This window comes from Sminthopsis crassicaudata, chromosome 3 (genome assembly GCF_048593235.1).
Source record: "Sminthopsis crassicaudata isolate SCR6 chromosome 3, ASM4859323v1, whole genome shotgun sequence".
NCBI classification, from domain to species: domain Eukaryota; kingdom Metazoa; phylum Chordata; class Mammalia; order Dasyuromorphia; family Dasyuridae; genus Sminthopsis; species Sminthopsis crassicaudata.
Genome location: NC_133619.1, coordinates 459221311 through 459365489, shown reverse-complemented (window position 1 = coordinate 459365489; position 144179 = coordinate 459221311). Strand labels below are relative to the sequence as shown.

Here is a 144179-nt window from a genome sequence, read left to right as displayed (position 1 = left end):
CTGTACAAACAATACTAATGCAAATAAGATTAGAAGGGAAGTAACAAATTGGGAAAATATTTTTACAGTTAAAGGTTATGATAAAGGTCTCATTTCCAAAATATATAGAGAACTGACCCTAATTTATAAGAAATCAAACCATTCTTCAATTGATAAATTGTCAAAGGATATGAACAGACAATTTTCAGATGATGAAATTGAAATTATATCCACCCATATGAAAGTGTTCCAAATCACTACTGATCAGAGAAATGTAAATTAACACAACTCTGAGATACCATTACACACCTGTCAGATTGGCTAAGATGACAGGAACAAATAATGATGAATGTTGGAGGGGATGTGGGAAAACTGGGACACTGATGCATTGTTGGTGGAGTTGTGAAAGAATCCAGTCATTCTGGAGAGCAATTTGGAACTATGCCCAAAAAGTTATCAAACTGTGCATACCCTTTGACCCAGCAGTTCTGCTATTGGGCTTATATCCCAAAGAAATACTGAGGAGAGGAAAGGGACCTGTATGTGCCAAAATGTTTGTGGCAGCTCTTTTCTTAGTGGCCAGAAACTGGAAGATGAATGGATATCCATCAATTGGAGAATGGTTGGGTAAATTATGGTATATGAAGGTTATGGAATATTATTTCTCTGTAAGAAATGACCAGCAGGAGGAATACAGAGAGGCTTGGAGAGATTTACATCAACTGATGCTGTGTGAAATGAATAGAACAAGAAGATCGCTGTACACTTCAATGCTGTATGAAGATGTATTCTGATGGAAATGGATATCTTCAACATAAAGAAGATCCAACTCACTTCCAGTTGAACAATGATGGACAGAGACAACTACACCCAGAGAAGGAACACTGGGAAGTGAATGTAAACTGTCAGAACTACTGTCTATCTACCCAGGTTACTTATACCTTTGGAATCTAATACTTAATGTGCAACAAGAAAATGGTATTTACACATATGTATTGTATCTAGGTTATATTGTAACACATGTAAAATTTATGGGATTGCCTGTCATCAGGGGGAGGGAGTGGAGGGAAGGAGGGGATAATTTGGAAAAATGGACACAAGTGATAATGTTATAAAAAAATTACTCAGGCATATGTAATGTCAAAAAATTTATAAATAAATAAAATTTAAACAAACAAACAAACAAAAACTTATCAATGAGACTGCTGTAGGACTTCAAAACCTGATTGAATCATTGGATTCCCTGACACATGATGTAATGGACAATAGTTTGGTTTGGGACTATCTCTTGGCTGCTGAAGGAGGTGCATGTATGATTGTTATTTATATACCCTCCTTCTAGGATTTATGGACATGTATAATTCCTCATGTTGATTCATATTGTTTGTTACATCACTACTTGCCTGTATTATATTATTATGTGCTTGTGTAATATCTCCCAAGCTGATGGATTTATGTATACCTGTTTTAAGTAAAACAAGAAAGTGGGAGATGCAGAAGGCTGCAGATAATGAGGGAACTCTGAGTGAAATATAAGACCTTTCAACCCAGAGGAAACCTGCTAAAAATATCTGGCTTGGCTCCCCATTTTCCCTTTGGAATTTTTACCTCCCCATCCCTGACAAATCAGGAAGAGTGTGACCCCTATGTTCTACTTGAAGCAAGGATACTTACTTGGTGAGATAACAGTTCTCTAGTTCACATATACTTAGTGTGACATAATGAAGTAACCACTCTAGTTGGCATATACTTAGTGTGATGTAATGATGTATTCATATTGAGGTATTTAAGGGCTGAAAGGACTAGAGATAGGAACTCAAGACACAGACACAGAGTAGACACAGAAGACAGAGATATTCCTGGTGGCTCTCTTACCTTCATCAGTCCTGCACCTAAGACCAAGGCCCATCCAGAGATTCTCCAGAGAGCTACTCCAGACATTACAAGTAATCAAAACCATTTGATACTGGCTAAGAAATAATGTGGTGGATCAGTGGAATAGATTCGATACACACAACATGATATTTAAGACTTAGCAAACTAGTATTTGATAATCCCCAAAGTTTAGCTTCTTGAATAAGAACTTATTATTTGACAAAAATTGCTGGTAAAACTGGAAAATAATGGCAGAAAATCATCACAGACTGGCATCTCACAACCCATACCAAATAAGGTCAAAATGGACACATGACTTAGACATTAAAAAAAAAGATACCATAAGTAAATTAGGACAGGAAGGTATAATTTTCCTATTATAAATTTTCCTATCTCTTTGGAGATAAAAGGAATTTATTACCAAAGAAGAACTAGAGAACATTATGAAAAGCAAAATGAATACTTTTGAATACATTAAATTTAAAAGTTTCTGCACAAATAAAATCAACAGAAACAAGATTAAAAGGGAAGTACAATGCTGGGAAAAATCTTTACAGACAGTATTTCTGATAAAAGTCTTATTTTTAAAATAAATGAAGAACTGTGTCAAATTTATAAGAATACAAGTTATCCCCCAATTGATAAACTGTCAAAGGACATGATCCATAATTTTCAGATGATGAAATTAAAGCCATTTATAGTTATATGAACAAATGCTTTAAATCACTATTGATTAGAAAAATATAAATTAAAACAACTCTGAGGTGCCACATCACACCTCTCAAATTGGCTAAGATAACAGGAAAAGATAATGATAAAGGTTGGAGAGCAAATGGGAAAACTGGGACACTAAGGTATTATTTGTGGAGTTATGAAACTATTTAATCATTCTGAAGAGCAATCTGCAAATATGTCCAAAAAACTATAAAACTGTGCATAATATTTTACCCAGCAGTACCAATACTGGATCTGTATTCCAAGGAAATCATGAAGATGGGGAAAGGACCCATATGTGCAAACATGTTTATAGCAGATCTTTTTGTTTTAGCAAAGAATTGGAAAAGGAATGGATGCTCATCAATTGAGAAATGGCTGAACAAGCTGTGGTACATGAAGGTAATGGAATATTATTGTTCTATGAAAATGATAAACAAGCTGATTTTAAAAAGGCCTGTAAAGATTTACATGAACTGATGCTGAGTAAAAGAAACAGAACCAGGAATACATTGTACAAAATAACAGCAAGAATTTGCAGTAATCAACTATGAAAATCTTGGTTCTTCTCAGTAGTTCAGTGATCTTAAGTGATCCCAATAGATTTTTTTTTTAATAGAAAATGCCATTGACAGCCTGAAAAAAGATCTAAGGAAACTGAATGTAAATCCACACATGCTACATATATTTTTTTCTGTTTGTTTTGTCTCGTATGGTTTTTCCATTTTCTTTTGATTTTTCTCTCTTAATATGATTAATAAATCAATATGTATTAAAAATTAAAAATAATAAATTAATACAATAAAAAAGAAAGAAAAAATATTTAAAAATAAGTACCTGGAGACTATAAAGCAGTCACTGCCATTCCCATTTTCCTATACTCAAAAAATTTTTATTGAATGAACAATGTTCTGAAGTCTGTGATAAGATAAAATGAATACAAATTGTCCCTGTATTCAGGTAGATGATAATCTAAATGGAGGACAAGAGATAGATAGATGATAGATAGATAGATAGATAGACAGACAGATAGATAGATAGATAGATAGATAGATAGATAGATAGAAAGAAAAAATAGTTTTAGTTAGACAGAAACATGTATACTTATATACATATATATGTATATTTATATACATATATAAATACACAAATAGAAGACAGAAACAAGTAGGTATTATAGTTAGTCAACAGCTAGAAAATAAAGAATTTCCAGGATATACTGAACTGAATACAACCTGTTTAACTTTGACTCAGAAGACTGGGAACAAACAAATTCAACTCAGCTTGGCTGAACCATTGCTGTGTTGAGAATATTCTCCTGGGATCTGGAAAAAAGCATATTTAATTATATCATGCCCTCCTGGAACTCAAAGTCTCATAGGTGTATTTTAAAAAATTAAAATATAGGGGCAGCTAGGTGGCACAGTAGATAGAGCACCACCCCTGAACTCAGGAGGACCTGAGTTCAAATCTGGTCTCAGGCACTTCGCACTTCCTAGCTGTGTGATCCTGGGCAAGTCACTTAACCCCAGCCTCAGGGGAAAAAAAAAAGAAAAAAAGAAAAATTAAAATACAAATAATCTTCCCAAGTAACTATAAGGCACAATCTTACATGAAGAATGCATTAGAAAGTGGAGGATGACTTATGATAAAGAAATGTTAATATTCCTTGCTCTAGATAAGTACTTACTGAGCACTTAGCATAAGTAAAAGAAAAAACAAAATACAATTATAAGGCATGCTCTCTGCCCTCAAGGAGTTTTGTTCTATCTATTGAGGGAAATGAAACATATATGCATGGAAACTTAACATAAATTCAGACAAGGGATGCCAGGAATTCCATGGATAATCCTAAGCATGGCTTTAAAGCAAAGGTATAATTTAGAAGGGCAAAGATGGAAAGAAAGCTGAACAACAGGCCTTCTATTTGTGGAAATGGCTTGAGTCCCTCTTTATACTGACCTTCCACATTAGAATTTAAACTCTTTGAGGGCAAGAACTGTTTTTAAAATCCCCACTAATATTTATTAAATGAATGAATGAGTGGCTGAAAATGGAAGAATGCCAAAAATCTTTTTTTTCAGAGAAATATTGGGATATAATTGCTTATTCATTGAAGTCATACTATAAAACATATTATATAGTCTTTGACTAGGCATATATTACATAAGTATGAAGTTTAATAAGTTCATGTGACCCAGTGTTAGTTGCACCATCTTATATTCTAGAAGGAAAGTCAAAACAGGAAAAACTGTCTAGTGTTGCTAGTCAAAAATAATCAGGGCATTTTCCTTAATATCATCCAAAAGAAGATATTAAAGGCTGATTTTTACAGAATGCTGCTTTGATTTGCCAGCAGATTTTGAGCAGAATAAAAACAAAATGCATGTGTCACCTGGACAAAGGAGAAAGGGAGATCATATGGTGCATTCTACTGGCAGTGACATATTTTGGTGGATTGAATCATGACCACGACTTGTAACATTTGGGTTCACCACAGGGAACATTTGGTGAGGGAAGATGCTCATGTAGAGATATTGGCCCTAGGAAAGCAAAGAGAAACAGTAGGAGAAACAACATTCTCATTTAGGAAATGATGATGCTTCCACTAGCTGGAGGCCTTTACATCAGTGGTAACTGTTTTTGTTTTGGAAAAAAAGGAAAGGGGAAATGAAAGGCATAGGAAAGGGCAAAGGAAATAGTATGTTAGTAGAATATAAAGTTCATTTTCTTCATGACATTTTTGTCTTTGTTGCTGGATTCTTTTGCTAAGCTGCTATTAAAATACATGTTATAGTCCATTACTTACAAATGACATTTAGGCATTATAGGAAACTTATTAGACAGAGTTCTATCTCAGATCCAGTTAGATTGGAATTTGTTTTATTATAGAGGTTCAATAAAGAAACAGGACAGACTGAATTTTGAGGAATGAGCCAAGTTCTAATACTTGAACTTACCTCTGAATCCTGAGAATGTGTAGAAGAAAAAGAAAATTTTCAAACAACAAAGACTAGGCCATAGTGAAGGCACCATATGGGGCTTGGATGATTCCAGGTCTTCCAATGAGATAAGTAGAATGTGCCAACAGTTATATCATCACTAGAAAATCCATCCAAAGATAGAATAGAATAGAAAGTATTGGTTGCTGATGACAAAAAAAAAAAAAAAAAAAAAAAAAAAAAAACAGAAAATGAGATTAGTAACTGGAGCAAAAATTTCGAGACATAGAAGGTGGGAATCAGGAAATGAGTTCTAACAAAATTGATGGATAGATTGGCAAGTCTAGGACTCTGTGCACTGTCATCATGGTTTTGTACAAGCACTGCATGCCCAGCTAGAAAAATGCTACTTCTGCCCTTCCATATATCTCTTGTTCTTGAGCACTAAACATAGTTCTACCAAACACATAACCTCGCTAACATTTATTCCTCTCCTTTCTACTGAACAACCAGTACAAAAAAAAAATCAGGTTGCAAAATGTTGTTGGATATTAACCAATTTGCAAAACTTAAGTTATATTACATTAGTTAAAGGAAAGCAAAAATTACTAAACTTAGATATGAATTAAACAGATCTCCTAGAAACTTTTAATTTGGATTTTGATGCCCTTTCCCATTGTGTATACCCATGTTTTGAAGGAATATTTAAGCTTTTGGTCTCTTCCTACCCTACTATTAAAGCCTTTTAGCTAGCAATCTGGTTAAAAAGGACCTAAGAAATAGGTTCACATGAATACAGGTATACCCCTAAAGTTCAGAATAAAAGTACATTAAACTCAATAGAAAAAATAGAAAGAAAGCAATGTAAAGGAAAAATAGAAAGAAATCAATGTAAAAAGGAGGATAATAAATTGAAAGAAATAACCAAAAACAAAACTAATTTTCTAATTCCAAAAAAAAAGAGAAGAGAAGAGAAAAGGAAAATAGAGAAAGATAGGGCAGAGGAGGAAGTAATCAGAGAGGTAAGGAGAAAGGAAAAGAGAAAGACAAGAGGAGAGGAAAAGAGATGAGAGAATTAGAAACCAGTTGAGAATAGCTGAAGAAACTGGGATATCTAAATATTGTACCATTTGAAATTATGGGAGTATTTTAAAGAATAATAACAAGTATTAACTGATGCAGACTTAAAGTATGAATAAAGACAGATATCATTGAAAGACCCAAGAACTCTCATCAAAACCTGATGAGCCATATTATCCCCCTCCCAAAAGTCAGGTGATGGACTGAAGGGGCAGGAGGAGACATACTTTTCTAGGTAAGTTCATAATATGGAATTTGCTTTGCTTCATGATGTTTATTTGTTACAAGGGTTTTTTTTTTTATTTGCTGTTATGTTTTTAGTTGGGGGAGGTGCTGGAGATATTGAAAATAATGCAAAAATAAGAAGAAAATAACAGTCTGTTCCACTAATTTTTTTAAATGCACAGAAGGATATAAAGGAAGTAGGGAGCACATTCAAGCAAGTTTTGGATGAACTTTATACATTAAAAAAAGCAAGTGCTATCAAATGGAGAGTTATACTTCATGTGTAGCCCTTTTTTGACTTCTTTGTATATGGAAATAATTTTCATGTGTTTATTAAGTTCAGATTTTTTTTAAATTAAGGAAAATAATTTATTAAGCATCCACTTTCTAGCTTTAGCATGTGATGATTCTGAATTAAAACATAATTATATTGATTACATTTTACACATCAAAAGTCAAGTGGCTACTTTGATCTAGTGTTCATGGTGAGCATACTAGTAAAGCAAGAACAATTGGAAAATAAAGATCAAACTAAAATTGATCAGAAAATTGAAGAATCAGGATGGATGTCAATGCTAATGGTAAAAGAGTTAAATGATAAGCTCAAACTATTAGGAACAAAGGAGTATGCGATAGTTAAACAGGAAAAAATAAAACAGAAAATCAAAGTTGAGCTGTCAGGAAACCAGAAACAGATACCATATTTGGCCTATATAGAAAAACCATTCCCTGTCCTCACCCTGTTCTTTGTATTGTCTGAATTTGAATTTGTTTCACCTAGATAGGACCTTCTTAGGGAGGACCATTTCATATCAGAACAAACAAGCTTCATAAAGGTAGTATGTTAAACTGGAAAGCATATTGTATCTATAACCATAAGATCCAGATTCAAAACCTATTTTTAATATTTCTAGCTGTGTGAGCATTCCAAATGGCCAAATTAACTTCTGTAAGCCTCAGTTTCTACTTCTAAAAATGAGGATAATACTATCTGTATTATATTTGTTATAAGTAATCATCTATCAATAAACAGACAATAAATAAAATTGTTGGTATTTCCAGAGAATCCTTTTTCATCACATGTAGCAATGGAATAATTCAGTTTGAACATCTTCATAACTAGTGTGTTATAATGAGGAAAAGGAGGTGGTACTTAAAAAATAAGATCTATAAGAGAAGCTAAATTGGACCAAATATACACAGAAAATATCCATGCTGAAGGTGTAAAATGTAATTTTGAAAGCACTAATGGATGGGTTTTCAAGATATTTAAAAACAAAAAATATCTGCACAATGTAACATTAAATAAGTGTTCACTGTTGTTGAATGTCAGAGTTGCTAAGTGGCATAGTGGATAGAGTAGCAGGAATTCTCAGGAATACTCATCTTCCTGCTATCAAATAAAGCCTCAGACACTTATTACCTATATTATCCCAGACAAGTTACTTAATACTATTTGCTTACTTTCCTTATCTATAAAATGGTAAATCACTCTCTAGTGTCTTTGCCAAAACAAACAAACAAACAAATAAATAAATCCAAAAGGAGTCACAAAGAATTGGACATGAACAAAACAACTGAATCACAGCAAATTGTTGAATGGTAAAATAAGTAGGGTAAGATAACTAACGATTTAAAAATATCATGGACACAGTGAATTTGTAGGACATATTTTATTAACAATCCACATGACTATTTTCTTATTTATGTCATCTTTATGAGAAAGCTCTATCAATTTAATGAAGATATTCTTGATGAAGAACCAGAAGGGAAAATGCAGTCTTTCTTTCATTGATTATTTTCTACAGAATATGTCATACAAGATCCTTACAAGTCATATAAGATCCTATGATGTCTATTAATTATAAAATTATGTAGACTTGAATAAATAAGAGAGTAGACTGAATTGAAAACAAGGAATTCATCCCAAACTGATTTCTGACATGAAATCTTTCTAATAATTCCAATATCATTTTTCTTCAGATGATGTTATATGGTAATAAAATAGGGAACACCATAATTCTGAAACTTAAAATTGCTCATAATGAGTACAAGTAGGGTCCAACATGTTGCCAACAATGATTTGTGCTTCTGGCAGGGATGGGGAAGAAATAAAGTAAGAAAGATGGGATAGATAATAAAAATCACATGGTTTTAGACTATAAGTAGTGATTTCACTGCTAGGACTCTGAATGTGTAATTCTGTATAATCATCAAATATCAAAATACTACTGAAGAAACCAAATTATATAAATATCGACCTAAAAGAAATTCAGAAAACAAAAGGAAATTATAGCTAAATGGAAGGATAAATCATAAAGGATATGGGATAATATCTTTATTATATAGTCAAAGGCAATAGGAAATATTGCATGAGGTTCATAGTCATATTATCTTGCAGTACTCATGGTAAAACCTTTGGCCAAAAATTATCCTGGTGATAACTGTAACTCAAGAAGGTAGACAAACTGTATTGGGAATTCAATAAAACCCACCAAGTTCAATCCACATATACTTGTTAAAAATTGTAATGGTATTTTATGTTTCCAATTACATTTTTCATGTTTTCAACATTCATGTTTCCTTTTAAAATTTTTAATTTAATGACTTTGTTTCACTATCATATTACTTTTATTGTCAAATGAGGCATAAAACACAAAGAAATATACTTACCAGAAATGTATGCCAACGTAATGGAGGATATTCAGAATAGAGTCCAAAGAGAAAAGGATTTAGATAGATAGATAGATAGATAGTTAGATAGATAGATAGATAGATGGATAGATAGATAGATAGATTGATTGATTGATTGATTGAAAAGTCACCTTGATGGCTTCTGTAAGTATTACTTAGATTGCTTTAGTAATACATTGTTTAATCTCATAAATAAGATTCATAATCACCCCTCCAAATATAACTATCAACCAAGAGAAAGAAAATCTCATTAAAAGATACTTATTGTCCAAACTGGGACATTCATTTCTTATGCAAGTCATAGAGCTGATCTATCATCACATCTATCTTGGATAAACACCAAAAAATGAACAGCAAACTAGGTCATATTTTAATGACCTCTAGAACTTCATTGAAACAAAGACCCACTTTTTAAACATCAGTATTCTTCTTGAACTATTATTCTAAGGATAGTAAAGAGATACATAGTAAGTACGAGTAAACTGTATTATAATAGCAATAAAATTATGTAGATTAATCTGCCAAAAGCATGTGAGCAAGGAGATTTATAAAAGCCAACTGGCTGGTCAGGAAGACCTAAATTCAAATCATGTCTTAGATTCTATCTAGCTATATGACCTTGGGCAATGACTTAATCTCTATGTCTTCCCTTCCCTCTGTAAAAATTATATATATATATATATATATATATATATATATATACCTCAAAAGAATGTTGTGAGAATCAAATGATTTAACATAACAGAGTGCTTTGTAAACTTTAAATCACTATATTGCTAACTTTTATTATAATTGCATGTTTCACTAGTAACCAACAATACTAAAAAATCTGAGAACAGTACCTAATGTGTTAGAAAGAACCCAAGAAAGAATGTATGAGAGAACAGTAGCAAAAATCACATGAGATGGAAAAAGAGGAGTTAATTCTACACTGTTAAAAAATTCACCAAAATATGATTTAATACTTGCATGTAAAATGTGATATAGAGATCTGTAGGGAAAACAAGGTATGGAAATCCATTCATAGCAACTCAATTCTTTAAGGGTGGGTCAGGCAAGTATCATTTAGCTGAAATAGCCTGGTAGGGTAGGGCTATCTGTAGCAGCAGCCCTACTACATTAGAGAAAGATACCAAGATATAGGTTAACCATATCTCCTAGATGATCAAACTTGGTCTTGGGATTAATGAAGATGATTCAAGTACTGAAGAAACCAATACTATCTCTTAAAATTAATGTCTATTTATTGATTTTTGGTTTTAACACATTATATTTCCTGCTTTATTCCTCCCTCTGCCTTACAAAGAATTTTTAAAGGGGAAAAGTTTCAGCAAAATTAATTAAAACTTTTAAAAACCTGACATTATATACAATATTCCACATCCTTGAACTCACTTTTGCTTCATCTTGTATCTATTTTTTAAGGACTAAGCTTGGTGTTTAGAATTTCACAACATATAATTTTGATTATTTTGTGGTTATTTCTTTTTCAATTTACATTGTTGTAGTCATATATTGTTTTCTTGTCTCCACTTACTTCATTTTGCATCAGTTCATATAAATCTTTCAAAGTATATCTCCATTCATTATTTTAAAAATTTCTTAAAGCATATATTTCATTTCATTTATATCTCAAAATTTGTTTAAACAGTATAAAAACCATAATAGACTAAAACATTTTAATATATAGGTAGAACATATTCATCAGGCTATTTTAAGTAAGTTATTTTTATAAGGTATTCAGAAAATCCTTATTTTTTATTTCCTTAATATGCAATTTCAAAATAAAAACTTATATCTGCTAAATCACTAATAAACACAATGATATCTGTACAGCATGAACATACTATTTATGTTTCCTTTACTTACTACAATCATCATATGGATATTTTAACCATTCAATCAACAACTAGTAATTATTATAGTTATTTTGGTGTTTAGAGAAGAATAATAGCCTTTTATATATCTAAACATTATAACATGAATGTTACCTTAATAATACTCTATGTTGTGATGAGGATGAACTTATCAAAAGTTGAATAAAGGCACATCAGATTGAGCACCAGTCCTGAAGTCAGCAAGACCGATTTCTAGTCCAGCTTCAGACATTTGACTATGTGACCCTGAACTTAACTCCAATTGCCTTAAGGGAAAAGTCAAATAATGGAACAAGTTTCTACTTAATCTCTATAATACATTGTTTAGGCAATTCTTAAATTGTTTATTAACCTGTCTAAACCTGTTATTTTTTATACTCAAAAGAATTGAGTGGTATGTTACTCCACCAGTTTTTGCATGGATGAATCCTAGAAATCTAAGAGGAAAATTTTAACTTCAATAAAGAAAAAAAAAAGATGAAGCAAATGCCCTCATACTCTTTTAATGAGTCATTCCATAAATATTTGTAAAGCACTGACAATGAGCCAAGCATTGTGCTAAACTCTAGGGATAAAAGAAAAGAAAAGAAAAGAAAAGAAAAGAAAAGAAAAGAAAAGAAAAGAAAAGAAAAGAAAAGAAAAGAAAAGAAAAGAAAAGAAAAGAAAAGAAAAGAAAAGAAAAGAAAAGAAGAGAAGAGAAGAGAAGAGAAGAGAAGAGAAGAGAACAGAAAAGAAAAGAAAAGAGAAGAGAAAAGAACAGAAAAGAGAAAAGAAAAGAACAAAAAAGAACAGAAAAGAAAAGAAAAGAAAAGAGAAAAGAAAAGAAAAGAGAAAAGAAAAGAACAGAAAAGAACAGAAAAGAAAAGAAAAGAAAAGAAAAGAAAAGAAAAGAAAAGAAAAGAAAAGAAAAGAAAAGAAAAAGGATAAAATACTGGTTGCTTTCAATGATCTTACAGACCAATGGGGTCTTCATACTCGAAGAAGGCTATGACATTGGGGAGGTGATGCTATAATGTGCAAGATAATTAATTACAGATAAGTTGTTTATAGGATAAAATGGAGGAATTCAACAGAGAGAAGACAATAGAATTAAGGAAAACTGGGAAAGATTTCCTAAAGAAGATAGGAGTTTAGCTAGGACTTGAAGGAAATCTATTTTAGCAAAAAACAGAGTGACTTCTCAGAAGATGGCAAAATTGGGACCTAGAAGTTCAAAGGTTGTTGAAGTATAACTCCTACTACACCTAGAAGATAATGAGAACAAATAGAGTTCTTTCTGCACAAAAGGGTTATTGATTAAATAATACATTACTAAGCACTCAGTAATGGGCAAATTCTAATCCCTTTTTTCTTGATGACAATAAAAAAACAATTTTTGAAGGGACAATAAATTGGTTGAAAGTTTTACTTTAACATCAGAAAAAAAGTACTATTATCAAAAAATATATCTGAGAGAAGCAGTGCCTAATCCTTTGAAAATGAGGAAACAAATCATTTGGCACATTTTAATGTGATGCCTTATCATCCACAGCTGTTTTCAGGAAGTTGCCACTAAACCTTTATGCCTTTAAACTTTGTCCTCCAAGTTTGAACCATAAAAATTACCTTCATTGGCCTGACCAAACATCCCCTGTACAAGTTCTATATACTAGGTTTCTGCCTCAGCAAATATACGTGGCTATTTGAACAGCATTTCTTGACTTGAAGAGACAGCTGCCTTTGTATGGACAGATTGATTAATTAAATCTATATCACTCTGACATTAAAATAACATGAAGGGTCACATTTTCAGCTCACAAAGGATTTAGGGTGAGAGGAATACTCTAACAGAGCAACAAGAGGAGCATGGTACATTTTATTCCAGAGTATTATAATTCCTACTATATTTAGATAGAGCATATAAATCAACACTCAGAGAAAAGCAAAATAGAGAAGTGTCTTTATATAATATTAAAAAAAATGGGAGAGAGAGGGACTAGAGGAACTTAATGGGATCTCTGGCTTATAGAAGTAAATTACTTAGAGTGACAATTAATAATGCTGGATTTGAACTCAGTTCTGCCTGATTCTAGGCTCAATTCTGTGCCATCTTCCTGTCTAACTGAAAAACAAAACATGTATATTTATATGTGCATGTGTGTGTAAATATATATATATGCATATATATATATATAATTTTGCCGATAATTACACATTATATATGTGTGTGTGTGTGTATGTAATTATCAGCAAAAGAATATACAAAAAAGATACAGTGTAGAGAATTCAGGGGCTGGTTGGGAAAAATCTCAGGTGGAAAATCTTAATTAAGTTCTGCAGAAATTTAGAAATTCTTAGAGGTAAATATGAGGAAGAAGTGCCTTCCAGACAACGAGAAGAGTCTAGGCAAATGTAGATGGAGTGTTTTGTGTGATGAATATCAAGAAAGTCAATATGACTGGGCCCATGCACACATAAAGGAGAACAAAGGTAAAAATAAGCCTGGAGAAATAGACTGTAGCCTAGTAGTACAGTGTTTGAAATTCCAGAAAAAGGAGTTTTTATTTGCTTCTAGAAGAAACAATGGGACCAGTGAAGTTACAGAGCAGAGAAATAAAATGAGGGAGATATAGTAGGTTATCTCAAAGATTCCTCTTATCCCTGATATTATTTGATTTAAGATAATTACTGGAATGTAATATAAGGAACATGGGAATGCTATACTATTCAAAAATATCAGGCCCAGTATCTTGCTATGGTGTCTGAAGTTTCCACAGCAAAACTATTCCTTTAAGTTAAGACATTGAAGATCTCTTGAAATTTAAAAAAAAAAAATTAAAAATGAAGATTTTAGCACCCATGGTAACCTTTGCATTAATTCTTTTAGACCATAGTTATTGCAATGGTCCCTAAGGTCTTAAAGAACTGGGGCATGAGAGTTCAATTTAGAATAAATTGTAGCAGTGGCAGAAAGAGAGAAAAAGAGAAAAGTTTAAGGACACAGGAAGAACAACTCCCCAGTGAATCCTCAGCAGAGGAATCTGGCAGAGTAGCATAAAAGCAGTAGATTATAAGAGATAGCTGGAAAGTTGTTGAAAATAAACATGGTTTATATAGAATTTTTGAAGGGCCATCTATCTTCTAGAGAAAGTGAACTGGAACTTCTGTATCTATTTGTGTTGGTGATAGCACTGCTTCAAGTGCACTGGGAGGCGGGATGACCCGTCTCCAGGCAGACTTGTTCTTACAGGGATTAGGAAAGAAAATTCAAGAAGGGGGTCACTATAGTGAAGTGCTTAGAAAAGGAACACTATTACAAAGCTGCTCTGGGGCTAAGATCATTGAAGGAAGATGTAAAGGCCAGAAGAAGAATCTGAAGCACAAGGAAAACATCCCTCTCCCCAACCCCATGTCAACATCCTGGGACAAAATCCCAATCAACTGCCCTAGTTTCAGCTCTAGATTTGGTTACCTTCAAACATTATAATTTGTTTCCTACACAGAACACACTTTTCTTAGTATCATGGTGCTTGGGAATCCTAAGCAGTAGTCAAGAAATTAGTTTTTTAACACATAATATTCACCAGGAGTTAAACATATTTAAAAGAAATTTAAAGTTTCTGGATCCAACAGAAAGGCATACCTCCTTAAAATCTTGGTCATCTTCTGTGTTCTTTAACGTTCCTGTCTCATGTATAGTACTGAATAAACACTACTAAGTTTTATTCTTCCAAACTCATTTTTATTTATGCCATATTAATTTTGTTTCTTTGCTTTGCTTGTCACATCTTTAAATCTCAACAGACTTGCATAACCATTTATAATTCCCAATGATTCTTCAGTTTATTGATTTTGTTGTTGTTTAATCATTTTTGATCATGTCTGACTTTTCTGACCCCATTTGGTGTTTTCTCTTGGCAAAGATATTGAAATGGTTTGTCATTTCCATCTCCAATTCATTTTAAAGATTAGGCAATTAAGGCAAAGAAAATTAAATGATGTGCAGAATCACACAGCTAATAAGTGAAAATGGATTTGAACTCACAAAGATGAGTCTATCTGACTCTATCTAATATAATACCTCACTGCCCCTACTTTATTGATTATTTTCCTCTTAATTCATTATAGGTTTGGTGTTTCCTGATGGCCTATAAGAAAGCTCATTAACATCAGCAGTAAACTGTCTAAATCATGATAATGAGGCACATTACTTCTAGGATGGTGGCTGTTTAGATTACTAATCCCAGATATTTTTATAGTAGTTCTTATTAGCATGAATTTTACAGTATATCTTTTACCCACTGTCATCTTAATATCCTTGTATTTTGATCTTGAAGACTGTGACTACCTCATAGGCTAGTTTGTTACAGCATCAATCTTTTCATCATAACTACAGTGAGCTTGAGCTCTAGCCTCCAGTCCTCTGTCTTCTCTGAATCTGTCTCCCAGCCTTCTTTAGGTCTGACTCTGACCTCTTAAATACTCTATTATGATTACATCATCCAAGTGTGAATCTTGTAGAATAGGTGTCAATCTTGTAGAACTATATTAAGTACTGAACTAAAGTACATTAATCACCATGCTAAACTAGATAACCATTGTATTATCAATTCCACTGAGTTAACACCTTTCTCCAGAGTTCTGGCTCATTACAATTTTCAGGCAGTTTTCAGAATGAAAAATCAAATCTGTCAAGAATCACATAAAATAAATGCTCTAAACCTGATCTGAGAACTACAGATTAAAACAACTCTGAGACACCACCTCAAATTTATCAGATTGACCAATATGACAGAAAAGGAAAATGACAAAAGCTAGAGGGGTTGTAGGAAAAAATGGAACATTAATACACTGTTGATGGAATTGTAACCTTGTCCAACTATTGTAGAGAACAATTTGGAACCTCACTCAATGGGCTATAAAATTGCACATACTCTTTGAGACAGAAATATTACTACCAGGTCTGTAGCCAAAAAATATTTAAGTAAAGGGAAAAGGAACTATCTCTACATAAATATTTATATCAGCTCATTTTGTGGTAGCAAAGAATTGGAAATTGAAGGGATGTTCATCAATTGAGGAGTAACTGAACAAGTTATGATATATGATTGCAATAAAATACTCTTGTGCTGTATAACAAATGTCAAGGAGGATGGTCTTAGAAAAACTTGGGAAGACTTATTTGAGTTGAGGCAAAGTAAAATGAGGAGAACCAGGAAAACATTATACACAGTAACAGAAACATTGTAAGCATGATTGGCTGTGAAAGACTTGGCAACTCTGATCAAACCAACAATCCAGGATAATTGTGAAGGAACTGTGATGAAAAATGTTATCTAGCTCCAAAGGGAGAATTGATAAAGTTTGTATAAATGTATATTGAAGCAAACTTCTTTATACTTTATTTTTCTTGGTGTTTTTGGCCATATTTTCTTTTACAACATAGCTAATATAGAAGTATAGTTTGCATATCCTCACATGTATAATCAATGTAAAATTGCTTGCTTTCTCCAGAAGATGGAGGCAAAGAAGGAGGGAGGAAATTTGGAACTCAATATTTTAAAAAATGAATGTTAAAAATGTACATGTAACTAGGAAATATTTTATGAAATAAAAATATATTGAACAAAAATGTATCTGGGTTTTAGTTTTCTGATATGTAAAATGATGTTGTTAGTACCTACCTCACAAAGCTGTTGTTAAGGATCACATGAGATAATGTACATATTACTTTGTAAATTTTAGAACATAATATATGCCTTAGTTATTAAAATACAAATCCAATCTAGTATAAATGAATAATATTTACTTCATGATAAACAAAATGATAAATGCTAGGGTCACAAATATAAAAGCAAGATAGTCCCTGCTCTCATGGAGCTTAATGTAATGCTGAAAAAAAAAAAAAAAAAAATATATATATATATATATATATATATATATATATATATATATATATATAAAGGCATAGTGGTTAGGCAGGGAGTTATAATCTGAGAAGTCACAAAGATGAAGATGAAACAATTCAATAATCCATCAACATATTTCCCCCAAAAGCCTCAGTAATAATACAGGTCTCAGAAAAAGTTGGAAATGGGAGATAAATTGCATATAAAAGGCCGGAAAAAAAGATGAGGACACATTGTCCCAGGAATTTTAGAGCCAAATGGCCTAGTTTCTCTAGCCTCTTGACCTCAGCTGTTGGTAAAAACCACTCAAAAACCTTGACATTGCTATTACCTGTGAAAAGAAGAAGATAAAGAACCATCTCCCAGATCCTCAGGACTTGATGAAGGCTAAGATATAAATATTGGTGGTTCCTATACCTTCCAAGTCAGGTTGTGGCCAAATTTGAGACTTTGTAATTTGTCAATGGCTCAGGAAAAACCCTACTTTACTTTTTCTACCTTTAATACAACTATATCACAAGAAATCTAATTTAAACATTTGCAGAATAACATTTTTTCAATCTTGAAGGGACCCACCAAGATGACCTCATTTGACAAGGGAAAAAAATGAAGTACAGAGAATTTAAACAATTTAATTTTTACCTTTGTTTTTCTAGTGCCTTACAAATAACAGGTACTTAAGAAACATATTTAATTGAATTGAATTCCCACATTTTGCTGCTTCTGCCTTTAGAATTTCCTCCTTAAGAGTTTTCCATTACTCTTGTTTCTACTTTCACTGTCCAGGAAACTGAAAAACCTACTTATTCTTTCTTTAAACCTTTTAAACTTTTCTCCATAGAGCAATATGGAATTATGCCTAAAGGGATATCAAACTGTGCATACCCTTTGAACCAGCAGTGTCTCTATTGGGTCTGTATCCCAAAGAGATCATAAAGAAGGGAAAAGGACCTACATGTGCAAGAATATTTGTTGCAACCCTTTTTGTAATGGCAAGGAATTGGAAACTGAGTGGATGCCCATCAGTTAGATAATGGCTGAATAAGTTATGGTATGTGAATGTTATGGAATATTATTGTTCTATAAGAAATAATTAGCTGGATGATTTCAGAAAGGCCTGGAGAGATTTACATGAACTGATGCTAACTGAAGTGAGTAGAACCAAGGGAACATTGTAGCAATAACAAAACTATGTGATCAACTGTGATGGAAGTGGTTCTTTTCAACAATGAGGTAATTCAGGCCAATTCCAATGTGATAAAGAGAGCCATCTGCATACAGAAAGAGGACCATGGAGACTGAATATGGATCACAGCATAATATTTTCACATTTTTTGTTATTGTTTGCTTGCTTTTTTTCCCTTTTTGATATGATTTTTCTTGTGCAGCTTGATAAATGTGGAAATATGTGTAAAGAAATTGCACATGTTCAACATATACTGATTGCTTGCTATCTAGGGAAACAGAGTCAGGGGGAGGGAGAAGAGGGAGGAAATTCTTTGTTATTCCCTCCACCTTTTGAAAGATTAGATGATTCTTAAGATAAAGGACAGATTTCTCAGCTACTCTGCTTTTAATAGAGAGGTTTAGCAGGAATCTGGATAATTGAAGTTCTCCATCATTATAAAAATCAAGTCTTTGAAACAAATTCATGACCCAGTTACTAAAGGCCTCACCTAATTCTTTCTTCTGAGTATTTAATTAGATATACTCTTGTTCTTTTTTGCCACAGATCTCCAGTTATCTTCCTGTATTCACCAGATCTCTGGATGTTGGGTTACTCATCAGGAACTTACTGTTACTGTCTGACGGGCCTTTTGCTTTTTTAGTGTGCCTCTGTACCATTTTACTGACAGGTATATCTATATCCTAATCCTTCTCTGATACACTAAAGAAGTTATTTTCAACCCCTTTGTTTAAATATATATAGAGATAAAGAGCTCATTATTTTTTCAAGGTAGACAACTGCTACACAGCTTAAATTATCAGCAAAGCATTACATTGAATTGAAATCACCCCTTGGTTCTACTTCTACTCAATGAAACCTGCAGAACAAGTAAAGAAGCTTATAATATAAAATTATATAAAATATAGACATTTTATAATCAAGGAGAAAGAGCGAGAGAAAGAAAATATAGCCTATCTCCTACATGACAATATTTCAGATTTTCAAAAACAAACTAAGGGTTCTGCAGTTTAAAAAAAGTCAACATAAACATTTATGCCCATTCATATATAAAATATATACAGCTGTGCGAATGGATACTTTTCCAATGTGTTTAATTTTTCCTTTTCCTATCAAAGATTTTTTTCTTTGCATAGTTCTAATCCAATATATGAACATATCTATGTCTACTATATACAGGTAATTACATAAACATCAGGAAAATATTCTATTTAGTGAAGGACTCACCACTTATAAAAGGCCTTATTTTGCCTTGTCTTTCCACACCAGTTTAAGAATTAGATACTAACAAAGTTCCCTGAGCTTGGAACTTGCTCTTTCTCATCAGAATTAATCTGAGTGTTGTAGGGATAGGATTTATGTTCTTTGGCATAGCTAAAGGTGGGCAGCTTGAATCACTCCTACTGTCTGTGTAGTTGGCCCAATGCACTTCTCATAACACCACTCAGTTTCCAAGAAGAATAAATATATTCAGCCATTCTATATCTGAGAAACTGAAAAATTCTGCAAATATGTGACAATTTAAGCAGAATCTATATTCCATATCAAGTGCAAATCAGTTAGATTAATCTGAGCCTTCTTTTTCTTTCTTTCTTTTTTTTTTTTTTTTTTTTCCTTTTAGTTTCATTTCAAATTTGCCCAAATTTTTACTGCCTTTTCTCTGGTAGTTTGTCACTTCTCTTTTTTCCTTTCCATTTTAAGAGGTTAAAAAAAGGCTACATTTTACATCAAGGAAAATGTCCAAACTGTTGAGTTAAAAATACCTTTCTCTTCATTCAGTAATTTCTAGAAGGCTTTGTTCAATACATTTGAGAATCATAAATAGAAAAGCCACTTCTAGGACATGAAGAGTAACATGTTTTATCAGGGTCCCCCACATCATTTCAGCTCATAGAAGTATCTTTTAATTCTTCTGCTTGAGGCAGGAACTGGACTTATTATTATGGCTAATGAGTGATAAACCAACAGTTCATTTTTTTTTTCTAGAAAGTTTTGATTTCTTGCTACTTCAAAAGTGGTTTAGAAGGTTCCAAAAATGCTCCTCACAATCCTTTGTTTTTTTTTTTTCCCACCTTACTTTTACCTTCTTCTTTTATTTGTATTTCTTTTCCTCTCTGCCCAGGTTAGGGGTAGGAGTATGGAGATCCAAACAGCAGAGAATATATGTGATCAGTATTAATCTCAGATCTGGTCAGAGGAGGAAGGAAATAAGGACTATTCTAAAGAACAATTTCATAGGTATTGAAAGGCCTAACCACAAATATTTCTCCTTTCAATATCAGACTTTGAGAGTCTCAGAAGTAATGTTCACTTCTTTTTTTGTAATGTCTAAGCTAGCTCTCTGGAGGGCCTCAGGATCAACCCAACTCCTTAGTCTTTAGGTAGAGAAGTGAAGGAAGCAAGAAAGTCGCCATGCAGTTGGTCCAAGAAAGAGCAAGTTCCAAGCTCAGGGAACTTTGTTAGTCTGGAGTCTGGAGTCTGGAGTCTGCAGTTTAGAGTCTGAAGCCTGAAGTCTTCTGTGGCTGAGAGCTGCTGTTAAGAGCTGCTGCTGAGAGAGAGAGAGAGAGTCCTCTGTGTCTGTGCTCTTTTAAATACTCCAGTACGATCATGTCACTACCTCACACAGAGTATGCCCAACCATACTTGAGCATGCCCCAACTCATCAGGAGAGCCATCACATCACTATATTACCTTAAATATATGTATTTGACTAGAGTAAATACATCAATAGCTAGAGAATTATCTCATTAACTATACTGTCTTAAGTACCAACCTCTACATCTCCCACTTTCTTTTGTTTTAGAACACAGGTGGTCATGCCCTCCCTGACTTCTCAGGAAGGGAGGTGAAAACACCAAAAGGGAAATGGGGAGTCAAACTAGATATTGTTAGTGGGTTTCTTCTGGGCTGAAAGGTCTTATACTTTACCCAGAGATTCCCTACTGTCTGCACCCCTCTATATCTCCCACTTTCTTTTGTTTTACTTGAAATAGGAATACATAAATCCATCAGTATGGGAAGTATTACACAAGCACATAGCAATAAAGCACAGGCTAGTAGTGATGGCTCTCCCCACAGCTGGCAAAGGCTCAGTGTGATGTAACAAACATGAGTTATACATGCAAGTAGTGATAACAAACAATATGAATCAGCATGATATTGTAAAACATTTCCAGAAGTCCTAGCAAGAGGGTATATAAATTAGCTATCACACATACACTTCCTTCAGCAGCCAAGAGATCGTCCAAAACCAATCTACTGTGCATTACTTCATGTGTCAGGGAATCTAATGATTCCTAAGGGTTTTGAAGTCCTGCATCAGTCTCATTAAGTTTTTTATGTTCATGAGTCACTTGCCATAATTGCCATGCTCCTTCAGTGGTGGGCACAATCAGTGATGGAACTGCTCGATGTTTCTTAGGTCTTCTCCTTTGTTTCAAGGGTCTGCTCCATCTCTCTCACGGACAAGGCAAATATGGCTTGTTGGCACCCATCTGATTCCTTCTCCATTTTTAGAGATACAAACAAACCCTATCTCCCAACAGTTAACCTATTTGGTCCTTTCCATTCACCACTTTCTGGATCTCTCCACATCACCTGGCAATTACCTAAAGATAGCAGAGCTGCTCTCACTGGATATTGCCTTTCTGGTGGGTTATAAAACCTCTCTGCTGGACCATTGCATCTTTATCAAAAATCAAAAAAATGAATAGTATAAAGAGCTAAATTTAAAAGTTCTCTAGGGTTACCCGTGGCTCCCCCTTTCTTTTGTTTTTGGAGGAGTCTCTGTTTCTCCTCACTACTATTGCCTGTCCTTGAAGATTAAAGGATATGCCAGTAGTATGTAAAATCTAATATTGTGCAAAAAAGTATGCAAAATGTTTAGAAACATATGCAGGTCCATTATCTGTTTTTATTGCTTGTGGCACACCCATAATTGCCAAAGCTTGTATAAGAAATTCAGTAACCACTTGAGCTACCTCTTTGCTGCTGGAATTGCAGAAGTGAATCCTGAAAAGGTGTCTACCCAACATGGATAAAAGACAGATGACCAAAAAATTTATAATGGGTCACGTCCATTCACCAAATTTCACTGGGTCTCAAATAATGCGGGTTCTTCCCTGGAGGGAGTGTAGGAGTGTGGAAAGAAAGGCAAGCTGTACAGGCTTTTAGTATGCTCCTAGTTTCCTCTTTTGTTATCCCAAATTGCAAACATGAAGCTCAAGCAGTCTAATGATATTTAGAATGAGATTCTTGGGCTGCCTGAAAATAAAGGAGTATTGGCTAACATGGTTAGAAGGCTATCTGCCTTTGAATTACCATCAAAAATAGGACCTGGAAATCCACTATGAGGGTGGACATGCAAGATATAAATCTTACCTGGATGCTTTTTCACTTGCTCTTGAAGTTCCTTAAAGAGCTGATATAAATTAGAAACTACAAATTTTATTTGGGCTGTGGCAATTCTTTGTACCACACCTACTGAATAGGCTGAATCATATATTATATTTATATTTCCTGGGTAATAATTAAGAGCTGGCATGATTGCATACAATTCATTCTGCTGAGTGGCCTGAAAAGGAGTTTTGAGTGCTCTCTTTATAGTTAAGTCACGAGAGTATACAGCAAAATGTTATGTTTGCATGCATCTAAAGATGGTGCTTTAAGAGGAACCTTACAAACCTTTTCTTCAAGAATCCATTGCCAATTATGTAATAGCTGTGTTAGGTTTAATGGAGACCCATGTATAAAATTTGGAGTTGTGGCAAATAAAATTTGCCACTCTGGGATAATTTCACAGCATATATTAATTTGTGCATTGATATAAAGGTGTGTATCTTGTCAGGTCTTATCCCAGATAATTGTACTGCTTGCTTAATAAAAGTCTAGCCAAAAGCACTGGACAAGGAGTAAAGGTTTGTTCTGATTGTGCTGGGAGGTTCACCCACTCTATCACACTGTCTCCTTGATGAAGGACTGCTATGGGTGCCTTTTTTCAGCAAAAGCTGATATTTCCAAAAGTTTCTGAGTGACTCAGCCATATTGGAGAAAGACAGTTCAACTTCTTTTAAAGCTTCTTGAGCTTCTTTTGTAAGCTGGCATGGTGAGTTTAAAGCAGTATCTCTCCTTAAAATGTCATATAACGGTTGTAATTGGCAAGTAGTTAAGCCTAACACTGGGTGGATCCATTGAATATCTCCTATCAATTTCTAAAAGTCATTTAAGATGTTTAACTTCTCTGTTCTTAAAGAAAGTTTTTGTACTGTAAGCACCTTAGGATATACTTCATATCCTAAATATTGAAAAGGAGCATGCCTTTGAATTTTTTCTGGAGCTATATGCAATTTGTAGTTCCTTAGTGTTGCTATGGTCTTTTGTAGACATGCTTCTAACATTTGCTCCTCAGTTCCATATCCCAAGATATTCATGTAATGTAACAACATAACTTTTCTTACTAGAGTAAGAGTAACAGCAACATACATTTGACACATAGTGGTCTATTTTCCATTCTATGTAGCAAAACCCTCCATTCGTATCTTTTATAAGGCTCAGCTAAATTAACCCTAAGCACTGAAAAGGCAAATCTTTTCATATCCTCCTTATTTTAGAGGGATAGAATAAAAATGATCCTTAATGTCTATAACCCAAAGAGGCCATTCTCTAGGCAATTGATTAGAAGATGGAAGTCCAAGCTGAAGAGTTCCCATAGTTTCCATCTGTTCATTTATTTTTCTTAAATAAGTAAATATCCTCCATTTTCCAGATTTTTTTTTACAGTAAATACAGGGGAATTCCAAGAACTTAGAGAAGATTGTAAGAGCCCTTGGTCAAGTTGCTCCGGTACTATATCTAATAAGGCCTGAATTTTTTCACTTTACAAGGTCTGCTATTCTATCCACACTGGTGTATCAGTTTTCCATTGAATAGGAACAGATCAGAGTATTGGGAGGCCTTCAATGGCCGGCTACCCTGCCTAAAAAGCTGAAGTTATAGGGTTATAAAACCTATAAGTACTCATTTATAATCCTGACTTGTAAAATGTCTCTTCCCCACAGATTGATAGGGATTTTTTCAACTACAAAACGAATAAAAATTCCTGTTTTGCCTTCAAATGTCCATCTCAAAGAGGTAGCACTAACTTCAGTTACTATTGATCCTCCTATGCCAGACATATAGGTGTCTGCCTCAATCTTTGGCCAGTGACTCAGCCAGCACCTCTAATGACTGTACAATCTGTACTTGTGTCTATCAATCCTTCTAATGGTATACCATTTACATAGATAGTGAGCATAGGATGGTCAGCTGTAACAGCTTCAGCCCAGAATATTCCTGGATTCTGCTGTTGGGAGTTAGAATCTGGGCAACTATCACCAGATTGCCTATTAGGAGTCTATATCAGTAAACCTGATGCTACTACTTCTCCTGGGTGACAAGTCACATGTTGTTCACCTGTATTAGTGACTGGGATATTATCTACACATCCCCAGTGTCCCATATCAGTGTATGAATGAACACTTTTGTATGAATGAACAATTAGGAGGTGAAATAGTCATGCCTACTATGCCTGAAGGCAAAGGATCTAAAGGCTAGACAGGGACAGATTTCACCTCTTCAGGGAATACCTCAGTAGTCCCAGATGCATACACCTCTATTCTCCCTAATTATAATCTCTGTCTCCCATCAGGTTGCTTCTCAGCAGATTGATCTTGTTGGAATACTGAACTTCTAAAGACTCTCTAGGTATAACATTGGCTGCCATCCTGCCCCAAGTGTTTTTTGCCTGGGACCCTGGAGCCGAGCCCCGTTTCTTGTTTCCCTGAGTCAATCTACATTCTGATGCCCAATGGAAGCCTTCGTTGCATTTTGGACATCAAGTTTCGGGTCTTGTTCTCCCACCCTGTTTTCTCTATCTTTATGCCAACATTGAGTTTCTTGAGAAGTCTACATCATAGCCTGGCTATAAAAGGTATTTGTGCCCACTAGCACAGCATGTTATGATCTCCTCTAAAGGAGTATCCTTGTGTAATCCTAGTATAATTATTCTATACACCTCATTAGCATTTTCCTTAGCAAGTTGTCTTAGCATAATTTCTGTTGCTACATTTTCACCAATAGTTTGTATGACAGCTGTATGCAGACATCCCACAAAATCAGCAGAGTTCATTGGGACCTTGTGCTATTTTCCTGAAGGTTTCCCCTCTATCTTGTCTTCCTGGGAGGGTACCCCATACTTTGATAGCAGCAGCAGCAGCAATTTGTTCATATGCTGCTAGAGGGTAATTAATCTAAGCTAAAGTGTCTGCATAATGACCTACATCTCTGTTAGTTTGTTGGAGGTGACTGGTATATTAACTCCAGGTTGCCTATTTCATTGAACTTGTGTTCTACAGAGTTCACTATACTCTGAAAGCCACAACAAGTTTTGCCCAGGTTCTAAATGTGTCTTTGCTATAGATTTCCAATCATTAGGGGTTAAAATTTCAAAAGCCACAGTCTCTAATAACATCTTAACATAAGACAATGTAGACCCATAAAAAGTGCAAGCCTTTTTCAGAACTAGATTAAAAGGAGTGTATCTTCTTTTTTCTTGACCTGAAGAGTTAAACTCTTCAATCACAGGATATGTTTGTATTCTCAAATCAAATGTATCCTGCCTTTCCTCTTGAGCTTTAAGGAGTACCTTTTGTACTGTGAACAAGATTGCTGTGGGATCAGTGCTGGTGGTGTCACTGCCCTTCCCACTCCCCCTCCTCCCTCCACCTATGAAGGGGAAATTGAGGGGAGAGGATCATGAGATGAAGCATGCCCTAAGAGCACCTGCTGGGGTGTAACTGAGCTGTGAGGATCTCCACAGTCTTTAAACCTGTCAGCTTGGTACTTAAGATCTAATTCTCCAAGCCTTTCAGCTGCTTTATTAATACCATCCCACTCCTCTTCTTTCTCCTTACACTTCATTATCTAGCAATTCTTCTTAAAACTTTTTTTTCTTTTTTTAGAATTTGTGGGCTCCTTTAACGTCAATTGTATTATGTTGTATATATAGAATGTTTCCTTAGAAATTGAATCAAAGCCATTATCATTGCAATGTTCAATTAGTTGTTCTCCTACTAGTTTCCATTTATCTGGCTCTAATTCTTCTTCCTTAAGGAGCCAAGGGGACATGTATTCTAATATTTCTAAGAATCCACCAATCTGCTTCCAAGTTACAAGCAAACATTGCCTCTTTATTAACCTAACTATGCTTTCTACATACCTCCCTTGGGGTGGGAGTGATGGAGACTCTTTTCTTAGTATTTGCCCTATTTCAGCTAAAAAACGAAAGGTGACTAGTTTAGCCCTTAACAAAGTTTCATGCTTGTCTATTTTTATGCTCACCCTATTTCTGGGTCACAGGGATTTCTTTACTGAACTTATCAAATCAGTTAAGCATGCTGAGTGCAGGTCCTTAGTCCACATTGGGTGCCAAAATGTAATGTCTGACTAGCTCTCTGGAGGGTCTCAGGACCAGCCCAAGTCCTTGGTCTTTAGGTGGAGAAGTGAAGGAGGCAGAAGAGTCATCACATGGCTGGTACAAGATGGAGTCTGGAATCTGGAACCTGAAGACTTCTGTGGCTGAGAGCTGTTGTCAAGAGCTGTGACTGAGAGCGTGTGGCTGAGAAAGAGAAAGTTCTCTGTGTCTGTGACTCCTTTAAATACTCCAGTATGATCATATCACTACCTCACACAGAGCATGTCCAACCACACTTGTGTGAGCGCCAACTTGTCAGGAGAGTCATCATATCACTGTATTACCTTAAGTATATGTACTTGAGTAGAAGGAATACTTTAATAGCTAGAGAATTATTATCTCATCAACTATACTGCCTTAAGTACACCTTTTCAAAGTTCCAGCCCTCAACACTTTATATATTTAAATATCTCCCATGGTTTTTCCTTTTTGCTTTGATTTTTCTCTCCCAACATGATTTATAAATCAATATGAGTTAAAAATAAGTAAATAAATGAAAAGAAAGTCTATGCAGTAGAGTCATTCTTTCGTATTAAAGTAATGCTGCTCTGAGAAACAACTGATTTGTTGTTTGTTTGTGTGGAGTTATCTCCCCTACACTATAAAATTATATAGAGATAATCTAATGAAAATTTTGTGGTTATAAATATATGTTCTGGAATAATTTTTGAAACTACTTTCTACTATAAACTAAGAGTTGGGAAACAAATCAGGGAAAAAAAGAATTAGAAATATGTTTTTTTTTGTTTTTGTTTTTTATTAATTTTTATAATTATAACATTTTCTTTGACAGTATATATGCATAGGTAATTTTTTTTTTACAACATTATCCCTTGTACTCCCTTCTGTTCCGAGTTTTTCCCCTCCTTCCCTCCACCCTCTCCCCTAGATGGCAGGCATTCCCATACATATTAAATATCTTATAGTATATCCTAGTATATATGTGCAGAACCGAATTTTGTTGTTGTTGTTGTTGTTGCAAAGGAAGGATTGTATTCGCAAGGTAAAAATAATCTGGGAAGAGAAACAAAACAAAACAAAACAAAACAAAACAAAACAAAAAAAAAAAACAATGTTCACAGTTTACACTCATTTCCCAGTGTTCCTTTTCTGGATGTAGCTGATTCTGTCCATCATTGATCAATTGGAATTGGATTAGCTCTTTTCTATGTTGAAGATATCCACTTCCATCAGAATACACCCTCATACAGTATCATTGTTGAAGTGTAATGATCCCCTAGTTCTGCTCGTTTCACTCAGCATCAGTTGATGTAAGTCTCTCCAAGCCTCTCTGTATTCCTCCTGTTGGTCATTTCTTATAGAACAATGATATTCCATAACATTCATATACCATAATTTACCCAACCATTCTCCAATTGATGGACATCCATTCATTTTCCAGTTTCTAGCCACTATGAAAAGGGCTGCCACAAACATTTTGGCACATACAGGTCCCTTTCCCTTCTTTAATATTTCCTTGGGATATAAGCCCAGTAATAGCATTGCTGGGTCAAAGGGTATGCACATTTTGATAACTTTTGGGGCATAATTCCAGATTGCTCTCCAGAATGGTTGGATTCTTTCACAACTCAATGCATCAGTGTCCCAGTTAGAAATAGGTTTTTTAGAGTGGGAAAACATAATAGAATTATGTTATCCTATTTTTCACTTTATAGATGAATAAACTGAGGCATAAGGAGGTCAAATGACTTCTCTGTGAAAACAAAAATGGAAGCTGTAACAGGCATGATTGATGAAAAAAAGCTGCAATTCATAGTATGGCCTGAGAAAACACAAGTGTTAGATATAAGAGTCATAACTGATTTGGAAAAAAGACTTCATTTCTTAGCATGCCTATAGCATAGGATGATTGTGTGATGAGAACAGTACTACTGCCACCAGCACCACTAGCATCACCATCACCACCACCACCACCACTACCACTATCACTAGTACTAGTACTAGTATTACTACTGCTACTATTACTACTACTACTACTACTACTACTACTACCCCCACCACTACTACTACTACTACATTACCACCACCACTACTACTACTACTACCACTACCATTACAATTACTAATACCACTACCACTACAACTACTAGTACTGTTGATAATAATAATAATGATAATAAAATAGCTAAAGAATACAATATTCTCAATTCCTTGAACCATTAAGGAGATAATATTTTAGTCAGAATTCAGATAAAAGAAAGATTATTACTTCTCAAAAGGCAACCAAAAATGCATTCATCCATTTTCATCGGAGCAACACTTTTTATTTGAGGAATTTGTCATAATAGGAGAGATCTGTAGCATACCATCTGTGTTTTAGTACTATCCATTGGTTTGATGTAAGCATAATAATTATGTTTTCCAACCTCCTCCCCATTTTTGTTAATTTTATTTGTAAAGGCAGATTATACTACTCATAGTCAGGTTTTGTTGTAATTAGAAGATATTTGAACCCTTGGAATTAATATGCCATAATTTTGACATTTTCCATGTCACTAGCTGTGTGACATTAGCTTCTCAACATTTATAATAAGTGGGGATTGTATTCTTTATTGTTCCATTCAGATCTAAGATTTTATAATTCTAACTAGGTCAAAGGAAACTGAACAAGCTTCTCTGGTTGGTTTGTATTGGCTTTTTTGCTTTGAAATAAAAAATTTCCCTTGTAAGATGGGCACATTAGAATGAGTAAGAAGAGCTTTTATAGAGATACAACAAAATAGATCTGCATTCTTGAGCAGTATTTTTGCATATACATCTCTTGAATCTTCCCTTCCATGTTGGTTGGACCTAAATTACAAAATCTAATTCTGATTTTAGAAAAAAAAGTGATTCATCATTATTATTCTCTGAAAAAGAGATTTTTTTAAACTTATTCTTTTCTTCCTCTTTTATTATAATGATCTAGGTAAAAATTGAGCAAATATAATAAAAGCAAACAGAGTAGGCACTGAGTACACAAAATATGCTCAAACATATATACACCCTCAAGAGTCATTTAAACATACCCTCAGAAGAGAAGCTTCTCACTTCTGAAGAGCAGATCCAGGGAGTTTAAATGAATATCTATGTGGTTTTAAAAGTGCCAGTAGCCTTCAAAGCACCTATCTGGATGTGATTAGTATACAGAGGAGTTTATATATAAAATTTCCAAAGTATTTCATAATAATGACATAGTTTATTGTCGAAGTCTTATTCTCACTCAACCAAGGACTGAGCTTTTATAAACATTTGAAGAGTAATTACCAGCCATGGTACATAGGCATTCACAGACTTGGAAAGAAACCTCAGAGTGACTGATTTTGAAGCTAACAGTTCTTAATCAGTTCAGTATATAGTTAGTTCAATAATCAGATCATTATAATCATCAATGTGGTAAATATAGTATCACATTCATATATCTAAAATTATAAGTGGCACTGGAATCTAGAAATTACTGAATGAATTTTTTATTCATCACAATAATAAATACACAAGGACTCATACATTACTTTGGCCATTCACAATAGCAATTATGGAAACACAAAACCCAATAGGAAAAGTCCTCTCAAACATTTGAGTCTAACCTATACTTGAATAAGAATTTTATTTAAAAACTTTACATGACAAATGGTCATTTAGTATTTTCTTGAAACTTGCTAAGGAATCTCTATTCTAGCAAAAACAGTCCATTGCAGTTTTAGGTAGCTCTAATTACCAGTAGTTTTTCCTCACTTGAAACCTCAATCTTACTCTGCAACTTCTAATCATTTTTCTTTATTCTACCCTACCATCCAGATATCCGTTTAAATACTTGAAGATGGTTATTATCTCTTGGCTATCACTACTTCCTTTGATAAAATATCACATTCCTCTTCACTAGCATGATTACCCTCTTGGAGCAATTTATCACGCCCTTTCCTCAATCATGATGATCATAACTGAACACAATAGATATTTTAGGTATTGTCCTTCCAAAATACATTGTTGATTCATATTGACCAACCACTATTTTCCAGATGTCTAACCACAGTTCCTCTATCTTTTGTACTTCAAAACTAACACAAAAATAAGTTACATTGGTACCTTTTAAATTCCATGCTATGAGATTTAATTCATATACTTTAATGCAATATACTAGTCAACCATTCTAGTTCTGTCTTTCACAAAAGCAATGTGTATATTATTCATGTGCCCTCATCTAAATCATGGATAAAAACATTAAAAAGCAGAGTCAGGATACAGACAAGATGGCAGAGCAGAGGAAATGTTATATTGAAGCTCTCCCAAAATTCCTCTCCAAAGGTATTTAAAATAAACTCTCAAACTGAATTATGGAGAGGCAGAGCTAATAATACATAAGACTACAACTTTTTTCCAAACAAGAGAATTAAGAAAGAAAAGTCTGTAACATTAGAGTAGGAGTGATACTCTTATGATATGGGCTTTGGAGATGGCAGCAACAGCAGCAACAGTAGCTCAATGAGAGACAATAAAAAGATTGGATACTTAAGTAGGAAGAGTTTAAAGGGGACCCCTCTGTTTACACTGGGTGTAGGACTCCATGCTGCTGGACAATTCTATTGCCGATACCTACTTATGATTCTAGTTCCAGCATGGAAAAGAGGTCACAAAGGAGGAGGGGCCCTAAGGAGAAATAATACCTGTGGCGTTAAGGCATCAGGAACTCTTCCTGGGTAAGGACCAGAGCACAGATCAAGAGAGCAGCAAAAATATCTCTCCCTGGCTCGCTTTAGAAGCACTAAAGAGAGAAGTATGCATGAAAGAGTCAATTTTAACAAAGTTCAAAGGCAAAAAATAGGCTGGAGAAAATGAGCAAAGAGCAAGAAAAAAGAGCAAAAAAAAAAAATCTATTATGATGAGAGGAGGATCAGGAGAGGAAGAAGAGGGAAATGATATCAAAACAGCTACAAACAAAGCCTCAGAGGGAAAAAAAAGTACAAATTGAACAAAAGCCCAACAAAAACTCCTATAAGAGCTAAAATTTATTTTTAGTTTTAAATACAAATGATAGAGGAAAATTGGGGAAAAAATGAGAGTGATGCAAAAAAAAAGTATAAAAGACTAATAATGGGACAGCTAAATAATAAATACACTGGTTAAAGTAATTATTCTGGAGTCAGGAGTACCTGAGTTCAAATCTAGCCTCAGACATTTACTAACTGTGTAACTCTGACCAAGTAACTTAACCTCAATTGCCTTCCCCAACAAGACAATTACCAAGTTGGTAAAAGATGTACAAAAAAAGTAAAGAAAATAACTTCTTAAAAAGTAAAATTGTGCAGATGGTAAAAGAAGTATAAAAGCTCACTAAAAAAATCTCCTTAAAAATAGAATTGAGAATTGGAAGTTAATGAGTCCATAAAACATCAAGAAATAATAGAACAGAGAAGAAGAAAGGAAAGTAAAGGAAGAGGACCTCACCTGAGTGGAGTTCTGAGGATGAAGCCAAAATAACTGAGTAAAGTCAGGAAGTGCTCAAGCTTTCCCAGTTTCCCTAGAAAACTGCATGAAACCAAGCCTCTGACAAGTCTGATGAAATGAAACCCCTCTCGGATTCAAGATAGACTGAAAAAACTTCAAGAAAGGTCTATCTCGCTGGCATGAAAAGGGTGTTTAGCCTAGGTCAAGTAGACTCTGGAAAAGCTAGTGAGAGGGGCTTAATCACAACAAATCAGCAACTAAGACCATCAGTCCTGGCTCAGTAGAGGAACAAATCAGTGGGACAGCATCCAGTCTTAGCTCAGAAGGCAAACTCTGGAAAATCAGGCTATTTCCTGAATGGAGAATGCAAAGCTAATCCCTACAAACACAAGGATCAGAGATTCACAGAAAGCTTGGGACAGTACCATCTTTACCCCAGGAGCAGAGGTCCATCTTAAAAGTAAAAAAAAATAAATAAATAAAAATAAAAAAGGAAATACCAAAAGAAAATGAAATGAGCAAGAATCAGATAAGAACTTTGAGGATAGAATGCTACTTTGCTGACAGGGCACACCAAAACACAAACTCAGATGAGGATAGAATGTCCACAAAAGAAATCTCAAAGAGTGATATAAATTGCTCTCAAGCCCAAAGAGACTTTTTGGAAATGTTCATAAAAAACTTCAAAAGGCAAATAAGAGTGGTGGTAGAAAAAAAATGAGAAAAGAAATGAGAAGTATGCATGAGAAAGTCAACAATTTGGAACAGGAAGGGAAAAAATTGTCTAAAGAAAACAATTACTTAAACAGTAGAATAAATCAAAAGGAAAAAGAAATACAAAAAATAACTGAAGAAAATCACATTGAAAACTAGAACAGGGCAAATGGAAGCTAATGATTTTGTGAGACAGCAAGAATCAGTCAAACTAAAAAAGAATGAAAAAAGTGGAAGAAAATGTGAAATACTTCATTAACAAAACAGGCAACTTGGAAAATTGATCCAAAAGAGACAACTTTAAATTGGATGGCCTACTTGAAAGCCAAAAAAAAAAAAAAAGCCTTTGTTGCATTCTATAAGAGGTCATTAAGAAAAAGTGTCCCAATATTCTAGAAACAGAGGAGGAAATACTCATTGAAAGAATTCCTCAATAACCTCTGGAAAGAGATCCCCCAAGAAAAACCCCAAGAAACATTGTTGCAAAACTCCAGAACTATAATCTCAAGGAAAAAATACTGTAGGCTGCCAGACAAAAACAATTCAAATAAATATCAAGAAGCAACCATCAGGCTTACCCAGGGTCTGGCAGCTTCTACAATAATGGATCAAAGGGCCTGATTTACCATATTCCAGAAAGCAAAGGACCTGGGATTACAACCAATAATTTACTATCCAGTGAGATTCAGCATCTTCTTTTCGGGAAGGAAAGGGAGTTACAATAAAGTAAGAAACTTTCAATTATTTCCAATGAAAAAGCCAGAACTAAACAGAAAATTTCATCTACAAACATAGGACTTAAGAGAACCATGAAAAGATAAACAGGAGAATTTATATAGATATGTTAAATTGTTTACATCACTATATGGGAAAACAATATCTGTAACTCTTGAGAATTGTGTCTGACACAAGAACAGACAAAGGAAGAGGGGCAATTCATGGACTGAGGGTGTAGTTGTGAAGAGACTCTGATGTGATGACATAAAAAAAGACATTAAAGGGTTGAAAAAGACCTGTGTTGAAAAAAAAGAGGAAAAGGAAGGTATAATGGAACAATTAATTCACACCAAGAGGCTCAAAAGACATATTACAATCCAGGGGGCAAAGGGATGGAGGTGAACATTGTCTGAAACTTGATTTCATCAGTTTTGGCTCTAAGAGGAAATAATTTAATCATTCATTTAGATATGGAAATTTATTTAATGCTATAAAGAAGTAGGAAGAAAAAGAGGAAAAGAAAAGGGAGGGACAGGATAAAAAGGAGGGTAGAAACACTAGAGAAAAAGGTAAGAGAATTGGGGAAGAACTGATAGAAGATAAGGTAATAGGTGGGGTGGGAAAAATACTATTAAGAGAAGGAGAAGAGGTAATAGGAAATAAGAGTGGGGTGGATAAAAATAAATATACAACTGAGAACAAAATGGAAAGAGAGAACAAAAGTATATGCAGTGGAGAAAATAGAATGGAGGGAAATACAGAGCTGGTAATCATGATAACATGAATGGGTTCAACTCTCCCATAAAATGGAAGCAAATAGCAGAGTAGACAGAAAAAAACAACATGTTCCAATATGCTGTTTACAAGAAACATATCCAACATATAGAGACACATAGAGAGTATAGGTAAAAGACTAAGACAGAATTTATTATACTTCAGTTGAAGTATTAAAAAAAAAAAAGCAAGAGTAGCAATTCTGATCATAGATAAAGCAAAAGTTAAAATAAATCTTATTAAGAGAGATAAGGAGGAAAAGTACTTCTTGATAAAAGATACTGTAAATAATGAATAATAGCAACACTAAATGTGTAGTCACAAAGTGGTAGAGCAAGTAAATTCCTAAAGAAGATTTTAACCGAGTTACAGGAAGAAATAGCAAAACTATTCTAGTGAGGGCCCTCAATCTTCACCATTCAAAATCAAATAAATCTAACCACAAATTAAACAAGAAAGAAACTAGGCAGGTTAATAGGATCCTAGAAAATTTAGATATGTTAGATCTCTGGAGAAAACTGAACAGGGACAGAAAGAAATACACTTTTTTTTCTTGGCAACACAGGGCACCTGCACAAAAATTGATCATATATTAGGGCATAACAACCTTACAGTCAAATGCAAAAAGACAGAAATAGTACCAAATTTAAAAATTTGAAACTCAAAGGAGAAATTAATAAAAGAGACAAAGAAAATTATTGAAATAATGAACAAAACTAATAAAATAGATAAAGCTTTGGTTAATTTGATCTGAAAAAGGAAAGAAAAAAACCAAATCATTAGCATCAAAAATTAAATGAGTGAAGTCATCACCCATGAGAAAAAACCCCCACTAATAATCAGGAGTTATTTTCCCCAAATATATGTCAGCAAAACTGACAATCTAACTGAAATGGATGAATATTTACAAAAATATAAATTTCCCAGGTTAACAGAAGAGGAAATAAAATACTTAAATATTTTCATCTTAGGAAAAGAAATTGAACAAGCCATTAATGAACTCCCTAAGAAAAAAATCTCCAGGGCCAGATGGATTCACAAATGATTTCTACTAAATGTTTAAAGAATAATTAATTTCGAGATTGTGTAAACTATTTGCAAAAATAGGTAAAGAAGGAGTACTGCCAAATTCCTTCTATGATGCAAATATGGCACTGATACCTAAATCAGGAAGGGCCAAAGCAGAGAAAGAAAATTATAGACCAATCTCCCTAATGAATATTGATGAAACTATTTAAAAATATATTAGCAAAGAGATTAGAGCAATATATCAGCAGGATAATACAGTATCACCAAGTAGGATTTATACCAGGAATGCAGGGCTGGTTTAATACCAGGAAAACTATTACTATAATGGACCATATCAATAACAAAACCAACAGAAATAATATGATAATCTCAATAGATGTAGAAAAAGCTTTTGACAAAATACAGTAGCCATTCTTATTAAAAACACTAGAAAGCATAGGGATAAGGGGTGCTTTCCTTAAAATAATTAGCAGTATCTATCTAAAACATACAGCGAACATTTTTTTATTATAGTTTTTATTTACAAGTTATATGCATAGATAATTTTTTAGCATTGACAATTGCAAAACTTTTTGTTCCAACTTTTCCCTTTCTTCCCTCCACCCCTTCCCCCAAATGGAAGATTGACCAATACATGTTAAATATGTTAAAAGTATAAGTTAAATACAATATATGTATACACAGCAAACATTATTTGTAATGGAGACAAGTTAGATGTATTCCCAGTAAGATTGGGGAGAAACAAGGATGCCCATTATCACCACTATTACTTAACACTGTATTAGAAATGTTGGCTTTAGTAATAAGAAAAGAAAAGGAAATTAAAGAAATTAAAATAGGCAATGAGCAAATAAAACTATCACTCTCTGCAGATGATATCATGATATATTTAGAGAATCCTAGAAAATCATCCAAAAATCTATTGGAAACAATGTGCACCTTTAGCAAAGTTGCAGGATATAAAATAAACTCACACAAATTATCAGCATTTCTATATATTACTGACAAAGAGATAGAAAGGGAAATTCCATTTAAAATTACTGTAGACAAAATAAAATACTTGGTGATCTATCTGCCAAGCCATACCCAAGAACTATGTAAACACAATTACAAAACACTTCTCATACAAATAAACTCATATCTAAACGATTGGGAAAATATAAATTGATTATGACTAGGCTGATCTAATCTAATAAAAATGAAAATTCTGCTTAAATTAGTATATTAATTTCAGTGCCATACCAATTAAACTGCCAAAATATTACTTTATAGAAGTATAAAAGATAATAACAAAATTCATCTGGAAGAACAAATAGTCAAAAATATCAAGGGAATCAATGAAAAAAAAAATACAAAGGAGGGATGACATAACAGCACCAATTAAACCTAAAACTATATTTTAAAGCAGCAGTAATCAAAATCATTTGATACTGGGTAAGAAATAGAGAGGATCAGTAGAATGGACTAGATATACACTATACATTAATCAAGGCTTATAGCAATCTAGTATTTAATAAATCTCCAAACTCTAGTTTCTGGAATAAGAACTTACTATTTGACTAAAATTGCTAAGGAAACTGGAAAATAATATGTCAGAAAATCAGCATAGACCTATAGCTCATACCCAATATCAAAATAAAGTCAAAATGAATATATGCTTTGAGCATAAAGGATGAGACTATAAACTAATTAGGGATAATTTACCTATCAGATCTTTGAAGAAGGGAAGAATTTATGACTAAAAAAGAACTTTGATTACATTAAATTAAAAAGATTTTGCACAAACAAAATCAACAGAAACAAGATTAAAAGGGAAGTACAATGCTGGGAAAAATCTATACAGATAGTATTTCTGATAACAGTCTCATTTCTAAAATATATAAAAAACTGTGTCAAATTTATAAGAATACAAGTCATTCCCCAAGTAATAAATGGTCAAAGGATGAGTCATACTTTTTAGATGACGAAATTAAAGCAACTTATAATTACATGAAAAAAATTCTCTAAATCACTATTTATTGGAGAAATGCAAATTAAAATAATTCTATAAAAATGATGAACAAGATGATAATCGAAAGGCCTGGAAAGATTTACATGAACTGATGCTAAGCAAAATAAGCAAAACCAGGAATACATTGTACACAATAACAGCAAGAATGTGTGATGATCATCTTTTAAAGGCTTGGTTCTTTTCAGTGGTTCAGTGATCCAAAGCAATCCCAGAAGACTTTTTACAGAAAATGTCATTTGCATCCAGAAAAAGATCTAAGGAGACTGAATGTAAATCAACACATACTATGTTCACTTCTTTTTTCTGTTTTTTTTTTTAATCTCTCCCATTGCTTTTCCCTTTTGCTCTGATTTTTCTCTGCCAATATATTTATAAAGCAATCTGAATTGAAAATAATAACCTTACTACAATTTAAAAATAGAAATAATAAAACAAGTCAAAAGAATGAAAAAATATAGGAGAAAATGTGAAATAATTTATCAAACAATTTACCTGGAAAGCAAATCAATGAAAGGTTATTTATTATTGGACTATCTAAAAACTATGATCAGAAAGAAAACTAAATATCACATTTTAAGAAAGATAAAAAGAAAAATGCTTTCAATATCTTAGAAACAAAAGGGAAGATAGAAATTGAAAGAATCCACTAATCACTTCCAAAAGAGACCCCAAAACAACAACTTTTAAGTCTATAATAGTCAAATTCCACAGCTTCCCAATCATGGAGAGAATCATGGAGAAAGCAGCCAAAATATTTTTAAAAATAATATTCGAATATGATATCATAATCAGGATCACACAAGATTTATCAGCCACCACATAAAAGGAGCAAGATGCTTGGAAAATATTTGAGAAGGCAAAGGAATTAGAATTACAACCAAAAATAATTTACCCAAAACTGAGCATAGTCCTGTAATGGGAAAATTATATAGCTAATGAAATAGAGAATTACCAATCATTTCTGATGAAAAGACTACGAGAGTTAAATAGATAATCTGATTCAAATGTAAGATAGAAAAGAAGCATAAAAAGTAAATGGGAGAAATCCAAAAGGCCTTAATAAGTTTAAATAGTTTATATATCCCTAGATAGTAAGATGATACCTGTAACTATTGAGAAACCTTATCATTATTAGAGCAGTCTTCATGGACAGAAGATGTTAGTCTGAGTGGATCATGTGGGGATGATATGGAGGAAAAAAGGGATGGATAAGAAAATGGGATGCACTGGGAGGAAGGAAAAAGAAGAAAGGGGGAATATCTCATATTAAAGAGACATATAAAGAACAGGATTTATGAAGGAAGGAGGAACTGGAATGGGCAATGTTTGAACCCCACTCTCATTTGAATAATTAAAGATGGAAAAATATATGTATACATACATACATATATGTGTATGTATACACACACATACATACACATACACAGTCTAAATTAGGTGTTTACAAATCTATCTTTCCCAACAGGGAAATAAAAGAGGAACGGAACAAGAGAAATGAGGAGATATCTGATAAGAGGAAAGGTAGATTAAGGGATACAGTAATCAGAAACAAAACAAATTTTTGAGTAGAGACAAGACTGAAAGAGAGAGAGAAGAAACAGAAAAAAATAGAAATGGGAGAAATATGTAGTAATCATAGTTATGAGTGTTAATGGAACATACCCATAAAATGGAAATGGAAATTAACCATAAATTAAATAAGAAATAAATTTTCAAAAAATTAGATATAAGGAGAAAATTGAATAAGAATAGAAAAGAACATAACTTCTTTGTCGGCTGTACATGGCACCTTCACAAAAATTGACCATATATTAAGCAAAAAAAATTATCAAATGCAAAAAAATAGAAATAGCAAATGCAACCAAAAGCAATAAAATTTCATTCATTGAAGAGTCTTGGAGAATAGATTTAAAATTAATTATAACTGAATAAACTAATCCTAATGAATATGTGGGTCAAAGAACAATTATAGAAACAACAAGTAATTTCATTAAATATAATGACAATGAGACAATACCTCAAAACTCGTGGGATGTACCCAAAGCAGTACTGAAGGAAAATTTAGATTACTATATGAATATATCAATAAAAAAGAGAAAGAGCAAATTACTGATTTGGACATGTAATTAAGAAAAACTAGAAAAAGAACAAATTTAAAATTTCCAAAAAAGCAACAAAAATCAAAGAAAAATTAATAAAATTTTTTAAATTAAAAAATGAACTAATAAAACCAGAACCTAGTTTTTATTTTTGTTTTGTTTTGTTTTGTTTGGTGGGGTACAATAAAATAAATTAAAACACTGGATAATTTTATTTAAAAAAAAAGAAAACCAAATTATCAGTATCAAAAATGAAAATAATGGTTGCACCATTTTTGAAATTCAAATTAAAGCAATTTTAGGATCCATTTGTCAAATTATATGTCAATAAAATTTACAATCTAAATGAAATAGATAAATGTTTACCAAAAACCCTAAAAATTTCTTAACAGAAGAAATAGAATATTTAAATAACCCTGTCTTAGGAAAAGAATTTGAGTGAGTCATAAATGAGCTCCCTAAGAAAAAAAATCCCAATACCAGATGGATTTACAAGTAAATTTTATCAAACATTTAAAGAATAATTCATTCCAATATTATACAAACTATTTGAAAAACATAAGTAAAGAAGGAGTCCTATTAAATTCCTTATATGAGATAAATATGGTTTTGATAACTAAACCAGACAATGCAAAATTTGAGAAAAAATATAGGTCATTTTATTAATATTGAGGTAAAAAATTAAACATTTTTAGCTAGCAAAGAGAGTCAATAACGTATCACAAAAATCATACACTATGACCAGGTGGGATTTATATGAGAAATGCAGTACTATTTGAAAATTAGGAAATAAGTATTAGATAAATCACAAAACAACAAAAATCACATGATTATATCAATATATGTGAGGAAAGCTTTTTTTTTTTTTTTAATATGATATCCATTCCTATTTTTAAAAAAACACCCTAAAAACCATAGGAGTTCATGGAGCTCTTTTTTTCAAAAGATAAATAGTGTCTATCTAAAATCAAGAGCAAACATTAGCTAAAATGAAGATTAGCTAGAAGCCTTCCAAATGAGATCAGGGATGAAGCAAAATTATTCATAATCACTTCTATTAATCAATATTGTATTAGAAATGCTAGCTATAGTGATAAGACCAGAAAAAGAAGTTGAAGGAATAAGAATCAATGACAGAAAAATAAAAATCATTCTTTGCAGATGATATTATGGTATACTTAAATAACCCTAGATAATAAACAAAATAAAACTCATCAAAACCGCTAACAACTTTATTAGCGTTGCAGAGTATAAAGCTCACAGAAGTCATCAACAATTTCATATATATATATATATATATATATATATATATATATATATATATATTATACATATGCAAATAAATTGAAAGTAGCAATATAAATTCATAATAAAAAATCTTAATCTTAAAACAAAGATAAGAAAGCATCCCACAAATAGGATACAATCATATTATACTTTATCATATAACTTTAGATTTATCTAAGAAAGTGTGATTTATTGAAAAAACTAGGTTTGGGGTAGGTTCAAATCCTAGTTCTGGAACTTACTAACAAGACACTTAACCTCTGAATTTCAGCTTTTTCATTAAGCAAGAAAGGGTAATACCTGCATAATAGACTTGTTAATATAAAAAAAAAGCCTTTAAAAATGTAAAGTTCCACATAAATCTCAGCTATTATTATTATTATAAGGCTATGAAGTCTTCCCAGTTATAGATCATGAAGATAGAGAATAAAGGAGAAGAGATAAAAGGGAAAGGTGAGGGAGAGGGAGAGATGGAGAAAGAAGGGAGGAGGAGAAGAAAAGATATTGAAAGATACTCAAAAAGAATGAGAGGGGGAAGAGAGAAACAGAAACAGAGACAAAGAAAGAAGAAAGAAGCAAAAGAGAAAGAATGAAAAACAGAGAGATAGAGAAAGGGAAACTGTGCTATCTGAATTTCCTTTTATTCCCTAGAACACTGACAAGATAATGCTCTATTCTAGAGGAAATAAATGATGGTGGAAGAGAAAGCTATAAGTGAAGAGACAAAGATCATTCAGGTTCTTAAGACTTTTCTCATTATTTTCAGTCAAGGCAGATTTCCCTTTAAATACGTCCATTTCTATATAGTCTTTATACCTTGGAAGCAGTATATCTTAAAATGAACAACTCCAAGTTTTGTTCAAGTAAGTCCAAATCTGTGAACATCAGAAAGTCTCAAAATGTCATGATTCTTTTCTGATACCTATTGTTCTAGCAATAGCCAAGTGAATAGCGTACATGTGATATATAGACACTCTCAAGGTCTCTTTAAAGAACTTTGATATCCATTGTGAGATATGGGACACAATGGCTTAGGATCATCCAGCATGGCATGCTCACATCAAAGTGCTTCCCCTCACAAGCAAAGCAGAATTGCAGAAGCTTAAAAGATAATATTGTGAATGAACAAATGTAAAGACATCTCCTTCCCAAATGGTCATATGGAATATTTGAGCCCAATTTGTGAAAGAGCCTTGGAGTTCAAATTGATGTGATCAGCCACAGCTGGACTGATATTATGATATCATTTTGACCCTCTTCAAGCATGAAGGACAAACTACAGCCAAGTGGAAGAGGAATTGTTTATGGTTTATCTCTCCCTTCCTCTTCCCATAATTTCAAATAGCTATAAAGAGATGGAAATGGAGGTGGAACCAAGATGGTGGAGTAAAGGCAGTAATTTGCCCGAGCTCTCCCCTAAAACCACTCCAAATTCCTTTAAATAATGACTTTAAACACATTTTAGAGCAAGAGATTACCAAAAATGGTAGAGTAGAACAGTTTCCAGCCAAAGGCAACTTAGAAAAAAATCTGTGGGAGTCCAACATGTAGTTCTGGTACAAGGCCCACTGGTGCAATTCCAGCCCCAGTCCCAACCTGATCTCTGAATCAGCACCTTTACTTCTGGCTTCCAAACTTTTCAGCCTAGAGGCACCAAAGAGAACTTGGAAGGTCAGCAGAAAAAGTCTGTGGAAGCCCAATGTACAATCTCAGCACAACCCATGCCAGCAGGCAGAACCTCTGAATCAGCAGTAGTGCTAGAAGCTTCTGGACCTCTCTGTGGAAGGTCAATGGAGAGGGTCTATGGCAATAGGGTAGAAGTCCTATGTATAGTCCCATGCAGACCACACCAGTGCAACCCCTGGCCCAAGCATCAGCAAAGCAGAGCTCTGCTGATTTAGCACACTAAATCTTACAGCTACAATGGGGCAGGGACATACCTAACAGCTCCAGGGCAGAAAAGAATATTTATGGTCAGGTTCCTAGAAGGATCTCTGAAAATAGCTGCACAAAATTTCTGAAGTTTGGGAAAGTGCACTCTCAACCCTGGAAACAGCCCTGCTTTAAGAAAGAGTTAACAGCTGAGTAATATGCTAGGAAAATGAGCAAATCCAAAAAAAGTTTTTGACCATAGAAAGTTATTATGGTGAAAAGGAAGATCAATATAGAAGACAAAGATAACAAAGAAGATAACAAAGCCAAAGCTCCTACATCCAAAGCTCCCAAGAAAAATAAGAATTGGGCACAGACCATGGAAGCACTCAAAAGGGATTTTGAAAATAAGTAAAAGAGATAGAGGAAAAATTGGTAAAAGAATTGAGAGACTTGCAAAAGGAAATACAAAAAGCTAATGAGGAAAAGAATGTCTTTTTAAAAAATGGCCAATTGGGAAAGGAGGTACAAAAGCTCACTGAGGAAAATAATTCATTATAAAGTAGAACTGAGAATTTATGGTATATGAATTTTATGGACTATTATTGTTCTATAAGAAATAATCAGTGTGATAATTTCAGAAAGGCCTGGAAAAATTTATATGAATTGATGCTAAGTGAAATGACTACAACCAAGAGAACATTACACACAGCAACAAGAAAGAAGATTATATTATGTGATAATCAACTCTGATGGACATGACTTTTTTCAATAATGAGATAATTCAAGCCAATTCCAATGGACTTATGATGGAGAGAGCCATCTGCATCCAGAAAGAGGACTATGGGGATTGAATATGTTTCTATATAATTCTCAACATAATACTTTCATCATTTTTGTTCTTTTCTTGCTTTTTTTTTCCTTTCTCATATTTTTCCTTTTTGATCTTTTTCTTGTGTGGCATTATAAATGTAGAAATAAGTATAGAATAATTGCACATATTTAACATATATTGGATTACTTGCTGTCTATGGGAGAGGGTAGAGGGAAAGAGGGAGAAAATTTGGAACACAATGTTTTGCAAGGAAGAATGTTGAAAATTATCTCACATGTATTTTGAAAGTAAAAAGCTATTGTTAAAAAAAACTATCATAAAATGTCTTTCTGAAAGCTTTAAATCTTGAAGGTAATCAAATAAATAATATGAGAAATAAAAAATAGAATTGAGCAAGTGGAAGCTAATGATTTTGTGAGAAATCAAGATACAATAAAGCAAAATGAAAAAAAAATTAGGAAAAATGTGAAATATCTTATTGAAAAAACAACTGACAGGGAAAATAGATCCAGGACAAATAATTTTAAAAGTATTGATCTACCTGAAAGTCATGATCAAAAAAGAGTTTGGACATCATCTTTCAAGAAATTATGAAGGAAAACTGCCCTGATATTTTAGAACCAGAGAGTAAAATCAAAATTGAAAGATTCCACTAGTAATCTCCTGGAAGAGATCTCCAAATGAAAACTCTCAAAAATATTATAGTCAAATCTTGAGATTTCCAGGCCAAGGAGAAAATATTGCAAGCATCCAGAAACAATTCAAGTATAATGGAGCCACAGTCAGGTTAACACAAGATTACACCCAAAATCACATACCAAGAAAAACTTAATGCAATCCTTCAAAGGTAAAGTTGATCATTCAATGAAATAGAGGATTTTCATACATTTGTGATGAAAAGAAAAGAGCTGAATGGAAAATTTGATTTGCAAATATAGGACTCTGGAGAAGCATAAGAAAGTAATCAGGAAGGTGATATCATAAGGGACTTAAAAGGTTTCTCTGTTTGCATTCCTATATAGTAGAATAATACTTGTAACTCATTAAAACCTTCTCATTATGGAATTCTCTCTCACCTCATTAAAAGGGGGGAGAGGAAAAGGGAAAAGAAAAAGGAGAGTAAGGGAAGGGACTTGGAGGGAGGGGGAGGGATACTAAAAAAAGGGAGGGCTGCGCATCACGAGTGGGGTCTATAAATTAAATATCGAGGAAGGGGTTCGGGGGGGGGTCAAGGGAAAAAGCATAATCTGGGGATAATATGATGGCAAGAAATAAAGAATTAGTAATTTTAACCGTAAATGTGAATGGGATGAATGCTCCCATCAAACGGAGACGGATAGCAGACTGGATCAAAACTCAGAAACCTACAATATGTTGTTTACAGGAAACACACTTAAAGCAGGAAGATACATACAGAGTAAAGGTTAAAGGTTGGAGCAGAATCTATTATGCTTCAGGTAAAGCCAAAAAAGCAGAGGTAGCTATCCTTATCTCAGATCAAGCAAAAGCAGAAATTGATCTAGTTAAAAGAGATAAGGAAGGAAACTATATCCTGCTGAAAAGTAGCATAAATAATGAAGCCATATCAATACTAAACATATATGCACCAAGTGGTATAGCATCTAACTTTCTAAAAGAAAAGTTAAGAGAATTGCAAGAAGAAATAGACAGTAAAACTATAATAGTGGGAGATCTCAACCTTGCACTCTCAGATTTAGACAAATCAAACCACAAAACAAATAAGAAAGAAATTAAAAAAGTAAATAGAACATTAGAAAAACTAGGTATGATAGACCTTTGGAGAAAACTGAATGGCAATAGAAAGGAATATATTTTCTTCTCAGCAGTTCATGGATCCTATACAAAAATTGACCATATATTAGGACATAAAGATCTCAAAATTAAATATAGAAAGGTAGAAATAATAAATGCCTTCTTCTCAGATCACAATGCAATAAAAGCTACATTCAGTAAGAAGTTAGGGATAAATAGACCAAAAAGTAATTGGAAACTGAATAATCTCATCTTAAAGAATGACTGGGTGAAACAGCAAATTATAGAAACAATTAATAATTTCACCCAAGATAATGACAATGATGAGACATCATACCAAAATCTGTGGGATGCAGCTAAAGTGATAATAAGGGCAAATTTTATATCTTTAGAGGCTTATTTGAAGGAAATAGAGAAAGAGAAGATTAAAGAATTGGGCCTGCAACTTAAAAAGCTAGAAAAAGACCAAATTAAACCCCCCCCAACCAAAAATTAAACTTAAAATACAAAAATTAAAAGGAGAAATCAATAATATTGAAAATAAAAAAACTATTGAATTAATAAATAAAACCAAGAGTTGGTTTTATGAAAAAGCCAATAAAATAGATAAACCTTTGGTAAATCTGATCAGAAAAAAGAAAGAGGAAAATCAAATTGTTAGTCTTACAAATGAAAAGGGGGATCTTTCCACCAATGAAGAGGAAATTAGAGAAATAATAAGGAGTTACTTTGCCCAACTTTATGCCAATAAATTTGATAACTTAAGTGAAATGGATCACTACCTCCAAAAATATAGGCTTCCTAGATGAACAGAGGAGGAGATAAATTGCTTAAATAGTCCCATTTCAGAAAAAAGAAATAGAACAAGCTATTAATCAACTCCCCAGGAAAAAATCCCCAGGATCAGATGGATTTACAGGTGAATTCTACCAAACTACCAAACATTTAAAGAACAATTAGCCCCAATACTATATAAACTATTTGAAAAAATAGGGGATCAAGGAGTCCTACCAAACTCCTTTTATGACACAGACATGGTACTGATACCTAAACCAGGTAGATCGAAAACTGAGAAAGAAAATTATAGACCCATTTCCTTAATGAATATTAATGCTAAAATCTTAAATAAGATATCAGCAAAAAGACTTCAGAAAATCATCCCCAGGATAATACACTATGGCAAAGTAGGATTTATACCAGGAATGCAGGGCTGGTTTAATATTAGGAAAAACTATTAGTATAATTGACCCTATTAATAATCAAATTAAAAAAAACCATATGATCATCTCAATCGATGCAGAAAAAGCATTTGACAAAATCCAACATCCATTCCTACTAAAAACTCTTGAGAGTATAGGAATAAATGGACTATTCTTTAGAATAATCAGGAGCATATATTTACAACCGTCAGTAAGCATAATATGTAATGGAGATAAACTGGAACCTTTCCCAGTAAGATCAGGAGTGAAACAAGGTTGCCCACTATCACCAATACTATTCAATATAGTACTAGAAACGTTAGCCTCGGCAATAAGAGCCGAGAAAGAGATTCAAGGAATTAAAGTAGGAAATGAGGAAATCAAACTATCACTCTTTGCAGGTGACATGATGGTATACTTAGAGAACCCCAAATACTCTGCTAAAAAGCTATCAGAAATAATTCAGAATTTTAGCAAAGTGGCAGGATACAAAATAAATCCACATAAATCCTCAGCATTTTTATATATCACCAACAAAATGCAACAGCAAGAGATACAAAGAGAAATTCCATTCCAAACAAATGTTGAGAACATAAAGTATTTGGGAATCCATCTACCAAAGAATAGTCAGGAATTATATGAAAAAAATTACAAAACACTTGCCACAAAAATAAAGTCAGATTTAAATAATTGGAAAGACATTCAGTGCTCTTGGATAGGCCGAGCGAATATAATAAAGATGACAATATTCCCCAAACTAATCTATTTATTTAGTGCTATACCAGTTAGATTCCCACGAAACTATTTTAATGACCTAGAAAAAATAACAACAAAATTCATATGGAAGAATAAAAGGTCAAGAATTGCAAGGAATCTAATGAAAAAAAAAGTCAGAGGAAGGTGGTCTAAGTGTACCTGATCTAAAGCTATATTATATAGCAGCAGTCACCAAAACCATTTGGTATTGGCTAAGAAATAGACCAGTTCATCAGTGGAACAGATTAGATACAAAGGACAAAAAAGGGTACATCTATAGCAATCTAGTCTTTGACAATACCAAAGATACCAACATTAGGGATAAAAATTCATTATTTGAAAAAAACTGTTGGGAAAACTGGAAATTAGTATGGCAGAAATTAGATATGGATCCATACTTAACACCATATACCAAGATAAGATCAAAATGGGTCCATGATTTAGGCATAAAGAATGAGATCATAAATAGATTAGAGAAACAGAAAATAGTCTACCTCTCAGACTTGTGGAGGAGGAAGGAATTTATGACCAAAGGAGAACTAGAGATCATTATTGATCACAAAATAGAACATTTTGATTACATAAAATTAAAAAGTTTCTGTACAAACAATACTAATGCAAACAAGATTAGAAGGGAAGTAACAAATTGGGAAAATATTTTTAAAGTTAAAGGTTCTGACAAAGGTCTCATTTCCAAAATATATAGAGAACTGACCCTAATTTATAAGAAATCAAACCATTCTCCAATTGATAAATGGTCAAAGGATATGAATAGACAATTCTCAAATGATGAAATTGAAACTATATCCACTCATATGAAAGAGTGTTCCAAATCACTACTGATCAGAGAAATGCAAATTAACACAACTCTGAGATACCACTGCACACCTGTGAGATTGGCTAAGATGACAGGAACAAATAATGATGAATGTTGGAGGGGATGTGGGAAAACTGGGACACTGATGCATTGTTGGTGGAGTTGTGAAAGAATCCAGTCATTCTGGAGAGCAATTTGGAACTATGCCCAAAAAGTTATCAAACTGTGCATACCCTTTGACCCAGCATTGCTGCTATTGGGCTTATATCCCAAAGAAATACTAAAGAGTGGAAAGGGACCTGTATGTGCCAAAATGTTTGTGGCAGCTCTTTTTGTTGTAGCTAGAAACTGGAAGATGAATGGATGTCCATCAATTGGAGAATGGTTGGGTAAATTATGGTATATGAAGGTTATGGAATATTATTGCTCCATAAGAAATGACCAGCAGGAGGAATACAGAGAGGCTTGGAGAGACTTACATCAACTGATGCTGAGTGAAATGAATAGAACAAGAAGATCGCTGTACACTTCAATGCTGTATGAAGATGTATTCTGATGGAAGTGGATATCTTCAACATAAAGAAGATCCAACTCACTTCCAGTTGAACAATGATGGACAGAAATAACTACACCCAGAGAAGGAACACTGGGAAGTGAATGTAAATTGTTAGCACTACTGTCTATCTACCCAGGTTACTTATACCTTTGGAATCTAATACTTAATGTGCAACAAGAAAATGGTATTTACACACATGTATTGTATCTAGGTTATATTGTAACACATGTAAAATATATGGGATTGCCTGTCATCGGGGGGAGGGAGTGGAGGGAGGAGGGGGATAATTTGGAAAAATGAATACAAGGGACAATATTATTTTTAAAATTACTCATGCATATATACTGTGAAAAAAAATTCTAAATAAAAAAAAACCTCATTATGACAGAAGAAACACACACATATAGGGAGAGGAGAATAGATATGAGTTGAATAAAAGATCAAATTAAGGTATGAGAGAAATGTAATGGGAAAAAGGAAAAGGGAGAAGTGGAATAGCACAAATTATCTGCCATAAAAAAGAAGCAAGAAAAAGCTTTTGCAGTGGAAACGAAGAGGGGATGAGAAGGTCAGAAAGTGAACCTTACTCTCCTCAGAATTGGCTTAAAGAAGAAATAACATAGATATTCAATAAGGGTATAGAAATTTATCTTGTCCTACAGGAAAATAGGAGAGGAATGGGATATGGAAAGGGAGGCAAGGTGATAAAAGAAAGGGCATATTGGGGTAGAGAGTGATCTGTACCAAGACACTTTTGAGGAGGGGAAGAGTGAAAGGAGAGAGAAAATAAATAGGGGAGTTAGCAGTTAGCAATATTAATTGTTAAAAGAATTTCAAGGCAAGTTTCTCTGGCAACTTTCTCAAACATAGAAGGAACTGTCAAATTTATATATATAAAAAAAGAGCCTTGCCCAGTTGATAAATGATCAAAAGATATGATCTGTGGCCAAAGGGCTATAATTTCATGCATATCATTTAACCTAATAACACCACTGCTTGGCATGAATGTTGAGTGATTTTTTAAAAGGGAAAATAATCTACATGTACAAAAATATTCATAGCAGCTCTTTTCTCAGGGCAAAAAATACAATTTGAAGGAATATCCATTAATTGGGGAATGGCTCAATAAACTATGATGTATGTTTATATTGGAATATTATTGTTCCATGGGAAATAATGAGCAAGATGCTCTGAGGGGAAAAGCAACCTGGAAAGTCCTCTATGAACTCAAGCAAAGAGAAATGTACTGTATTCAAAGTGAAAGCAATGTTCTAGAATGATCAGCTGTAAATGACTTTATTATTCTCAATAATACAATCATCCATGATTACTCTGAAGGCTTATGCAGAAAAATTCTATCCATACATAGAGAAAGAATTATTTGTATCTGAATACAGATTGAAGCATCCTCTTTTTTCTCTATTTCACTCCATTTTTTAAACTCAATTTTTCTTAAGGGTTTTCATTTTCATTATGGTAGGAGATCTATGTTTTTGTTTTACAATTTGACTTTTATGGAAAAGTTTTTCATAACTTCACAAATGATTTCTAAATTGTGGGTGAGGATAAGGGAGAGAACAGAACTCAACATTTTTAAAAATGTAAAAAAAGATTGTTTTGAATATTACTGGGGAAAATATTAAAGTGAAAAATAAATAAAAGCTTTTACAAGAGAGAGATGGAAATAGAAAATTATATCACTAACAAGAGATAGAGAGGAAAATTCCTTAGAACAATTTACAAGTTGTTCTCCATCACCAAGGCTGTGATGATTGATTTCACTATCAAAACTAAATTACTCTAACCTTTTCATCTGGAGCCACTTAATGACAACCTGCAGCAGATTCAGTTCTACCATTGTCTCAGGGAGAAATTCTATCTCTAACCAGGGAGAATTCTTTGGATCTTATCAGTCTTTGCTTCTATATACTAGATAAAATAATGGGCTTCCCTTCTGACTACATTTGTGTCTCTTTCTCACTTCATGCAATAGTTTTTCAAAGAATGAGATTCTGCATTTTTCTTCTCCCCTTAACCTTCCAGAAATTGGAGCCCTGCTTCTGCATTCATTTTCCTATGGTTTAATTTCTTCTACTTGTTTATAGGATTGCTTTGATGTTAATCATTGTATGTGTTGTAAGATAAAAGACCCTAATAAATTCAGCAGTTGGTCATTAAGAATATGTGGTTAGTTATAATTAAGGGCAAAATGCTATTATCATCCCAGTTTCATAGCTGAGAAAACTGAGTCTGAGAGTGGTTTATCTCAGGAACATATAGCTAGTAAGCACCTGAGGCAGAATTCAAAATCAGATTTCTGATTCCAGGTGCAACACTCTATCCACAATATTGGAGGTCCTTACCCTCTTTTATGACATGGACCAATCTGTAAAAAACTGATGAAGCCTATAAACTCTTCAGAATAATATTTGTAAATGAATGAAATCAAATGTGGAGGATTACAAGGGAAACCAACTATATTGAACTATTATATTAAACATACTAGGTTAAGAACTCCCACATTCAATTAGTGGGAGGTTAAGTTAAGAGTGAGAGGTTAAGTTAAGAGCTCCCACCCCTAAATAGACAGGACTGGTACTTATATTATTATTCCCATTTTCCAAGTCTCCTTGGAAAAAAGGCAGAGGAAGATTAAATCGTTTTCTTAGGGTTAGAAATTAGCTATGAATGGCAGAGATGGGATGGAAATCAGAGTTTGACCAACTCTCTGTTTTGTTTTGTTTTCATTTTTTCTATTATAACAAATTATATTTTTAATATATATATTTAATATATATTAATATATATATATATATTTATATATATTATAATTTAAATTGATTTTAGCCAGTTTTTGCAGATACTCAAGCAATTTTACCTCTAGAACTAAGTAGATCTCAAACTTTTTGATCTTAGAACCTATTTATATCTTGAAAAATTATTGAGAACTCTTCCACAAAGTAGCTGTTTATGTGAGTTATATCTAATGATACTTATTGTATTAGAAATTAAAATATCTTAATGTTACTATGAAAACAGTTCTGATCCCTCAAACTCCTTGAAAGTGTTTCATAGATCTCAGGAATACTTGGACCACATTTGGAAAATTACTTAAGTAAAACCATACTTAAAATGAAAGACATTTTCTTTCACTTTCACATCTTTTGTGAAATGAAAGGCTAGTAACAGTTGGTTGTAGATAAATTATAACTAATTAACTTTACCAACATATATAGTAATCCTATCAGCTCTTGCAGTCCTCTAGCATCTCCAACGATAAGGTCAGAAAAATCATTCTTGGGAAAAATTATCAAGTTAAGTTTCACCAAGTCTAGTGGAGTTTTTTTAATTGTTGTTTTTCACTTTTAATTTCTTCTTACTCATTAACTTTATGTCCAGATGTGTATAACAAATGTTATATGCATAGCAAAAAAGAAATAGATAAACAGTTAGGATCATAATAAAGGGAATCCTAAAGAGAATGAGGCATTATAAGTTTTCTGATAACCCATGGACCAGTATTTGGTGAACTTATTTGGTGAAGAGTAACTTTCCTCATAAAGAGACTAAGAATGCTTTCTGAATTATCACAGAAATTATTTTTCTCCCATATTTCTGTGTTCCATTGTGTCTCATTCCCACCTTTTAGTCTAAAAGGTACTAAAAGTATTACAAAGTACTAAAAAAAAAAGTACTAAAAGTACTAAAAGATGTATATCTGCAGTGCAAGTCTGAAGAACAGTATCATTTTCTTAGTTCAAATAATGTTAGTGATGGTGCTGTGTCAGATCCAGAACTTCTGACTTTTTCTTTCTATTGAACTATATAACATTCTCATTTAAATTACCCATAAATGATGTTGTGTTTTCAGGAGTATAGGAAAACCAAGGAGAGGTGAAGAAAACATTGTTTGAAGATCATTTGAACACCAAATAATGAGGTACTTTCAATCTTTATAACTGTCAGATGCATTAAAGATTCTAACTGGCTTGTCTAACATGAGTTTGGAGGATTTCAAATAACACGTCTTGATTTAAGGGAGGAATGCCATTTGTCTGGCAATGTTTTGCAAACAGCTGATTAGGGTATATACTTTCTTATTTTTTTTCAAGGAAAACGATTAATTTTTTTCAAAAGATTTTTAACCGGCATTTACTATGAAATTGTTTGTGGCACAAGTGTCAGAGAGTTCAAAGAAGACCTTCCACTTTTTGTTGGGTAATAGAGGAGAAGTTACTTGGTGTAATACAGAATGTGGAAAAATTAAGTTCTAGCTTAGACATTCTTCTAAATGAATGAAATAAAATGTGGAGGATTATAAGGGAAACCAGTTGATCTCAGAAAAGTCACTTCATCATGGGTTCTTCATATATAAATTAGAGCTAAAAGTTCATTTAATAACTACTTCACTGAAATACTCTAAGAAAAGCAAAGGGCTTCAAAATTTGGGCTATTTACTTGTTTCATGTGGATCATAATTGAATAGCTAATGGGCACAAAAGACAGAGCACTATATCTATAGTCAGGAAGAGTAGAGTTCAAATCTGGCTTCCCATACATGAATCTATGAAGACATTAAACCTCTGTCTACTTCAGTTTTCTTATATGCAAAATGCAAATAATAAAAATATTTACCTTCCTGCACCTTGAAATTTTTAACACACTGTACAAATGCTAGCTATTGTTTTCTCTCTCCAAATAACTTGTAAAGCTTTCTGAGGGCATAAATCCTGCCTCTCTTTTCCAGGGACACAGGATGCTCCCTAAATATTTGCTCCTTGACTATTGATCTACTGAAGTATGAAAAACCAACTCTCCATTATCTAGAGTAACTGGTAGTTCACATTATAAAGTTCTTTACAATTTTTCCTTCCATTTTACAGGTGAAGAACCTGATACTCAGAAAGACTAAATTGACTAATCCACTGTCAAACAGCCAGTAAGAAGCAGGGTTGACACTTATAGGACTCATGAGTATAGGACTTATGACAATAAAAGCTTGTGAACACCGGATCTATATGACCTTCAGTAAGTCACATCACCAGATTTCAGTTTCAGCATTTTAAAAATGAAGAGATTGGATGAAATGATATCTAAGTTCCTTCCAGCTTCAAATTTCTAATCCTATGGTTTCTCAGGGGCTTGGTTTTCTCTCATGTAAAAAATGAGATCATTCCTAACATTCCTTTTAGCTCTGACTGTGTGATGCAGAAGTTTAACATTTTAGCAAATTTTCCCACTACACTATAGCATCTTTCAATAGAAGACAGAAATGGCAAGAATTGATTTAATCTATAAATATGGCTTCATCCTCATCCCTGCATCATTTTAGTCCTCCTCAATTGTAAAGAAAACAGACTTCTTTCATGAATTCTCTCTCTCGTTTTCTGTTTCTCAGTATATCTATTGTCTAGATATATTCTGGAGAACCATTCAGCTTTTACAGAAGCTGTATTACCATTGTACAGTAGAGAATTGTACATTGTAAAGTAGTAAATCAGATCTGAGTGTCTGGGGCAAATTATGTATTGGGATAGTAATTTAAGGAATATTTTTATCTGATATGCCATAGGCTGGATTTTTCATTTCTCAGAGATAAGTCTAATGACTGAAGTAACATTTGTTGTTCAAATGCACTATGTAAAAAGGCTAAAATTTCTTTCCAATCACCTTTCTATAGGCACCTTGAGATACAATGTCCCATTAACAATACCAGGAGTAAGGAGAAGGTTCAGTAGTTACAGCATATGATGTTTTGCCTCATTTGGAGAAAAAATATCCTGTAATCCACAGTTTGTCCCATTTTTTGTTCTTTCACAAAGAGCAGCTCTATGAATGTTTGCTAAAACAAAAACAAACAAAAACTGCATATTAAAAATAGCCTTCTGCCCTCTGCAGAAGTTCTTCAGAAGAATGATCAATTAGTTATTCTTTACAAAAGAAGTTCAATGTATTCCCCTTTCATGATTTTATTTCAGAAATCATAACATTACAGACAGTAATTGACTTCTAAATTTCATCAATTTTCATACCCAAAGAAAAGAAGGGTAAGAAATAGAATAGAGCTAAGGAGGTTAAGAACCATTTGAACACAGGTCATACTCTTTTTACTTGAGATAGGAAGAGGAAGGAAGGAAGGAAGGAAGGAAGGAAGGAAGGAAGGAAGGAAGGAAGGAAGGAAGGAAGGAAGGAAGGAAGGAAGGAAGGAAGGAAGGAAGAAAGGAAGGAAGGAAAAGGGAAAAAGGGAAGCAAGGAGGAAAGGGAGGGAGGGAGGAAAGAGAAAGGAAAGAAGAAAGAAGGAAAGACAAGGAAGAAAAAAATAATGAAGGAAAGACAAGGAAGAAAGGAAAGAAAAAGGAAGGAAAGAAGGAAAGAAATAACAAAGGAAAGACAAAAAAGAAAGGAAAGAAAAAGGAAGGAAGGAAAGAAATAACAAAGGAAAGACAAAAAAGAAAGGAAAGAAAAAGGAAGGAAGGAAGGAAGGAAGAAATGAAGGAAAAGGTAAAAAGGGAAGCAGGGAGGAAAGGGAGGGAGGGAGGAAAGAGAAAGGAAAGAAGAAAGAAGGAAAGACAAGGAAGGAAAGAAATAATGAAGAAAAGACAAGGAAGAAAAGAAAGAAAAAGGAAGGAAAGAAGGAAGGAAGGAAAGAAATAATGAAGGAAAGACAAGAAAGAAAGAAAGAAGAGAAAGAAAAGAAAGAAAGAAAGAAAGAAAGAAAGAAAGAAAGAAAGAAAGAAAGAAAGAAAGAAAGAAAGAAAGAAAGAAAGAAAGAAAGAAAGAAAGAAAGAAAGAAAGAAAGAAAGAAAGAAAGAAAGAAAGAAAGAAAGAAAGAAAGAAAGAAAGAAAGAGAAAGAGAGAGAGGGAGAGAGGAGAGGAGAGAAGGAGAGAGAGAGAGACAGAGAGAGAGAGAGAGAGAGAGAGAGAGAGAGAGAGAGAAGAGAGAGAGAGAGAGAGAGAGAGAGAGAGAGAGAGAGAGAGAGAGAGAGAGAGAGAGAGAGAGAGAGAGAGAGAGAGAGAGGAGGGAGGAAAGAAAGAGAGAAAAGAAAAGAAAGACAAGGAGGGAGGAAAGGAGGGAAGAAGAAAGAAAGAACGAAATTACTCATTTTGGAAGGTGAGAGTGGCATAAAGTTTTCTGCGTAATGGATTGAAATGGTTTCCTTATGTTAAGTGGTGTTGAGTTACAATTTGAAGAATGAGAACTGGGAGGGAAGAAGAAACAGCTGAGCCCCAATCTTCCCCTGGGCTTGTCAGAACGTGGACACCATTTCAACCAGACAAGCGATACCGGAAGCTACCGTGGGGCTGGAATTTACTGCTCTGCTGATGTCTAATGCCAATGTTTACCAGGGGTTTAACCAGGGCAGGCTGAGGACGCATAGATGGTCTGCTGTGAAATGCCACGCAGGCAGAGACTGACAAGCAGCAGCAGGAGCTGAGCTTCCCCCCCCCCACCACCACCACCCGGGACTGCTGTTCCTGCTGAGTTTTCTGGGAGAGCGGGGTGGGGGGTGGGGGCTGGTTTTTTTTTTTTTTTTTCTTTTTTTTTTTTTTTTCTTTTTTGCTGCCGCGGCTACTGCCGCCTCCGCTGCTGCTACTCCGCTCCAGGTAAGCAGCTCAGACCCGGAGCGACAGCCTCAGGACAAACCCTGGGACGATGAACAAAATCTGGAAGTTTTTCCGAGGAAGCAGGAGAGCTCTGTTTTTTATATTCGTCGCTTCTGTCATTTGGCTACTGTTTGACATGGCAGCTCTCCGCCTCTCATTCAGTGAGATTAACACGAGGGTGCTCAAGGAAGATCTCATTCGGAGAGGACGAGAACAATTCAAAGTTTTGCGGGATCCAGAGAAGATGCCCCCCAGCAACAGAAGGGAAACCAAACGTCCCGCGAAAGGGTCCGAAAGGGGTATATGGGGCAAAGAAAACTTTAGGAAGGCAGAGAACACGCTGTTGAAGGCGGAGGACCATGCAAAAAAACTGCCCCAGGAATGGACCGCGCAGCAGATCCCTGAAAAGGGAAACCCAGTCCCTTTGTGGGGACCAATATCTCTGAAGAGCTTCCCACCACCTTCTCTTCCCCCGCCCAAGAGCGGCAGGGAGGACACTGCCAAAGTTAGTAACTTATCGGTCCTGATGGAAAGAAAAGAAAAGATTTCCAGCAGGTCCCAGGAAACTCCACTCGTAGGAACAAAAGAAAATTCCTTTGTGAAATTACCACATGGAGTACTTTCTCCTGTCAAGCAGGAGGTGCCACAGAAGAAGAAAATAATCATGTCAGCATCTGATGGGGTGAATAAATTGCGCTTCAAAAGTTCTTCTGCCCCTAAACCAGATGATTCCAAACCAGAAGCGCCTAGAGGACAAACAGGTAGGAAATTCCACTCTCACTTAATAGTGCCAAAATCTGGGGATAGCATAGCATTAAACAAAAGTGAGACTGGGGCCAAAGAAATAAATGAGAATGAGGATCAATTAGACAGGAATCTCTCCCTGCCCAAGTTCACTGCCTACAGAGATCACTTAAAGACCCAATCTGTAAATGAAACAAGAGTAAAAGGCCTGCCAAGGAATGATAGAGCTAAAGTGGATCTTGGGAAGAAATTCAATTTCTCTGAAAGCCAAATTGTGATTATATCCAAAGAGGAGGAAACAAAATTGCAACCTAAAGAAGTCCCCAATTTCAAAGACAACTCACTAGTTGCTTCTAAAACACTGGATGAAAGTCAAGGAAGTCACATTCTAACGAATAGAAGTGAGACATCTTTCCATTTATTTATTTCAAAAAAAGTAGGTGTGTCACCAATCACCCAAACCAACCAAACTCTTACTGGAGGTTCAGAGTTAACAAGAGTCAATATAGCTACTGAGAATCAATCCAGGACACTGAATCAAATTGGGGAGGAAATACACTTACCTGAAGACCTTGGAATGCATCCAGTATTGAATCTTGATGTGACACTTTCTCCAAGGAATCCCAAAGCACCAGGCCAATTTGGAAATCCTGTAGTAGTTCCCTTTGGAAAGGAGAAAGAGGTAAAAAGAAGATGGAAAGAAGGAAACTTCAATGTCTACCTTAGTGATTTGATTCCATTAGACAGAGCCATTGATGACACAAGGCCTTCTGGGTAAGATCTGTTTCCTTTCTTTTCATCCTAGTTTGTGGGATCTTATGCAAAACAGATTTCCTCTGGGTAAGACGACATCACTGTGGTAAGCTCAGAGAACTAAATGACTTTTTTTTTTAATGCTACATAGACTGTCAGAGCTTGCCATCTTCTACACAGGTAGGGATGACTCCAGGCAAAAGTATGAAGCAGACACACCTAATCTTTTCTTTCTGCACCAATTACTTAACCTCTCTATACTTCAGGACAAATAAACTTATGCTCTATATCCTTTAGCTCCTAGGGGAGAGAGAGAGAGAGAGAGAGAGAGAGAGAGAGAGAGAGAGAGAGAGAGAGAGAGAGAGAGAGAGAGAGATCTGATAAAAATCATTTCACACTAAAGTATAAGAAAATAAAAAGGTTTTAAAATTATTTTTTGTAAATTACCATTTCCAAGATATATGTGGGGAAAAAAGAATGAGTCTAATTCTGGAATTTCAGGCATTGATAGGACTAGTAAAAGGATTTGGAAGAATAGAATGGAAGTAGAGGGTTATGGAAAGAATTTTGTAATGAGTAAAAAAAGAGACTTGTGTTCAAATTCTGAGTGAACAGCTTTGTAAATCCTCAGGCATTATATAAATTCACTTTTCAGTAATTATTGTATAAATTGTATATTTTATGTTGTATTTTGTATAAATAGTAATTTAGTAATTATCTAGGGTATAGGATACCTATACTCTAGAAATCAAATCCTATTAGAAGGCTACTTCTAAATCAGATTTGTATAAAAATAAAGCATAAAATTGATTAATAATGTTTGTAACATAACTTTTTTCCCCTAAAAGCTTATTTTTTCTATGTCATCCTTTTTCTGAAATGGGTTTATGGAAGAGAAAATTTCAATATCATGTTTACACAGAATAAACGGTATTCTGAAATGTCTTGGTCTGAAAATATGTAGTAAATATCTTTAGAATGAATGATAGTATGGGAGATACTATAAATACATGTGAAATAAATAGCTCAGTGTATGTAGACAACTAAATTGAGAAGCAGTCAATACATTATAAAACATAATAAAACCTGTTCCGGTCTCTTCTTGATATAGATAAGTGGCCCATCATCTAGACTTTAGATAATATTGTCAAATGGGCTTCATGTTTCTTGTAACTCTCCCAAGCATAGCCTGAGCCAGATTAAAATGTAATTGTGAAATATTAAAAAATAAAATACAATAAAATATAGATAAAATTACATTTTAAAACTTTATATGTATCACCTGAGAATATACAGATTAATGACTTCTATTTCTATTTGAGTTTGAAATCACCAATCTAGACAATAAATCATCTTGAGATTCATTAATCAAATCATTATTCAATGATTGACTTTTGAGAGAATTCAAAGACAAGCTGAATAACCTAGACAGTAGACATGATCTTCAAGTAGTTTCAGATGAAAGACATTTTAATCTAACAAAATAGTCAAGGTTCTTCCTTATTTCAACACTTCATGAATTATCAATGTATCAAATCCATCCAAAAGCAAATGGAGTCCTTCTATACCTCCCCTTCTGTACCTTTTTGATTTGCTTTTAAATTCTCCATAGGGAATCCTTTTGTAGGAATCTCTCTTTAAGTCTCTTGCCATTGAAAAGCTACTAGTAGAACAAGCAGACTTTCTACATGCTCTTGCTATTTAGTCCAACTTCTTTTCTGGTCATATATTCCTTCTGTGACATCCCTTATTCTGGTACATGTATACAATTCTGTTAATATGCTATAGTTTTCCCTTGGTAATTTCTTGAAAGACACTGTCCAGGATCTCCCTTTGATTATGTCTTTCAGATAATCCAATGATTCTGACCTTGTCTCTTCTGACTCTATTTTCCAGGTTAGTTGTTTTTCCCATGAGGTATTTTACATTTTCTTCCATTACTTCATTCTTTTGAATTTATTTGATTTGTTCTTGATATTTCATAGTCATTGATTTCCACTTATCACATTGTGACTCAGAATCTACCCTTGGTTTGCAGAAGTAGAACTTGTTGGCTTGTTGGGATACTTTCTATCCTGGACTGCACTCCCCTTTTGCATGACTGAGGCAGCCCTTTCCTGCTGATCTTCCAAGTTTCTGGGGCCCAAATATTGTTTCACACCATCTTTTGCTGGTTCTGCTATTCCAGAATTTGTGTTGGATGTCTATTTCATAATTGTTTAGAATTGAATATGGGAGACTTATGGTGATATGATGTACTACTTATTCTGCCACCTTTCTTTGAGTCAAGAACTTGTTTTCTTAATAGGAATCTTCACAGAAATTACATTTGTGTCTATATGATGTTCATCTACTTTCATCATTTAATACTCTTAGGATAGTGTCATACCAAACTTTCTGTAAACCTATTTTTCCTCTATTATGTATTGTTTTATTAGATGATGGCAATAATTAATTTCCATAGTCTTGTTCCATAAGATTTTGTAATTAACTTGTATTCTACATTAGCACTTTTATTCCCATCTATACGCCCAATGCAAGGAGATCAAATGGTGTCATTTCTTACTTATACTGTTTCTAAGCTCATTTAGTTTGTCATTGTGGTATTTGGTTTCTATCAGTTAAAGTGTTTTGAAAAATTGTGCTAATCTATGTCAGTGTTTATCATTTTATCTATTGACCATTTTTTTCAGAATGTTAAAAGGAATTATTTCAATTAGAGTTATTTTAACCTTACACTATAGCTTATTTTTCTCTAGTAATTTAATGTAAATTTATCCTATAACTAATTAATGATCTGAATGTTATACAATGATAGCTATTCTGAAAGTTATTTCCTATCTTTTGAAATATAGTCACTTTGCTATTTTTCAGTGGGTTTTTATTTGGTTTTGGTTATATTCCTCATCTTCAATATCTTACCGGTTCTCTTATAGCACTTACATAGTATTTTAAGGCTTGCAAAGCTCTTTACAAATATTATCTCATTTTCATTCTAACAATGATTCAATTTTACTCAAGAATTAGATATTCCTTTCAAGCCATAACCTATTCTTTTTGGGGGAGGAGGGCCTTGAAATCACAGGGCATATTGAGCCATTTAATATATAACATCCCCTTTTCTAACTCCTAAACATTTAATTCAGCATTAAGGCAAGGTAAATGAATACTTTTTAAAGTTTCATTTATTATAGATTACAGATTACCAAACAGATGTTTGCATGGAATAAGAAAAATAATTCTGTGAAAACAGATAGTACCTCACTTAGAGATAGGTTGGAAATTACCTTTACAAGTAGTTTCTGAGAAACACAGAACATATTTTCTCATAAAAATAATTTAATGGATGGTTATTTTATTCTCAGATTACCTCATAAAAACCTCCTTAATCCATAATGTACCTTGAGTAATAGTAATAGTATCAAACATCTAACCATCTTCTATGACATTGTGTCTGTGGGGAAATAAACTCTGAGTAGGAAAACTGCTCCCCATCCAAGTGATGGCAACAATTTTTTTGGGGGGAAGACAGAGGTTTTAGACTGGTCATAAGGATGGGGAGCAGAATATACAGCTAGGGTCCAGTAATACTTTTAAGCCTATGGATATGTAGCTCTAGATTTTAGAGCTCCATATATGATTCCCAAATCAGAATTGGTAGGAGAAACAACATCTGAGAATTTATCTATTGATATGTATGGGTCATTTATAAGTTGTGTCACAAGGCAGTGATGGCCTGTATTTATCTAGGTCTGAACTTAATGGTCATAGGTATAAGATATCATAGAGTTTAGGACAGGAATGGAAGCATAAACATTCCCCTGAGTTATCTCTTACTCCCAAAACATGGCCAGTCCACCTCCTTTGTCTGTGATACTTAGCTTGATGATTCCTTGATAATGTTTTATATATACAAGTCATTGCTGACATGCTAGTTTATGGATGCCTGCAACATACTTTTCCACTGGTCTTTGCAGGGCCACCTGCAGTTTTTACTCTTTTGAGATCAGTGTATTTGATAATTTGCAACCTTAGTGAATCATCTTTAAAAATCATTTTTTGTGATAGCAATAATGTAGGAGTCTTTGAATATGCTAAATATTTCTCAAATACAATTCTACCTTATGTCTTCCTATAGAATTACAGTGGGTTTTTTCAGGGGATGGTTCCCTTTTTTCCCTCTAGATTCCAACACAAAGCACTTTCAAGTTTCATTGTGTCCAATCCAAAAAAAAAAACACCCATGAAGCATCTCCAAACTGAAATACTATTAGATACCTTCTGATTTATGTGGCACAAGGGAAAGAGCAATGTCTCTGCCCTGAAAGAACTTAAGTTCAAATCTTGTATCTGATACTAACTACTTTTGGGAAATTACTTAATCCTAGTTTTTCTACTTCTTGTATGATTATAGAAAGACTGTTTCATTTCAGTTACCTCAACTGAAATGAAAGGTTTACTTTAAATATTAAATAACTTCTGAGGTCCCTTTTAGATCTAGATCAGTGGTCCTTTGATCAGGTTTTAGCAAATCAAAATCTGTATTTTAGCTAAACTTGCTGGTAAGTTTAAGACTACTCACTGTGAGTAAAATAGCAGAAAAAAGCTTAATTTAGGAATAAATGTAACTGTTGCTTGGAGACACTGACTTTCAAATCAGGGAAAGGCACAAAAGCCTTTAGATCATATCCTCATAGTGTTGCTCAAATGTTCTCTGGTTTCAGAAACCTGTGCTAGATGTGAAAAATAGTCCAGATAAGGTAAAAATTACTACTCTATAAACTTACAGTCAATATTTATTCCATCCAGTGGATGATGCCTCCAAATTTAAGAGGAAATAGAGATGATTGTTTAAGACCATGAGTCAGAATGTGTGGCGAAGCACTCTCCTTCACATAAGAGGTTTTGGTTAAATATAAGCCCACTGTTAGGCTAGACAGCTCTCTGGCAGCCTGCCCATATGATCTGCCATTCCTCTTAAAGGAAGGAGACGAGTTTTCAAGGGTGAAAGAAAAGAAGAAACATTCTATAGTGCCAAGATGTGCCAAGATCACTGAAGCATTGAGATCTCTACATAAGGAAGGGGCAAATCATTCTTTTAATTAGCTTGATAAATCAAGAACCAGCATGGCAGAATAGATGGAGAGATAGTCTTGAAGTCTAAGTCTCTATAATGAATAAATTAATGTCAGCCTCTGAATAATAAATAATAAGGCAAAGGTTGTGTGATCTTGGCAAAAATCACTTCACCTCTAGGTTGCCTAGTGCTATAGGCAACTCCCTAAGAATGTAAGTTGTAGAGAAGATGCAAGCCTTTGTTATCAGAAAGAGTCTCTTCACCTGAAAGCTTCCTATACAAATGAAATCACAAGTCTAATTTCGATTTCTAATTCAAGATCATATGTACTATTTCCTTAACCAACTTGTCAAGACAGATTAGTAATCATTTCATTGGGTCTATAAGACTTTGGTCTCTACTACTGCTTCATCAAAATAAATTTACCATTGGGAATTCAAATCAATAATTTGTCAGCAACTAACCCCAGGAATAGTAGACCTCAGGAATAAGTGAAGGATAGGTATGGACATCCACAAAGAAAATATATCTGGCAAAAGAGTAAAAGGGACAACTTCGCCTACTGCATAATTAGCAAAAATGTGGGTACACCTATTATATGAAGGAAATTCCAAAATATTTAGGAAAAAGACTTACTTAGATAAAACAATTAGAGAAAGACACAAAGTACTATGTTTTCTGATGCTTGAATAGTTCATTGAGGAGGAAGGCAGAAGTTGAAGAGTTCTGCTGGCAAAGCCCTTTTCTTCCACATGAACATGCGTGATATAGGTAGCAAGTGCTAGGACTGGTTTGAAAACGATAATAATCAGGAAAGGTTTATAGGCTTGTTGGAAGACATGAGACCTAATATGGACTTTATAGGATTGTTTGGATTTAGGGAGATAGTGGAGTAAGAAAGGCATTTCAAGTGGAGGTAAATAGAATGAACAGAAAAGTGAGTGATCATAGGATGTATCAGAAAGTCAGGAGGTAGTTTAAACCTTTGATTTTATAAATGAGGAAATTGAGAACTAAAGTAGTTGCATACTTCTGTGTGACTAATTCTTAAATCTGGGTTATCCTTAACTCTCTATAATCGTTGTGTGTAATATTAATAATAGATAACCCTTATAGAGGGACAGCTAAATGTAGCATGAATAGAGCATTGAGCTGAAGCCAAGAAGATTTGAGTTCAAATGTGACTTTAGACACTTACTAGCTGTGTAATCTCAGTTTGCCTTAATCCACTAGAGAAGGAAATGACAAACCATGTCAGTATTCTTGCCAAGACAAATCCCGTGGATAATAGGGTCTATAGAGTCATGAAGAGTCACAGGTGATTAAATGACTGAATAACAACAAGAACAAAAACAACAGTTTTATGGGTATTTACTATGTTCCAGTATTGTGCACTTTGCAATTGTGTGTGTGTGTGTGTGTGTGTGTGTGTGTGTGTGTTTGTGCATGTGTGTGCTTTACCATACTTCAAGGGATCTATTTCTATAGGTCAGTCTTATGAGCTGGTCCCTTTACTGGTAATAGGTTTTCTTTGCGATATGTGTGAGATTAATCTTACAATCAATATTTGAAGTGCTAGGATGATGGGATCATGGGATTTAAAGAAAGAAGGATATTAGAGATCATCTTCTAATCCAGCTCCTTCATTGACAGATAAGAAAACAAGCCCTGGACCTCCACTGCCACCAGCAACCCTAAAGGAAATGCTTTTATAGAGCCAAACAGAAATAGCACAACTGGAATGTGTGTAGTTTCTCTGATTCTCAATTTATTGCTTTTTCTATTAGGCAACATCCCCCCAGGAATCATTTAATTTAGGATGAAAACATTGACGATGAATAAACAAAACACATCATAGGATAACACAAAAATGTGAAGTAGTACTACTTCAGGTTGCTGCAGTTGCAGATCATCTCATCTGGAAATGGAAAGCAAAGGATAAATGTGAGAAAAAAACTACAATTTTGTGGGGGTTAGGCTAAATGATCTTTGAGGCTGACCCTTTCTGATTTTCTAATTACATAACCCATTAAATATATATCCAGGATTACTGTGAGATAAATTGGGTAGTATATGTTAAAACTATGGAGGTATTTTAAATCTCAGATGGAGAGTTAAAATAATTCATATCAATCAACAAATCAGGCACCTTTACTGTGTAGAATACAGTACAGTTTGATAAAAGACAAACTGCAGTCAACTAGGGCACAAGATATGTACAAACAGCCATAATAGAACATAATAATGCATTATGCATACATAGAATATGTACAAACAATATACTTTATGAAGTCCATGGAGGAAAGGTGATTACAGATTGAAAGGATCAGAGATAGTTTCAGGAAATTGGGCTATGAATTTGAGGGGAGGATAGAAATAAGAAGTTGGACTCCAGGCACAAGAAAAAGGTGAACAAAATTACAGCATACAGAAAGTGCAAATTCTGTATGAAGAACACCAAGTAATGCAATTTGATTGAAGTGTAAAGAAACATGAAAGAAGAATTGTGAGATAATCCTGAAAAGATTTAATCTTATAATAAAAACTGATCATACATTGTTACCCATATAATTGGCACTGTGGAAGTCAGTCAATTAACAAACATTTCTTAAATACCTCTTACTTTCCAAATATAGTGCAAAGTGATGAGTGCTAGGAATATATATTCTAAGGAGGGAAACAACTTCTTCCCTTAGACCTGAAGAACATTGTTTCTTTCTCGAGGAATTTGCTAAAGGTTTCAAAAATAGTTCTTTCCTTTGGAAGCTGAGTATAGTTTTTTGCTCTTCATTGCTGGAATTCATTGCACTCAGCACTAAAGGAAAAAAGCAGTTCTGCTGAAGTAAAACACAGGCAGTTTTGTCCACTAAACAGGGCAAATTTGCTTGGAAATGCCATCTTTCGGAGAAGTAAATCATTTTTTTGGCCAACAGCTGGAGTCAAGATGTCATTCTAAAAAGGACCCTATTTTAAGAGTGTGTTTTCTTAAGTCTGCATTTAGTGGAAGTAGGTTTAAATAGATGTTAGTTGCCAGAGTTTAGGTTTTAAAATTACACTTAAAAAATAAACTGTGGTACTATGCCTTTCCTACCACTTCCATGTGCCATCACAAAACTGAATTACTTAATTGGATGCTCTGCAAGTTTAAGAACTCTGGCAAGCCACTCAGTGAAGCAATTAAGCTCATCCTCAGGACTTTTTCTGCCCAGAACTTCAATTATAGGCCAGAGAGGACTCTACAACTGTACATCAATAATTGGCTTCTTCCTTATGCAGCCAAAGTGAGGTTTTCATTAGCAACTTTGAAAAATGTCCAAATGATATTACTCTCTGGTGAGAAACCAATTCAAATTGTTTCAGAAAAACCTTTCAATTGCAGAGCATTTTTTACAAGTCCCAGAAGGTCATATTACTGTGGTGAAAGAACAGAATCCAACTTCAAGGTTAACCCTAGTGTTCCAGATGCTTCTGGTTTCAAGAAGTTGACTTATTTCCCTCCTCTTACACTGCCACCACCCTGGTATAAGAACTTATCATTTCATGTCTAAACTATATAGTCTGCTAGTGGGTCTGCCAGCCTTGAGTCCCCCCTCTCTTCCACCCACCAATTATCTATCAAAGTAATCAACCTAAAGAGCAGGTCTGACCATGTGATCCCCTCATCTAATAAACTCCAGTAGATTCCTATTACCTCCAGGATAAAATCTAAAACCCTCTGGTTTTTCAGGCCCTTTATAACTTGACTCTCCTATCTCTTCAAACATTGTATTTTACTCTCTTCTGCATGCTCATCTGTCTAGTGATATTGGCCTCCTTGATGTTCCTCCTACATGATACTCTCATCTTCCAACTCACAGCATTTTCACTGGCTGTTCCTCATTCCTAGAAATCTATTTCTCATTCCTAGAAACTGGTTGCTACTTATCTGTATCTCAAGTTTCCTTGGCTTCCTTTCAAGTAAAATCTCAGCTAAATCCCATCTTCTACAAGAAGTCTTTCTCCGTTTTCTTAATCTTAGTGCCTTCCCTCTAAAATTATCTCTCATTTTTCCTATATCTGTCTTTTTGTACAGAATTGTTTGCCTATTGTCTCCCCCAGTAGACTGTAGAGCCACCACAATGAAGGCTCTTTCTTTTGCCTTCCTTTGTATCTCCAGCACTTGCATGTGATAGATATTTAATAAAAGCTTGCTGATTCCTGATTAACTGAGTTTATGGGAATATCTTACTTATCTTGTTTTGAGCTCCCATTCAGAAGCCTACTAGAGAATCTTTCCAGACTGGACAGGCAAGGAGATTGGCACTAACTCCCACTTCTAAGAGGACTGCCCATAATGTTAAAAAGAGAGAAAATACCACAAATATCAGTCTTCAACACATAATAACCAATGGTATCATAGATTTAGACTGGAAAGAACCTTTAGAAGTCATTTGGGCCAAACCCCTCATCTTACAGATAGGAAACTGATATCCAAAGCGGTTGTGGCTTCCCCAAATTACACAATAGTAAATAGCATAGTTGGAAGTAGAAAGAAAACCCAGAGTCTTTGAACCCCAGAATTAAAAATCTTTCCTTTGGATCATAGATTTAGGACTCAGAGGTTCCTTAGCATTCATTAAGTTCTATATTTTCCTTTTATCCAGGATGAAAGTGAGGTCTAAGAATAGAGGAATAATGTGGCCAATACTCCAAATGGAAGAAACAACAGACTTTTGAACTCAGGTCTTCTGATCCAAAAGTCAATACTCTTTCTGCTAATTCAGGCTGTATTATAGTAAATATTTCCCAATGTCTCTTATAGATTTAACTTTACAGAACGTCTCATGCTATAATCCTCAGTCATGGATAATCCACTATGCTGTTACTCCAAGGGTTACAGGTAGTAAAAAAGTCTGCTTGCTTGTCAACAATGATCTTGTGGGAGGCAGGTATTCTCCACTATTATCTATTGACATCCATTAACCACCATCTCCTTCTTTCCTGCTTTTCAAGTGACTCTTCTTCCACCATCCTCTCTTGATATTACAGGATTCACTATTTGCTCTGTTGATCTTAGTGCTAATAAAGGTAGTTGAAGGTTTCCTCTCTGTGTCTATCACAATTCTCTTCTGAAGAATCCAGCCAGGGATTTTCCCTAATAAAGGTTTGTCATATGCAGAATCTCACATTTTCCTCTGCCTCTACCTTTAACTATAAGAAAGTCCTAAAGACTGAGACCCTATCTATATCAAGTAACCAAACAGCCCAAGCCTGGCATACTGCTCTTTGATAGAGTTGCATGTCTCTCTCCTAAGAGATTACAAAAGGATTTCTGTTTTACAAAAGGTCTAGGAGAAACTATAGTTATTACCTGTTTAACTTCACATAGTTGATGCATAATACATATTTACTCAAGTTATTATTGAAATTCAGTAGAATTTTTTCTAATTATTATTATTATTATTATTATTTATGAATTAATCAGTGTTCAATGACCTGTTCAGAGTCATGCAGCTAGTAAGTTTCAAGTATAGGGGGCTGAATTTGAACTCGGGTCTTTCTGACTTCAGGGCTAGTACTCTATCTGCTCTGCCACCTAGTTGTCCCTTCAGTGGGATATTTAATATCCCTTTAGTTGAGGCTGAATTTCTCCATAGGCCCAATTCATTCTCTCTTTTCTCCCTTTTCCCCTCCCTCCTTCCCTCCTCCTACTCCTGCTCTTGTTCCTCATCCTCTTCCTCCTCCTCTTCCTCTGCTCCTTCTCTTCCTCCTCTCTTCTTCCTCCTCCTCCTCTTTCTTCTCTTTCTTTTTCTCCTTCTTTCCCTTATCCTCTTTCTCTCCCTCTTTCCCTCACTCCCTCTCTTCCTCCCTCCCTCCCCCTCCCCCCTCTCTTTCTGTCCCTTCCTTTCTCCTTCTGGATGGAGATCCATAATGAAGAAGAAAGACAAGAGATCAGAATCTCTCCAACTGGGTTCCATTATGTTATCAAAGACTAGCAAATGAATGAATGAAAAATAAGTCCAGTGCACAATGTGCTAAATCTACATAATGCTGTTCAGATTCTTATGCAGTCCACCACCATCATAGAACTAGGGATCAGGGAGATCATAAGGAAGAAGTGAAACATCATAATAGGAAAATAAATTTAGAATTGGAAAGAATCTTAGAGATCACCTTAATTCTCATTTTCTAGAGGCAGCTAGCTGCCTTAATCCTAGTGGAATCAAAAAGAGCTAAGTTCAAATTCTTTCCCACATTCTTGCTACCTGTGTGACATTCATACCCAGTTTCTTCTTCTGTAAAATGAAGATAACACTTGGTTATTGTCTGTTATTCTTGAAGAGGACCAAAATGACATCACTATGTTAGAGTCAAGTTAGATCTGTGGTTGATCAGATCAATACAAGCTTAGAATGTTCTGCTACAGGTCATACACAAATAGTCCATACGAACATTTGGGGTGGATCTCTATCTTTGGGCATCTTGAGTTTCTTCTGAGCTACTTGACTTCTATTTTGCTTCTAGAAAACAGCACCTTCTCTGATGAGGGCACATCGTGTTGGGCAGATCTATGACAGTATCTCCTATGTCATATAATAAATTTTAAAATCCTTAAGAAATAATAATGGTACTTGCCTCTTAGGGTTGCTATGAGGATTAAGAGATAATATATGTTAACTACTAGCTATAACTTTATTTTATCTTATTTTTTGCTTTCTATTTTTTTATAATAATAATTTTTCAATTTTTCAAAGTACATGCAAAGATAGTTTTTAGCATCTACTCTTGCAAAACCTTCTGTTCCAAACTTTTCTCCTTCCTCCCACTCTTCCCTCTCCCTTAGACAGCAAGTAATCCAATAATCCAAAATAGGTTAATTAAATGAATCCAATTCTTTTAAAGCTAGCTATTATTTTATTTTAAAATTTGTTTATTAAACATATGTATGCATAATTTTTCAACACTGATTCTTACATAACCTTGTGTTCCAAATTTTTCCTCCCTCCTCCTCAACTCCTCCCCTAAATGGCAAGTAATCCAATATATGTTAAACATATTAAAATGTATGTTAAATCTAATATATGTATACATATTTATACAATTATCTTGCTACACAAGAAAAATCAGATCAAAATAGCTATTATTTTAGATGAAGAAACTGAGGGTTCCCCCCATAACTACTTCTGCTTTCCTATGAGGAAACTTTCATTTACACTAAATATATATATATATATATATATATATATATATATATATATATATATATATATATATATATATATCTTGTATGGATCTAGTCATTTTCATGTCTTCTTCCTCATTAGAATGTGAGCTCCCTGTGAATAAGGACTGTGATTTTGGATTTTCTTTTTATCACCAGCACTTATCACAGTGCCTAGCATGTTGTAATAGCTTCATAAATGCTTATTGACTAACTTATAAAAAGCTTACCTTAAAACCAAGAGGACTGGAATTGAAGCCCTGCCTCTGCCAGACCTACTGGGTATGTGACAGCACAGTCTCTAAAGTTCCTGGTCTAGTTTATAAAACTACAGGATTTGAGAAGTAAGGGAGGTGTCCTCACCAGGAGTTTGCTTAACCAATGGCATTACAAGTACAGTAAAATATGCATACACATGTATAAATAATGTAAAGGAAAATTGAATGGAAGATCAGAAAATTATGTAGAGAAATGAATCAAGAATCAGATGAAAGATAGTGTGGAGGCAGAGAAATTAAGTAGGACGATTTGTGGCAGTCCAGGAAAACTTTGTTGAGGACTTAGAGATATGGCTGTTAGTCTATGGTATAGTATGTCTAGGATCTGGCATCCTGGTATAAATTGCTAAAACAAGAAATTCAAGCACAATTACAAAATGCACATACAGTTTCATTTGCTAAAGCACAAAATCCAGACAAAATTCCATTAGTACAATGTACACTATGTGTAGCCTGAAATTCTACCTTTTCTTGTCTTTACTAACAAATAAAATCTTTCAAAAATTATTCCCTCTGTGACACTGTATTAGTATTAATATCTTAAAATAAGAAATAATTGTACAGTCTTTATTTTTAAAGGCAATAAACTTTAAAAGTCTGATTCTAGACCCTTCTTATTCCTTCCTTGCCTACTCTTCTTCTCAACTCTTTCTGACATTACTGAGCTATGAAGAACTATTTGGAGGTAGACAAAGGATATAGCTGTGTAGAGTCTAGGGTAGGAAACACTACTCCCAAGCCCCCACACAGCAGAGTTTACATTAGTCTCTGCCTAGGGCTACCTTAAAAGATGTTGCTTCTCCCTCCCTGACCTTTTTCTACTTTACACACTCTTTCCTTTTACTTAGTTTTAGCTCTAACTTCTTTGAAATGCTTTGCTTATTGTGTTTTCCTGCCATAGGGATTGTCACAGCATATCCAATGTTCCCAACATGTCCAAGAAAATGAGTAGACATTTAAAATTACATATTTTAACTCCCATTGACAAGTATAGACAAGCACTTCAAAGAAAAAAAATTAAATTATGCAGATTGATACAAAAATGAAATAATAGATTATAAATTATTTTACATTACTTAACTTTACATGTTCTACATTCAAGTCAAACTGTCTAAATTGCTATAATAGAAATTGAACATTTCATCTCTAGCTTTCATGCTGTCCGAAGCAATTGCACTGACATTTCCACAACTAGAATGCCTTCCCTCCTCATCTTTTAGAATCCCATAGTTTTCTTCAAAATTTAACTTGTGTATCAACTTTTCCTTTTTTTGTGTGTTTCATGGACCTCTTTTTGGCATTTGGTGAAGTTTATGGACTCCTCTGAATAATATTTTTAAAGATATTTAATAAAATATATAGAATTACTAAGGAAATAATTATATTGGAAATATGAATATCAAAGTACATAAAAAGTTCACACACATATCCCATTTTAAGAATCTCTGTCACTTAGTCTTTTCTGACTTCCTTAGTTGTTCATTTCTCTCCTCACTCAAATGATCACGTACATATTCTTTTATTTATATGTTTTGTCTCCACTCTATTTCTTTGCATATAGAAACTATGTCTCTTTCCATCATGTTTGTCTATTTAGCTATCTATACACACACACACACACACACACACACACACACATACACGTCTCATGGGTAGTTTAAATGATTGAGAGATACATCAAACAATTGCTATAGCCCACTCTTTTTGGGTCTCCAAGATTCCAAGTACAGAGGGAAATAGCTTGAAGGAAAATAAAGGTAGTTCTTTCTTATGGAAAGGTCAGAAACATATATGATATATAAATATAAATATTAAGTAGGATAATTTCAAGGAAATATTTCTACATATGGGCTCCATCTTACAGAGGTGGGCATTAGAATGAGTTAGAAGGAACAAGGATAATTTAGTCCCACTCCACTTACAGATGAGGAAACTGAGGATCAGCGAGGCTAAATAACTTAGCCAAAATCACACAAATAGTAAGCACCAGAACATGAATTTTAACCCAGATAGTCTGATTTCATATTTTTTGCATTAAATTGTCTCCCTCCTCCCCCCCAAAAAAACCCCATATAATTATGAGTAAAGGGCAAAGATCAGCAAAAGTAAATATGTTCAGTACAAAATATGCTTTGGATGCTGTTACAGAAAAAAGTATTGTACTAGTAGGCAAGGGATTGGGAGTTTTAGTCCAGTCTCTGCCAATTATTAGCTACATGACTTTGAGCAATTCAATTAATCACAATAATTCACAATTACTTAACACTAAGTCAGTCAGTATGTACTTTCTCTATAACTTTGTGAGATAAATGATTTGTGTCATCCCAGATAATAGTGACTTCAGAAGCCAGGATTAGAACCTCTTCAGTTCAATAGTATATGTATAATATATAGCCAGAGTTTCTTCATTTACTTGATAGGATTGTTTTGTCTCATGAAGTTATTATAGAGATCAAACGAGAATAAGGGTAGAGATCTACAAAACAGAAGCTACTTTAGTAATGTAAAGTGGTATTATGACATCTTGTTCCCCAATTTTAATCTGTTGCCAGGTAATCAGTAGACCATTACTGAGATGCTGTAAATTGATGCAGGTGGCTCATGTTTCTAAAACCTGATAGTACTGATTGATTTTTAACGAGTTATTTTCTACAAAAGATAGATCAGTGAATTGGGGAGTTCAGTTGTGGCTGAACTTTTCTAAATTAGTAGTTGTATGATTCAGACAAATGATGTGAAAGAGAATAAAAATTCTTTTATTGAGCTATGCCTTCTTCTTATCAATAGCAGGGGTAGAAAATCCCAATAATTCTAAGGTCTTGGAGAAAATAATTTAATTCTGGATAGAGTTCTTCCATAAAACATTCTTTTCTCCTTAAGATCCACTTGAAGATACTGGAGCTTTGGGAGTGAAGGTCCCCTTAGGGCCCCACATCAAGGCTGTAGTTGAATTGCAAATACAAGTTGAGAAAATCTTCCCATCGACCTTTTGTTCAAGCATGTGAAGACAGAGACCTGACCTAAACATCACATTTTGACTGTTATGGAATAAAATGAAAAATTCATAGAATAGATAGAAAATGTTATCATTCCCTCAAATCTACTGATTTTTAAGCCATTTTTATTTGATAGGCGACATTCAAATGCTATTACTTGCCTAGCATTCAGCATAGGCAAGCCAGGGGGCTGGAAGTGTCATTTTCAAAGAAGTCTCTTGATAAATGATGAGAATTTGATCATTTTACATTCAGGAACTACTTTTGAGAAGGTTATCTCATTCAATTGTAGTATGTTTATTAAGAAGACATATTTCTATTAAGAAGAAGTTTGTCTATTAAGAAGACAGTATGAATCATGTTACTTTGGACAGCAAATATCTTATCCCATTTCCACACAAAAATGCAATTGATTTCATCTTTAGACTTAGCAAAGTGCTTTATCCATTCAAACATTACATAAATATCCATTCAAAAATTGCATAAACGTTGCATCACACATAAAATTCAAACAATATATGAATAGTTCTGAGTTAAACTATGAATGAATATATTCCATTAGTTCATAAAACACAGTTGTCTGGACAGGAGAATAAAGTGTAGTTATCTACATGCATTTTTAATATGACTTTGCCACAATATTATATGCTATAAGTTTACATCAACTGCTCTTGACTTGGGATACAAAAAAATTTTTTTTTTAAATTTACAGTTACATTTTAATGTAAATGATTTTCTTTGTAATCCTGGATATATATATATATATATATATATATATGTATATATATATATATATGTATATATATATATATATATATATATATATACATATATATATCCAATCAAACACTTATTAAACCACATTATTTAAGCCTTCTTTCACATATATGATTGAACAAGAAAGTGAATTAATTATGTAACAGGACTTATGGATAGCAGAGAAAGAATAACAGAATGGTAAAAGACATCCACATTTCCTTGATGATGTGACTAGAATGTGCTGCAGCCCACTTACAACCAGCATGCTGTTCTCTGTTGCCTGTTAAGATCCTTGAAAAAATTAGTATATTTTAAAATATTCTATAAAAGATGAAAAAATTTTGCTATTCAGTCTCTCTTCAGTTGTGTCTAATCTTTTGTCACCTTATTTGGGGTTTTCTTGGCAAAGATACTAGAGTGGTTTGCCATTGCCCTCTCCAGCTCATTTTATAGATGAGGAAACTCAGGGAGACAAGGTTAAGTGATTTGGCCAGTGTCAGTCACACAGCTAAAAAGTATTCAAGGCTATATTTGAATTCAGGTCTTCCTGTCTTCAGATCCATCATTCTATCCACCAGCTGCCTCCCAAGATTAAAATGAAAGATTGTAAAATGGTGAACTGTCTAAAGGAGAGATATAAGCCAGATCATAGTTCAATTAGTTAGAGTCAAAATTTGTTGAGTGAACAGACTATGAAACGTGACTGATGGAGTAATGGCACCTTGAAGGGAGGTCTTCAGTAGAATACCTGGTGACAGATCAAGAGAAGCTAGAATCCTGGGCCAAATCAAATAAGATAAATGTGAAGTCCTATACTTTACAAATTAAGATTGGAAATTTACTAGACAAGCATTTTTAAGGGCTTTCATAGAGGAGATGGATTAAATTAGCTTTGCTTGGCCCCAGATAGCAGAAAAAGGATTAATTAATGCAAAAGGAACAGAGGCAGATTTAGATTTGAGACAAGCAAACATTTCTTAACAATTAGACTGATCCAAAAACGCAGCAGGGGCAGCTAGATGGCACAGTGGATAGAGTACCAGCCTGAAGTCAGGAATTTTCATCTTCCTGAATTCAAATGTGACCTCAGATAGTTCCAAGTTGTATGATCCTGAGCAAAGCATTTAATCCTTTTTGCTATAAAATGAGCTGGAGAAAGAAATGGCCAACCCATTTGCCAAGAAACTTCCAATTGGAGTCATAAAGGGTCAGAGATGACCAAAAAAATGAATGAATTACAACAAAAATGGAATGTATTATACTGAGAGAGAGTGGACATTCCATCACCAGATGGCTTCTGGAATCTCTTTCAATTCTAATATTCTTTGTGAACATCTGATTGTCCCACTGAGAGGAGGGGAACAAAGAAATAAATTTTAATTGATCATCAGGAGCTTCACCAAAGTCCTTCAAATCCCATCACATAGGCAGCTCCTCCTAAAGTCATAATTGTTTGGATCCATGGAAATTTCTGTTTTATAGAATCAATCCCAATATTACTTTAAAAATAATTTGAGATCATAAAAATCAAGGAATTAAAGTAACTGAAAAATCATCTAAGTCAATCTTCTCATTTTTCAAGTTGAGAGAACTTGGAATAAATAGGAAAGTGAAGTGATCTATCCAGTCACATAGCAAAATCATGGCAAACCTGAAATTAGTATTAATATCTCTTTTAAGTATCAACATCCTAAAACAGTTTCATTTAGTTTCCCTTGTGGTATTGCCTATGTCATTCTATATTTTCTAAAAAATTAAAAAGAGATTACTAAACTTTTCACTGTGTGTTATTTTTTCATCTTGAAAATACTGAACTGTCACAAGTATTCTTTATTCTATGTGTAAATCTGTTCTAACAAGTATGACTTAAATTCCCATATTTATTTTTTTTATAATTGACTTAAAAATGCAAGTTAGAGATTTTCATCCACAGGAAGGGAAAATAGGATTACTCAATAGAAAAAGCAGAATATTTTCTAGTGAAGAAAATGATAAGATTATGATAAATCTTATGGCATGCTCAGCATTGTTCTTCCCACTGAAAGAACTTTACTTTTGCAATGTTTCTGTTAAAATATAAGCTCCTGGAGGGAAAGAAAAGTTTTATTGTTTTTCTATCCTCAGTGTATTAACACAGTTCCTGAACCATAGTAGGAGCCTAATAAATGTTAATTGAAGATTTCATAACATTTCCCCAACTTGAGAATATTATTTTTATAATTGACTATTGTGCCACAGCTACTCATAAAAACTTCTGACTTCACAAAAATCAGGTTGTTTTTTTCCCCCCTTGGATTTGAATCCTGACTCTGTTGCTTATTGACCTGTGCTTACTACTTTAGATAATTTGCATCTCTTCTCTATTCCTCAGTTTCTTCATCTATAAAATGTAGGAATTAGACTAGTTAGTTTCTCAAATTATTTATATTTCTTAATTTTATGAGATGATTGGACTCCAGTCTGAAAATTCAGTAAATTCAAATTTTTGAAATCTGTAAAATCATTTAGCTATATTCTACTTCTACAAACTTAAAATTGCATGTACTTTACTATGAATTTGGAATATCTACATTTTGGAGACAATAACATTGTCAATAAATTAATCTTCACACATGCATTTTCCTTGTTTTGACTGATTAATACACAGCCTTATTAAGTAGGCTCAGAGCTAGTGCTTATATGTCTTTCTGGACTAATTCTCTTCCAGACATAGAAGCTATTTAGGGCTTATTATTTAAGGTTAATCATAGGATTTACACATAGTAAGTTTCTGATACATTACCTTGGATGTGGTCTTATGGAAAAAGTACTGAATTAGAAGGTGTGGGTTTGAATTTTTCCTCAACTGTTACTGATCTTGGGCTTCAATTTTTTCCTCCTAATTATAGAGATGATTAAGGAGGGAGTTTACATGATGCCCATGGAGTTACTTCTAACTCCGAATTTTATAATTTGAAGTTTCAAGTAGTTTTATTTGTATTTGTATTTGCTAATCCATAAGGGGATTTTAAAAACAAAACAAAACATATATATTAGAATATGGCTCAAAAATAATCATGGCTTACATTTACAAAAAGTTTTAAGGCTCTCTTTATGATTAACAAAGTGTCATACATCTTTTCTTATTTTGGTTTTTATAATAAAATTATGATGTAGGCAGAGTCAGGAGGCAACTCTGGATTTGCCCCAGTGCAGTGAAATGTAGTGGGTGCTGACAACACTCTTTAGCAGGGAGAAACTACATAGCTTAGCAGCTAATTAGTGAGACTAATTAGTTAGCATCAGAAACTATCAGATGGTTAGTTTCTTTTCCTCAATTCTGCCTTCTTTTCCAACACTGAGTGAACTTTATTCTAGTCCAGCCAAACCTTATTCCCAAATCTGATGGAATGGGTCTCCCCTGCAGAGGCCTTGAAATATCTTAAGGTTTTCGGTCCTCTCTAAACTTGAAGAATCCTAAAGTCACCAAAAAGTCTTAAATTCCACCTTCAAACATGCATAAGTCTTCCCAACCTCAAAAAATCTTTAACTCTCTCTTCAAACTTTCTTCTTCTCTCTTCCCTTTCTCATCCAAACTCCTAAAAAATAGCTCTCCACATTCCAAACCATTACTTCTTCTACTTTCCCTCATTCCTCAACCTTTTGGAATCTTGCCATCAACCTCAGACTGTCTTCTGCAAAACTAGAGTTCTTAATTGCCTTAAAGCTTATGGTCTTTGCTCTCCTCTAATTCCTCTTAACCTTAATCCTGACTGTGCATAAAAGATAAAGATGTGTGCTTGGGGTGTGTGTGTGTGTGTGTGTGTGTGTGTGTGTGTGTGTGTGTGTGTACTGGAATGTACTCACACCAGCTAGGAAGTTGGAAATAGCTGAGAGAACTGGAGGGAGGGACAGGAGAGCCTGGTGAAGAAGAAAAGTTTGGGAGGAATGAGTCAGAGGGAGAAATGACCTCCACACACATCTCCTTTCTGTCAGTGACCACCCCAACTCTCACAGTTAGAATTGTCATCTTTTTGTAGTTACTACCAGACCTATGTTTCCCCCAATCCCCCTGACTTTTAATTCTGCATCACCAATTGGCCTATTGGACATTTCAGCTGGATTCCCTGAATCTCTGAAGACCTCTCAAGCTCAACTTGACTAAAACAGAACTCATTATCTTTATCCTTAAACCTACTCTTCTTCCTTCCTTAGTTCTATTAACAGCACCACATGATTCAAGTCTCTTAGATTCCTCATGTGAGCATTATCCTCAGTTCCACTCTACCTCATCCCACACAGCCAAATGCTGATGTTTCACAGTTCCTTACTTTATCCCTTCTTACACACATCTACCAAAGAAATTTTACTCAGCTATGGACATAGATGACCATGTCACTCTCCTACTCAATCAATTCCAGTGGCCTCTAGAACAAATGAAAGGTCCTTGTCTTTTAAAGATGTTCATAACTTTGCCCCAAAGTATCGTTCCAGCCTCATTGTATATTATTCCCTCCTTTATGGTCCAGCCAAACTAACCTTTTCTCCCTTCCTCACATTCCCTCAAGTTCCCATCTCTATATCTTTGCCCAGATTTGTAATACATACTTCCCTTATCTCCTTTGCTTTACAAACTCCCTATCTTTCTTCAAGATACAGGTTCTACAGATTTTGGCACTGTTAAGCCTGTTATCAATACATATATATATTTTTTTAGGCCTGTTATCAATACATATCTTTTCTTGATCCCACCACCAGCTAGTGCCCAAATTTGTATTTAATTATTTTATATGTATTCATTTTTTTTCCTGCATCGACTTATACATGTACTTGTCTCTCCCATTTGAAAAGTAAACTAGAACAGATTTTCCATTCCCTGTATTTCTATCCCCAACAAAGCACAATACTTGTAATGTAATGAGTGCTTAAAATTCCTTTATATGAGGTTATGTTTCATGTGTGCCGAGGGCATTCTTTGTCTTGCTTTTCCTAGGAAGAAGTGTAAGGGAAAGAAAACATTTATTAAACACCTGCGGTGTGCCAGGCACTTTACAAAGTGCCAAACACTTTACAAATATTATCTAATTTAATCCTCATAACAACCCTGAGAGATAAGTGCTATTATAGCATCATTTTACTATTGATAAATCTGAGGTAAACCACCAGGATCACATAGCTAAGAAGTATCTGAATACATGGCACTGTCTTTCCTGACATCATAAAAGCATTTTTCTAAATATGGGTGATTGTTTTTTCTGGTGGATTGAACAATGTTTCCTAAATGGATAAATTGGGAAGAACCATGTTGGCAGATTGGAGAAGGCACCCTGGGAGAAATGACAAGGGCCTGTCTGATAGAGCATGGCATAGGCAGGGAGATGGCCTTGTGCCAGCAAAAAGACATAAACCACATGACATGGAAAACCCTCAAAACCAGCAGCATCAGAGCAAACACTAACACCATGCTCTGTGTTCTGTTGCTCTCACTTGGGAGCTACCGATCAAGATGATTTCAAGGTGGCTAACGTGAAGCAGATGTAGTCTCTGTGAGATGGCCCTGCAAAGGAGACATCAGCTTAATTACTTGGTAATTATGGATACTGCTATACACATATGCTTGCTTGAATGCAAAGAAAGGGAAAGAAAATACCCTTGGGAATACACACCGTTGAAACTGCCAATGAGAGTACCAATTAAAACCCATTCAACAGCAAGGACTGGTTTTAATATTTTATATTTAAAATAAGTCATAATGCCATCCTGTGGCTCACAACCTACTTACAGAAAGAATTCGCTGCTTGTAGTCATAGTAAAATAAGTCGTATATTAATAATATACTATTAGATGTAACAGTATATAATAACATAGTATTATACATAGTATATTCATAATAATGATAATCATATTATAGTTCAGATTTACCATCTTTTGACTTTTATTACAATTTGAGAACTATTTGTAGTATTTTAAACTTTGCAAGTTTATTTCTCATTTGAGCCTTAATATTATGAGACAGATACTACAGGTATTATTATAAGAAGATTGTGGTCCAAAGAAATGAATGGAAATGACCTGTCCATGACCATACAACTAGGAAGTATCAAAGATGAGATTTTTTTACATGGGAATTCTTGACTCTAAACCCACCATCTGATAGTTCATTGTCTTGAATGAGTTTTCCAGGGTCATAGAAATAAATAGGTAGCCTAGTGGGGTTAGGGAACCAGTTTCTCTGAATAATCCGTAGTATTTGTTCTGCTGCACCCCATTGTTCCCCAATAACAAGAGGTAAATAACACAGCTAGAACTAGGATCAAAAGATTTTATTATATAAAAGAACAGATAATGACCCATGAGTCTGAGGTGTGGGATTCAGGCCTTTGCTTTGATTTCTGTGTAACCTCGGAAAAGTCATTTAAGGCAATAAACATTTATTAAGCATCTATTCTCTGTTAAATGAAGCCTTTGTGTTAAATCATTTTGATGCCTTATCTAGTTCTAAATTCTGTTTTTTTTATTTTCAATGTGAATATAAGATACAGAAAAAGTAAATAACTCATTCCTAATCCCACCATAACTGAACACTGACAGAATTCAGTCTTATATTCAGAATTGTTTGACTCCAACCTCAAAACTATTTCCATTATGCCATGTGGCCTGTTGTTCTAGTCTTTTTAAAAATAGTATTATAATTTTACCACCTTCAGTTTCTGACAAACTTTTACATGGAAGTGGCAGTACATGGCTATAGTGGGAAGATTGACACTGATGGATCCCTTGAGTTCAGGAGCTCTGAGCTGCAAGAGGGCTGAAGCCTTCAGTGTCTGCACTATCTAATATCAATATGGTGAGCTCTTAGAACTAAAGGAGGGGGAAATCAAGCTAATTAGGAGGAGGAGGAGGAAGAGGAGGAGGAGGGAAATGCAGGGGGGAGGGCAGGGAGAAAGAGAGATGAATGGATAAGTAAATAAATGAACGAATGAATAGATAGATGAATGAATAAATAATGAAATATATAGAATATATATTTAATAATAAATAATGAAATATATAGAAATAATATATATATAAATAAATAATAATATATAGAAATATATATATATAGAAATATAGAAATAATAAATAAATATAGAAATAATAAATAAATATAGAATATATAGAAATAATAATAAATAATGAAATATATAGAAAGATGATAGGGACAAAGAAAAATAACCTACAATCATCTAGCACTTATTTTGTCTCTAATGGCTTGGCTTGTATATAACAAAAGTAGGTGGCCTAATCTTCAACAAAGTTTACAGTATCCTAATCTGATTCCTTTTAAAATTTTCTGTGTAAATGTCAACATCGTACCTCATCTATACTCTTCTTGTATTGTTGATCATCTATCCAGGTGTGCAGATCAGCTGGTTCATAACAATCTTCCCACCACCTCTGTCATCATGTGCTTTGTGGATGAGGTGTGGTCCACTCTTCTTCGATCTGTTCACAGTGTCCTTAATCGCTCACCTCCACACCTCATTAAAGAGATTCTGCTAGTGGATGACTTCAGCACCAAAGGTAATTAAAAAAAAAACAAGAACAACATAGCCTGCATTTTTACAAATTCATGTGTCATTGGGGTGGGGGAGGGAGGGAGCCTAAATAAGTTTTTAATCAAGCCAAAAAACTGGAACATCCAAAGCTATACTTCACTTGGTATCTTATGAGAGTATGGTCTATGACCTTCAGAAGATCAGCTAAAAATCAGTACCCCTGGATTGAGCATGTCTCTGCTGAAAACTTTTCATTCAACCGAGTCCCTTTTGCCACATTGGCCTATTGATATCATGGTAAAGTGGAAAAAGTATTGGATTTAGAGTTGGAAGACATGTATACCATATACACTGTGTGTGATCTTAAGCTAGTCACCTAATTTCCCTGAGGTTCCTCATTTGTAAAATTAGGTGTTTGGTCTAGATATTTCCCAATGTCTCTTCCAACTCTAAATTTATGGTTTTAGGATCCTTTGATTATATTGGCACATGAGCCCATTTGCAGTCAGTCATTTGGGAAAATTCCGAGAAAATGAAATGTTCTACACAATTGCAGCAACAAATCCCTGTGTATAAGCATCTGTGCTGATGTAAAACAACCAAGAAAGGAACATTCTGATCATAATTGGCAGGACAGTGCCTTTCCTGCTAATGACAACTAAAGGAAGAGTTCAGATCTCAGGCTTAAGAGACAAGCTTCCTCCTGTGCCTTCTATGATTCCAGTACACACTGTTCTCCTGAAGTGACCAAACCTATTTCCAATGGGCCAAGAACCTAAAATCTCACTAATTTGTCTATTTCCTTCCTTTTTTGTACCTGGAATAATAACAAGTGATTTAATATACATTTCAAAAATGCCATAACTATTTAAAATTACTTACTGTAGATAAGTAGCTAGAAGGTCTGCTTTGGAGTCAGAAAGACACATCCCAATTCTATGACCATGGACAAACTATTTAGGTTCACAGTGCCTTGAGCAATTCTAAAACTATAAAATATGATGAGAGTTACTGATAAAGGGAGTCCTTAATAGGGATAAAATCGTAGATATCTCCTCCCCTTGGGGAAATAAAAAGTGAAAACTAGGGAAATACATTCATTCCAAACCCTTGATTTTAAAATATCCCATGGCGTATATTCATATATGTCTCTTGAGTTTGGGTTTTCCCAATGAATCTTTGTGTCATCTAGTTGATAAATATAATGCGCTATCCTTACTTGGGCTGCCATTGTGAATTCAAAGATACAACAGTAACAAACATAGCTCCTCTTGCTTCTTAATATCTCCATAGACACTGGCCGATGACTCCAAATTTTAGCAAATAAAAACCTGATATTGAACCTGGAGTAGCTTCCATTTTTTTCCCTTTTATATTGATTCTGTAACCACAGGGATAAGTGACACTGCAAAGATGTGTTGAAGCCAGCACTTATTGGAAGAGCCAATTATTAAATTATCCAGATCAGTGAGGAAAAATTAATAAATCAGAGTTTTATTATTTTGTTGAACACATAGACTTTAGAAAGTGATGGAAAAAAAGACAATGATGCAAATTAAATTTAAAATTGTGTCCTGTTTACATGTTTTGTTTTGTTTTGTTTTTTGGAGGAAGAACCAATTTTAAACATTTTTTGACAAAAAGTCTGTTTTATACAACATCACTTCTTTTTTAAAAATTTATTTATTTCATTCTGAACTTAGGAAATAAAATAAGCATTTCATTGGAAATTGCTGGAATGAACATCAGTTGGGGAATGGCTAAAAATAATTTTTGGTATATGATTGTGATGGAACACAATGGAATTAGAAATGATGAATTTGATGATCTTAGAAAAATATGGTAGACTTGCATGAAATAATTAAGAGTAAAATGAGTACAATCAACAGAACATTATGTAGTTACAACAATATGGTTTTAAGAACAACTTTAAGTGACTAAGTCATTTTGACTGTTATAAATACCCAAATTAACTACAAAGGACCTATGAAGGAAGACACAGCATGGCTTCTTCAATATACATTTCAGTGCCAAAGTTATTGAGCCAAGTTCCCAGCAAAACTTATGGCACATGTAGCACATGGTGTATTCTAGTTAGGGAAAACTGGACCACAGTGTACTGATTGAAAGCCTCAAAAAATGAACTTGAACTATAAACAAAAGTTTCCTGATGGGGTAATGATATGTTCCCTTTTTGATGATAAAGGTTCACAAAAGGATCTATTTACAATTTAAACTTCTTCCTATTAGTCTTTTTTTCTCTTTCTCTTTTCCTCTTTTGTCTCTTTCCCTTTTCTTTTTCTTTTGGATTTCCTCCTCTTTTTACTAATATTTCCTCTTTTCCTCCTCCTGTTCCCATTCTTCTCTTTTTCCTCATCTTCTTCTATTTCCTCTTTCATTTTTCTTCTGTTCCTCTTCCACCATTGGAACTCAGATTCCCCCAAAATAAAAAAGAATGTGGTAATCCTAGATAAATTCTAGCTCTACGTTCCTGAATCTATGAATCACAATTTATTTTTGAACCTGATAGAGGAGATTTTGAAGAGAGGGATGGAGTATCTAATAATGTAGATTTTTTTGATAAAATCTTTCTAAGGAAATGGCATCAGTGACCACAATCTTAGAAAAGAAAAGAAAACATCACTTTTCTAATAAATACTACAGGAGTTCTCAGAGTTGTCACAGATCCAAGTCCAGGTTGGGCTGAAATAAATATTTTCTCTTTTTTCTTCCTCTTTGACTTAGAATACCTGAAAGACCAATTGGATAAATACATGTCACAGTTTCCCAAAGTCCGGGTACTTCATCTCAAAGAGAGACATGGCTTAATAAGAGCCAGGCTGGCAGGGGCAGAAATCGCAACAGGTGAGAGGCTACTGATTCTTGTTGTTATGACTAGACAGGATTCCCCAGAAAACAAGTGTAGGGCTTCTCACAGAAAATCTCTTTCCTTCTGATTAAATTCTTTGCCATGAGACTTTGAAGACTTCATAGTCATATAATTTATTTTCCTCCCAAATAGTTTTCTAATGACTTTACTCAACAGATCAATCTATACATCTCCCCTATTATTTCCCACAAATTATGGGAGCAATTCTTCATCTAGAATTATGGGTACATAATCAATGGTACAAGTACTACTATGACCTAAGACTGTTATTGGTGGCCCCATTATATAGAATAGGCTACAAAGAAAGTCAGCAGCATTGACTTCAATGGCAAATAAGTACCAGATATGCACATGGTCATTTCTTAGTCTCACCCTTCTTGACCCTTCTGCTTCATTGGACATTGTCAACACTTTCTCCTTTTGCATATTCTTCCCTCCATGTTTTATTGTAACACTACTCTTAATGACTGCTTTCCTACCTTTCCTGCTGTTCCTCTTCAGTCTTTTTTGCAGTGTCATCAGTGTCATGATTTCCAGTTACAGGCATTCTCCAAGGCTCTATCCTGAGTCCTACTCTTTTTTCTTCCAATTCATTCTCATCAATTGTCACGGGTGTAATTATTATCTCTGCAATTACTTACAGATATATAGATATAGATATAAATTCAGCTCTAGTTTCAGTCATGTATAATCAAATTTCTATTCAAATTTCAAATTGGACATCATAAAGACATCTTAAACTTACTTGTACAAAACAGAATTCCCAAACTCACCTCTCTTCCAAACTTCCCCATAATTGTTGGGATCATCACTGCCCTATTGTCCCATGTTCATAAACTTAGCATTTTCCTCAACTTCTCACCCACTGTCACCCTACATATCTAATAACTTGTCAAACCTTACCCCAGTCTGTCTTTTCAACTGTGTTTTATATTACTTGACCTTTTATAATCTGTGATCCAATTCAGCCTCCTCTATTACACAAACCACATTCCTGTCTTGTTGTCTTGTCCTGACCATTTCCTATACCAGAAATGCTTTCCCTCTACCTCATAGAATTCCTTGCTTCCTCCAAAATACAGCACAAATACCATTCTTACATGAACCCTTTTCTGAATTGCCCAAATGTTTAAATGTTTTCCCTCCCTAATTACCTTCTTTAATCAACTTCTTTATCATTTTTCTTTTCATGTACATTATACATTTTACATGTACTTACTGTCACCCCAATGAGAAACCTAAAAGTAGGGGTTGTTTCATTCTTGTTATTTGTATCCTGTGTGGCAATCCCAGTACCTGGTACATAGCGTTTCACAAACATTTGTTACTTGTTAATTTAATAAACAATGGTTAATTTATTGGCAAATATAAAATTTGAAGAAGGGAGAGCCTACTTAGGAGAAATCAGAAAAGTCTTTGTCTAGGAAGTGGTGCTTGAGTTAATCCTTGAAGGAAACAAAGGATTCTAGGAGTTGGAGGTGTAGAAGGAGTTCATAGCAGGGACACAGGACAACCTGTACTGGATATCAAGTAAAAGGAAGAGCTAGTATCCTGTTTTGTATGGAAGGCAGTTTTTGAAAGAAAGTTAAATGAAATCATTTTAGTAAAATAGACTGGAGCCAGTCTTCCAAGGGCTTCCAATGCCAAGCTGAAGAGTTTGTATTTCATCCTAGAAGCAACAGAGTCACTGACACAAAAAATTAGATGGTTAGTCTTGAACTCTAAAGAGATTCTTTTGGCAGCCATATGGAGAATGGATTGAGGAACTAAAAGTGGGATAGCTGTTTAGGAAGCCATTCATTCTACAAGCATTCATTAAGCATTTGATATATGATATCCTAAGTGTTACCAATACAGACAGACATTGAAAAGTTGCTGTTCTCAAAGAGCTTATATTCTAATGGAAGAAAAAAAATTGAGACAAATAAATACAAAATATATTTCCAAGCAAATATAGAGTCATTTTGGGGTGGCTGGATACAGAGCCAGAACTAAAGCAGGTATTTTGGTCTTTAAGCCAGGATAGGGAATTGTAAGGCACTTAGGGTTCCACTGAACAAATTATTGCATTTTATTAATGAAGAGCACAATTGTGTAGAGTCTGAACTAGTTGTTAAGGCTGGGCTGAAGCTATGAGTGAATAGCAAGAGTAGAGATTGGTTTTAAAATAGCATGAGTGGAGATGGGAGTACAATGTGAGAGGCTAACAACTTGTTATGGTGGTGAGGAGGGAGGCCTGGGCTTAAACTGAATACCTTTGTTCTGTCTACCAGGTGATGTATTGACATTCCTAGATTCTCATGTGGAATGTAATGTTGGGTGGTTGGAACCTCTCCTAGAAAGAGTTTATTTGAACAGAAAGAAAGTGGCCTGTCCAGTTATTGAAATAATCAATGACAAGGATTTAAGGTAATGTCATTATACTTCACTGAATGTTTCCATTATTAACAGACCACTAATGATGAAGTGTACTATGTGGCCCCTTTATATAAAAATCTTCTCAAATACAGTCTTTATCTTGTTAAATAAGAAATTCCTGCCAGAAATCTAGAGTAAGGGAGTATCTTGGAGGAGACAAATTAATTAGATAATTAATTCATCCAATTCATTTCTGAACCTCACCTGCTCCCAACCCTGATCCTATAAACCTCTTAATATGTGTCCATATCTTAACAAATTCTGACCCTTATCACTAGATGAATTTTCTAGCATTCTCTCTCTCTCAGCCATTTGGTTCTAAGGGTCTATATGATCCCATTCAAGCTAAGCATTGATCATGGGTGAAAGGGAAAATAATTTTAGGCATTTAAAATTCTAACAATCAAGTCTTTATTAAGTGCCTACTATGCACCAGACACAGTGCTACGTGCTAGATTATAAAGACAAAAATAAAAATAGTCTCATCTCAAAGAGTTTACATTCTGTGGGGGAAGATCAACTTGCACATTAATATAGGTGCACACACACTCATATGTATTTATTTATGTACTCATATGTACAATAGTACATATGTGATTAACACTTGCAGAATAAGTATAAAATAAGTGCAAAGCAATTAAATACAAGTTAAAGAGAGAATACCCTGGAATTGGGGTAAAGGAGAAATTAGGGAAGACATTGTATAGATAGTCAAGCTTGAACTTCATTTGGAAGGAAGGAATAAATTATATCAGATGAAAGTGAGAAACAAAAGGATTTAAAGCCAAACATAGATATGTATATTTTATCCTTGAGGCAATAAGGAGTCACTGGAGTGTATTCAAGAGGGTAATTATATGGTCAGATATACAATTAAGGAAAAATTACTTGGAAGCCATACAGAGTTGGGATTGAAGTGGGACACAAAGTTGACATAGAGAAATTAATTGAACAAGAGGCAATGACAGCTTGACCTAAGGCAGTACCAATGGGAATAAAGAGAAAGGGTCAGAGGTGAGAAATGGTATAGAGGTAACAATAGTGGGATTTGGAAACTAATTAGATATGAGAGGTAAAGGAGAACGAGGAACCAAGAATAAAACTAAAATTACAAACCTAGAAGACTTTAACAATGTGATACCTTCAACAGAAATAAAAATCAAGAAGAATGGGGACTGAAAAAGTTCATCATTAGGTTTGGCCATTATAAGATTACTGGTAACTTTAAAGAGAGTCATTTCAGTTGAATAATGACATAAGAATCCAGAATATAAATCATGGAGTAATAAGAAGTAAGGAAATGGAAGCAATGAGCCTAAACAGGCTACAGGGGGTAACAAAGCTGGAAAAGAATTGAGTAATATAACCATATCATCACTATGGCATAAAGAATCCATGCATTCATTTATCATCAAAAGATTTGTGGTGACATTTGTCCAATATCTTCTTCTTGGGCACTTAGTTCATTCATTCATCATATATTGATTGTGCACCTAATATGTGCAAGGAACTTTGCTAGGAAGTCAGCATAAGGGATGTAAAATAATGTGAGGTATATATGATCAGGTTTTTGCCTGCTTTTTTTTCCCCTTAGCTACATGACAGTGGACAACTTTCAAAGAGGCATCTTTGTGTGGCCCATGAATTTTAGTTGGAAAAAAATTCCTCCCGAGGTCATTAAACAAAATAAGATAAAGGAAACAGATGTGATAAGGTAAGAGTGGGAAATTAGGGTCATGGAAACAAAGTTGGGTTTTCAGAGACATAGAAATAGAGCTTCAAGGAGAAACAAGATGTGCCATTTTACTCCATATTCTTCCACAAACTAATTACTGGTTACATCAATATGTAAACCAATGTAATTATCATAAAAGCAACATGAGATATGAAACTTGTTATTAACATCACCATTGCCAAGTAATTTCTTAAGTGTTTGTCTTCAGTTAGGTAGCACTGTGAATAGAGGGTTAGTTAGTTAGTCTTGAACTCTAAAGCCTGGAATCAGGAAAACCTGAGTTCAAAACCCGCCTCAGATACTTACTAGCAACTGAGCAAGTAAGTTTCTTCATCTCTAAAATGAGAAAAATAATAGCTAGGATTGTTGTAAGGATCATATGAGATAATAATTTTAAAGTGTTTAATACAATACTTGGCACATATGAGTACCAAAAAAAAAGTTAACTATTATGATCATATTAAAATCAGAATCCTGCCATCATTGTCTACATATACACACATAATATATATATATATATATGTATATATATATATATATATATATATATATATATATATATATATATATATATATATATATATATATACATACATACATACATACATATATCACTTCTATAAGTGATCCATTTAACTGCATATATTTATCTGGCTAATAAGCATTTTTTATTTGATTTTTCTTACATAATTGATTGATTGATTGTGCCATCAATGCATCATCATTGCTTGGTAATGGGAATAACACTGGGATTGAATGCACAAGAACTGGGTAAAACTCCAGTTTTGCCACTTGTTTGGGCCACTTAATCATTTTAAGCATCAGTGTCTTCATCTGTAAAAGTGGAACAATAACCTCTGTTTTACTTACCTTATCAAGGTATTGAAGATTGAATGAAATAACAGGCATAAAATGTTTTTTTAACTGAAGATAGCTTTATAAATATATTCTGTTACTGCTACTAGCCATACGATCCTCAGCAAACCACTTTAATTCCTCAAGTGTTAGTTTTGCCATCTTTAAAATGGGCATGATAATAGCACCTAACTATAGGGGATTGTAATGAGGAGTAAATAAAATAATGCCTATAAATCATAAACCTAAAACTCTATAAATATTAGCTATAACTATTGCTATTGATTAATTCTCATTTTTGATAGAGTTCAGATCTAAGTAAACTGTCCCTATTTATTAATCCTGTGATTATTTTTTGTATTCAGTATTTTACACACAATTTTACAAGCTGAGAAAAATAGGAATTGTTTGTAGTGAAATAACTGTCAGAATGTGAGCATCTCTTCTGTGGATACATTAAAAGACCTTGGTATGGGAAAAGGAAGGAAATAAGCATTTATATAAAACCCACCATATGCCAGGTACTATGCTCAGCACTTTGACAAATTGAACTAACAGAATCCACCATGACTTTTGCTCGCCTTGAAGAAGATTGAATGAGAGGTATGTCAATACTACTAGTGCAGTTCTAAATCTTAAATGTTTTTCTCCCTAAACTTCAGTGGCTTAAAATTCAACTAAGTCTTTTCTGAGATCCTCTATTTTGAAAGCTTCTTGTTAGATATAGCTTGGGAAGCATGAGTGTTTGGAATGTTGACAATTCTGAAAAACGTTGTTCTTAAGATTTTATGAATCGATGTTCTATCCAGGTGTGAAAGAGACTATTTCAGTCAGTGATAATGGTCTGGTGCCAATACAGTTTCTTGGTTGACTTCCCTAGGAAACTTCAAGGTCTGTCTGTATTTTTTGGATGGATATTTGACATCTGTCAGTCTGTGAAAAATGAGGAAGTCCTGATATATGATTTTCTCTACAAAATTAAATCTTCTTAGGATTTGAAAGATGCTAAAGTTTGTTGTTTTTTAAATTTTGTTATTCATTTATTTTAAACATTTTTTCTCTTTAAATTTTGAGTTCCAGATTCTTTCCTTCCCTCTCACTTCTTCCCTACTTACTGAGAAAGCAAGTTTTTTTCAATTAATCATACATGTGAAATCATATAAAATATATTTCTATATTAACCATATCACAAAAAATTAAAAGTGAGAATGTTATACTTCATTTTGCACTCATACTTTATCAGTTTTCTTTCTGATGATGTATAGCATTTTTTACTCGTGAGTCTTTTGGAATTGCCTTGGATCACGCTATTGATCATAGTAGCTAAGTGTTTCATAGTTGATCATCATTACAACATTGCTGTTACCATTCACAGTGATCTTGTTCTTTTCATTTCATTTTGCATCAGCTCATATAAGTCTTGCCATGTGTTTTTTTTTTCCTTCTAAAACTACTCCCCTCTTCATCTCTTGTAGCACAATAGTATTGGTGTTGTATTTTTTTATTCATTATCCCTGTTGGGGTTTTCTTAGCAAAGAAACTGGAGTGGTTTGTTATTTCCTTCTCTAGCTAATTTTATAGATAAGAAAACTGATATAAACAGGGTTAGATAACTTACCCAAAGTCCCACATCTATGTAGTGTCTGAGGCCAGATTTTTAACACATCTTCTGGGAAGCTAAGTAGTATAGTGGATGGAATGGTAGGTCTAAAGTCAGGAAGAATCTTTCTTATGTTAAATCTGGCCTCAGACATTAGCTACATGAGCATTTTCTCAGAGAAACTTTTTCAGAGAAAAAAAATTATACTACTATATTGTTAATGCTTCCTTTTAGCAAATTATAGTTTCCCTGAATATCTATAGGTCTGTTTTTGCTTTTGCTTTACCTGAGATCATAATTGCTACCTCTGCTTTTTTTTTTACTTTAGCTGAACCGTAATAAATATTGTTTCAGCCTTCTTTTTTTTTAAACTTTGTGTTTTTCTGCTTTGTGTGTCTCTTATAAACAATATATTATTTTGGATTCTGGTGTCTAAACCATACTGATATCCACTTTTTGTTGTTATTGTTGTTGTTGTTGTTTTTTGGGGGTTTTTTTTGGGGGGTGAGGTTATCCCATTCCCATTCACAGTTATGATTATTGTGTATTTCTTTCCATACTGTTTTTTTCTATTTATCCTGCTCTTTTTTCATCCTGTCCCTCCTCAAAAGTCTATTTTGCTTCTGATCACTGCTCCCTTAATCACATTCCCACTTATCATCCCCACACCATATCTCTTATCTCCTCCATATATATATTCATTTTGGAATGTCTTCCAGAAAGTGATCAGTATATTCTTTCAATTTCTTTTTATCCTCTCCATCTAAGATACCTGAGCAGTTTTTCTTTATAATTTCTTAAAATATTATATTTAAAACCTTTTGTAAAATTATGATTTCAGGTAGTTCAATAATCCTTAAATTACTTTCCTCTATCTATTTTCCAGATCAGTTGTTTCTCTAATGATATATTTCACATTTTCTTCATTTTTATTGTATTGTTTCTTTGATGTCACATGGAATCCTTAGCTTTTGATTGCCGAATTCTAAATTTCAAGGAATTATTTTCTTTATTGAGTTGTATCACTTTTTTTATTGAGCCAATTCTGCTTTTTAAGGAGTTTATTTCTTTGGTGAATTTTTGTAACCTTTTTAAAACTATTAGGTCAATTATGTTTTTAAGGTGTTGTTTTCTTCAATTTTTTTGTGTCTATTTCACCAAAATGTCAATTCTTTTTTCATAATTTTCATGCATCATTCTCATTTGTTTTCTCAATTTTTACTCAATCACTATCTCTTTAATTCTTTCAGGAATTCTTTTCATGTTTGAGTTCAATCAGCATTCTTCTTTGAGGCTTTGCTTGTTATTGTTCTGTGTTTTTATATCTTGGCCTTCCTTGCCACTGCAATATTTTTTTGGTCAAGTTCTTTTCTGTTACCTGCTCATTTTTGTATCATATTTCTCGACTTTGAACTTTATGTCAAAGTTGAGTTCTGCTCATTTGAGGTGGACAGGCATAGATTCAGGCTTTTTTGCATTGATATTTTCCACATCTAATTCTGGAGATATGCATGTTTCGGGGTCTTCCAAGGTTGTATAATTGTGAAAGAGCTGTGGTCGCTGCTCTCCTGATCTGCATTCTGGCCATTACCCAGAAATGGTCCTGCTCCCAGCAAGTGCTAGAAATCCTGTTCATTCTGGAACTATGATCACATTCCCTGCCCCCCCATAGGTATAAGTATTAATGCTTCTTTCTGCCTTTGCTACAAAGGCCCCTGTGCCCCTGTCCTCTTGTGACTGATCAGAACTCCTTTTTGCCCTAGAAACCTAATGCAGAACTGTGCTTGGATAATAGATTCATCAGTTGGCATCAGCTGTATCCAGTCCCCTGGAACTTCCTTCTGAGAAGTTCTTCACCCCTCTTACTCTCTTTGAGTTAAGAGCTCCAAAAACTGCTATTGGTGGTGTTGCATTCAGTGCTGCTGACACATGTTGTTATAATCCTGCAGTGTTCTGGGCTGACCCCGACTCCAGTGTCAGACCTCTTCTGCCAGTCTCCTAAGTTGTCTTAGGCTAAAATAAAAGTCTTTTTGTTGGCTCTGCTGCACCAAATTTAAGTCTAAAACTAGTCCTTTCATTTTCAGGTGTCCAGTCATGGCTGGTGGATTATTTTCTATTGATAAAAAATATTTTTTTGAACTTGGAACATATGATCCTGGCCTTGAAGTTTGGGGTGGTGAAAATATGGAACTTTCATTTAAGGTACTGTAAAGCTTGACTCAGGTTTTTTTAATTTATTTATTTATTTTTATTTTGGCAGGTTTTTACCTACTTCTATTTTGTTGGTATTATTGAAAGTGATAATGGTTGCTGGAGAACACATTTCAAAAATATATTATTAGGAACTCTGAACCAGGGTTAATGTTTGTGTATGGTAGGTTGGAAATTGGGAGCAATGCTGACTGCTATGAGCTAATTTTAGAAAAGCCCTTTCATTTCTTATGTCTCAGTAGCTACATCTTAAAAATTAATAAAATACAGATTTTTGCCAACAAGCATAAATATTTTGAGATGAATGCATGCTACAAAATGCCATTCAGGATACTGCATATAACTGAAGGCTATAAAATAAAGTTCATTTGTTTATTTATTTGCTTACTGTCAGACCTCTTGAATGCCAGTTAAGGGTTTTGAGTTATTGATCTATTGAGTGCTTAGGTGAATCTATAAAATGGCCACTTAATACAAACCCAAAGAATAAAATTATAATAATACTCCAAAGCTATCTGTACACTAAAAATTAAACCTATAGGTTTTATTGCAGCCAAAAACATATTTTTAAAGAAATATATATCATCTAAATGTGGAAATATGTTTAAAAGAAATGCACGTTTAATCTATATTGGATTGCTTGCGGCCTAGAGAAGGGGAGAGAAGAGGAGGGAGAGAGAAATAATTGGAACAAAAATTTTTGCAAGAGTAAATGTTTAAAACTATCTTTGAATATATTTTGAAAAATAAAAAGCTATTATAATTATTTAAAAGAAAAAATATTTAAAAAGTAATCACCAAAATATTTATTAAAATTATGTGCTCAGGGATTTTGTTCTATAATATATAAAATCAACACAAAATACCTTGTCATATGCTTTCAGGATATAAGTAAGTATGTCTTTATTAGGAATTTTGATTTCTTATTTCATTATAATATCATGAGAACACATTGTTTTTAAATCATTGTCCTTTTCGACATGCTTATTCACTAAATAATATCATTTTTTCATCACTACCCTAGGTGTGGATGTGTGGAGGAGAAATTGAAATCATTCCTTGTTCTCGAGTGGGCCACATCTTCAGGAAAGACAATCCATACTCTTTCCCTGAAAATAGGATTAAAACCATAGAGAGGAACTTGATTCGGGTGGCTGAGGTCTGGTTAGATGAATACAAAGAGCTTTTCTATGGCCATGGTTACCATCTTTTGGACCAAAGTCTGAATGTTGGAAACCTCACTCAACAAAGAGAACTCCGGAAGAAACTAGGGTGCAAAAGTTTCAAATGGTACCTAGAGAATGTCTTCCCAGACATTGAAGCTCCCATTGTGAGAGCCAGCGGGGTGGTAAGTTTTAATCACAGTAAGATTTAAATATGCCAAATTTAAATATGGTCCAGTCCCAATTACTAAAAGGTATAGAGTATATACCAGAGAATATTGTACTTTTCATAGCTGGAAGATATATCAATGATTTTCTTTCACGTAAGTTCTCCTTCTTCTTTTTTCCCCACCTTAGGCAATTGTGGTTAAGTGACTTGCCCAGGGTCACACAGCTAGGAAGTGTTAAGTGTCTCAGTCAAAATTTGAATTCAAGTCCTCCTGACTTCAGGACTGGTGCCCTATCCACTGCACCACCTAGCTGCCCCAGCTTTCTGTCTTCTTAAGGCACACTTAAAGCACACTCATTGAAGGCCTTAATAGATCATTTTCATGAGTTGGTAAAGCAAAAACAAAATGCTGAATCTTTTCAAATTTATCTTGTTTGGTCCTGGACAGCATCCAAATAGAGTCTATCATCAGAACTAGACTAGAAAGAAACCTTTCTAGTTTGGTAGGATCATCTAGGGCTTATCTATTTTTGGCTTAACCTTCTCAGGATCAAGTATCAATACACCTTGATAAAGCATGGTACAATTCAGAACACATTGGTTGGAAGTCAAGAAGATCCAAGTTCAAATTTTGCCTCAGATATTTAATAACTGTGACTCTGAGAAAGTTATTTAATCTCTTTCAGTCTCAATTTCCTCATTTGAAAATATGGATAATAATTTCTGCCTCCCAGAGTTGTAAGCATCAAATGACATTATATAGATAAAGTAATTTCCAGTCCTTAAAAACCTATATAAATGCTAGTTATTATGATTATGGTGATGATAATGAGGTTTCAGTTAAACACTTTAGTAGGTGATTTTGGATATATCTATAATCTATGTTCCTATCTATCTATCTATCTATAGCTTGATCAAGGAACAAAGGAAAAGTCCTTTCCTTGATATAATTTATCTCCATTTGGGAATAAAGGTCAAAAAGACATGAGAAATATATGCATATTAGATGTACACTAATATTTCTCTGGAAAATAAGGTGCAAATGATTATTTTGCAAATCATATACATCAGTGCAGAAAAACCTCTGGTATCTAGTATTGAAGTTGTAAAGCACAAATAGACTTAGGTATTTCTCATGAAAGGGGTTAGTTTTGAGTAGTCTTTGGAAGGAGGGAAGGGATACAGTTCGAAACAGAAAGGAGAATAATTTTCAAAGCATAGATGAGGTTACAAAGACTACAGAGGTAGCAAATAGGAGGTAAAATAGATAGAATGCAGGATTTGGAATTAGGAAAATCTGAGTTTGTCTTCCCTCTCATACTAGCTCTATCATCCTGGGCAAGCCTTTGAACATCTCTCAGCCTCACTTTTCTCATCTGTAAAATGGGAATTAATAATAGCATCCATTTCATAAAGTTGTTATGAGGATCAAATGAGTCAACATATTATAAAGAGCTTCTCATTTCTTAAACTTCTATAAAAATTGTAATGGTGGTGATTTTGATGATGATGATGAGGAGGAGAATGATGATGAAAGAGGTAAATGAACATGCACAGCTTGGCTAGAATGTAATATTCATAATGGGAAGCATAAGCAATAAAGGAAGAAATATAAAGGGGGAGGGCCTTTAGTACATGGCAGTGATTTAGGATTCTTTTTACAACATGTGTAGGTCCAAATGTTTAAATTTGCCATAGGAGAAAATTAGAGTACCTTAACATTTGGCCAGATGTAGCTGATGGCTCAGTGAATAAAAGACTGACCCTGTATTCAAGAAGTCCTAAATTCAAATCCAGCTTTAATTCCCAGCTGTATGATCATGGGCAAGTTAGTTAATTTATGATTGCCTGACAAAATGGATCCATTGGAAATCCATTGGAGAAGGAAACCACCTCAGTACCTTTGCCAAGAAAACTAAATGGGGTCCTGAAGGATCAGACACAGCTGAAATACACAATAATACACATATGGCCAAACTTCAAGAGACAATATTACACAAGAGAAAGCATACTGGGGCAGCTACATGGCAGAGTGGATAAAGCACCAGTCCTGAAGTCAGGAGGACTTTAGTTTTTAGTTCAAATCTGGCCTCAGACACTTAACACTTCCTAGCTGTGTAACCCAGGGAGGATCTAAAGATTTAAAACTGTTCCAAAGGTCTATAATATGATTTGTTCACACATATAATAGAGTGTTTAATACAAGCTTGTAGTTATTTTGTTATTCGAGTTGTGTCTGATTCTTTGTGACTCTATTTGGAGTTTTCTTTGCAGAGACACTGAAATGGTTTGTCATTTCCTTTTCTAGCTCATTTTACAGCTGAGGAAACTGAGGCAAACAGGGTTAAGTGGCTTGTATAGGGTTACACAATAGTAAATGTCTGAGGCTAGATTTGAATTCTAAGAGATGAATCTTCCTGACTCCAGGCCCAGCACTCTATCCACTGTGCCAAAGCTGTCCAAAGCTTAATAGGGCATCTATTAACAAGCCTTTGAGTTCCTCCTACGAGGCAACTCTATCAGACACTGAGAATAGAACGGTAAAAAGAAAATAATCCTTACATTTGAAAAGATCGCATTCTAAATATGGAAAACAACAAATATCTAAATAAGAATATACAAAATAAATAGGAGGCAGCTGATTGTTAAGCACTTGCAGTTTCAGTCTATTATCTGGATGCTCTGTTATAAGAGAAAAAAATCACCATATTGTAGAAAACAAAGTCAAACCCCAGTAGTTATTTCAATGATCATTTACTAAATAAAATACTGCAAAACAGCCCCAGAATCATATTATAATTTTCCAACAGGTGCCAAACCAGGACTTCCTGGATCATAACTATGACTTTCCTATTTTCTTCACTATATACATTAGTCATACAAACATGGACAAACTATGGCACCAGATTTCAAATGTTTAAGGTTCCCCCAAGTGAAGAACTTAAATATCCACTATTCAAAAATTCTAGTTTCCCTGAATGGACATTACCAGACTTTGACCACCAGAGGACACTAAAGATCTATGTTTTTTTTCTAAGCAAGCAGTGTAACTAGAAATGGTTCCTGAACATAGAAACCATACATCACAAAAATGAAACAATCATTCAAAAACAGATTCTAAGTTTCTTTTTTCCCTTATACATTTACCCCAGGAATATCTTCTCTGGTTGTTAATTGTGCTGGCTTCTGTAAGTAAAGATCATGGCTGGTAGGAGATACATTTATATTTCTTCATTAAGCCTGATACTAATCTTCCACGGTTTTCTAAAGTAGAACTTCACCTAGGATTATTATTAAGTTAAAGAATTCCAAGCAAAAAGATTCTACAAGTCATTTCTTGTCTCCACATTTTTTTTTCCTCTTGACCATCAACAAGGATGTTAAAATCAAAGAAACGTTTTCTATTTTTAAAGAATACAATTTTTAAAAAGACAAGGCAAAATAGCTAGTTTTGATGGCCAATTTTGAGTATTGAAAAGGAATTGAAAATTTTGTATTCATATCATTTTAAGAGGCTAACAATTGGAAAGATTACTTACCTAAGACATCTGTTTACTAGTCCTGATTCTTCACTGAGTAGCCTTCCTTTAGGCTTCAGTTTCTTGGTCTTTAAGCTGAGAAGTTTAAACAATATTTCCTTCAAGTTTCCTTTTGGAATTCAAAACTTTATGGTTCTATGAAATAATGTTTATACTGAGTTCTCATACTGTGGGATGAATTATAAGGAAGCTCTATCTATCCCATTTACAATGGGTGTTTTTGCTTGCTTATTTTTTTTTCCTTAAGACATAGGTAAAAAGGGATGAGTGTTGGATTCCTTTGGGCAATATTAAGGTTAAATTAAGCTTCAGATAAAGATGAGAAACAACAAATTATTCTCAGCTCTTTGTCCTTCCCTTACAAATATAGAAAAAAAATTAGAGAAATCATGCTGAATAATAATAACTATTCCCATTTCTCTAACTTCATAAGTTTCCAAAGTTTTTTGTTTTTTTTTTCCTTCACAACAGTACTGTGAGATTATTGTTCCCATTTTAGATTCAAGGGAACAGAAGCTCAAAGAAATGAAGAGAATTACTGATAAGGAAAACAAAGTAAAGACTACACTCATTCAGAGATGAGGGAATTAAATTAAATGTAACTAGAATTTTTTCCCCCTTCTTCTAATCCTAAAGTCAAGTAAAACTATGTCAGCCTGGCTTTAACAATTTATGGTTTACTAGAATATAATCCAAATCCCTTTCCTCATGCCCGTGTTCATAGTGAGATTTTTATGTATTCTTTATATTTTATGTATTTTCCAGGATACTAATTTGTTTATTTTCTTTGCCCTACTCAACTCTTTGATGAATCAATAGGTTCAATTTAGATCAACTTTCTCCAATTTCACAAGTTAACCAGTTTATAGAAGGGCCTCAATAATTTCTCTGTAATAGTTGTGAAATTAAAAATCTACTGGGAGATTTAGACATATTCCAAGTCTGCTCATCTAAAGGCTAAATATAAGAATGGTCAAAGAATTATAGTGTCAGAAGGGACTTGAGCAGTTATTTCATCAAATCTCTTCATTTTACAAATGAGGCAGTTGAAAAAGGAAAAATTAATCCTCCAAGGTCAAACAGATAACTACTGGAAATGCCAGCACTAGTACCCAGTTTCTTTACCTAGGACACTTTATACCTCAAACTTTTGCCCTTAGGACTTCTTTATGCTCTTAAAAATTACTGGAGACCTTCCTAAGAGCTTTTGTTTGTTGATTATATTTATAAATATTTATTGCATTAAAAATTAAAATTCACCCAATTTTAAAATGTATATTAGTTCATTTTTTAAAAAATAATAAGTTTGTTATATGTTAACACAAATAAGGTTTTTCAATGAAAAATAAGTATATTTTCCAAAATAAAGAAAAAACAGTGAGAAAATGGAATTATTTTGCATATTTCTGCAAATCTTTTCTATCTGGCTTAATAGAAAACAGTTGGATTTTCATATTTGCTTCTGCATTCAATCTGTCATGATATGTTGTTTTGGTTGAAGTATATGAAGAAAATCCACTCTTACATAGATATATAGTTGGAAAAGAAAGGAGCATTTTAATAAGCAAATAAAATTTTTTGAATTATTTTGAAAATAGTTTCTGACCATGCAGATTTCCTAAAAGGATCTCAGAGACCCCTAGTGATCCATGAACTACACTCTGAAAATGTCACATGATACTATAACATTCTTCCTCTTTACAAAAAGCACATTAAATAGACTGCTGGATTTATATTCACAAGTCCTATCAAATTTCATACCAGCTCTCCAACTTTGGGCAAGTCACTTAGCCTTTCAGAAAAAAATCTTGTTTGTAATGGGTCAAGATTGCTCCCTGAGTTTTCCAGAGTTAGTTGAGAGTAACTAGACTTCCTTAAGAAATTGCAATCCCAACAAAGCACTCAGTCATTAAGAGAATAAGCTTCAGAATAGAGTCATCCCAATGTGTTCAAGGTTGCAGGTGAAGAGATGGAAAATCCAGAAAATAAGCTGAACAGAGTCCATCAACAGAGACTGAAAGAAAACAACTCATTCATCCAACTAGTTAAATGAAGCAGGATTTGAAGTCAGGTCTTTTCATCTCCAGATCCAGCACATTACCTAGCTGTGAACGAGGAATAGTGTAAAGGAAAGCAACTAGAATCTGGTATAAAAAGAATACATTAGGCCAATGTTTGGGATATAATAGCCCAGACTGCATTGAAAAGAGGATCATTGATGGTTATATGAAGGAGTTCCTTAAGCTTGGTATTCATAGCATTAATACTTAATACTATATGGTCATTTTTCCTAAGAGCTGACATCTTTTCTACCTCAAAATAGGACAATAAATTAAGCACTGTAATAAGTCTATAGGAGGACCATCATCTTAGGGTTGCAAGCTAACCTGCAAAAATGCTAAACCAACTTAAGAAAATTAACCTCCAAATAAACCAGCTTGAGTCCAAAACATTTGTACAATTTAGGGAAGTTATTGATAGGGGCAAAGATCTTACTCAGGCATATCTGATTCGTTCCTCACCAATGGTGCCAGAAAAGTGGGAAGTAGGAAAGTAAAAGTCTAAGGAATTCTAGTACATAAGGTTTCAGACATAACATATTACATAACAATAAATGAGTGGGGATGGGAGTGACAATCAAAAATAGGAATGTAATGATAATAAATTTATGCACTCAATAAATATTTACTAAGGACTTAATATGTTCTAGGTACTTTGCTAAGCACAGAAGATGCAAAAAAAAAAAAGGCAAAAGACAGTCCCTACTCTCAAAGAGCTCCCATTCTAACATGGAAGACAACATATAGCATGTCTCATGGAAAATTAGGCATGAAAAAAACACAGATGAAGTAATTAAGACTCAAATTAGGTTAACTGACTTGTCCAAATTCACATAGCATTGCTGGCATTCCCATTCTAAATCCAAGACTTTTTTTTAACCATATCATCACTTCCTCCCCCCGCCCACTTCAAAAATGATCATGCTTAACCCAAATTTATAAAGCATTTTAGGGTTTGCAAAGTGCTTTACAAATGCTGTTTCATTTCATTCTCACAACAATTCCATGGAGTAGACAGCAAGAAGTATTTGTTAAGCACCTATTTTGTACCTGATGCTGGGCTAGGAAAGAAACCCAAAAGACAGTCCCTGTCCTAGAGGAGTTGGCATTCTAAAGAGAGAGACAACTTGTAAATAAAACTTAAGTTTTGCACAAAAAAAATTAAGTCCTAGTATTAAGGGATATTGGGGAAAGCTTCCCATAGAATGAGCTAGAATTTTGGCTAGGAATTGAGGGAAGATAGAAGGTACGGATGAGAAAGAACAAGGTATTGCAGACAGCTACTGAAAATGCTAAGAGCCAAATGGTGCTTTGTTTAGGGTACAACTAGAAGGCCAAGATGTGGAGGAAGGGGAAATATAAGGGTGATGTGGTATAAAAACACCTGAAAAGCATGGGGAAAAATTTATTTTGAAAAGTTTTAAGAGTCAGAGGATTTGATCCTGGTTACAGAATAAGTCAGACCACTTTAGGAAAATCACTTTGGCAGCTGAATGGAGGATAGGTTGGAGTGGGAAGAAGCTTGTGGCAGGCTGAACAGTGGACTACTTCAACCTGAGTGGATGAGGACTTATATCAGGGTGTTGGTAGGATCAAGAGATAGAAAAGAATATGAGAGATGTTTCATAGGTGAAATTTCCTTAGAAATTTCCCTTCCACATGGGGAGTGAGAGATAATTAAGAGTCAAAGATAACACCTAGGTTGAAAAATACATTTCCATCCTGTCTTTTGCTCATGCTCTCTTCCATATCTCAGGCAAGGGTTAATTAAAAGCTTTAGAAAAAAGTTTGTAGACTCTGAGACTAAATCATCAAGTTAAAGTTGACAGATTGCAGCTGTATTTGGGTTAGATTATATTACGTCTCTGCACAGTCAAAACATATAACACTAAACAATTCATTTAGCTACCTGTTAGCTTCCTTACTAGGTTATACTCCAGGTGTTATCTTGTAGCCCTCACATGTCTATACTCTAGTCTGGTTTAATTTTTACGAATTCACAGCTAAGTTTTGTTTTTCAGATAATTAATGAAGCCTTGGGAAAATGCATTTCTCTTGAGAACACCACAGCTGTTCTGGAAGAGTGTGATGGTGGTAGCAAGGTATGTTGTAATGGGGTTTTCTATAATGCTTACTGAAACTGATGGGTTAAGACTATGGTTCTTCCCTCATTTCAAGAAATGAATCATTGGCTTTCTATACACCAAAGGAACTATGTGTGTATACAGCAAGCCTGTGACCAGTGTCAAAAAGTTTATAGCCATTTTGCTCACATCACCAGGTCCTAAGTGGGCTCTCCTTAGCATCTGAGAAAATACCACGTCCCAACCACTGACATAGAAGGTGAGTGGTTCAGAGGAACTGGAGAGAGTTCTAAATCCCCTCCATGCCCTTGCCTAAGAAACATTAAAGAAATCCCAGACTCTGAGTCATGATGGGGATCCCCTACTATAAACTTTACCAAATGAAAGATAGGTTGGAGAAAGGTCAAACACTCTCTTGATTCTGGATGATAACTTTGAATGACCTCTATTCCCTATCCCTAATACAATCTGCTAGGGCAGTCAATAAAAATTCTGCTTTATGTTACCAAGTAAACAGAATGAATGGCTGACTGGGATTAAATTGAGTCAGACTTGACCCACAGGTAGAAAGGGGAAGAAGAAACAAGGGTGAAATGAGGACTTTAGGTTTTTTTTTACTCCAACAATATGAAAACAATTTCCCAATACAAGATTTCTAGACCAATTATTTTTATTTCTAATATATCTCCTCTCAGATTTTTATCTAGAAAAAGTGCTTAGATTTTCAGGATTGTTACCTACGCCCAGAATAGAGACTAAGGTGGAATGATTGGAGCTTTTCTCCATAGCGCTGAAGGACCTGACAACTGGCCTTTAAGAGAAATGATGGAGTTCAACACCCAATTAGCAAAATAAACCAGTTAAAATAAGATGCTACCAGATGGTTAGGATGAGCTAGTTTCTTCTCTCTTTCTGGTATCCCAAAGGAATTCTGACTCCTTTGGCTCCTCATCCTACTTCAATCACCTGAGGGTGCAGTTTAAACCATTTGCTCTGAGTTTATGGTACTTGCTCTGCAATGAAAAATTCCTATGTAAGGCTAAACCTATTCTCATTTCTAAAATGAATATCTTTACCTGGCTATAAATTATTCTTCATAGAATCTGGAAAAGAAAGGCCTTGGGTTGTAATCTTTCTGCTCTAATTGGAGTCTTCTTGCAATTTAGGGGACATTATTCCTGGAATTTGATATTTGGAGAAGGTATGGAGAGAGAATGTCTTAGAAGGGTGATCTGAGAAAGACAGAAGGGATAAGAAACCAGAGCAAACAGTTTATAAGTAACTATTGCTTATCAAAGTAGAGGAGGAAGTTTTTTTGTAATCATGATTGACTCAATGCCACTCTTGATGAACTAACCCATTTTCTATATCCCAGCAGCAACAAAATCAAGAGTGTGATGGTCATGGAAATCCCAAGAATGAGTTGGACTCACATCATCCAAAATTCCCTTTATTTCTGTCCAGGAAACTCAAAACAATGCCCTTTTACCATTAACTAGAGCCTTACTAGATAGTTCCTCTTCTTGCTCACACCACAAAACCTATTGCGATAGATAGCTCCCTGAATAAAATTCTTTGAAGCATACAGAAGAGAAAATAAAGCTTTGGCAGCAGCTGACCACTGGCCTACTTTAGAGTCATAGGCTGCTAGAGCTGAAGCAGTTGGAGTCTATAACATGTAAATCCATCCCTTCCTAGCCATGCAAATTAACACAAGTCAAGGTCCTAATAATTTGGACAGGCAGGTGGCAAATAAAACATATAATCAGAATTGAAAAGATGAGCTTCTAGCCCAGGACTATATTTCTTTAAACTGGTACTGTTCCCTAACACATATTACATAGGTAATGGAATACTTGGTTGAGATGGAAAGACTGGGGACGAATCCAGACTTTGAGGAATTTCATAGATGGTATAAACACTTATTAGGACTTGCCTTTATGATAGCAAATTGTAAATAGAAACTAGTTGCATGAATGGGTAGAGGAATAAAACAAACTTTCTAAGGGACGGTGATTGTTGCTGATGATATTCCCCTAATTATTTCCACAGTCTCAAAACTTCAACTATACTTGGTTAAAACTTATTAAACAGGGAGACAAGTGCTTAGGGCCTGTCTCTGTTGTAGGAGACCTGAGCCTGTACCCTTGTGATAACAGAAACAAAAAGCTGAAATGGTTACATAAATTGATAGGAGTCCTTCATCCAGGACAGGTAAGTAAAATTATTATGCCTATTTTTTAAAAGCTTGTTCAGCTTTCAATAAAATCAAATATAGAATACTATTATAAGCTTCCTAAATCATGTGGTTTACATTCATTTGTTATAATGGAGGTTCCATAAAGATTCATGGAGAGAGGCAAATATATACATTTTTAATGGTTGCCTTAGTCATTCTCCCCTTCTCTTTTACTTCTCCAGAGAAACCCCATTATTCCAGCTGCAGTCAGGTTCCATCAATCACACTGCTGCCATCATCTTTGTTTCTAAGAGCTGTTTCTCTTAGTTAATAACATGATATTGAGGCCTATAGACTGGAATGAAAACCTCACCTCTTCTGAGATGATCTCTTAGGCAGTGTTTGGATAATCTAAGACACTCAGGAGCCTGCTCTATACTAAATTGGAACTAAATGGGGTTGGCTAATCTCTGCTCTCATAACCCTTGCTATCCTTATTCTTACATAGATGTCCTCTGGTATCTAGGGCTCTCATGTTCTCTCCTACCTTTCCCTTAATGAGAACTATTTGTATATACATCCACAAGTGTAAATATAAATAACTGGTCGGGTTCCACATTTTACTTCTTAAAGGAGCAATTGCATTGTAACAAGAGACAAAGTTATGAATCAAAGAAATGATACTTAGTGATAGAATTTCAAGACTTTTACTTGGGAAAAGGTGAGGGGTATAAAGGAAAGATGATGTTTCTTAAGTCACATTTGTAGGCAGACATATTTTTCCCGGTGGGTAAGACCTTCCTGAAGATAGTTCAGGGCCAGTTCTAGAAAAAACTTGTGCACTGGAAAAATTTGTCTTTGGTACTCACCCACTCCTTTTGATGCTTTTGCCAAACAGTCATTCTATTAACAAAATCTTCCAGCTGTCTACTGTGATGTCATACTATAGCTGGGCAAATCTATTCCTGATTTTCTCTTATTTCAAAAACCATCTTATATAGAATTTGAGAAATATATGGTACCTTAAGGATCATCTAATTCAATTTTCTCATTTTACAGATGAAAAAACTGAAGCTCAAAGAGAAACTGAATAACTGAGTTATTCAAAACTAGCTGAATAGATAGCTAATCAATAAAATAACTGGTTAATGGCAAAATCAGAATGAGAATCTAGGTATTCTGACTTCTAATTCTGTGTTCTCTGTACTGTATCATACCATCTTCCATACAATTTGGGATTATTTTGTTTAGCTAGTTCATTATTAGGTATTATTTCATGTAATTTGTCCATTAACATCCTTCTTACCTAAAACTGACAAGGGCTGTAAGGAAACAGAATGCAGAACAGAAGGAGTAGGGGGTGAGGATTAAAATAAGAAAAGGGTATAAAGGATATTGCCCTGGACTGATGGGATATCATACAAGGGAAGCTAGGGGAAGGTGGGAAGTGGTCTCCTCCTTACTTAAGACTCTGATCTATGTGAGGGTGACAAAAAGTATTACTGAGTTAATCAGACAAATGAAACCCTGCTAATATATAAGCTGAGCCATTTTAGCTAATAGAATGTTAGAAAAATTTTATGTACTTGAAATTGTTTCATAGAGGCTTAAAAATGTTCCTGTTTCCAGAAGGCTTGCAAAAATATTTACAAATGGCAAGGATTTCAGGTATCATGGCAGCACAACAGTAAAAGATATTTGGAAATACACTGAACTTTTGGCAGCCCAAAGGAATAGGAAACACATGACTTAGGATACCTTCAAATAGGACTGAGCATTCTAAGGCACTTATCTTTTTTTAAAACCTTCTTTTGCTCAAGCACAGATTTTATGCTTTCAAATCTTTGTTCCAAATTCACTGATGAAAGAAAGGAGACTACTTAATACAAATGTTCTTAATATGGGGTCATTGGAACCCCCTAAAATCTGTGGATAGATTTCAGGAGGTCTGAGATATTGTATGTAAAAAAAAAATTACAACTCTTTTCCCATAAGTGATTTCCTTTGTAATCTTATACATTTTATTTTCTGCATTGAAAACGTGAAAAAAAGAGTTCATAGGTTTTTATCAGAATGCCAGAAGTCCATGACAGAAAAATAAGTTAAGGACCACCAATTTAATGGAAAGAGGACAAGAACAAGTAAAGTTCAAGTATCTAGCTATGTGACCTTGAAAAAGTCATTGGTCAGAAAAAACTGTGGTCAAGAAAAATATAATAAGAAAAGGCTAGAAATCCAATAAAATGTATAAAAAGCCTCACACATTCCCTGACATAGCAAAGAGGTAGGGCAAACAATCAGTTTGCCAGGAGAGTTGTCTATGAGAGCTACCAGAAAGAATTATAGCATACTAATGATCTCACTTTCATCATGTATATAATGCAAAGGAAATTTTGCAATTACATTTAGACATGGGAGTATTCTTGCTTTTGCCCTGTACCAAATAACAGATATTTTGCACAAAGTGCAGATAAATCTCTTCTCTGGATAAGGAGATAAAAAGATAGATGATGTCTTTCCCTTCTTTAAATAAACTGAAAAAATGAAAGGCTCCTAGAAAAATAAAGGAAATGCTTCAATGTAAAGCAAACTGAAAAAATGAAAGGCTCCTAGAAAAATAAAGGAAATGCTTCAATGTAAAGCAAAGATGATAAAGGGAGCTAAAGAAGCAGAAAGAAATTTTTATCTGTATCAGGAGGTTAAGGGTGGAATAATGTGATGTGAAGAAATGCAGAGAAAGGCTACAGAATGCTTGGAACTAAATACTAGGTATCAAGTTTTTCCAAGAGGAAGAAATTAGACCCTTTGAAACAGCTTCTTATAGTCCAAAGAATAATGTGGATTCACAGGAGCCATAAAAAAGGGATAATCTTTTATTGGTCAAAGCAAAAAGTAATAGTAGTTTTGAGTGGTAACTCCCTTCTGAGGATATAAAATTATATACTGGTTAATCTGACCAAAAATATTGAGAGATTTACTGTATTTGGGCAATGTATCCAGAATATGACTGAGAACCTCCCAAGACTTGTCAAAACTGACAACCACTACCCACTTCTGGTGATTCATGTGGAGATGAATGATAATTCCAGAAGGCACTAAGAATTATTCTGAGCATGAAACTGAGTATTTTAGAAGTATAGATGGCATTTTCATCATTGCTTCCAATTAAAATAAGGGCCTTCATAAGAGAAAGGTAAAAAGTGAGAAGTGAAAAGCTGGGTAAGCTGATGTCTGAAATATTTCTGGATTAAAGCTTAAAATATAGAAATGCTTAATTCTTGACCAGCAGTGATGTGTAATTAACAGGGGTCTAGTGAATATGAAGTCTTCAAACTAAAAAAAGAAGGGGAAAAACTGCTCATATATATTTTCCAAGTTAGATGTCACAAAAAATAACAGGTAGAATATAGAATTTGGAAGAATAACATCAGTAGATAGAACCACTAATTTGCAGGAGACAATATCAAACAAGACAGCTAGTAATAAAATCTATAGCCAGCAAAAAAACCCCTGACCTGTAATGTCTCTTTGCCAATAAATTTAATTGTATAATATGTAAGGTGAACTAGAAATCCCTAATGCAAGGAAATAAATTCAATGTCTTAGGGTTTTAAGTGTTGGGATAGGAGTCAGGATTGGAATGTCACTATGGAAGAGTATTCTCCATTAGATAGGAATAGGGCAAAGAAGGGGGAAAAAAAGAAAAAAAGAAGGGAAGGAAAGTGAAAAGAAAAGAAAAACAAAAGGGATATTGTCATGTGAGTGTACTCTAGACCATCTGGAGAGAGGGTAAAAATAAATGAAGAATTTGGGGAACAGGACTCAATCCTAACATGGATCCTGTGATTTTTTTAAAGTTATGTTTGGGGCAAGAGGAAGATGAAAGGAGGAATATCAATCAATCAGCAGATATTTATTAATCACTCACTATTTACCAGACTCTAGGCTAAGTATGTAATTAGTGCTAAAGAGAAATAAGATGATTTATCTGGATAATTGAAAGAAAACAGAATTATTTAACTCATTTTATTTCTCTTTGCCAAAAGGAATAATATTTGGTTGGGAAAGGATAGAATAATAACAAAAAAGGCTAATAGGCAGGTGAAATCCAAGTAATTGAGGAGAAATCAAGAAAACAAGTAGCTATCTTCAATGAATTAAAGCCACATAGCTCATAGAAGCCACATTTAAGACTGGTAGATGGGATTGCTGAACCTCTCACTGTCTGAAAGAGCATAGAGAACATGAGAGGTGCTACAAAACAAAAAAAAAAAGATAAATTCTTAGTTTTCAAAAAAGAGGCTAGGCCAGAGTTTTCACTATACACGTTGGTAAACTTGACTTCAAGTCCTAGCAAAATTCTCAAACGTTATTGAAAGAATGGTTTGTACACATTTAGAAACGGAATTGGTGGTGGATAGTTTCATCAAAAACAGTTCATGTCAAACTAACCTCTTTTGCTTTCACGACATAATTGATAGACTTATGGATTGAGGATTTTTTTAGACAGTTCCCAATCTTTTTGAATCTGAGGCTCCTTTTTATTAAAAAAAATTTTTTTCTCCAAAGCCTACCTGATGGTAGCATGAATGTTTCAATAAGCTCACCTTTTCTATATCTTGGCACCTTACTTTCTTCTTCCTTTAACTTTTATACTATGCCATTAATAAAAATACAATGTATTCATGGTCTGAAATAGAATTCCAAAAAGTATCATCTTCTTCTAAAATATAAGGCTATGAGATGACTATATACAGCAGAACTGTAACTACCAATTTTGGTGCCTGGGGCAAGCAACACTAATAGACCTTTAAGACATCTTTTGAATTCATTAAGTAAAGTTAACAAAAGTATCTAGGACTTGAATAGGAACAACAATTAGTTTCTATCATGGTTCACACGTTAATATTATTAATAATGTGCATAGTTTAGTAGCTTTATATTTTAACTTTTTTTTTTTTTTTTTTTTTTTTGCCAGCGAGGTACTTAGCTTCTAGTCAGTAAGCAAATGTTTCTAATTCCTGAAAAATTGCATGTGTTAAATGTTTATGTCCTCTAAATTTAAAAACCTGAGGCAAAATTCTCTTCCCTACCATAGTCATTGCTCTCATAGTATGTATAATGTGGCACTCTGACATATAAAGAAGGACTCCCTTCGACTCTCTCTCCCTCCCTCCCTTTTTATCTTGATTCCCCCTCTTTTTCCTTCCCTTCCCCCTTTCTCCTTTCCTCTCCCTTCCCTCTCTCTCTTCCTTCCTTTGCTCCCTCCCTCCTCTCTCCTCTCTAACTTCCTTAGAAAAACTTGGAAACATTTTTTTTTTAATTCTGTCCACATGACATTTAAAATTTTAAAAACTCTTAAACATTTTTCCACATTTGGCAAATGCCTTTTGATTATCTTATTTCTACTTAAAATACATTTATAATAATAATAGCACACTACAGGGTCATCATTATAATATAAGAATTAGTAGTTTCCCCCTCCCTAACATGAAGATCAAGTCAAGGAAATAAATTTGCAGACTGAAAACCCCAAGCCAAATTCCAACAAAACAAACCAGGAACTAGAACAGAGTAAGGCTTTGATAGCTGACACAGTAAAGTTGAACTGAATAATAAAGCAAACAGTCCCTCAAAAACTCAGTGATAGTATGAATTCACCCAGTGACATGTGACCTTTAGTAAGCCATGTAATCCTAAAAGCTAGAGCATGAGCAGCAGCTCTCTCCACTACCCTCTCACACTACAAGGAAAGGAGTCATAACCTTGGTACATTGTTTGTAAAAGGTCATTGACCCTGATGAAGTTTCTGTTAGGTACTTTCAAAAATATACCTACAAAGAGCCTGTTACAATTTCACTCTGCCTCCAATGACTCACTGGGGAAAAAGTGACATTTTGGGAGAGGTCATAGCTTCTTCTCTAAAGGATAATAAAAATGTCACCTCTCACCTTGAAAAGTCAAGAATAAATGATAGCAAATTGTTATGGAAAGTGGACAGTCATTAACTCCTGTCCAGATTATGTTCCAAAACATCCTATCGATATGGGATATTTTAGTCCCCAAATGACACTTCCTTATAAAAAACAGTGGCATAAATGATGGTTATGATGATAGGATCATTGATTTAGAATAGGAGAAGATCATAAAGGTAATGGAATCCAGCCTCCTCTTTTTACAGATGTGGAAGAAGATGCAGTGCTCTTTTTTGACTCAACCAAGTCATACAGTTGGGAAGTATCTAAGGCAGGATGTGAAGTCTTCCTACATCATGCTACCTTTCTCTACCACACTACTTCTATTTCCAAACAAGCCCACAAAGGCCCATCTTAACACATGATTACCTGCCTAAAGTATAGTTCTATTGCACCTGTTCTTAATGACCATTTACAATTTTGTTTCTAATAGAATTATTTTCCCTTGTTGCAGATAGGAAAGCCAAAAACAAAATTGTTTTTATTAGGAATTTTTTCTCCTTTAGTTCCAAAGAGGAATGCCAAAAACGCAATTGTTTTCATTAACATTTAGGGGCAAGGCTCTATCAGGCTATAAGATCTTGAGCATTTTTAACTTAATAACTCCATCATATTGTTTTTTTTTGATCTTCCACTATTTTTTATTATATATATATATATATATTATAATTTTATCCTTGTATTCATTTTTCCAAATTACCCCCCCTCCCTCTATTCCCTCCCCCCGACGACAGGCAATACCATACATTTTACATGTGTTACAATATAGTCTAGGTACAATACATGTGTGTGAATATCATTTTCTTGTTACACAATAAACATTAGAATCCGAAGGTACATGCAACCTGGGCAGACAGATATTAGTGCTAACAATTTACATTCCCCTCCCAGTGTTTCTTCTCTGGGTGTAGCTACCTCTGTCCATCATTGATCAACTGGAAGTGAGTTGGATCTTCTTTATGTTGAAGATTTCCACCTCCATCAGAATACATCCTCATACAGTATTGTTGTTGAAGTGTACAGTGATCTTCTGGTTCTGCTCATTTAACTCAGCATCAGTTGATTTAAGTCTCTCCAGGCCTCTCTATATTCCTCCTGCTGGTCATTTCTTACCGAGCAATAATATTCCATAACCTTCATATACCACAATTTACCCAACCATTCTCCAACTGATGGACATCCATTCATCTTCCAGTTTCTAGCTACAACAAAAAGAGCTGCCACAAACATTTTGGCACATATATGTTTCTTTCCGCTCTTTAGTATTTCTTTGGGATATAATCCCAGTAGTAGCGCTGCTGGGTCAAAGGGTATGCACAGTTTGATAACTTTTTGGGCATAATTCCAGATTGCTCTCCAGAATGGCTGGATTCTTTCACAACTCCACCAGCAATGTATTAGTGTCCCAATTTCCCCACATCCCCTGCAACATTTGTCATTATTTGTTCCTGTCATCTTAGCCAATCTGACAGGTGTGTAGTGGTATCTCAGAGTGGTCTTAATTTGCATTTCTCTGATCAATAGTGATTTGGAACACTCTTTCATGTGAGTGGATATAGTTTCAATTTCTTCCTCTGAGAATTGTCTGTTCATATCCTTTGACCATTTATCAATTGGAGAATGGTTTGATTTCTTATAAATTAGGGTCAGTTCTCTATATATTTTGGAAATGAGACCTTTGTCAGAACCTTTGTTTTTAAAAATATTTTCCCAATTTGTTACTTCCCTTCTAATCTTGTTTGCATTAGTATTATTTGTACAGAAACTTTTTAGTTTGATGTAATCAAAATCTTCTATTTTGTGATCAATAATGATCTCTAGTTCTCCTCTGGTCATAAATTCCTTCCTCCTCCACAAGTCTGAGAGGTAGATTATCCTCTGTTCCTCTAATCTATTTATTATCTCCCTCTTTATGCCTAAATCATGGACCCATTTTGATCTTATCTTGGTATATGGTGTTAAGTGTGGATCCATATCTAATTTCTGCCATACTAATTTCCAGTTTTCCCAACAGTTTTTTCCGAATAATGAATTTTTATCCCTAATGTTGGAATCTTTGGGTTTGTCAAAGATTAGATTGCTATAGATGTACCCTTTTTTGTCCTTTGTATCTAATCTGTTCCACTGATCTACCGGTCTATTTCTTAGCCAATACCAAATGGTTTTGGTGACTGCTGCTATATAATATAGCTTTAGATCAGGTACACTTAGACCACCTTCCTCTGGGTTTTTTTTCATTAGTTCCCTTGCAATTCTTGACCTTTTATTCTTCCATATGAATTTTGTTGTTATTTTTTCTAGGTCATTAAAATAGTTTCTTGGGAGTCTGATTGGTATAGCACTAAATAAATAGATTAGTTTGGGGAGTATTGTCATCTTTATTATATTCGCTCGGCCTATCCAAGAGCACTGAATGTCTTTCCAATTATTTAAATCTGATTTTATTTTTGTGGCAAGTGTTTTGTAATTTTTCTCATATAATTCCTGACTTTTCTTTGGTAGATGGATTCCCAAATATTTTATACTCTCAACATTTGTTTGGAATGGAATTTCTCTTTGTATCTCTTGCTGTTGCATTTTGTTAGTGATATATAAAAATGCCGAGGATTTATGTGGATTTATTTTGTATCCTGCCACTTTGCTGAAATTTTGAATTATTTCTAGTAGCTTTTTAGCAGAGTCTTTGGGGTTCTCTAAGTATACCATCATGTCATCTGCAAAAAGTGATAGTTTAATTTCCTCATTTCCTACTCTAATTCCTTGAATCTCTTTCTCGGCTCTTATTGCCAAGGCTAGCGTTTCTAGTACTATATTGAATAGTAATGGTGATAGTGGGCAACCTTGTTTCACTCCTGATTTTACTGGGAAAGGTTGCAGTTTATTTCTATTGCATATTATGCTTACTGACGGTCTTAAATATATACTCCTGATTATTCTAAGGAATAATCCATTTATTCCTATACTCTCAAGAGTTTTTAGTAGGAATGGATGTTGGATTTTGTCAAATGCTTTTTCTGCATCTATTGAGATGATCATATGGTTCTTATTAATTTGATTATTAATATGGTCAATTATATTAATAGTTTTCCTAATATTAAACCAGCCCTGCATTCCTGGAATAAATCCTACTTGATCATAGTGTATTATCTTGGAGATGATTTTCTGAAGTCTTTTTGCTAATATCTTATTTAAGATTTTAGCATCAATATTCATTAAGGAGATTGGTCTATAATTTTCTTTCTCAGTTTTCGATCTACCAGGTTTAGGTATCAGTACCATGTCTGTGTCATAAAAGGAATTTGGTAGGACTCCTTCATCCCCTATTTTTTCAAATAATTTATATAACATTGGGGCTAATTGTTCTTTAAATGTTTGGTAGAATTCACATGTGAATCCATCTGGCCCTGGGGATTTTTTCCTGGGGAGTTGATTAATAGCTTGTTCTATTTCTTTTTCTGAAATGGGACTATTTAAGCAATTTATCTCCTCCTCTGTTAATCTAGGGAGCCTATATTTTTGGAGAAAGTCATCCATTTCACTTAAGTTATCAAATTTATTGGCATAAAGTTGGGCAAAGTAACTCCTTATTATTTCTCTAATTTCCTCTTCATTGGTGGAAAGATCCCCCTTTTCATTTGTAAGACTATCAACTTGATTTTCCTCTTTCTTTTTTTTTGATCAAATTTACCAAAGGTTTATCTATTTTATTGGCTTTTTCATAAAACCAACTCTTGGTTTTATTTATTAATTCAATAGTTTTTTTACTTTCAATTTTATTGATTTCTCCTTTTAATTTTTGTATTTCGAGTTTAATTTTTGGTTGGGGGTTTATAATTTGGTCTTTTTCTAGCCTTTTAAGTTGTAAGCCCAATTCGTTAATCTTCTCTTTCTCAATTTTCTTCAAATAAGCCTCTAAAGATATAAAATTTCCCCTTATTACTGCTTTAGCTGCATCCCAAAGATTTTGATATGATGTCTCATCATTATCATTATCTTGGGTGAAATTGTTAATTGTTTCTATAATTTGCTCTTTCACCCAGTCATTCTTTAAGATGAGATTATTCAGTTTCCAATTACTTTTTGGTCTATTTACCCCTAACTTTTTACTGAATGTAGCTTTTATTGCATTGTGATCTGAGAAGAAGGCATTTATTATTTCTGCCTTCCTACATTTAATTTTGAGATCTTTATGTCCTAATATATGGTCTATTTTTGTATAGGATCCATGAACTGCTGAGAAGAAAGTGTATTCCTTCCTATTGCCATTCAGTTTTCTCCAAAGGTCTATCATACCTAGCTTTTCTAATGTTCTATTTACTTTTTTAATTTCTTTCTTGTTTGTTTTGTGGTTTGATTTGTCTAAATCTGAGAGTGCAAGGTTGAGATCTCCCACTATTATAGTTTTACTGTCTATTTCTTCTTACAGTTCTCTTAACTTTTCCTTTAGAAAGTTAGATGCTATACCACCTGGTGCATATATGTTTAGTATTGATATGGCTTCATTATTTATGCTACCTTTCAGCAGGATATAGTTTCCTTCCTTATCTTTTTTAACAAGATCTACTTCTGCTTTTGCTTGATCTGAGATAAGGATAGCTACCCCTGCTTTTTTGGCTTTACCTGAAGCATAATAGGCTCTGTTCCAACCTTTTACCTTTACTCTGTATGTATCTCCCTGCTTTAAGTGTGTTTCCTGTAGGCAACATATTGTAGGGTTCTGCTTTTTGATCCAATCTGCTATCCGTCTCCGTTTGATGGGATCGTTCATCCCATTTACATTTACAGTTAAAATTACTAATTCTGTATTTCCTGCCATCGTATTATCCCCAGATTATGCTTTTTTCCCTTGACCCCCCCTGATCCCCCTCCCCGATATTTAATTTACAGACCCCCCTTGTGACGCGCAACCCTCCCTCTTTTTTTTTTTTTTTTTTTTTTTTTTAGGATCCCTCCCCCCTCCCTCCAAGTCCCTTCACTTATTCTCCTTTTCCTTTTCCCTTTTCCTCTCCCCCCTTTTAATGAGGTGAGAGAAAATTCTCTGAAAAACAAATATGTTAATTATTTACTCTTTGAGCCTCTTCTGATGAGAGTAAGATTCACACAATGATTCTCCCCCCTCACTAAGTTCCCTCAGATATGGTGTATTTTCTATGTCTCTTCCTGGGATGTAGTTTCCCTCTTTTTATCACTCCTTCCCCTTTTTCTGAACCAACCTCCTTCCCTTTACTACACCCCCCTTTTTTTCTTTTATATCAGTAAAATCAAATTATCCTTGAGTATTTTTTATATACCCACAACAGAGTTACAGTTCTCAAGGGTTCTGTGTACCTTTTTCTGTTTCTCTTCAGTCTTGTGGATGTAGATCAAATTTTTTGTTTAAGTCTGGTTTTTTTCTTAGGAACATATAGAATTCCTCTGTTTCATTGAATGACCATCTTCTTCCATGGAAAAAGATGCTAAACTTAGCTGGGTAGTTCATTCTTGGTTGCAGTCCTTGATCTTTTGCCTTACGGAATATCAGGTTCCAGACCCTTCTATCTTTTAATGTGGAGGCAGCCAGATCTTGGGTGACCCTTATTGTGGCACCTTGGTATTTAAATTGTTTTTTTCTAGCTGCTTGCAGGATTTTCTCCTTTGTGTGGTAATTCTGCAGCTTAGCCACAATATTCCATGGTGTTCTTTTTTTAGGGTCTATTTCAGAAGGAGTTCGATGAATTCTTTCCACATCTACTTTCCCTTCTGTTTCTATTATCTCTGGACAGTTCTCTTTGATAATTTCCTGTAAAATAGAATCTAGGCTCTTTTTTTGGTCATAGTTTTCTGGAAGTCCAATAATCCGCAGATTATCTCTCCTAGATCTATTTTCCAGGTCTATAGATTTTCCCAATAAGTATTTGACGTTGTTCTCCAGCTTCTCATTTTTTTTGTTTTGTTTGACTGATTCTTGGGTTCTCTGTGAATCATTCATTTCTATTTGTTCCATCCTGACTTTTAAGGAGTTATTTTCTTCTTTCACAGTTTTTAGTTCTTTTTGTAAATGCCCAATTTCGTTTTTAAATGAATTATTTTGCTCTATTGAATTTTTTTCCATTTCCCTAATTTTTTTTTTGAGAATTATTTTCTTTTTCCAATTCAGAAATTCTATTTTCTTGAGACTTTTTTATCTTTTCCAATTCAGAAATCCTACTTTCCTGTGTTTTTTTAACCTTTTCTAATTCACTAATTTTGTTTCCCTGCATCTCCTGTGAATTCTTTATTTTTTCCAACTCTAATTTCAGGACGTTGTTGTTCTCTATCATAGCTTCCCTTTCCTTTCCCCATTTTTCTTCGATCTCCCTCAATTTTTTAAGAGCTTCTTCTAGGAGAGAGTTATGTGATGGGGGGCAGGAATCGTTCCCCTTTAGGTTGTTATCAGCTGATTCTCTGCTGTCAACTTCCTCGGGGTTGGATACCCGCTCTTTCTCTGTATAGAAGGAATCTATAGTTTTTCTAGCTTTTTTGCTCATATTTAAAAAAATGTTTTGGGGTCTGTCCCTGGGGTAGGAAATTATTTACTTCTTTACCAGCTTCCTCCCAGACTGGATGGATGCAATGGCCCCTGCGCCTGAGCTAAGAGAGAGCTCTGGGAGAGAGTTCCCCACCCCCTCCCTGGAAGTGCCTCAGAGGTGATTAGCACTACTGTGCTGCGAGGGCGTAGAATAGTAAAGACAGCACAAAGCCCAGCCTATGTGTCCGGGTGGGGCGTGGATGTCTGCAGCAGGTGACGTTAAAAGCCCCTGTGCTCAAACTGGAAGTGTCTGCCAGAAACCGCGGTCCCTAGTTCAAAGGTTCCGCTTCTCTGGGACTTCCTGGAGCTGAGTTCCACTCCCTCCAGCTAAGCTAGGCAGGGTGTGTTGCCTTGGGCCGTATCCACCCACTTGTCAATCTCTTAACTATTCTCAGGTGGTAGCTGAGGCCACACCCCCTGGTGCTGAGTCTACTGAGTCACCCCCAGGATCGGGGAAAATCTAATTTGAGTTTTAAAATATTTTGGCTTTCTCTTCTGAACTGCTAAATAATTAGCAGAGAAGAGCTAACAGCCTGTGCCAGATTCCTTTACCTCAGTGGCTTCTCTGATCCCAGAGCCCTTCCCAGCGCAATGGGCGCAGTGTGCCCCTACCCCACCGTCTGTGCTGGTCTTTCTTATTCCTCCCCTGAGAACTGACCTTTCCTGTTGAAACTCCAGATTCTCTTCAGCTGGTAAGTCGTGCTTCCAGTCCTTGTGGTATCTATCAGTCCTGAGCTAATTCTGAGACTTAATTTATCTAATTGGTTGTGAGGGAGTGAGGACGTTCACTGAGTCGTGTGTTTCTTCTCCGCCATCTTGGCTCCGCCCCCAACTCCATCATATTGTATAAAAGAAGGCTCCTTTGTAAGGCAGCAAAAAGAATCCATCTCTGTCCATCACTGGATTGTTGTGAATTATGGATCAAAAGCTGAAGTTGTCTCCACAAAAGTCATTGCAACACTAAGCTCAGGCTTCCTTCCCACTCTGAAAATGTGCATGTATTATGCACAAATTGAGTGTTGGTAAAGTGAGAAATATTTAGACAATCAGTTCTTAAATATCAACACATGGGACATCCCATTGGATTGTCCATGAGGATTTTGTTTTTTATCATAGACTAACTTCCTCACACACCAATCATTCCCACACCATTTCTTTCCTATCCATACCAATGCCAGCCAGTATATACTCAAATAATGCAAATTAATTATATTACTTATCTTTAAAAGACATAATTAAGTAGGTAAATTTGAATAAAATATTACAGATTATTTCAAAACCAAATAAGAGCACCTTTGGATTCCACTTGTAATTATTGTGGATAATTGAGAGAAAATTATAATCTGAAAAGCATAAATCCACAGGCAAGGATGGGTAGATTATTTACTATATTTAAGGAGAGATTTCACTAGATATTAAATGATAATATAAACCTCTGCCCTATTGGATCTGTTTCATGAGGATGACATATAGATTGTGATACAAACATACTAGGTCATATACTTATTGGACCATAGACACAGACTTGAAGAAACTTCAGACACCATTTAGTCCAGTTCCTTCATTTTACAGATGTGGACAGAACCTAGGCCCAAAGGGGTAAGAGATTTGTAAAGTCACCTAGGTAGTGCCAGAGATGACATTTGAACCCAGGTTTTCTGAATCTACAACTATAGGACCTTCCATTATACCATGATTTAAAAAAATAATATTTTAGCATTTTATAATTAGAATCCTAATGCATGGATTTAATTTGCAAATTAACAGCTTCTCCTTTGTTGCCATCTACAAATGGATCTTGCCATATTTTCTATGTAGGGGATCTCATTTATGATAATTTTTTTGAAGAAGCTATCATTCACACCAACAAAAAAATCGCTTTTAATTATCATTTAACATGACAAAGGTGAGTTAGCTTAGATCCAAGATAAAAAGAAATTGCAGTTTTTTTACAAATTTTTTAAGACCATGCAATTAGTATGTGAATAATTGATAGGGGAAATATTTAGGAATGATAAAATTCATTACTTGTTGTTTTCATTGTTCTAGTTCCATGTAAATGTTGACTGCTGAACTGAATTCAGTGACTCATTCCTAAATCCTCTTTTCTCTTTAGATGGATCATCTTATTCTTGAACACTGGAAGCAGCTAAAGTGTTTGGAAGCAAACCTTTCCGGAAAAACCCTAAAGGCAACTGTTTGTGATCCCATGAATCCATATCAGAAATGGAAATTTGAAAACTACTACATAGGCTGAGGAGGGATATAATCAGAGCCAAATCATGAAGTTCTCATCTAGTGAAGATCACTAAACACTAGATACTAGACAATAATGTCACATTATACAGTGGTGATTTCAACACTAATGACATTTGAAAAAGTCCAAGCTACTTCAAGATAGTATCATGTGACTTAATGGTAACTCAGGGGACTGTTTTCCAACTTTGAACAAGGGCCCTTCTTCAATATTTCACAACACTGAATATGCCTTTCTCACTCAATCTTGCTAACATTTCATCATCTGCTCCCTACAGACTTTCTCCAGAAGACTGATGCATGATTAGATTTAATTCTAGAATTAACTGTGGAGGAAATCCATGGTTCTGTGAGAAATTATTTGGTGATTTTGGTAGTACTGTAAGGGCCTTTGATGATAACCAAAGATTATTAATATTAGCCTACTCTTCATTTCTGACTGCCTTTCTTATCTCAAACAAAAATTGGTTTATCACCTGAGTTTCTCTGTCTAGGATGACTTCAGATGTTTATGTCAATTTGAAATACTTTAAGAGTGGTTTTGAAAGCAAGTGGACTAGTTAGCTTTGTTTCCTTTCTTAGGCCATGATTCTATGATACTATTGGCAAAGAAAGGATCTTCAAATGTTTAATTAATCTCCTACTACTCTTTGTCCTTCAAATTTCACTTGGATATCTGTGGCCATTATCACAGTTCTTTTGGCTAATGTGGATTTAAAAGAATTAAAACTTAAAAGAATTAAAGATCACATAATAAGAATTAAAAAGAATATATAGAAAACCCATCCACTTCCAGGACTATGATTCCACATTGGATTATAACACATTTTAGAAATAAGAATTTCAGGCATAAAATCAAAATAAATTATATGATCATGATAAGGAGTGGGGAGAGACCTGAAATAAAGGAAAAAGAAAATAGAACTCTAAAAGGAAAAAGTTCTTTTACCAAAAATAAAAATAAAACTCCTCCCCAAAATCTTGAAAAATCTTCTCAGGTTGGAAATTCAATATGACTCACAAAAACACAGAAGGGTGAGGAATAATGGACTCTTTAAAATCCATAATGCATATGGAGTAAAGGGAATAAGAAAGAAAAGAATGTCTTAATCATCAGGAAGCAGACAAAGAAAATTCATGAGCCTATGGGTTATGGGAGAAAAATACTTGCTGGGGGAGATATTGATAAGGCTAATAACAAATGAAATACTTATTTGTTCAAAATCAAGCTTCTGAACTTCTCAGGTAGTCCTGTATTTTGTATAGATTACCAAAAATGTACTACTGTACTTTTGATGCAAAATCAAAATCTACAAGAATAGTCAAGTTTTAAAATCAGGGTAAAACATACAAATCTTAAAATAGACAGTCAATCCAACTGTGCCTGAAGCCAGCAAAATAGAAACTATAACAGAGAATAAAACTCCATTGTAGCACAACTTAGGGTAATTATAGATTAAATTATGTCCTCCATGGACATAGTAACACATGGTACATTTCTAACACACTTAAAGAGAAATATATGCTTTCTCTTCGTCCTCCCAATATGTGCATGTGCATTCTCTTTGTCCCCAAATACCTATCCCCTCCATATTCTGTGATCAAAGGAAAGGACTTGGAATTCAGCCTTTCTGTTTTATCAAAAATTAGTTGATAGAGTCAGATCCAATACTCTGTGCATACTGGCTCCCTCCGAGATTTATATCCTTGATACTACACTATAAATTATCATATCAGAATTTTTATGAGTTACATAAACTTTTAGGAGGTATGGAGAAAACTAGGCTTAGACTGATGATGCTTTGCCGTTGTTTTGATCAGAGACATAACTAGAGTGTGGCAACTTGAGTTATATCCCCAGCACTTAATTTATAAGTGCTTACTGTCTATTGCCAGCATAGAAACAACAAGCTTTCCACTTAATTAGCAAGAATAGTTGAAATAGTCCTCTACCAGAAGAGAATCTGTGATGTTTCCCTGCCCTCTACCTATCTATCCTCTTTGTCTATCCCTTTTATTTGTGTTGGGGGAACAAAAAATTGTAGTTATGACTCTGGGTTCAGATGATAGAACTCCAATATAAGCTGAATTGATTGTAAAATTCATCTTTAAATCTGACTCACTTTTTAAAGTAGCTGCACACAAGTGTTGAGGCAAAGCTAGTCAGAGAAGTCAGCTTCCTCAGTACTTCATGGAACACTTTGAAATAATTGACATCAGATGAAATCACAGACAAGGACTGAAAAATAAGAAACTCATCTCAAAACACAAAGCCATATGGAGAAAGTGTATGCCAGTCACCAAAAGAATCTCTGAGTTACTGACCAAAAGGAACATGCTGTCTGGGTGTCTCATGTCATTAGGCCATTTCAAGTAAACTGTGAAATGTTTCAAGCTATTATTATTGTTTCTGTCTATATAAATTTAATTCATATTAAAAAGCACACTTTTTGAAGAAAATTCCACTTTATTTTCAGAAGGACTTGAATTATGATAATGGTACCAACAGGAAGCACAGCCTAAGATGTTTAGACATTTTGTACAAAGCAATTTTTAGTCACTGTAAACTTATTCCTGATTTTACATTAGCATATCTATCATACAAAGATAAATCAAAGTCCAAACTGAAAATGCTATAGGGGATTTTTTAAAAAAATACATGTTATATTTGTTTTTTTCATATACTTTAGATCCTAAAAAAATTTTTTTTTTTCATTCTTGCTCAGTAGTTCTATCAAGGCAGTCCTTATCCTGAAGGAGCTTTTATTATTATAAATAAGACAACACATGAAGGGAGCAGCTAGAAAAAAAATTAGAAAGAGAAGTTATGGTCTGAGAATCCACAAAGATGAGGAATGGATCCTATAAATTTATGTTAATTAATGACAACTGAGACTTCATTATTTAAGGCAAACATTCTGCTTTTCATTAACTAATTGTTTATTACACTCTCTAGCAGCTATTCCAAATCTTGTCTCTCCTCAAACCTCCCATGGTATCATCCCTTTCTCTCCTGAGGAACTTCTATTACATTCATTTAAAAAAATTAAGGCCTTCTATGGAGTTGTCCCTCTTTTCCCTCCTTGTTCCTTCCATCACTCACACATCTTCCCCAATTGCTTCTTCCTTCAATCTTGTTTCAGATGAAGAGGTACTGCTTCTCCATAACCATGGCCAACCTCTCTACAAGCACCAATGATCCCATTCCCTTTTATGTTCTGCAATAGATGCTCTATGATACTTAGCCATCTTCTCTCCCCTTTCTATCAGTTTTCTTCCTGATGCCTATGTATTTATTTTTTTCTCATCCTAAAAAAAAAATAAAAGAGCATCCCTTCATCAGACCACCCCAGTAGTTCCTGACATATATGTCTTCAGTCTTCTCCATTAAACTCCTGAGAAAGCTATCTACACAAGTGCTTCAACTTCCTCTTATTTTCTTCTTTAATATGCTGTGATCTAATTTCTGAACTTTTTCATTCAACAAAATTTTTCTCTCTAATATTACAAATGATTTCTCTTTTTTGACTTTTAATAACATTTTATTTTTCCAAATACATTCAAAATCACTTTTCAACAATCACCTTCGCAAAACCTTGTGTTTTAAATTTTCCTTCCTCAAACAATAGATATTCTAATATTGGTTAAACATATGCAATTCTTCTAAACATATTTACATATTTGTCATGTGCAAGAAAAATCAAAAGGGAAAAACACATGAGAAAAAACAACAATCAGATGACAACAGCAACAAACAAAAAATGTGAAAATACTAAATTTTGATCTACATTCAGTCTTCATAGTTCTCTCTCTGGATACAGATGGCACTTTCCATCATAAATCTATTGGAACTGCCTTGAATAACCTCACTGTTAAAAAGAGTCAAGTGCATTACAGTTGATCATCACATAAATTTATTATTGTGTACAATGTTCTTTTGGTTCTACTCCCTTCACTTAGATTCAGTCTCTCCAGGACTTTCTGAAATCATCCTGCTGATCATTTCTTATCAAACAATAATAGTACATTACCTTCATATACAATAATTTATTCAGCCATTCCCCAAGTGATGTACATCCATGCAATTTCCAATTCATTGTCACCACAAAAAAAAAAGCTGCTACAAATACTTTTGTACATGTGAGTCCTTTTCTCTCTTTTATGATCTCTTTGAAATACATACCCAGTAGGACACTGCTGGATCAGACTATACACACTTTGATGGCTTTTTGCTTATAGTTCCAAATTGTTCTCCAAATGGTTATATTGTTTCACAACTCCACCAACAAAGCAACTAATGATTTCTTAATTGGTAAATTTAATGGTCTTTTCTCTATTTTCAACTTACTTGATCTTTGCAACCTTTAGTATTTGTAGATTTTTGTGATCCTACTCTTTCTTTGTTCTCTTACTTTCTGAGTGCTCTTCAGTCTCCTTTGCTGGATTTTTATTTGTCATACTTACTATGGGTATCCACCAGACTGTCCTGGGTCCTCTTCTCTTTTCCTTCTATTTTATCTAAGGTAGCAATCTCATTATTTTCGATAGATTTCATGATCATATCTTTATGGATGATGCCCAGGTACAATGAATATATGTATATATATATATATATATATATATATATATATATATATATATATATATATATATATATATATATATATATATATATATATTCAGTTCTTATTTGTTATCTGAGCCCCAGTGCCACATCACCCCATGTCTTTTAGACATCTCAAAGTCAACATGCCCAAAACAAAGTTCAATTTTTTTCTTCAAATTCTCCTCTTCTCAAATTCTCAATTTCTCTATCACTGTAGAGGGCACCATTATCCTTTCCCTAGTTACTCAGGTTTATCCTTGATTCCTTATTCTCCCTAATCCCAAATATATGTTACTAAATCTTATCATTTCTGTTTTAACAATGTTGTTCCCATAGGTCCACTACTTTTCATACATTCAGCCAACCACCATGGTGTTTATTATCACTCATCACTTGGTCTATTAAAATAGACTTCTACTTAACCTTACAACCCATGTCTTTCTCCACTCCAATATATCTACCACTCATTTTCTAAAGGGATTTTCCTAAAGTATTGGTTTGATTATGTCAACCCCACCCTCTAACTTAGTAAAGACCATTGGATCCCTCTGACCTTCAGAATCAAATATAATTCTCAATTTGTCTTTTAAAATTCTTCGCAACTTGTCCCTTCCCCACATTTCAACTTTACACTTCTCCAAAGCACACAATAATACAGTCACACTTGCTATATTCAATGTCCCATTTCCTATATTTGTGCCTTTGAATGGACTTTCCTCCATATGAAAAAGAATACTCTTCTTCCTTACCTTTGTCTCCTATTTTTCCTGACTTTTCTCAAGACTCAACTTAAGTCCTACCTTTAGCTCAAGGACTTTCTGGGTTCCCTGCTAATGTCATCTATGAGATTACTTTTCTATTAACTCTAAATATATAGCCTCTGTGCATCTAGTTATTTATTATGTGCATCTAGTTATTTATTAGTATGCTCGCTTCCTCCATTAGGATGTCAATTCTTTGAAGATAGTCTTTTTTCTTATTTTGTATCCCCAGTATCTGGCACAGAATAAGCAAATAATAAACAAACACTTGATGAATGCCTGAACGATATAGCTGGGAAGTAAATTGACACAGTCTTTTAAAAAACAACAGTAATATTTATTTGATTATAATAGGGGGAGGAGGAAGGAGGCATTTTGCCAGAGTGAAAAATTATAATGATAAAGCTGCATGGTCCCAGAATCATTCAGCTTAGCTCCTCCTAGGTGTGACCTTTGTTGATTTGTTTTAGAGAAAAGCTCAATAACAGGAACCAAATTAGTGATTAGTAAGCTTAATGCCAATGACATTGATTCCTAAGCTTTCATAACCTTTAGATTTTTCTTTCCCCTGTACTTGCCTTTCTTTTATTTTCCTTTTTTGTTTATTTATTTATTTCTCATTATGTGTTGTTTTTGAGACTGGGTCTCCCTATAGTGCTCAGGAGACAAGTATATAGCAACTACCCTTGCACCCAATTTTCCCTACTGGCTGCATAGGAAGTCTGACCTGCTTAATTTTTTTTTAAATCTATTTACTCCTTCTTTACTCTTCCTGATGCCCTCTTTTTCCCAATGTCTCACCATATTAAAGCTGGATACTGCAGACTCCCAACTGACTTAATCCACTGCAGGGCAGAACTTCCAAGTTCAAGTGATCCACTATACTCTGCCTCTCTAGTAGCAGGGATTATAGGCGTGCCTGAACCTTTTTTTTTTTTTAAATTATTTATTTATTATTATTTTTTTTTAATAAGCCTGTGATAACTAATAACACTGTCTTTTAGAAGGGTGGTGCTGAACACAGTGTTAGAGTGAGACCTTCTGAATATTTCCAGGAAGATCTTAAAATGTCTTAGATGAGATATGATGTGAACCTAACTGATATTGACTCTTGAATCAGCAATACCTGATTCATCATGAATTCATTCTTGGTTTTTCTCAAAAGGACTCTTAAACATACTGTTGCCTGGAGCAAGAGGGCTACAGCCTGGTAGGAATTATCATAACTTACCTCAGCAACTTTCACAGCTGGCTTGGAACTCAGCTGTCTGACTGAATTTTCCCTCTTCTTTCAGAGTATTAGCCCACAGCTATTTGCTAAAAGATGACACAGCTGCTGTTGGTGGCAGTCCTGTTTCATCACCAGCATCAATTCTCTTCATTTCTGCTTGCTGACATTCAATCAGTCGTCATCCAGACGGCCACAAATAGTTATATGTCAGGACCACATCATGTTGTCAGTTTTGTTACTGGATTGGGGAAATGTTCACTTAAATATTAAAATGTCTTACTTCTGGCAATACCCCAGGGATTCTAAGGAATCAGTTCTCTCTGTTCTGGTTGGGTATTCGATTATTCCAGTCAAATGTGATTTCTGAAAACATGATGCTTCAGAGATGCACAGGGACCCAGAGGAAGATGCTATTTATTGGTCATCTTGGATTGATTTCCAAGGGCACTCATGCAAGAGATTAAAGTGAGGGTGGAGCAGATGGTAAAGTCTCTATTTTTTTTCCAACTTTTAATTTCTCTTCCAGTTTCCTGATCATGGCAAAATAAAGAGTGTATACACACACATATCTGTGTATATGCACACATGTGTAGACATACACATGTCTAGGTATTTTATATAAGCACATATGTCTATATGTGTATATACACACACATATTTATGTATATGTGTCTATATATTTAGTTGCACTTTAAGATATAACTCTCAAGCATGGCCAATATCATATTGAACTGTGTTGCTCAACTTAACACTCCAGACTCCAGGCATTTTCACCATTTCCCACATCTGGTATACTGTCTCCCTCCTCACCTTCCCCTTCCTTCAAATATCAGCTAAAATGCTGCCTTTTACAAGTAGCCTTTTCAAATCCTCTATTCCCCTAGTGTCTTTCCTCTATTAAATATCTCCAATTTATCTTGCATAGATAGCTTGTTTGGACACAGTTATTTTCATGTTTATCCCTATTACACTGTGAGTCTTTTGAAAGCAGGGATTATCTTTTGCCTTAGTGGTCGCAATAATAACACAGTGCCTAGAGCAGAACAGGCATTTAATAAATGATTATTGATCTACTTTACAACACATATGGAATTGTGGGGTGGGTGTATATAGTTCAAAAGGAGAAGAATGGGGAAGGAATTTTTGGGAGAAAATAGAATAAAAGTCCTTTATTCCCTTCTCCTCATCATGTCTGGCTTAATAAAAAGAAGCATGTATGTATGGTAATGATAGAAGTGTGTGTTTGGAGGGAGACCATGGGGTGATTGCTGTAGATAAGTTCTACTCTTCTCTTATTCTCTCTGACCAATCACTCAGAGATGTCTGTCTTTTGTCTCTTTCTGTCAGTCACTTTATATATATTCATATATGTATACATATACACACACATAATATTTATAGAAGGAGGGAGTAAGGTCAAGAAGCTCCTCCTTATCTTCTTCTTGCTCATGCTCTTAGATTAAATTAATGGAAGTTAAAAGGAATTTTCCAATCCCAAATTAGATAACTGCAACCTGTGCTTAAGTTCCCTGACTCCAGTCAACAAATAGGGATTTTGGATTGTAAAATTACTTTTCACTTCTATAAATTCATGATTGCTGGACTATATGCCCAAAACCTTTTTAGGAAACACCAGCAGAAGTGCCCACAGTCTGTGATGACAATGCTTCCTTCAGCTACCATAATGCTCCTTGACTGACATTTGATCCTAGGGAAAGAACAAAGGTGAAACCAGCATGGCCATCAACCTTTGCTATTGCTCTATATTCCTATCTTTATTAGGTCACTAGCTTCTGAGCCATTTTCAGCCAGAACAAACCTCATTGGTCTCATTCATTATGAATGGATTCAAGGCTGTGCAGCCTTGCATCAGCTCCTGTGATGCTGGCGAAAAAGGCAACCATTTCCCTATTCTGCTCTGTGAATTATGATGCCAGCTTCTTCTTTTTCCTTGTCCCTGCTCAAGCTGATAAGCTGTTCTCCTCAAACAGAATTAGAGACTGAAAGCTTTGTAACCATATAATGTTCCGCTCATGTACATACCTTTTATGCTTTTATTTAAGTGAATATTTTATAATTTGTTTTCCCTAGGAGGAAGAAAAGAAGAGAGGAAGACATAAATAAACAAATTTTACTATCCGTTATTGACTAAAGGGGATTGAAGTTCAATTGTGAATTTCCAAAAACAACAATTTCACTTGTCTCCAGTGAGTTGAGTTATAAACAAGTCATAGCATACACAAATGTGAGAGATTTCCAAATATTCTAGATATTTTCTGTAATGGAACAGCTACTCTACCAGTAGGCAGACACTTACAAGTTTGATTTTGTATTTTTTTCAATGTAAATGATTATGGCATTAGCTTTTTGGGTATTTAAAACTGGATTCATTGTTTTCATTGACTATATGGAGTAGTCATACATTGATTTCTCCCAGTCATTTATACAGGGTTTTTTCATATTTATTTTATTATAGTACTCCTTTTTCCCCCTCTGAACAGTGATATCCTTTTTGCTTTTTAGTCTTGTTACTTTTCTAATTTTGTCTGATTTTTCCAGAACAGTGAGTGGGCTCATATGTTACTCTAATAATGTGGGCAAGTATATTTCTTTTTAAACTAGTTGAGTAATTTATCATTTTCCCAAAATACTTCTATTATTACTCATTTGAAATGTTTTTTTCCTCTTTTATCACTTTAAAAAACTAAAACTATTATAAAATATTCCAAAGGTATCATAATTTGAAATAAACACATGAGAATAGTATTCAAACTTCAATATTGCTTAAATCCATTAATTTGATAAGTAGAAAAATGTTAAATATTTTTAATCAGAAATAAAAAAAATGTTTAAGAACATTTTTCACTGTTCCTATAAAATAGAACTCTGTTATGTATATAAACTGTGATTTGATAAACTAGACATATTTTAAGCCTTAAGATTTTTATATAATTCTACAGAAATAAAAGAACCTTTTAAAAATAAATTATATAAAACTTTTTGAAATAAAAGAGTATAATAGTTTCTAGCCATCACTCATTGATGAGTTTAAGAAACTAATGCATTATAGAACACCAAAAGATAGTAAAAGAGACCAAGATCTATATTCAGAAACATAAAGACATTATTTAATACAGAGTAAACAAAGCATTTCTTTATTTGAACTGTTAATATAATGGTATTTTTTGTTCCAATGAAAATATTTGATGAGGCAGATTTTATATTGACAGAAAAATAAAACATTGTTGTTAATTCATGTTTGCTCCAGTTTCTAAATCTTATTAGAAACATCATCAGGCCCAAAGTGAGCCAGCTTTCCTTCTACATTGAAAACCAAGAGCTTTTCTCCCTAGTTCCTGTAGTTTGTGCTAGAAAAGACGGAAAGGAGGAGATTTTCTTTGCTTCATCTGAGGTTTTCAAAGTGAGACACCTTCCTTCCAAGAATATAGTTTCCTGGAGAAAGTCAAATATCCACTGGTTATCTAGGGTCATTAAAATCTATGGTCTTAGTCAAAGATGGCAGTAATTCCTGTATTGTAGTGAGCAGTGATATAGAAGAGCATTTGTAATGAACAGTATTACCTATTCATCCACAAGACCACATTAACCTACAGAAATATTAAAAGTTCACTAGTTATACACATCCGGTAACTAGATAGCAATAGACAAAATTGTCCTCAGTGGTTATCTTCCTTGATTAGAGGAGAGAGCTGATGAAGCCAGTGTTATGAATTAGACTTTCCATGTAAACTTTGTTTTGTTCCATGGCCACAAACTTAGTTCCATCATTTTACAAGTGCTACTGGTAACAAAAGTAACATGAGGATGGTTCCATACAAACCAATCACTTCTACTGGAACTAGTCATATTTATATCCTAATAGTGATAGGTCAGCAACATTGAAGACTAGTCTTACATTATGCTACAAAGTGAAATAGAAATCTGGGGGGGGGGGATGATTTTTTCCCTAGAATTTGAATGAAATAAATCAGAATCAAGTTAATCACAAAATTAATTTGGGTCTCCACTTGGATTTGTCACTGGAGACCTAATTTTATAATTTTCCCCCTAAATCCCAAAATCATATGCACAAAAACTACTTATTCTATTTCCAGGAGTCATTACTAAAGGTACCTGTGAACTCCACCTTCTGTGAAGGTTCAAATTAGGTGTTACCTTTGAAATGGAGCCTTCCCTAATTCCTTCCAACTTTCTGCTTGTTTGTTCAACTATAAATAAAAGAATTGGATTAATTAGCTTCTAAATTCCTTTATAGCTCTAAATTTGTAAATCCTATGACTTCATCCCCACTCCCATTATATCACAATCTCCTTGAAATCAGGATGATGCATATCTTGGGGCACTTTCAAGGATGTCTTATACTGACAGAAGCCTAATAAAGGCTTTTGGAAATATTTATTATTGAAATCAGAGAACATTTGAATACCCTGTTGAATTCGCCTTCTTCAAAAGGATAAGTAGAGGACTATGGACACTAACACTACCAATTTGGTCTGTGTAGTCACTGAATTCACTTTTCAAACAGCATATAATGCTACATAAAGCTTTGTTTTAAGACAAGAATTCAATGAAAATGTAATGAAAGTGAATGGGAGTTGACTGCATATAAACAAGACTCTATATACCGCAAACCCTGGGATTTTCCCAAACTGAAAAGGAGATAAACAAATTGTTGAATTGTTGAACAATGAGAGCTGTATTACATTTAAACAATAAGGAATTGTCTTTAAGTGGCAGCTCCAAAATAGATGCCTGTTATATGGAGCAGAAAATCCAGGATTATATTTACTGAAGCCTCAAGCAAAACAAAACAAAATTTAAAAACTCAGATCAAAATAGTCCTAAACTAATAGAGCTATTCTCTGGGTTTTCTGCTATCTCTCTCTCTCTCTCTCTCTCTCTCTCTCTCTCTCTCTCTCTCTCTCTCTCTCTCTCTTGTTCTCTCTCTCTCTCTCTCTCTGTCTCTCTTGTTCTCTCTCTCTCTCTCTCTCTCTCTCTCTCTCTCTCTCTGTCTCTCTTGTTCTCTCTCTCTCTCTCTCTCTCTCTCTCTGTCTCTCTTGTTTTCTCTCTCTCTCTCTGTCTCTCTTGTTCTCTCTCTCTCTCTCTGTCTCTCTTGTTCTCTCTCTCTCTCTCTCTCTCTCTCTCTCTCTCTCTCTCTCTCTCTCTCTCTCTCACACACACACACACACACACACACACACACACACACACACACACCATATACATGCACATCAGAATTACTGATATTCCAAATTTTGGATCCCCAAACTCTGAGAAGGATAAAAAGAACAACTCAAGATTAAGTTAAACATCCCATTTGCTTATTAACTTCAGATATCAGCAAAAAATGTCACTGAAAATATTCACTCAGATACTATTTTGAAAATGCTAAGATTTCCATTCTCATGATAAATAATAAAATTGGGTTAAGTGACATAAAAAATTTCCAAAGTTTTCCAATTCAAAATGTCCATGTTAATGAGTGGATGCACAGTACTAAAGACAGGCTTTTTTTTTTTTTTTTTTTAATCATGCTAATATTTTCATCTTTGTTTGAAGGGAATGTAACTAACTAGCAAAGATTTTATAGATAAACAAAACAAAACAAAAACACTCCCACAGAAGTGAAAACATTCAATGTAATTCTTTGGTCTGATGCCCACTTCTCTGCTCTCCTGTCCCAATACATCAGCCTTACAATGAGATGGATTCAATGGTGAACATAATACCAACATTTACCAAACGGAACTCTCCCGGTTGACAGCTGCTCAGCCCCACCAGCGAGGGGACACAATGAATGGTAACACGAAGGGACTGGGCATATAGAATTTTCACTGTTCAGAAATCCAAGATAACAGTTTTACATCACGGGAAGACAACATGAGAGAAGGAAGAAGAGACCTTCAATATTTTTTAAATGATTCTATGAAACAATGTGCTTCATTTGTACTATCCCACAATTTTAAATTCCTAAAATTTAATATTGGGTTTCCCAAGTTCTTTAGATTCACAAGTGTAAAGACTTCAAGGCACAAATGTAGTCTTTGTAGAGCCATCTTGTTCCTTTGATTATTTCACTTCTTATCCTTCCCAATTAGGCAGCCAGATATTTGTGGTTCTTGATGTACAGAATGATGAATTAGTAAAGTTTTAAACTGTATAAATCCTGTTATATAAGTGAAAAATCTAATGCTGCTTGATTTAAGATGACTAAACTGGAGTTTTTTTTTTCCAATGACTAGTTGTACCCAATTTTCAAATGAAAAACGAGGTTAAACTTCCTGCAGATATTATGAAATTATACATGAGGGGGAAAAAAGATGACTAAAGTAAGATGGACAATGAAATGTCTTGAGAAAGTAAATTATAAATGCAACATGGACTCAAATTCATCAATTCTCTGCTTTGTGTTCCCCTTTTTGATTTTCCGATATGATATTGTATTGTATCTTGAATAAGTATGTCTGGAAATATCATTCTTCTTTCCCAAGGCCAGCAATTCCTCTGGTGTCATAGGATGTGAACTGGGGCTGCTCAAAGGGGAATCCTCACTAACATCGCCTTCCTCCTTGAAGTGAGAAGCTCCTCCATTTCCTTTCTTGAATTCTATCAATCGTACTTCATCTTCTTCTTCATCTTCATCACCATTGTCATTATCATTATCTATCTCCTGCTCACCATCTTCTATTTCCTCATCCTGTTTGGATATCATCATTCCATCTTTATTGGGTTGCCGAGATCCCAGCCACTTCAAGCTTGCTTCTGCTACTTGGAATTCCTCATCTTTCCTAACTTCATCATCTCTTCTTTCTAGAAGCTTCTCAGGGTCGACTTCCTTCTGTCTTGTTTCCTGGACTTTTCCATGTGGAGGAATCTTCTCCCACTGAAGTCCTATAGTAAAATCAATTGGGAGATGAGATGTGCTATATATAAAATACCTGCCATTACTATCTGTTGTATCTAGTGATATGAAAGTCTAGTTAGGGTAGAGAAGAGATGAAACATATTTATTTTTTTAAACATTTGAAACATCAATGTCCATAGGGAGAGGGGGAAAGGTTGGTTTTTAGGGAGGAGAGGTTTCACCTCTGATACTGGTTTTGCACATCTCTATTCTCAAAGACTCACACTAGAGCAATAACTAGAATATTTTGTGCAAAAGTCACAAGTCATTCCAGCACTGTCCCAAGAAGAATGGACAAAGACTGCATTCAATTGAATTAAACAAGTATTTCTATAACCCTATGGGCTTTTGCAGAGGAAAGAGTGTCAATGTGTCAACTGTTAGCTTTCTATTTTTACAAATTATTCCAGGTAACAAGATGATAAGCTATTTTTGTTGTTGTTGTTTTATTTTCTATTTGCTGAAAGACTAAAAGTATTGTTAAAGCCCTTTAAATTTGGCAGCCTATAGACAAGCCCTAGTCACCCATCCCTAGTTTTATTTCTTTCTCCCTATAATTGATGATAAAATAATGGAGGTAAAACTAGAAGGAACCTCAGTAGATATCTAGCCTTGCAGATGGCACTCTTCCCACTATGCCCCACTGCTTCCTGTCTGATCTAAAATAGCTGAGTACAAAAGTCTGACGCAGCTGCAAAAAGATACTTGGAATAAAATTATGGAATCCATAATTTTAGTGACCCACAACAGCTAGCACAAAATCACATCTAATGCCCAATTCAGCTTAAAACAGCAATATCACTCTCTAGGAAAGTCATATTTTAGCCTGATTTCACTGTCATAATTGGAATGTATCCATATAATACCACAACAACCAATTGATGTGGTAAATCCAATCAGAAAGGTTGAGAAGCTTAAACTAGATAAAAGTGGAGATCCTATCTGTTCTAAATCTGTGATCTTATCTCTATTCCTAAGTGTTCCCTTATTATCTTATTTTCCCACTCTCACCTTATATACCTGGGGGAGAGGGGGGGGGAAATCACCATTAGCACAATGGGCAGAGCAAGGTTTCTTTCCCTCATGGGAAAAGATTTTTCTTGGCTTTAAATTACATTCTTCCTGAATAGTTTCTTTAAGCATTTTTCTTATTTATAATTCTATGGCAATAATCACTCTGCAGGTTTATTTTAATGGATTTTTTTTTTTTTACTATAAGAAAGATGATAGGAAAAAAATCCATAGCTCTAGAATTTAAAACAACTAAGTATTCCCCTAAAAAGGAAAATTGATATTTTAAGAAATACCAAGAGCCCGCCTACTTTAAGAATCCAAGTATTGCTTTCTTATGTTACCAGAGCAATGTGAAAGTGAACAAATAGTAATATAATGCTTCCCATAAGGTTTGCCAATCAGAGCTTTTAAAAAAGAGATTCATTACTCCAAATGTGACTTTCATTCAAGCAACCTGAATGCTTGGGACCTTTGGAGAAAGAAGATGAGAAAAAGGGTGTTAACTACAAGGGAAATAATCTGATAGAAAAGCAGATTCAAAACAAATCCAGAGTCATTAGAAACGAGTTTTGCTATGGACACACTGACTTGATAGTCAACTGCCGAGTCCTTTATGTGGCAAACTATATTTCCTCTTAGAGAGTATATGAAACCTTTAAATAAACTCTGAAGAGATGTTGTTTCTGCTTCCTGAAGTCTTCCCTCCTTCATAAGCCACAGTGCAGTATATGCTCTTTCCCCTCCCAAGAGCAATTGCTATCTTCAGTCATCACTCAGGTTCATTGCAAGTGTATGTCATTCCCCCCAGCATCCCAGAGAGCCCATTCCATGCTGCTTCACCCCTGAAAATGTGGTAAACTACATTTAAATGGCTATCACATCCTTGTCCTTGTTAACACATCTCTATTTTAAATGATGCTCTAATTTCTCAACAAACGGCCTATTCAATGTTTTGCCTTTGGGGTCCTAGGTATTAATTAGAGTAAATTGGCTAGGCACTAAAAGCTGCCTGCAACTTTGAGATAAAATGCTGGTGGCTGAGAGTCAGGGTGTGTGAAAGACTACTTACTAGATTTTATTGTGCACTTATAAGAGAACATGTCTTGAATATAGATGTCTTCCTAAATAGAAGAGACTCCTAGAGGATTCAGTGTATACTGGGCTATCGAGTTTGTTGAAATATAAGGTATGATAATATTTTTTAATCTTCCCACCCACAAAGAGGCTGGTCATCTTAAGATTTTTTGACAGGATTTAAGTGACTATTTTGAACTAACCCTTAAAAAAAACCAAAAAGATGTATGTGTATACAGTTACTCCAAATTATATGTCAATTCTTGACTTGTAAGGCAAGGCAAATTAAAGATCTATTTACATTCCCTTGCATGTATGGTACAGATTTTGAGATTGTGAATGAAAAATAAATGTCAGCTGAATGGACAAATATCATACCCTTCCAGTACAGAACATTTCAGTCTACTATACTAATCCATGCAATCTGGGTCCTGAACTCCCTGGGATGTTTTCTAAGGTGGAACTGACTGATAAATTATGACTGACTTATCTGCCTCCAGCAGTCTCAAGAGTTTGGATGTATTTCCTAAATTGCTTTTCTCCCCCACACATACACCCACATATCCTTCCAATAGTCCATGCAAAGCTGTTCCCTATATTCAGTCAGAATATTGTGTACAAAGTGTGAGTTCTCATTACCTTCCTCTGATGTCATTTCATCAGCTCCTGTTTCCTTGAGGGAGAAACTTGCTATTCTCTTGTGAACAGTAAAGTTGTCCTCCTCTATTTTTTCTTAAGAAAGATACAAGAGGAATACAAGAATTATGACAGTTGAAATGGAATTGAAGTTACTAAAAAGCCCCAACAAAGTGGCTTTCTTATTATGACTAAAAGTCACATTTTCCTTTTCCAGATAATTTCTCAAAAAATTCATTTAAGTTTTCATCTGACTTCAAAATGTCCTTGCTTATTATAGAAACATTCATTCTGACATCCTCCAAGCATGTTGTCATAGTTAACACAGAAAGTAGTCAAATTCTGAATCATTTGATCTGGCTACAAAAGTTACTTAAATTCTCACATACATTGCTCTTTTCTACTATTCTAACAAAGTGTAAAAGAAGGTGTCTGTGTGTGCCCTCAAGTTTTCAAATTAAAATAAGCAAAATCATTTAAGTGACAATGTACCTTCTCGATGCTTCTGCTCTTCCAAAGACCAAGCCAAATCTCTGCGGATCATGCTTACTTGAGAATATTTGCTTTCTTCTTGATTTCCTTTGGAGAAAGACCCTTCAAGACTTACATCTTCATCATGGCATTTGCTGAGGTCATCAGGGACAAAAACCTCATCACTAATTTCAGTGATCTCTTTTTCAGGTGACATGTCCCCATTGTACCCAGTCAGGCTGGATACCTTTGAAACTTCTGTCATGATTTTCCAGGAAAGACCAACAATTTAGAAAATTTTGAAAATAAGTAAAAGTAATGACTCCCCTTGGTAGACTGATTCCTCTTGTAATATCCTAGAAATTTTCTTGAAGAAGTATGCCAGGAAATATAAATTGTAAACTTTCCTGCCTATCTCATTATATTTTTCTACAGTGTTTAATAATCTTCTTTTCCCCTTAAGATATCCTCTCCCAAACTACACAACAGAATAAAAAAAAGATAGGATTTGTCTAAGATTTAACAACCTCTTCTTTGCAAAAAATTAGCCAATCAGCACCCTCAGTGTTGCTTGGTCCTCCCATTTGACTAATTAAGCAGCAATATTTTAATTTACGTAAACATCTGAAGCAATCAGGCTTTTGTGTTAGCATGCAAAACAGGCTTTTCAACATGGCCGGCCCTGCAATGAACCAAGATTTGTGCCCCTTGTTATAATAGTCTTTTGTTATTCCCCTTGTAACAGGACCCACAATTGTTCCACAGCTTTAATCCAAAAAGAATGACCACCTTAATTCATTTTAGTGCTGGGTAACCAGCTTAATATTTCCAGGCAGGTTTTGTTCTAGTAAACCTCAGATGTTTTTGAGTAGACAATAGCTTCTTTTGCTAATCACTGAAGAATAAAACCAGCTTACACAGTGTTGGCCTTCTGTATAGGTGACCTACACAGCCACTTATATATAATGTGATTTGGAGGTTTAAGAAAAGGATCTCTATTCTTCCCTTAACATTATTCTTTTTTAGTTACATGCTGACACCAAAAATTCCATAATTCAAGTAGCATTTTTTTTTACAAGTTCTTTTCCCCATCATATAGTATCAATTTTGCAGATCAAGGGCATCAATATATAGGTAAAGTGCTCTGTAAATTTTAAAATGCTATGTTGCATATTATTTTTGTCTATTTTGTGTTTGTTTCCATAATAAATCTATGCACATATATTCACATAGACAAACATTATATCATAAATAAATCATATTATGTTATATCATTCCTATATAAGTACATGTGAATATATATATATATATATATATATATATATATATATATATATATATATATATATGCATACCCACTCCCCATAGGATGTAAACACCTGAAAGAAAAGCCCTTTCTGAATCCCTATGCCTAGCAGTGCCCAGCATATAGAAGGCATTTATGAATTGTTCTTGTCCTTTACATGTTTGGTCTATATGGGCAGGTATTTCTACCTTTTCTAAAACTTTTCAGAACCTAGCAAAGCATTTACACACATTAAATATTCATAAACATTTGTTCATTTGAAATAAAATGATGGTTATGTAATGGTTATGGAATTTTCTAATAGTTTATCATTTTCTATTTATTCACTTGCTTATTTGTTCAAGCTCTATTTATTAAGTCACTCTGTACAAGGCACTGTACAGAGAATAAGGAGATATAGAAGATATCCTTGCATCCTTGGACATTGCACAACCCCCTCACATTAGATTTCTTTTCTTTCTTTAAAAGTACAGCTTAAGTATCATCTTCTGCATCAGGCATTTGCTAATCACCCAAAGGACCTTCACTCTCAAACTACCCTGTATTTAACTACTTTGTACACTCATTCATATTGTTAACTCTTTATGATTTCTTTATAAATATATTTGTTGTCACTCTCCTTAGAATGTAAGATCTTTGCAAGCAAGTATTGTTTCACTCTGTACTTGGATCCCCAGTGTCTGACATAGTGCCTGACATATAAGAAGCACTTAATACTTGCTCATTGATTGATTAATCCCTCCCCTTAGCTTAAGAGGAACAAAACAAGATGTACCAAAAGGTAGTTTCAATGGCTTTAATATCTTCCTTTTCAATCAACCACCTCTTGATTTGGCATCTCATAGTAGAGAACTTAGTAGTAGAATTAAAGCTATACGAAGCCATAAATATCATCTAGTGATTGCAACCCCGTCATTTTATAGATGAATAAATTAAAAGCTAGAGAAAGGAAAAGATCTGCTCAAAGTCACACACAGAGGAGTCAGAGAGCCAGAATTTAAGACTGTGTTTGCAGATCCTATGTCTAAGATTGTGTCTTTAATGAATAGGAAAAAAAAAATAGGAATATTTTTATTTTCTACAATCATGTCAGCTCTCAATAATTCTACCACTTCCACAGTATAAAACTCTTTTGTAATGAAAAAGCACATTTAAGTAAAATACTGCCTGGTAAATAGTAGGTGTTTAAAAAATGCTTCTTTATATGTTCAACATAATGATCATGTCCAGCAGAACATGCCTCACAATGAACCCTTTTATTTCAGGTTTCTTGAATCAAGATTCATCAGAATATTCATCTGAATTCTCAGGTCTTCTTGTTTTTGTTTACTATTGTAATATTTTTACATATCCACATCCCCATATAAATATATATACACATATGTAGGCATATATATGTGTATATATAGATATATATATGTATATTCATACACACATATACATATATATTTTATATTCATCATTTCTTATGGTACTTTATGTTGTTTTTATTGAGTCACATAGTAGCTTTGTAACCCAATTTGGTTTGGTAAAAATAATAGAATGCTTTGCCATTTATTTCTCCAATTCATTTTACAAATGAGGAAACTGAGATAAACAGGGTTAAGTGACTTGCCCAAGATCACATAAATAGTGTCTGAGGCCATATTTGAACTCAGGATGATGAATCTCCCTGATTAGAGGTCCAGCATTCTATGCACTATGGCACCACTTAGCTGCCTTAGGGCACTAAATGCACCTATATGCAAGTATATCTACAAAAACATACATATATATGTATACACGTGATCAAAACCTGTGATTTCATTGCTGTAGCAAAATGTATTTATCAATGCAATTTGGGAACTCTTTCATAAATTATCTTCCATGGTTGCCTGGTGCACAATAATATTCCATTATATTCCTATATCACATTTTGTTTATTTATTCCCCCAACAGGTCCATGACTGGCTTTCAGATTTTCATTGTCCAACAGGATTACAGATGGAGAATTAAAAGGGACTTCAGAGCCTTTCTTCTCCAGTCCCTTATTTGGTAGATGAGGAAACTGAAGCCAAGGGAAAATTAAGTGACTTGTCTAATATCACACAGATAGTGACAGAAATAGAATTTGAATCCAACTACACCAAACACATACACTCAGATTCAGTGACCTAAATTTTTATAATAGAACTTGTCTGGGAAAGGTAGATCTAGTCTGGTACACAAACAACTTAAAGCTCATAGTGTTAGGTTATCTTACACTTACCATGCCAGGTTGTCATGAAAATTAAAATGAGATATTTGTAAAATACTTTGCTAATCTTAATCCATTAAAATATATATCTATATAGATATTAGATATTATTATATAAAGGCTACCCATTATGTTCCTTTCTTTATCCTTTGACCCCCTTTCTGCCTTATAGAAGGAAAAAAAATGTGATTGACTTTAAAATGCCTCGTCTTAATATTTTTTCAGCTTTCTAAACATTGTCTAAACATTCCAAGTTAATTTGAAGTATTGAGAAAGGATTCTAAGTGTTTTGCCAGCATGTGCTCACATCTACAAGAAACTTTGCATTCTGTCCTAAAGGATGATAAAGGTTAAGTCAATAGTTTGCAACTTTCAAATTTCTCCTTATAAGTATGGAGAAGCAAAAAAGTTTAATTTATTTTATTTTGCATAGGTATGATGAGACCAAAAAGGGCAAAAAATGATAACTAGCAAACAGACCATCTGGCACTGTCAGTAAAAAAGCAATTTACTAATCCATTGTCTATTGTTACCTGTAGCTTAAAGATGTATCACTCTTTGCATAAATGATTATTTCACCTCAAGTGGTATTATATCTTCCATTTGGTGATGGAACCTGGAGCAGGAGAAAGAAACAAAAAAGATGACTTAGAAACTTAATGACATAAAGATGGACTTCTTTCACCAGTCATTTCTTTTAAATGGGAAGGAGATTATTGAAACCAAAAGAGTAGTGAAACTGAACATATATTGGATTAGGAGAAATATGGAAAGAAGAGATTTACCTCCCAAATATAAGATCATGAAATCCCTCAAATGCCTAATGTTTCAGTTGCAAGTTATCTAGAATCAAGACTTAAGTTGAGGATAGAAAGAACACAGATCTAGAATTGGAAGGCTGGAGGTCACATAGACCAATTCCCTTCATTTTACAGGGGAGAAAACTGAGCCCCAGAGAAATGAAGTATACTAAGTACCAGAAGATGATTTTTGAACCCAGGTGCCATGGTTCAAAATTGAGTTCTCTTTTGGGTATACTACCTCTATAATTCCAATATTTTCATGATTTATCAGGGTCACATTTAAGATGAGCATCTAAGTATAAGATTCTTCTTCTTGTTGTTGTTTAGTCATTTTTAGTCATGTCCAATTCTTGATGATCCCACTGCGAGTTTTTTTGGCAAAAGCACTGGATGGTTTGCCATTTCTTTCCCAAGACCATTTTACAGATTAGAAAACTAAGGGAAACAGGGTTAAGTGGCTTACAAGGATGTATTGGAGGCCAGATTTGAACAAAATTAGATAAATTTTCCTGACTCCAGGGCACAGCTGTCCACTATATCTATTGTATCTAACCACTGAAACATCTAGCTGCAAAGCATAAGCATTGAACAAGTAAATTAGATTTACAGTAACTCAATTCATTTAATGTAACAAATATTTATTTTATTTATATACAAGTTACCATGTTTGATTCATATGACTTAAAAATAAAAAAACAAATAGTTCTCACCTTAATAAACTTAAAATATGATGATAGAAGTATAGCATAATATCATGAAAACAGTACTAGCAGATTTTGGTTTGTATCCTACTTCTGATTCTTAACTGCCATTATGAATAAATCATTTGCATTTTCTTACTCCCAGTTTCCTCATCTCTATAATGGGAACTATAGTTTCTGGCTTACCTACCATACAACATTTATAGAAGAGAAAAGTCCATGTTATAGGATCTATAAAATTAATTGCTATTATTATTACCCCGCGGGCTGTAGATAGATAACACCCACCATCTTGAACCAGCATTTTTTTTTTTTTTTTTTTTTTTTTTTTGCTGGAGGGAAGGGGGTTATCACCAGGTTAATTGATGGTTTTTGAATTGATCAGCCACAGCAACTAAAAGATAGTCTTGTATAGTTGATCAGCTTCATCAGTGATAGGAGTTCTTATGCCAGTGAAATTCATTAAGAAGTTTATGTACCAGACCTAAGGATCAAAAGAAAGACAAAAACAAAGTGCCTGCCCTCAAGAAACTTGCATTACAATTGAAGAAATAACATATTAAATTATGAACTACACAGTTAGATAGATATACTAAATGGTAACTGATCTCTGATGGTATGCCCAGAGATGGGGAATGATTATAAGAGAGGAAGAACTAGTAAAAGCCACCAGTAAAAGGTAATATTTAAGCAAAAGCTTAAAGGAAGCAGAGATAAAGAAGGAGACTATTCCAAGGATAGAGGACATTGAAAAGGAGCAGAATCAGGGGGTAGAATGTCATTTGTGAGAAACAAGAAGAAATTATGCTCTAGATTATAGTTTGTGAAAGGGAATAAAGTATGAAAAAATTGAGAAAGTAAGATGAGACCATGATATAAAGGATTTTAAAAGCTGAAAGATTTTATTTTTGATCCTGCAGATAAGAAATACCCACTAAAATATATTGAGTAAGAAATAACAGTCAGAAGTGTGTTTTAGGAAAATCACTTTGATAACTGAGCGGAGATTGGATGCAGACTGAAGACAGGGAAGCCAACCAAAACCCAAATATGAGATGGGGAAGGCCTATGCCAGCATGGCAGTGGTATAAGTAGAGAAAAGGACATATAAGAGAGATATTATATGGGTAGAAATAAGACTTGAAAACACATTAAGTATGTGGGATAAGTCTAGATGAAGAGTTAAGGATAGTACAAAAGTTGGAAACTTGGATAACTAAGAAGGATGGGACCACTTTAGACAATAATAAGGAATTGAAAAGGAGGAAAGGTTTAGGCAAAAGGGAAAATAATGAGTTCTGTTTTAGATATGTTGAATTTGAGATAGGGGCAGTTAGGTGAAGTGTAAAGAGTGTTGGCCCAAGATTCAGGAGGACCTGAATTCAAATCCAATCTCAGATACTTACTAGATTTTTGACCCTGGGCAATTTACTTAAGTCCTGTTTGCCTCAATTTCCTCATCTGTAAAATAAGTTGGAAAAGGAAATGGTAAACCACTCCAGTATCCTTGACAGGAAAACTCCAACTGGGATCATGAAGAGTTGGACACAACCATAAAACAACTGAACAACTAGTTTATTTTAGTTTATTTATTTATTTTAATGCACATTGCTTTATGAAATCATGTTGAGAGAGAAAAATCAGAATAAAAGAGAAAAACCATGGAAGAGAAAAAAAAACAGAAAACAAAGAAATAAACATAGTATGTGTTGATTTACATTCTCTCTCTCTTTCTCTCTCTCTCTCTCTCTCTCTCTCTCTCTCTCTCTCTCTCGTTCTTTTTTCGGGATTCAGATAGCATTTTCTATCCAAAATCTTTTGCGATTGCCTTGGATGACTGAACCACTGAGAACCAAATCTTTCATAGTTGATCATTCCACATTCTTGCTGTTGCTGTATGCAATGTATTCCTGGTTCTGCTTGTTTTGCTCAGCATTAGTTCATATAAATCTTTCCAGGTCTTTCTAAAATCATCATGTTCATCATTTTTCTAGAACAATAATATTCCATTACCTTCATATACCACAACTTATTCAGCCATTCCCCAGTTGATGGGCTGAACAACTAATTTAAATACCTGTGGTATATCCAATTTGAGATTTTTTAAAGTAAGTTGGTGATGTAAAACTAGAGCTCAGGAGAGAGAAGGCAGTTGGATATATAGATCTAGGAATAAAGACAGAAAGAGATATAGATATAATTGAACCTTTAAGAGTTGATAAAATCAAGTAAGATATATAGAGAGAAGAGAAAAATGTCCATGGAATGTAACGAGCTATCGTCTCCAGAAGCTGCCAGATCGCTCTCTGGGAAGAGATCTGCTGTGTCTACTCAAATCTTTCAGACAGATTCTTCTTCCTGTAGTGAACCGTTGTCTCCAGGCAGTTGCTGTTAACTCTTGTCCTTAGAAGTGACTTCCCTTCCTGCAGAGAGCCCCGTCAAGCCTGATGCAATGCAGAGTCTTTCTCTTGAATCCTGGCTCTGAATCTCCTCCAACTCTTATCCTTCTTCAGGCCGATCTGCTCTCTGCGCCCAGTGCTGTCTCTTTTTATCCTCCCAGAGAATGGGCGTGGGATAATGCAAGGGCTTCTGGGAAGAACCACCCCAGCCAATGAGCTTGCCCCCTCTATCAAGTCAACCTGAGTTCTCACCTTGTAATTGTCCAGAAAACCTGAATTCTCACCTTGTCACTATCCAGACAACTTCAGTTCTCACCTAGTAATCCTAACATCTCCCCCTTTCTTTTGATTTAGAACATAGGACAGTCATGACCTTGAAACATAAATCCATCAATATGGGAAGTATTACAGATAATTACATAAATGACCTTGAAACATAAATCCATCAATATGGGAAGTATTACAGATAATTACATAAATTACATAAGCACATAGTAACATAGTAACATAACACATGCTAGAAGTATATAACATAATCATAAATTGAAAATT

The 144179-nt window shown here is 34.4% G+C and overlaps 2 protein-coding genes across 2 annotated transcripts; one reads left to right on the top strand and one right to left on the bottom strand.

Moving 5' to 3' along the window:
* Positions 1-56424: 56424 nt before the first annotated feature.
* Positions 56425-120403, top strand: GALNT5 (polypeptide N-acetylgalactosaminyltransferase 5). Its single transcript, XM_074303413.1, has 10 exons — positions 56425-57976; positions 81642-81808; positions 84529-84648; positions 86947-87082; positions 88686-88805; positions 93366-93483; positions 94517-94840; positions 102445-102525; positions 104560-104721; positions 119325-120403. The coding sequence occupies exons 1-10, from the start codon at positions 56508-56510 to the stop codon at positions 119463-119465; spliced, it is 2838 nt and encodes a 945-aa protein (XP_074159514.1). The 5' UTR covers positions 56425-56507; the 3' UTR covers positions 119466-120403.
* Positions 120404-131591: 11188 nt separating this feature from the next.
* Positions 131592-136659, bottom strand: ERMN (ermin). Its single transcript, XM_074303412.1, has 3 exons — positions 136204-136659; positions 135715-135807; positions 131592-132974 (listed from the first exon to the last, which is right to left on the bottom strand). Exons 1-3 carry the CDS (start codon positions 136445-136447, stop codon positions 132448-132450), a joined length of 864 nt encoding a protein of 287 aa, XP_074159513.1. The 5' UTR covers positions 136448-136659; the 3' UTR covers positions 131592-132447.
* Positions 136660-144179: the final 7520 nt, after the last annotated feature.

Coding starts and splice junctions, on each gene's coding strand:
- GALNT5 (XM_074303413.1), top strand. CDS start 56,508: ATGAACAAAATCTGGAAGTTTTTCCGAGGAAGCAGGAGAGCTCTGTTT. Junction 87,083..88,685: donor ATCAATGACAAGGATTTAAG/GTAATGTCATTA, acceptor TTTTCCCCTTAG/CTACATGACAGTGGACAACT. Junction 94,841..102,444: donor TTGTGAGAGCCAGCGGGGTG/GTAAGTTTTAAT, acceptor TTTGTTTTTCAG/ATAATTAATGAAGCCTTGGG.
- ERMN (XM_074303412.1), bottom strand. CDS start 136,447: ATGACAGAAGTTTCAAAGGTATCCAGCCTGACTGGGTACAATGGGGAC. Junction 135,808..136,203: donor AGAGCAGAAGCATCGAGAAG/GTACATTGTCAC, acceptor ATCTTTCTTAAG/AAAAAATAGAGGAGGACAAC. Junction 132,975..135,714: donor TGAAATGACATCAGAGGAAG/GTAATGAGAACT, acceptor ATTTTACTATAG/GACTTCAGTGGGAGAAGATT.